This window comes from Microchirus variegatus (assembly GCF_963457635.1).
Source record: "Microchirus variegatus genome assembly, chromosome: 23".
NCBI lineage: Eukaryota > Metazoa > Chordata > Actinopteri > Pleuronectiformes > Soleidae > Microchirus > Microchirus variegatus.
In genome coordinates, this window is record NC_139824.1 from 9,152,560 (window position 1) to 9,296,738 (window position 144,179).

Consider the following 144,179-nt stretch of genomic DNA (forward strand, 5'->3'; position numbering starts at 1 on the left):
GGATCAGTTAAAGAAATAGTAAAAATCTAAAGCCATGGGCTAGCAGGGGGGCAAACCTGCTTTGTTAATCCACGTGGCTGTTCAAAAGACACGTGATTACTTTTGGAATATTATTTGCATAGTAAGAACCAAAGCGGGAGACAAGAACTGGGCGTTGGGATCGCCTGATCCGGCGGGGCGCACTGTGCGCACTGAAAACAAAGCCGGCGAAAAAGAAACCCTCCTTCTTCCAACTCGCGTTTCTCACACGATCGCCTGTTTACAAATCCCAGCAAGCGATCTTAACTCTCATCCAAGCCCGGTCCGAGGTTTAAGGCCTGTCCAGTGTCATTAGAGTAATTAAGTAAGCCTTTAATAGGCTGTTCCGCCAAGTTCAGGGGAGATCTTTTGGAGACAGAGTCCCCCCGTTTGTTCTCGGCGTTTCTCACACGACTTGGTGACACGTCCATCTTTTATGAGAGATGGCAAGCTTTTTGTTTACTTTCTTTATTTTGTTGGACTCCTAGGCAGGTGTGTGATTAGCCCTGGCACACGAGCGTCGCCTGCGTCAAGGCCAGCGTCTCCAGCAGCCTCTGGCACACGAGGGTTACCCACCACTGGAGACTCTTTGGAGAGGCTCAATTTGTATCCTATTATCCTATAAGAAAATGTCTATTCAGTCGAATGAATAGTTTCATTGGCCTAAATTTTAATAATGCTGTGAAAGAAAGGGAGAAATAAAGAAGAATGCAGCTGGTGTGAACGCGCATTATTCCCCGTCACCTGCGAGATGGATAGCCTGGAGACCCCTATTCATTTGCCTAATTTCGGTCAACTTAACAAACTTTGGGAGAAATTATACTGCCATTGTTATGAAGGGTGAAGCTTTCTGATCGAATTAACAGCATGTTTTGATCCGGTAAATGTCATTAGAAAGAAAGAAACAATCGCGTTTAAAGGGGCCTGGGTAATGCGCCAAGTGGAGACGCCAAAGCGCAAACTGCACAAAGGCTGCTGGTAAATGCCACAGGGGACTTTTGTACCCTCACATTGCTCAAGTTTTTCCCCCCCAAACAAAGGGCATTATTTTATACTTGAATACATTTCATACAACAATTGGCTGTTTTCTTCAAACATATTTTCACAGCAAGGTTAACAACAGATTTATTGTGTGCGCTCCGTCTCACAGATTCAAACCGCTCTCATGCGCCAAAACACTTTGCTCCGACTCGGTTTTTTTTAAATGTATTATTATCCCACTGAGAATGTTTTAATCCTGAAACGTTCACTGTGCTCGGGTATATTTGAAGAAGAATAAAAAGCAGCTGAGGTCGATTAAAAAAAGACATCTAAAGCGTTTGGAGAGTGTTGAGAGCACCATGGAGAGAAAAGCGCGAGCGAGCGGGACAGGGGCAGAAAATCCAATTACTTGACTGTGCACTGTTTAACACTTTTAATGTGTCTCTACTTTTGAAATATACAGAGATTGAAGAAATAACTGAATTAAACACTGGAAGCTTTTGCTGACGGGTTTTTTGTTGTTGTAGCGCCGCGTGTTGCGTCACAACTAAACCAAAAATGATGCGTCAGGATATTTGTTGGTTACTTTTATTACGCTACTTTGATGTGAAGTGTATTCTTCCATTGTGTGACATCTATTTAATGTGGTTACCAAATGATGAATATGTCTCTATTTTTATCCATCCATCTTATCCGTGTGTTTATATACATAATATATTATTGTATACACATTTTCCAACTCGTGCATGGTGTTTGTGAGTTTGACAGCTGCTTCAGGATCACAATAGTTTTGTTAAAAAACACATATTTGTATAAAAACTGACATTAAGTGCTTGAAATCGTGAATTAGACAGCTCTGTATGACATTACAATTACAGTGGAATATAATAATATGGCACCATTTTGGTCATTTTATAATATAATAATTGCCTCATCCAGTGGTATGAAATTTGATCTAATGTCAGGATGAGACTGGATATTGGACTGGAGTGATTAAATAACACTATATGATAATAATCCTAAAAATAATCATTTAAAACCAGTGTGGAGAAATATGGACTGCAGTGATGTTTGACAACACAACACAGACCACTTTAAGCTCAGTGTTGTCATTTTGACGCACAAAACTCTCTCTATAATCCAAAATAAACACATTAAACCATCTCTATATTGCATATATATAGTCCCACACTTCATTAAGACACTTCTGAATTCAATCAGTCCAAATCCATGTGATTCACTGTCTTCTTTTTCCAGATCTCCAGCGGTGCCATGTGTAACATCTGTACTCCAGAAACACGCACACAAACCTCCTGCCACGCAGCCTAATTAGTGACAGCAGCTTCACGTGTATCAGCACTCCGCGTGGATCGCGTGTTGTCAAGCGCAGCGCGGTGACCCGTGGTGACCTCTGTGGGTTCCCCCGACACAATCCTTTGGCTTGGTGCGCCACCCTCAGCCTGAACCGGAGCAGTTCACACGGTCCCCGAAGAGCCCGCGTGGAAATAATCTGAGCTCAGTCTCCATGGTTCAGTAGATACAAGCACCACTGAAGAAATAACAAAAAAACAAACAGAGTACATTAAAATATTAGGGTTTTTCAAAAATAAAACTGGTAAAGGACAGGTTTTTAATTCATATCACTAAAAGTTTTTAATAAATTAACTAAATCATTGAATACAATTGTTTAAAATGGCCATTTAAGTCTTAGATGTTACCACTAACTAGTATTTACTGTCCCACACTAACAGGCTCTGGAGATTGTTTTTAATCAGTGAAACACATGATAAAAGATGCAAAACTGCTCCCTCCTGTGGTGCATTATGGAAACTGCAGAATTTATATTATATACATTCTGCAAACATCACTCTTCTGTTAGATTACAGATAACATTTGTAAGATACATATGATAAAACATTTTTGTTTCTGTTATGGTTAATACACCAGTTTGTAGAAGCTCTTTAACAGAAATTACATTTTTAATGCTAAAATAGAATTATTATTGTTATCCATGAATTTTCAATTTTACTGTTTTACAAACACACTACAAAAATAGTAAAGCGCATTATTATTTATCGATTAGAATGTCAAATTAAAGTTATTTACTCGCATTTCTGAACAGAAAAGTTAGTTTTAGTGGTTGAATGTTAAACTTGATTCATTTCTGATTTCTGAGCCCAATGAGCCAACTCAAATTTGGGTATAAAAAGTTCAAATTAAGTTTGTTGTTTGCCAAATAAATAACAATAACAAGTTTTTGAAAGAAAATATTTAAGTTTCCCCCTTTTATGACAAGTGTCTAATAGATTTGTTAACCGCTGTATAAGGAAAATACTGTATTTGTGTCACACATGTTATGATATTTGGCTTATAAATGTCCAACATTATAGTTTTAAATACAGTACCTCCTCAATAGCTAAAACAAAACGATGCACAATTATTATAATTTCAACCAAATTATTTTCTTGGACAATAATATGTACAATTCCTGAGTTTTGTGACACCAAAATGTTGTAATTTTTGATTATTAGCATACAGTATATCAGTGAATAGAAGCGTCCAAGAAAACAATATATTTCTTGTAACACATAAACCAATAGCCATAGTCAATTAATTTAACCATTAAATTGAGAATTTGACCTTTAATTACATCATTATATTTTTCAACTAACTGTATTCACTGTTGTTTGGTTTTGCCATTTATTTATTACAAGTTGGAATTACATAGATTCATTCTTTATTATGGATTGTTCCACGTAGACATTTCTATGCTGGCCCTGAAGTGTAAATCACCACCACAAATAGGAAGAACAGTCCAACAAATAACAAACAAAAGACAAATGCAAAATAAAACACAACTGCTAATCACATAACACAAAGAGGAAAAGTTGGTGCGGCCCGTGCCCTCCCCTCTCGATAAATCTAATTGGAATCATCCACTTCCTGTTTGCCAGTAGGATCCTGGAGCCAGGTGGAGCAGGAGGACCTGGACGAGGACGAGGAGCAGCGGGGACAAACATGTGGTAACTGCTGCTTAAAAATGATCCACGCATTTCTTAGATGTTCTGTTGACGCTCTGTTTACACCTGCTGTTAACATCCGAGCTGAGTGATCTGATCACAGGTGTACAGATTACACCTGTTGCTGCTAATGCTAATGCTAATGTGACGTCACTGCTCCACAGCAAAAACACGCCTTTCATTTCAATTGTCTTCACATACAAATGATGTTGTTTTCTGTTTGTTACAGAAAGACAAAGAATCCAGGAAATGTTAATGTCATTGTTTTCTTTGTTTGGTTCAGAAAATGTTTGAAAAATGTTGATCAGTGTTTCTCAAACCTGGAAATGATGATTCTCAAATGTTTTTTGTTTTTTTTATCCACAAACCAAAAATGATTCAGTTTTAATTATTTATTTGTTACAAGGAACAAATAAACCATACAATGTTGAACATTAACGTAAAAATTTTTTTTTACAAAAGAAAATTGGTTATTAAAGTGTGTGACAGTTAATTTAGTAATGGTTTGATAATGCAGTGATCATTGCATCCCTATTTGTTGTAAATATTTTTTTTAAATAAAGATCATCAGAGACACCATGATAGATTTATCAGGATATTTGCCAAAACATATATTGCTTTATACTGAACGTGCTCATGAAAGTGAGCACTTGGCATCATCTAGTGGACTGAATGTAAATATATTTATTTTTTAATGCTAATCCACAAAAAGTTTGATGTTTATTTGTAACATCAGTTAAAAAAATATACACACAAAAAAGTTAAAACTTGGTGTCTCAAAAGCGATATAATAGTCACACAAACTGTTGCAATGTTTCACTGTATTTGTTCTTTCTTTGCTCCTTTAAAAACAAATAAATCATTCAAACTCAATCATTTTTGGTTTGTGGACAAAACAAGACATTTGACAAAATCATAATTTTCAGGTTTAAAAAAACCCTGATCAACATTTTCTGACATTTTATGGACCAAACCATGAATCCAGATATATCCATTATATTATCTAATAATGGACAGTTTAATCCATGATGAAAACAATGGCTCGTTGCAGCCCCAGAACAAACACAAATGGTGTACATATGTATTTGTTTATGCAGCAGTAAAGTAGGATTCACCTGTGATTTCCTCACCTCAGACGGACGTTAACAGCACTTGTCAACAGAGCCTCTGTTTAATGTGTCTGCATTGATTTCCATTGTTAACATGTGACTTTAGTGAAAACCATATTCACCTGTTTGCTGCTTTTTCATGCTGAAGCCAGTACAACTCAACTGCAGCTGTTTGGAGCTCTTCAGTGTTGGGATGTTAACACAGAAACTACACAAACACTCATTTTAACTTTATTCAAACACTTTAGATGATCCATGTTTAGCTCACTGCACCTTCTAAGTACCAATATTGTTCACCACTTAACTCATGTTTGAGCCACTCCCACATTTATACTAAACACTGACTAACAGCTGCAGTTAAAGGGATAGTTTGGGCTTTTCTCAAGTCTGCTACACATCATCAACACTGACTTTGTCCATCAAGCAGCCTGGAAGCCACACACTTGCTCTGCCTGATAACATGGCTGACAGCAGGGACAGACTTTTGTCTTTGTCCTTGTGTTATGAGTGAGAGTGAGTGTCTGGAACACGGGCTGCTTGATGGACAAAGTCATTGTTGATGATGTGAACAAACAGACTTGAGAAAAGCCCAAATTTTCCCTTTAACTGTAGCTGTTAGTCTGTGTTTAGTATAAATGTGGGAGTGGCTCTAACATGAGTCAAGTAGTGAAGAATATTTACAAGGTGCAGTCACCTAAACATGGATCATGTAAACCGTTTGAATAAAGAAGGTTTATTGTCCAAAATGAGTGTTTATCAAGTTTCTGTGTTAAAATCCCAACAGTGAAGAACTCCAAACAGCTGCAGTTAAGTTGGACTGGCTTCAGCACGAAAAAGCAGCAAAGAAGTGAATGTGTTTTTCACGAAAGTCACCTGTTAACCATGTAAAAATGATGTGCACGCATTACTCACACAGAAGTCTGATTAATGTATGGATGATTTTTAAGCAGCAGTTACTGGACACCTGGACCCCAACTGTCTGGTGCACTTTCCAGGGAGTGAACCCTTGTCATTTTTTTATGGTTTTTTTATGAATTTTGGGGCAATAAAATGTTAAATAAAACAGTATAACCCCCTCCTTCCATATCACTGGGGGTCCGGGGGGGTCCGGGGGGGCACGAGCCCAGCCCCGTTTTCCCACCCCCCGTGCCACCACATGCGCCACCACCAGTGATCAATCTCTTGGGACTGCGAGGTGGAATCGAACCAGCCACCACCGGACTGTCACAACCTTGCGGTTGCGAACGAAACCACTACGCCACACATCCCTGTGAGATTTGGGAGCTCTTGGTGCTTTTCACTGTTCACTTTGGATGTGGAACCTTAAATGTTGAAGTATAAGGGAATTGAACTGTCAACCTTATGACTTGAGCAGTCTGGTGCCCGTTCTTTAACCAACTGAGCTAACTCCACACTTTGTTGAGATTTTCGAACATCTATTTATTCCTTTTTGGTTTAATATTGTAGATAAAATTCAGTGTTCAAAGATTCGAACCCTTGTCCACAGAAGTCTCAGGAGCATGAGTCATTCTCTCAGTCACATGAGCTAACGCCACACTCTATTGAAGCTTTTCGAACACATATTTATTCTTTTTGGTTGAATATTGTAGATAAAAGTCACTCCATCGAAGATTCGAACCCTTGTCCACAGAAGTCTCAGGAGCATGAGTCACTCTCTCAGTCACATGAGCTAACTCCACACACTATTGAAGTTTTTCGAACACAAATTTACTCTTTTTGGTTGAATATTGTAGATAAAAGTCACACCATCTAAGATTCGAACCCTTGCCCACAGAAGTCTCAGGAACATGAGTCACTCTCTCAGTCACATGAGCTATTTGTCCTTTCATGCATTTTCCCAAAAATTGGAAGCCTTTCAATGATAGAACCCATGACTGAAGTATGGAAGTATTTAACAAAGTCAGTCAGGCACTGACGGCCAAACAGTTGGTGTAATGGTTTGGACTCTTGCCTTTGGAGCAGGAGACCCAGGTTCAAGTCCCAGTTGAACCTTTATGCATGCAGTTTTTCACCCCAGGGTGTGGGTGGTTTGTCGGAGGAGGCCCCCCAACACACCCACACACACTGATTAACTGTGGATGTGGGTGTGGGGGTGTGTGTGGGGTGGGGGCCTTCCTCCTCCAACCACGGGGAGAACGTGCAAAACACCATGCGTGAAGGCCCTTGTTCCGACCGGGACTTGAACCCTGATCCAAAGGTAAGATTGGATTGCAACACTGTACACAAGACTGCTTAACCAGGTGAGCTATGTGTCCTTTCTTAATTTCCCAAAATCTGTAAGCCTTTCAATGATAGAACCCATGAAGTCAAAGTATTGAAATATATAACAACGTCAGTCCATTATGTCACCTAAACAGTTGGTGTAATGGTTTGGACTCTTGCCTTTGGCGCAGGAGGCTGGAGTTCAACTCCTGTTTGGAACAAATACAGTTTTTCTCCTCGTGTGATTTACCCACACACACTGATTAACTGTGTGGGTGGTTTGTCCGAGGAAGCCTCCCCCTCACAACCCCACACTGATGAACGGTGGGTCGGGGCCTTCCTCCTACAAACACGAGCTGAACGTGCAAAAGTCCATGCATGAAGACAATTGTTCCAACCGGGATTAGAACCCAGGGTCTACTCCACCAAGGGCAAGCATCCAAACCAATACACCAACTGTTTAGGTGACATAATGGACTGACGTTGTTATATATTTCAATACTTTGACTTCATGGGTTCTATCATTGAAAGGCTTACAGATTTTGGGAAATTAAGAAAGGACACATAGCTCACCTGGTTAAGCAGTCTTGTGTAGTGTTGCAATCCAATCTTACCTTTGGATCAGGGTTCAAGTCCCGGTCGGAACAAGGGCCTTCACACATGGTGTTTTGCACGTTCTCCCCGTGGTTGGAGGAGGAAGGCCCCCACCCCACACACACCCCCACACCCACATCCACAGTTAATCAGTGTGTGTGGGTGTGTTGGGGGGCCTCCTCCGACAAACCACCCACACCCTGGGGCGAAAAACTGCATGCATAAAGGTTCAACTGGGACTTGAACCTGGGTCTCCTGCTCCAAAGGCAAGAGTCCAAACCATTACACCAACTGTTTGGCCGTCAGTGCCTGACTGACTTTGTTAAATACTTCCATACTTCAGTCATGGGTTCTATCATTGAAAGGCTTCCAATTTTTGGGAAAATGCATGAAAGGACAAATAGCTCATGTGACTGAGAGAGTGACTCATGCTCCTGAGACTTCTGTGGACAAGGGTTCGAATCTTCGATGGAGTGACTTTTATCTACAATATTCAACCAAAAAGAGTAAATATGTGTTCGAAAAACTTCAACAAAAGTGTGGAGTTAGCTCAGTTGGTTAAAGAACGGGCATCAGACTGCTCAAGTCATAAGGTTGACAGTTCAATTCCCTTATACTTCAACATTTAAGGTTCCACATCCAAAGTGAACAGTGAAAAGCACCAAGAGCTCCCAAATCTCACAGGGATGTGTGGCGTAGTGGTTTCGTTCGCAACCGCAAGGTTGTGACAGTCCGGTGGTGGCTGGTTCGATTCCACCTCGCAGTCCCAAGAGATTGATCACTGGTGGTGGCGCATGTGGTGGCACGGGGGGTGGGAAAACGGGGCTGGGCTCGTGCCCCCCCGGACCCCCAGTGATATGGAAGGAGGGGGTTATACTGTTTTATTTAACATTTTATTGCCCAAAAATTCATAAAAAAACCATAAAAAAATGACAAGGGTTCACTCCCTGGAAAGTCCACCAGACAGTTGGGGTCCAGGTGTCCAGTAATTGCTGCTTAAAAATCATCCGTACATTAATTAGACTTCTGTGTGAGTAATGCGTGCACATCATTTTTACATGGTTAACAGGTGACTTTCGTGAAAAACACATTCACTTCTTTGCTGCTTTTTCGTGCTGAAGCCAGTCCAACTTAACTGCAGCTGTTTGGAGTTCTTCACTGTTGGGATTTTAACACAGAAACTTGATAAACACTCATTTTGGACAATAAACCTAAATCTTTATTCAAATGGTTTACATGATCCATGTTTAGGTCACTGCACCTTGTAAATATTCTTCACTACTTGACTCATGTTTGAGCCACTCCCACATTTATACTAAACACTGACTAACAGCTACAGTTAAAGGGAAAATTTGGGCTTTTCTCAAGTCTGTTTGTTCACATCATCAACAATGACTTTGTCCATCAAGCAGCCCGTGTTCCAGACACTCACTCTCACTCATAACACAGGGACAAAGACAAAAGGCTGTCCCTGCTGTCAGCCATGTTATCAGGCAGAGCAAGTGTGTGGCTTCCAGGCTGCTTGATGGACAAAGTCAGTGTTGATGATGTGTAGCAGACTTGAGAAAAGCCCAAACTTTCCCTTTAACTGCAGCTGTTAGTCAGTGTTTAGTATAAATGTGGGAGTGGCTCAAACATGAGTTAAGTGGTGAACAATAATGGTATTTAGAAGGTGCAGTGAGATAAACATGGATCATCTAAAGTGTTTGAATAAAGATAAAAATGAGTGTTTGTGGAGTTTCTGTGTCAACATCCCAACAGTGAAGAGCTCCAAACAGCTGCAGTTGAGTTGGACTGGCTTCAGCATGAAAAAGCAGCAAACAGGTGAATATGGTTTTCACTAAAGTCACCTGTTAACAATGAAAATCAATGCAGACACATTAAACAGAGGCTCTGTTGACAAGTGCTGTTAAGTCCGTCTGAGGTGATGAAATCACAGGTGAATCCTACTTTACTGCTGCATAAACAAATACATATGTACACCATTTGTGTTTGTTCTGGGGCTGCAACTAGCAATTGTTTTCATCATGGATTAAACTGTCCATTAATAGATAATATAATGGATGTATCTGGATTCATGGTTTGGTCCATAAAATGTCAGAAAATGGTTATCAGGGTTTTTTAAACCTGAAAATTATGATTTTGTCAAATGTCTTGTTTTGTCCACAAACCAAAAATGATTGAGTTTGAATGATTTCTTTGGCGCAAAGAAAGAACAAATACAGTGTTATATATACACTTTTTTGTGTGTATATTTCTTTAACTGATGTTACAAACATCAAACTTTTTTGTGCATTAGCATTAAAAATTAACTAAATAAATTCACATTTCAGTCCACTAGATGGTGCCAAGTGCTCACTTTCATGAGCGCTGTCAGTATAAAGCAATGGATATTTGCCAAAACATATTATGTTTTGGCAAATATCCTGATAAATCTATCATGGTGTCTCTGATGATCTTTATTTAACAAAATATATCAAACAAGTAGAGATTAAATGATTACTGCAATAATAAACCACTAAATTAACTGTCAAATACTTTAATAATCATATTTTTTCAAATTCATTGTTTTTTTAATGACAAATGTTGAACATTGTATGGTTTCTTTGTTCCTTTTAATAAATAAATAATTAAAACTGAATCATTTTTGATTTGTGGATAAAAAAAAACAAAAAACATTTGAGAATCATCATTTCCAGGTTTGAGAAACACTGATCAACATTTTTCAAACATTTTCTGAACCAAACAAAGAAAACAATAACATAAACATTTCCTGGATTCTTTGTCTTTCTGTAACAAACAGAAAACAACATCATTTGTATGTGAAGGCAATTGAAATGAAAGGCGTGTTTTTGCTGTGGAGCAGTGACGTCACATTAGCATTAGCATTAGCAGCAGGTGTAATCTGTACACCTGTGATCGGATCACTCAGCTCGGATGTTAACAGCAGGTGTAAACAGAGCGTTAACAGAACATCTAAGAAATGCGTGGATCATTTTTAAGCAGCAGTTACCACGTTTGTCCCCGCTGCTCCTCGTCCTCCTCCAGGTCCTCCTGCTCCACCTGGCTCCAAGATCCTACCGGCAAACAGGAAGTGGATGATTCCAATTAGATTTATCGAGAGGGGAGGGCACGGGCCGCACCACTTTTCCTCGTTGTGTTTTGTGATTGGCAGTTGTTTTCTTGGATGCTTTTTGCTTGATTTTCCATTCACTGATATACTGTATGCTCATCACCAAAAATGTTGTAAAATACAAAATGCTGTCACAGTCATTTTTATATAATATTGTCCAAGAAAATAACAACAACATTAATTACTTTTATGATGATTAAAAGAACAACTCCATTTAATATTTACCATGAATAGGATTTTTTGGTCTAATTGCTAGGCTTTGTATTTTGGTTTAAATTTATAACAGTTTTTGGATAGGTGGTTTACAAATAAAGCTAACATATTACTATTATGGTTAATATAATAATCATACAATATTTAAATAAAGTCAGGCCAGAAAACCTGCAGACTCTAACATGATCGGATTATTAGGAACAATAACAACATTTATCAGTAACTTTATGAAGAGGAGGGTGACCGGAAAAGAGTGTTGAGTGTGGTGGAAATGAGGAGGGAAGAGAAGTAAGTGGCTGTTCAACTTTCTGAGGGTGACAGGACTGAATAACTCCAGAAGGTGGCAGTGGTGCAACATCATGATCAGGGGATCTTAAAGTCGAACTACATGGGGATGCCAGTGAGTGGGGAAAAAGTGTTGGGAAAATGAGCTTAAAATCATATCACAATATTCCACCACGATAGCACAATTATGATATTCATGATGGTATTTCACAGAATTTCAAAGTAAAAGTGTTGAACAATACAATCATATTTATGATAATATAATAACACATGAACAACTGTAATAAAAACACTAAACATGCTCATATATATGTCATTTTATGTGATTCATTCAACCGTAGTTATTATTATTCTAAGAATATAACTCAGACCTCCAGCCCCCACTCAATTGTATTCGGACCGCCCCTTTAATATGATGCTATAATGAGTTGTTCATGTGTTATTATTTCATTTCTTATTTCAATTTGCATCATACATATGTTGTATTATTATGAACTGTCTATGGTTGCATTTTTCAACACTTTTACTTTGAAATTCGGTGAAATATCATCATGAATATCATAATTATGTTATCATGATGGAGCATGACCAGACTGGACACTCATTGTCCCCCAGGTAGTTTGTGTCTGATATATATAATTTTACCTTAAATGCATTTAAAAGTTAATATAAAATAATTGCTCTGTTCATGACAATAACTAAAACATCACTTTAATATATATTCTGTCTATAATTTAGCTACAGGTGAAGTAGGTCATGGGCCAGTTCTCATTATAACTTGATATTAACAGGCAAGAGAAATGCAACAAAAACATATAGCTAACTTAGAACAGCAGCATTTTTGTTACAATTAAGCTTAAAAAAATAAATAAAGTTATAATAACTCCTAAATACATTACTGTAAAACGACAGTTCAGACAGTCGGTGATATATAACATCATGTGTGTAACCGGTTCGTATTCATCTGGTGTATAAATAGCTAAATAAATATTAGATACATGTAAAGTGTGATTAATATTCAACCTTATATACTTACAAAATCATCTTCACTTCTCAATAGAACTTGATATTAAGGGGCGGGGCGAAGAAAAGTGGGGGCCGCAGGTTTGAGACCCCTTCCTTAAAAGAAGAAGAAGAAGAACAACAACAATAACAACAACATTATTATACATTATAGACACAACATTAAAGCCACGTCGTGTGCAGTCTACAATATTAAGGCTGCGTGTGTTTGTTTCATTTGATCCAGCGCATCCGCCCATGTCATCACCGCCAATTGACCAATGACGGCAGGTCTCTCAAACGCCGAGTCAACCGACGGGCTCTGTGATTGGCTGAGAGCCTCGCCAGCTCAACATCGTGCGTAGACACAAGAGACTTCTGTTCTGCTGCTTCTTCTTCAACAACCAAAGCTGAGGATCTGTTGCTGCGCACAGCAGGTCAGTGGAAAACGTGTGTCATTTACTACAAAAAAATATGTTTGTTTACACGTGTTTTTGTTAGGGATGACGCATTTATTTTATATTTTATAATACATAGACATTTGTTTGTGTTGATGGCTTGAAATAGACCCAGAGCAGAAACAGCGATTGCATCTTTATTGCCTCAAAAGCCTAACTTTTTGTTTCTATTATTACGCTATTATTATCTCTGTGTGGTCACATCAACAGCGTGTTACAGTGGAACTGTGCGTTCATGACTCGTATCTATGAGAAACACGCGTGTGTGTGTGTGTGTGTAATGAAAGTGTCATCGGAAACAAAAACAGACATGGACACGTAGCTTCATTCTCCACTGATGTGTGTGTGTGTGTGTGTGATCTGATGCTTTTGTTTTTTAAAGTTTGAATGTCTAATCTCCGCATAGAACTGACGCAAACGTTTGCGCACGAGATAAGACGCTGTCGATCGGGGGGGAGGAAAAAAGAGGAAGAGTAGATGTGGCGCTCCCGCCATATCAATAATAACTCACTCTCTCTCTCTCTCGTAAACACTCACCTTATCGGGACCAGTAGTCGCCATGGAGACCAAAACCTGATCCTGAGAAACTGTTTACGTTTACATGCAAATATTTGGATTGTGGTTAGGTTGGGCTTCATGAATGGAAGTCAATGCATGGTCTATGTGTGTGTATATGTCTTAAATAGATTGTGTGTGTGGACTAACCTGTCTTTATGAGGACATTTTGCCTGGTCCAAGCATTGAGGATTAAGACCTGTGGTCAGGGTTAGATGACATTTCACTTGTGATGGTAAATGTTAGGCTAATGAAAAACCAGCATATGTGTGTGTGTGACCTGGGTCAGCAAGTTATAATGTCACACACAGTAAACACTGGTAGTTCTTCATTGACACAGTCAGTGTTCCCAATTGGTTTCAGTGCCAATGTAATAGCTAACTCTTTGTTTGAGTTGTGTCCACTTGCAGGGGCATGGGGGTGGGGGCGCCCTGCTGCACTAATGGTCAACGTGCCCTCTCCAGTGGTAAAAACACGAGGAAGTAAAATATGAATTAAACAATAATGGATTGTTTCTAAAGGAGTACCTTTATGAAGTCAGGAGGGGTCCTAAAGGGTGTCCTTTGAGCAGGGGTCTCAAACTCAAATGCGCATCTATTGTGGTCAAGAGGGGGCCGGCCTAGGGAAAACAACAAAAAGTGGGAAAAAAAACAACTGTTCACAATATTGCATCAAGATACCACACATATACTTAATAATACTATCTGTGATGCAAAATTAATGTATTAATATCAAAAACGTAAACATAAATAATAGTGTGGACAACTGTTTCGCCCACTGCCATTCGTGGCCCTAACAAGTGTATTTATATATGTAATTGACTGTTGTATATGATACATTTCATAATGAGATGATTATGACCAAATGTCTTATTATTACTGTAACATTGCTAGCAAACATATATTATATTCTATCACGTCGCTGGCAGCTGTGCCTCAGTTACACACTGTGTTTTAAATAAGGTGAGGCAGTGGGCCATGTTTTCATTATAACATGATATTAAGTGGGGGGCCACGTGTAAACCCTGCCTTAGAGGAAGTGATATTCAGTGCGGAAATGCACATGATAGAAAGGGATGTCGCTGTATACACAGGTGTTTGACAATATGGGAAATGATATGCACCACTTTAATAAAACGATAAATGTACGAGTATTGTAATACAACATCATTACTGACTGTTTTCTGATCATTTTTGATTATCATGTTTACACGAGTCACTAACAATGCATCCATTCAACAGACATTAAAAATGTAAATGGCAACACTTTAGATTAGGGAACACATATTCACCATTAACTAGGTGCTTACTAACGTGTATATATAAGTCGCATACTAGCCCTTTATTAGTACATATTACACACCTTATTACACACCTTATATAGGAAAAATCTTAATTCATGTCATAGAGTTAGAATAAGGTGTTAATACGTGCTTAATGATTACTAATAAAGCGCTATTATGCTACTTATATAGTTACCTAGTTAATGATGAATATGTGTTCCCTAACCTAAAGTGTTACCATGTATATATATTAATACGCAACACTGGTTGTGAGCTGAACCTAAGGGCTCATGACAGTTGGATGTAAAACGCTCAGTTTTATTCAAATTCTTTCTCCCTCAGGGAAAATCATCTGACCTATTGGTTTTGTTCTCTGTCTCATCCTCTCCAATTTCAAGCAGTTCCACTTTAGTGCTGCCCCTGGAGATTCTTCTGTTCAGGCCGACTGGATGTTGTGTTTTCCTCGTGTGTCATTTGTTTTCAGGGCGGCGTTTTGGTTTGCGGTGCCAGCTCGTTTGCCGTTTGTTTTGGCGTCGTGTGCCGATACAGTCCTTCTCTATGACGTCGTATAATGTCAGGATACTATCACAGTCACAGTGGAGAGGCCTTTCTTCTTCTTCTTCTTTGTGTGTTGGATTAAGGAAGTGCCGCGTCTCCACATGTGTGTTTGTGTTGGAGTAAAGTAGACTCTCTGTTTGAGCGAGGCGCAGCGGTTCACGTCTGTGCTTGGTACCGAAGGCGTTCTTTTCCAAACTTCCTCCAACAAGAATCTGTGGAATGTAGCTGAGGTTTATTCTAGTGCTCTTCTGTCTGTTTTTTAAGGTAAAGAGAATAAACGCGACAAGGAAACGCTGTCTGGGTCACACAGTGCAGTCATATGAGGAGTCGGTTGACAGAAATGGGATGGCGACAATTTGACTCTGTCGACACACACACACACACACACACACACACACACACACTTGTGTCTTTCGCCTTTGAGTACAGGAGCAGCTTTCATTGGCGCAAACAGAGGGACACTTGTGGTCTTGTGACTCGGGAGCAGATGGACGTCCTGTCATCACTCTGCTTTGCTCTGGAGCGGAGTAGCTTTGACTTCACAAACCAAATGTTTCTACTACATAATTCTGTAATGGAGGCAATATGTGTGTGCCAGATTGTTTGCTAGACAAAAAGGAAAGTTGACCTTTTTTTCAGTCATCTGATTAAGTAGTTAATTTACTCTGTTAAGTAGTTTGTTAAGGCAAAACCAGTCACCTACTTAAGATTATATTGCACAACTGAATGTGTAACAGACATGGTATTGATTGCATCGAGTTTGCAGAACTGAGAAATTAAATGAAAGGAAAGTACCTTTAACATTTCTTAACATTGTGTAGTGGTGAAACAAAAACACCATCTGTATATGTTGGCACGCTATTAACCGTGCTCTGAGTCATGGTTTTACAGGAAAAACTGGAAAGAATGAATTTCATTTTCATTTTTTCCACCACAAAGGACACACTTTCTTCCACGTTCAAAACGGCGACGTGAATAGCATTCATCTATTGTGTTATATAACACAACACTCGGTCCATTTACATGACGCTTGATAGGAAAACCTGAAAATGTACACATGTGAAAAGTCTGACTAATGCACCCAGATAATGCTAGAAGGAGTTTAGAGCTGAAACATTACTCAATTATTTGATTATTAATGTTTCATGTCAACTATTCTGAGAATCAATTATTCAGTGTTCAGTTTTCTAAAGAATAAAAAACAGTTTCTGTGATTTTTCACAGACATTTGAGAGCATCGTCATTTCCTGGTTCGACAAACACACATCGACATTTTTCAGCAGACATTCGATAATGAAAACAATCTTTAGTTGCAGTTAAATTACAACGTTCAGTTGGACTCCAACAGGCCTGGATGCTCCGCATGTGCTTTACTCTTTCACACCTTGGGCTTTGACCAGGAAATAAAATAAAAGAAGAAGCCGGTAGAACAGGGAAGACAACAGAGACAATAACATGGCGGAATGCAGTGTGGTGTGTTTTTAGAATGACTTAAATGATTAAACATTGTAGAAGTTAGAACAGTGTGTGTCCTTGCAGTGTCTTTTTGACAGTGACATACAGGAACAGCTCGGGACACAAAGGCTTTATTCCCTCTCTGAATATATACCACGTCAGGCCCCGCATTATTTATTTGTGTTATATTGAGCTAACTATTTGGGAGTATGATAAGATTAGTTGGAACCAAATTGTACAAAATTAATCTCATGTGAATGCAATTGCTTGAGGATAATAATGACAGTAGTTTAAAACAGTGTGCTATCAGGTTTTGTGCCGTTCTCAGTGTAATTTTACTTTGACCTGCAGTACACCTGTCACGTTCGCTGTCACTGCGTTGGCAGCAGCATGCCGGGGGTGTGACCTTTGTTCCACTCCATAATTCCCATCCTCCCTCCGTCAGTCACTGTGTGGCCATGTGACTGAGAGAGTGTGCAGTTTCATCACGGGGGTCAGGACCCGCAGTCCTGAGCACACTTGTCTCGTCTCTGGGTCTTGAAAATCAGGGCAAGGGTTGAACCCTCACAAGCTTCAGCACCCACCGTATCCCAGTGACTAGTTGCTGCATGTCGTTGCTCATGTTTTCACAACTTGCCTCAGGTCTGTTTATCTGACTCATACCAAGACCTGGGTGCCTCCTTACGCAAAACTCACCCCTGTGAACCGGAATGGTGTCAAACTGGAATGTAGTGAACCATCCCTTGTTGAATTATCAGTGAGGCCACAGCTGCTACACTCTTAGAAATACAATTGCTAAGTAGAACGATTTAAGGTTCTTCGGCTTGTCCTCATAGGAGAACCCTATTTGGCTCCAGGTAGAACCTCTTTATAAAGGTTCCAGCTGGAACCCTTTTGGAGGGTTCCACCAAGAACCCTTTTAAAACCCGTTATTCAGGAAAGGGGTTTTAAAGGGTTCTCTGGATCAAAATGGTTCTTACTGGAACCATTAGGAACCCTTTTTTTTGCAAGTGGTTCCAGGTAGAACCTCAGCCCTTGTGGAAGGACCCTTTTCTAACAGGGTCTCTGCAGGTTTCAACTAGTCAAATTTAAGACTTTTTAAAGACCATAATGAATACAATTTAAAGGGACACTGTGTAGTATTTATGGGTTTAAATAACCCAAAATCCACTTTTTTATACATATTATGTGCTCCTGCATTGTCTAGTCGCTGTATAATAGTTTTTGTTTCATTTTCGTAGTATTTCAAAAAGTTATGTAAAATAACATGGTCGCGGGCCGCAACCATGTTATTTTACATAAGGCCTTAAAATGTCTTTTTGAAAGACATTTTAAGGCCTTAAATTCAAATTATTGGATTTAAGACTTTTTAAGACCCCGCGGATTCCGTGTTCTAAGAGTGTAGATCGAGTTTTAGAAATCAATTGAAAAGACAACAACAGGAAGTTGTAGACAATCACTGTGAAGCAGCAGCCTCTGTAACAGATATCAGGGGCTGTAATGAATAGTTGTTTTCATTATTTATTCATCTACTCTATCAGTGTCGTACTGCCACACAGCGTTCAGCTCACAAACTCCTCCATTTACACGAAACTTGCGGTGCGTTAGTGGAAACCTGTCCAGCGCCGTTTCCTCTTACACTGGACAAAACGCCCCAGCGTCTGGCTTTTGTCTCCAGTGGAAAAGGATACAGACACTTGCCATTTATTTCCAGGTCAAATGACTCAGCGGTAGTCACGGGGGTAATTGGAGAGCAAGACAACACGCTTTTGTGCGTCTTTGTTTGAAGTCAGGAACCCACGGTGTCCAAAAGGACTGAAACTGTTTGTCTCGTTGCGTATCACTCAAAATGGTACAAAGCAAAATAACCTCTTGGTTACAGAATATATATATTTCTTGTTTTGATGTCCATGTAGTTAAATGCAGAAATCGGCACATACATATTTAGTCTCACTCAACCTCCACGTATCCTTGAAAAAGCTGAAGGCGGTCAGTTAATAAAGAGAAGCAGTAAATCATTGACACATTTCATCTTCACCTGTCAACCTCTCACTCTCACAACTGCAGCAGCGACGTGTGAAACAGCAGTTTCTCATTTCAAACCCAGACTAAATGGAATTAAAGTTTTTATCATCTATAACTTGTTAGCTAATACTAATCGGTCGCTGCCATGATGTTGGAAGCAACATGTAACTACTGTAGGTGTGACGGTGCGAGACTTATATTTTATATTACATCACACCAGATACATTTATTTCATTCTTTACACGTTTGGACTTGTCGTTGAATGTTGGAGTCGAGGGAAAACACCCTTTTTCACACTCTGCTCTGACCACATGAGAACTGCTTCACAGGCATTATGTGCCTGAGGAGAATGAAGACGATGCATGAACATGAACAAGTAGATGCTAACAGTTGGGCATCCTCAGTCAGTCTCTCCGCGAGTCCAGAGTCAGTGCATTATGTAATAAATCTAAAGCAACTGGCCGTAAAATCCTCCTAATATGTCACAGAGACTGAGGAATAATGTTCATATAACAAACTGAACTCACAAACAACAGTACAGACAAAATATTAACTGCATTAAAAAAAATATTTTGCAGACTGCAAATCATGTTTATGTTTTGAAATCATGTTTTGGCATGTGGCGCCACCTACCGCCGTCTACCAATCATTGCAGTGAGTAGAGTCTCAGCTGCTGAGCAACCACGGGTTGCCAGTTACGTCAGAAAACGAAACCTAAAAGACCTCGGTATTTTGAATTTGAATGTAGTAACCGTTTTTGGCCACATTCTTACACATGGCACCTTTAAAGGGTTTTGGAGGCCTTTCTCTGCTCATACATAGAACTGGGCTGCATATTTGAGTCCTCTGTCCCAGCCAGGTTAGGCACAGTGAAAATATAAAGAGGCACATTCTGGAGTTAAATAACAAATGTGACGTCCTGAGTTGTTTCGGTTTGTGCTCAGGAATGTAAGCTGCTAATTTTAGAGAGGGACGAATAATCTTTTTTTCTCTTACAGGGGGGAAGAAAAAAATAAATGATCATCCTTTTCAGCATAATTGAACTAGAATTCTGCACATTACATAAGCTCTGACCCAGATTAGGAGAAACAGACTAAGCTGCAGTGAATTGTGGTCAATTTCCATTATGGTGTAATCATGAGTGGAGAGCAAACAGTGAAAATCCTGTCTACCTCACAACTTACAGTCCTGGTGATTCATTCTTTGTGTGTCCCAATGGGGAGCTGCATCTTTCCTCATGATTTATAATGATCTTTTAAACAAAAAAACAAAAAAAAAACACACACACATACGTAGATACATACATTCTATAGTATAGTAGTAAATTTTGGACGACATACTTTAATGTGACTTTTTCGTCAAATTTTGGACGACATGCTAATGTATGACTTTTTGTAAAATTTTGGACGACATACTTTAATGTGACTTTTTCGTCAAATTTTGGACGACATGCTAATGTATGACTTTTTGTAAAATTTTGGACGACATACTTTAATGTGACTTTTCTTGACAAATTTTGGACGACATGCTATAGTATTACTTTTTTGTCCAATTTTGTACGACTTACTAAAGCATGACTTTTTGTAAAATTTTGGACGACATACTAATGTATGACTTTTTTGTCAAATTTTGGATCCCATCCCGGGCAATTCAGTGTGATAATAAATAAAAAGGGTGAATCAGTTGGAACAGTAGCAGAAATGATTTCTGTCCAGCAGCATATTGAATAAACTCAACTTTTTCCATTCATGTTAATTCTTGCAGCAGCTGCGAGGAAGCTTCTTTTGCAAATCAAAGACATCCGTCTTCACAAAATGGGATTAGAGTTTGTGTCTGAAGGCTCTGTGTGCTAATGCTCTGGTGGTAAGACTTTGATAATGAGCTCCACACACGATTATCAGCTCAGTGCCACACACACACTCACTCACACTGCTCTGCGTTTTTTAGAGGAAGAAGAACATTTTTGAGAGGAATTGAAATGCGAAAGACCAGCCTTCATAACTTCCTGGCTGTGGTTAGACTGTCGTGTGTTGCCACACTCACTGCACTCTGCTGCCAACTTATCATCATGTTTTGTGACGTGTCAAATGCACCGGCTGCCCTTTTTTTTTTTTTTTCACTGTCTTGTGTGTGCTGGAGTGTGGGGTGACCAGAGAGCTGGCTCTGCCATTGGCTTGTCATCCTCCCAGGCCAAGTATGGAGAGTCGAGGTGGTGCTAGAGGGTTGTTGGAGGACCTTATGCTTCAAACCACTCTCCGCTAAGTATGACACCAGTGGCATGTGTCTGACTGTTGGCTGTCTAACAGAAAGTCACAGTGAAAGTGCAACTGCTGAACATGTTTTCATTGTCATAGGGATTTTTTCAGTTGTAATTCACTTGTTAAATAAAACCATGACAATATACTGTAAAATTAGAATATTTTGTCAAATATTACATGTTGAACATGGTATCTGCTCTATTATCATTCGTCCAGGATAATTGTTGGGTTATAACAGGCTTTTGCGTCAATATAAATAATAGCTATTCTATAGCATTATATCATTATAGCAATAAAATGTTATTGTTATTTATTTGGCAAATAACAAACTGAATTCACCTTTTTATATCTAAATTTCTATTTAGCGTGTCTCTATGTGCAGAGCATTTTCTATCACTCATCTTTCATAACCCATCCACATGCTCGCCACCGTACAGCATGTCAGCAGTGCAACACGAGGTTTCTGTTTCACTACATGACACAATATATTCACAGCTGCTTCAACTCCGTCCACTCTCAGGCTTGTCACTTATTACTTTGTTGTAGCAGATAAAACTCAGCAGAAAATATGTAAATCCACATCTATGTCATGTCGGTGAAAATGAGAGGAAACGAGATGTAAAATTATAACGTTTCATACAATTTAGTGTAACTTCAGTATCAAATGTGGGAATTAGCAATCGTTAGTATGATTTCGGTACCGGCAGATATTGGCTTTAAAATGTATTATTGTATATCAGCAATAACACCAAATCTGCCGTAATGACTACAACAGCAGGCTAAATAAGCTGTTACCTCCTTGACTACTCCGTATCGGCCTAAGCATTCCCGATTTTTCGGCATATTGGCATATCGTCAAAAAGTCCAATATCCTGCTTAGTTAATAGCATAATTAGACATTTTAATGCTCAGCAACACACACCGTGTCCACATAATGTGTCTGAAAAAGTATCTGAAATAATCATGCAACACTGAATCACTCAGATGTGCATCTGCAGCCATTTGTTATGTTTTAATCTCTTCACACATGATTTTTAACTGTTACATTTATTGTCTGAAATACTCAGTGTTTTAAGCAGAAACCTGCTTGTCGAACGTGCTCTCTGAGTGGCTGCCGGTGTCGTCTGCGTCTGTGTTTCTGTTTGAAAGAGGGGGCGTGTTCCTGCTATTCATAGTTGTGAAAACCCTCGCAAGGTTTATCAGAGGTCAGTGTGAGTCCTGCTAATAGAAGCTACTGAGGCACGCGGTCATTCAGACAAAACTACATCTCAACACCTCTGGACACTAATTCTGCGTTTTCTCTCACACACACTCCCCGGAATAGTGAGTATAGAGATTTATTTTTATCTCAGTTCTCAGGGATTAATTATTTACACATAACTGGTATTAATCTCACATTTCACTGCTTTCTAAGACTGTCTTTGAGAGTCTAGCTATTACAATGTGGTCTAGTGGCTAAATTGTGGACATATATATATATATATATATTTGTATGTGAATACACATACGTATATACATATATACATGTATATACATACATATAAATATGTATATATGTATATATATATATATGTATAATAAAATGTACTCAAGTTAAAGTTACAGTTAGGTAAAGTAAAATTTTTGTTACAATGGTTGGGGTTCTTTCTTGTGTCGTGCAAAAAGGAGACACAAATCTCACATTAATTGTTTTAAATTAAAGGCAAAAGTGCTGACAAAATAAAATATGTAAACACATGAAGTGTCAGTGGAAATGGATCAAAGGTCACAAAGGCTTTAACTTTCTCTCTCACTCAGGGACCTTAATTAACGCCAATTCATCTGCCAAAATTTCCGATTCTGAATTTATTATGATTATTTTTAATTTAATTCAGGCCATTTTTGTACTCAGTAATGGATGTTATTGTAAATGTAGCAAAGTACATTACTTACAAAAAAGTTAAAATACAAATAGACTAAGTACACAAAAAGACTACTCGATAACAGTAACGCAAGTAAATGTACACATGTATGACATAAATGTATACATTTCCCATTGAATCAAACAGCCTTCTCTAATCGAAAATGCAGGTAAACTGATAGGATTTACTGCTGTACCATAATCTCATCTAAGATCAATTTTTTGTATATGAAGTTTAAATTATAAGCCAATGAATTCTAAGCAGCTTTACTACACTACACTACACTCTGACCCAGCTGGCACCAGTCAAACGTGTTATGAGTGCGACATTAATAATAGAAGTAGGTGAGAAGTCAATTATTATGCACTATTAACATGGTGGTTGTTGTTTACCTATAGAGAGCTGTTCACCTTTCAGTGTAGAGGTCAGGTGAGGATGAATTGTCTTTACTGATAACAAATGGGAAAATGAAACACTAAATATGAGTGATTAAATCACATTAAATGTAACATAAAAAAAAACTTTAAAACAGTAAACTATATCTAACTAAAATTTTTAGTTAGATATAGTTTACTGTTTTAAAGTTTTTTTTCCCATGCGACAAAACTCAAAAAGCGAGACATTTTGGTTGAATTCTGGTCCTCATGTGACCATCTTCTGTTCTGTATCCTACAGACAGATAGTACGTCTGACACTTAAAACACCGGAGTTCCAACACACTGAGCTCATTGCATAAACATCCTGACCCACAAACCTTCAGTCCTCTTCAGAAATGTGTGTTGTGTGTAGCATTCACTCACTGTGTCCTTGTGTCTCCTTGGAGGCTTGTGATGGGAAAATATGTGTGGAGTCATGTTTCCTTCCTGGGCCGTTGTTTCCAAGTGCACAGCTGTTGAGTAGAATAGCACAGTAGAATTTACATGTCTCTACCTTTAGACGCTGCATGTGGAAGTGAACAGTAACAACAGTAAACACACACATGCTTTGTCTTTGAGCCGCTTGTTGGTGGTCCAGTGTGTAAAACCTTTAATTCAATAATGATTTATTTGGCAGATTTGATGCAGACCTTGTAAATGTCCTCATTGTGGGATGAATAAAGGATTATCTTACTTTAACAGAATGCTACATTGGAGGGGAAAGGTGTTATCAGTGCTATGTTCAGGGTATTTTTTATTTATTTTTTAAACCTTACCTTACCTTAGTTTTTAAACCTTACCTTACCTTAGTCTAAAATTGCTATTTAATTTTTTTTCACAATCTACACTCAGTAATCCAAAATGACAATGTACACATTTTCACCCCCATTTTTCCTTTCACCCCAACCTGTCGAGGCAGATGGCTGCACATCTTTGAGTCTGGCTCTGTCAGGAATTTCCTCCTGCTTTGAGATAATGTATGATGTGATTTACAAATAAAAATGAATTTAATAGAATTGTCCACGTTTTATAAACTATTTTAGATGATTCCTATCCTCTTCTCATTACACAACACATCACATTGACGCAAGTATTTAGACCTTGACATTTTGTCATATTTGAGATGTTTCTATGATTATGTGGAGGCACAGATCTGTACAAGACTATTAAATTATTTCTGACCTAGAGGTTCCCAAGACCACTGTGTCCTTAATTGTGTAATGGAAGAACCCAGATGCTAAGCCACTGAACAATAAGGGATGAAGGGCCTTAATTTCAGATATTACTGATGCACATGCTGGCTGAGCTCCACAGGGATTCACAGCCTCGATTTTGTTTGGGTCATTGTCTATTTGCCTTTGTTGTCCTGCATTCTAAGTGGGACTTTTCCATATAATATCCAACACGGAGATTCCTTTGCCTTATTCACCTTTAGATCAAAACTGATGTCACACAACTGACAGGAATCTGTCAGAATCATTTATGAAGTCTTAGCCCAGAGCGCTCAGGACCTCAGACTGGGCTGACGACAATAACCCTAACTCTTATAGCACACGGCCAAAACAATGCAGGAGTGACTTAGGGACAACTCTGAGTGGCCCCAGTCACAGTCCTGATTTAAACTTTATGGAACATCTGTGGAAAAAGCAGGTGTTCACTGACAGTGTCAACCTGACAGAGTTTATGTGTTCAGTCATTCCCCAGGAGACTTGAGTCTGTGATCCCTGCTGAAGGTTCATCAACATTCAGTGCTTAATACATGTATTAGACCACCACCCAAAGCCACAGCTGCTGTTTTACAAAAAAAAAAAAAGATAAAATAGTAAAGCACAGTATTATATCTTGATTAAGATGCCACATTATAGTTATTTACTTGCATTCCTGAACAGAAAAGTTAGTTTGTTTAATATCTGACTTCCCAGAGAAGAAGCCCAGAGAGTCTGGCTCAAATTTAGGTCCAGTTTGTTATTTGCCAAATAAATGACAACATTTTTGGTTTTAAACAAGTTTAGGAAAGACTTGTAAAATATTTATGTTTTCTCATTTTTCAACCGGTGGTCTCATAAAGTAGTTTATGTATGTATGTGAAGTGTAAACTGTGACGATTCACTTGTAAATCCGTGTGTGTTTGTGTCGTGTAAACATCCTAAACTGTCTTCTGTTTACTAGACCACAACAAACCATGACACATCAAACACTTTACACTTGTTAATATATAGATGTTGAAACTCTGCAGGCTAAATACTGAACAATAAAGTGGTGGATCATCTCTGAAACAAAATATGCAAAATGTTTGTTGGAAAAAGTAGTCTACTGATAATCTTACCAATGCTGCTCTATATATTAACTGTTTTTACACCAGAAAGAAAAAGAAAGAATAAAGATAAGTCGTACATTTCCTGTAAATCTAAATGTGGAAACTGTGGTTCCTCTTCTGTTTGAGTGTCATCTCGTGTTGTCATGAAATGACCAAAACGGGGAGTTGTTTAGTGACAGATAAACTACTACATCCTGCTGCTACACGACCACATCTTTAAACGAAAAAGTCTGTAGTGACAACATTAGAACACAGGGCATTTAACTATGTTAAAATGTATACTGACTATACAAATGTGCAATATAGAGGGTCTGATATCCTATTTTTTCCAGCACAACCATGGCAATCTGATGGCATTTTTTCCATTTTCACCAACTAAACACACCGTAGAAAAAGTACTCACAATTTTTAAACTCAAAAACGGAGATCAAACATTTTTCAATCTTTGGAATTGGAAGACATTTATTCCTACACTGTAAACTTGAAGAAATATATTATAACAGTGTCTAAAAAACCTATAAAAAACAAATAACTTTCCAGGTGGATATTTAGGTCACGGCAAGCCATTCCACAAAAGTCATTCTATGCATCCATTTGTTCATCTTCTACCGATTTATCCTCCACATGAGGACATGAGGGAGCTGTCATAGGGCGATACACCCTGGACAGGTCACCAGTCCATCACAGGGACAACCACCAGTCACTCTCACACTCACATATGGTCAATTTACTGTACAATTTACCTAATCCCCAAATCTGCATGTTTTTGGACTGTGGGAGGAAGCCGGAGAACCTGCAGTAAAGCCTCGCACACACAGGGACAAAATGCAAACTCCATGCAGAAAGGCCCTTGTTCCAACCGGGTTGCAAACCCGGGTCTTCTTGCTGCAAAAGCAAGAGTGCTAACCACTACACCAACGTGTGGCTCCAGTCTATGCATATCACTGAAAAAAAACCTGTCCAGAACAGACAAAGGAGCAATTTACCAAGGGTGCACCTGTCGCATGGACCTGTGCCACGTGACCACTAAGGGTCAACGAAACACATGACCTCATATGGACTCAAATTACAGTTTTCACAGTTCCTTTTGAGGTCACGTACAAGTCTTTTTCAAATTATTCTGACTTATTAAGATAAAACTGCAGATTTTAAAGTATAAACATGCAGTTCACGTAATGTAGAATGATACAGCAAGAGTAAAAGTTTCCCGTCTTTGTTTCCCTGCAGGGTCAGTGCAGAAAAAGTCATGCAGGCTCAGGATGTCCTGAGACAGCTGCGCATTCCCGAGCTGGACGATGTTCGCCACCTCATGCGCGTACTGCCAACCAACGCGCTCATGGGCGTCGGCGCGTTTGCCGCCATCACCACCTACTGGTTCGCCTCCCGTCCAAAGGCTCTCAAAGCCCCGTGCGATCTCGGGATGCAGTCCGTGGAAATGCCAGTAAGTGATTTCCGTTTCTGATGTTGTATCGAATGTCCGAAAGAGAACAAAAGAAAACAAGATGTCTCTTCCTCCTTCCACTTTTGTGCAATGATGTGCATTATGAGGAGTAACTGAAGCGTGAAGGACACTGCAGATCTCACTCATGTGGAATGTTAATGGGATACTCTACAGAAACTTCTGACGCTGGTGCAGTTCTTCAAATCCTCACTCTCATATCATGAGCTGAAGAGTTTATCTAGTAGTTCATGTTGGTAAAGGTTTAACGTATGGCTCATTAATGATTCACCAAAGATTTAATGTGAACTTTAAGGAGCTTAAATGTTTTCAGAGTGCAAGAGTCAAGTGCACAAGAGACCAGCATGTTTTAACACTGATGATGATGGTGATAAATGATTGTGTATGTAGTTATCATTACGAAAATAGAAGACACAGTTCAACAATTCAAGACCCACAGTTTTCTTAGACCAAGGTAGTTATAAGATCTAGTGCTAACCAACTTTTTCTGTTCATTTTGGAATCAAAAAGAACAGAAGATGAAATGTCGAAGTTGATAAAGGTCTTAAAAAAGTGCTAAACTTTTTGGTCAATTATTGAACGTGTGAAAGAAAAACCATGAATTCTGCCTGCAGAATGTAAAAGTAATTTAAAAGACATAAAATATTGTGTTTCAAGAGAGGAAAGAGAAAGTACGGCCTATGTCAGCTGGGATTGCTACACTTAGAAATAAGAGTGCCAAGTAGAACCATATAAGGTTCTTCGGCTTGTCCTCATAGGAGAACCCTTTTTGGTTCAAGGTTCCACCTGGAACCCTTAGTGTTGCCAAGAACCCTTTTAAAACCCTTTATTCAGGAAAGGGGTTTTAAAGGGTTCTCTGGATCAAAATGGTTCTTACTGGAACCATTAGTGTTACAAAGAACCCTTGAAAAACCCTTTCTTCAGGAAAGGGTTTTTCAGAAGAAAATGTTTCCAGGTAGAACCTCAGTCCTTGTAGAAGAACCCTTTTGGAACGCTTATTTCTAAGAGTGTACCACCTATAGCAACTATGAACACTGTGTATCACAAAGACCATTCACCACACCAATCCAGTAGTAAAGTTAATTTAGAAAATAGAATTGGCTTCAAGTGAAACAGTTTTATGAGCTTAAAAACTCTAATTCACATACTGTAGTCTAAATCATGGACATTATTCACACTACACTCTTAGAAATAAGGGTTCCAAAAGTGTTCATCTACAAGGGCTGTGGTTCTACCTGGAACCATTTGTTTTTCAAGGGTTCTTGGTAACACTAATGGTTCCAGTAAGAACCATTTTGATCCAGAGAACCCTTTAAACCCCCTTTCCTGAATAAAGGGTTTTAAAGGTTCCACCTGGAACCAAAAAGGGTTCTCCTATGAGGACAAGCCGAAGAACCTTATATGGTTCTACTTAGCACTTTTATTTCTAAGAGTGTACCAGCGACCCTCATGTGGAGGATAAAGAGGATGAAGAAGATTTCAGTTTTGTGTGATGAATGTAAGTGAGTGTAAATAAATCAACTTACTAAGATACTTTGCTTCCACGTGTGTGATGTTATAGAAATGTAAGTGAAGTTTGGTCCTTTTCTCGTGTTATTGACTTTTATTCTTTGCAGGGTGACGATCATGCTCGAAGATCCGCCCTGAACGATAGTCACGAACACATGACGCACTTCTACGACGACGCGCTCACCATGTACGAGGTGTTCCAGCGAGGGCTCAGAGTGTCGAGTGAGTGCCGTTTCTATCAGTTTAAAAACATGGACAGCATAAATGCAGATAACTGTAAGCTTTGTTTACTCTCACAGACGATGGACCGTGCCTGGGATCCAGAAAACCAAACCAGCCGTACGACTGGCTGTCTTACAAAGAGGTGAGATGCAAACCAGAGATATTGAATACCAATGTTCTCTCTCTCTTTCCGTGCTCGTACAACTAAACTTCACCTGCGGCCATGTTGTTTTGCACAGGTGTCAGACAGAGCGGAGCATCTCGGTTCTGCTCTCCTTCACAAAGGACACTCTCACACAGGAGACAAGTTCATTGGTGTTTTTTCCCAGAACAGGCCTGAGGTAAATGAAATGCCTTTGTTTCACCGTTTCTAATGAGTGCGTCTGTAAAGAAAGTGGCTCCTAAACTTTTCAGCCCCTAAAATAAGCGGACCAAATACTCAGGGATCCAATTAAAGACATAATAATGTTTCCTTATAATGTTTGCTGTTATTTGACCCGCTACAATCAGACGCTTTAAATCAGTCTGTTATTATTAATTATGTGGAGAATGACAATCAACATAAGGTTGCTAGATTTTAAATTGTTCTTGGTTTGTAGAAATCATCTCAGGACCCATTTCTGTGGTTCATGACCTCTCCCTAGTTTGGGAAATTCTAGGGGTTTCCACACTAATGTCTTTTACAGAAATGGTGGTTGATTTCAAATACATTATCTGCAGCACCGATTAAGTTAAGAAAGCTGTTTACATTTGAAAACATACTGCCAACTAAATTTAAAGTGTTGAAATTCAAAAATGTCACCAGAGAAGTCTGGTACAATACAATAATATTACCGATACTGGTCAAAATCACTGAATCAGCTATCAGAGGAATGTAAAATCTGATTCAATCCAAAAATCCTCTATATATCGCACGCTTCACTATGCACAGAAAATCAGCAAAAGCATTTTAGCTGAGTCATGTTTGGGCTGATATTTGTTTAACAGTGTGAGAATGATGTCAGCACAAATGTGCTGTTAACAGCTTCACAAATGGTCTAAAATGACTAATATAGGTATCGGTGGATACTCAAGTTTGTGATATCAGACAAAAAAATGTTGAAATTCTTTTGTGAATTTTCACAAAGATGTTTCAGACTGAAGTCTGGGCACTGGTTTAAAATTGTCCACAGGGGCCAGGTAAAAATGGTCAAAAGAACAGGGATTTATTCCCGCACCAGAGATGCCAAGCAAATAACAAAAATAGCTTTACAAGGGAAAAAGTCTGGTCTGCGCTGAGCAGGTTCTGGACACTAAAGTACAACCAAAAGTGAGGATAAAACAAAACCCAAAGTAACAACCCAAGGATAAAGAGGAATCACAATAACTACAAGAGGAAACAAACATGCGCTCTCTCTGGATGAGCTGCCAATCTGGCACTGACAGACGGAACAGCTGCCCTTAAGTAGTTGCAGATCCAATTAACCAAAATGAGCAGAGCTGTGCAGGTGAACCAGAGCTGCCAAAACGTTCCAGAAAAATGTTCCTGCTGGTGTGAACGCATCCGACTGAGACACGTCTCCTAATGCATTCTTCAAATTGGAAACTGTAAAATATCTGGAGCCTGTTTTGTGGACTATTACAGAAAGTCATGTTTACAGGGTGTCTTAAAAAGTATTAAAAGTTGATAATAAATGTTGGGGAAATGAAGGCTCTTAAAAGGTATTTAAAAAAAGTCTTAATCGCGATTGCACGAGGTATTCAGCTTTGTCCATAGAGTTTGACTGCAAAAATTATGCATGAATGGATTCATTTTCAAAGTAATATCCAAAATCGTCCGAAATTGTGCTCTATAGATTTAACTGCAAACTAAAACTGGGTAACACTTTAGATTAGGGAACACATATTCACCATTAACTAGGTGCTTACTAACATATATAAGTTGCATACTAGTCCTTTATTAGTAATCATTAAGCACGGATTAACACCTTTTGTAGGAAAAATCTTAATTCATGTCGTAATAGAGGTAAAATAAGGTTATGTAGAATAAGGTGTTTAATACGTGCTTAATGATTACTAATAAAGGGCTAGTATACAACTTGTTAATAAGCACCTAGTTAATGGTGAATATATGTTCCCGAATGTGTTACCACAAACTGTTTTTTAAGTTAAATATGCGTTAAGTAAAATATTTTGTCTTAAGGTACTAAAATGAACTTCAGTATTCCTGCATATACCCTAGTTTAAGACATTATTTCTGGATGCTTTAGTAACATATTCTTTTGTGTGTAATGTCTTCTTGGTCAGTGGACCATTTCAGAGCTGGCCTGTTACACGTACTCCTTGGTAGTGGTCCCTCTGTACGACACGCTCGGCACAGAAGCCATCGACTACATCATCGAAAGAGGTACCCAGAAAAAGGGGCAATTACTAAACACCACCTGCAGTCGTTTTGATCGAGGACGCTGATATAATCCTGTTATTATCCTGTCTTTCAGCTGAAATGTCAACAGTGATCTGCGATGTACCGGAAAAGGCTCACATAATCCTGGACTGTGTCATTGGGAACGGGCGAACGGTGAAGACGATCGTGCTCATGGAGGCGTTCGACAGCGGCCTGGTGACGCGCGGACGGGACTGCGGCGTCGAGGTTCTGAGTTTGAAAGATTTTGAGGTGAGATTGAAACGCTGATGTTGACTATTTTAGGTTGGTTTTTTTTTACGTACAATTTGTACCATACTGTTTTATCCTCCACATGAGGGTCACGGGTCCACTGACACAGGCTGAAAGGTGGGGTACACCCTGGTCAGGTTGCCAGTCCATCACAGAGCCAACACACAACTATTCACTCTCACATTCACACTTACGTTAATTAAACACAGTTTAGAGTGTTTAATTAACCTCTGCATGTTTTTGGACTGGGCCCACGGTTGGCGCTCTCGCCTTTGCAGCAAAAAGACCCGGGTTCCTGGTTTCGAGCCCAGGTTGGAACAAGGGCCTTTCTGCAAGGAGTTTGCATGTTCTCCCCGTGTGCGTGGGTTTTCTCTGGGTTCTCCGGCTTCCTCCCACAGTCCAAAAACATGCAATATGGGGATTAGGTAAATTGGTCACTCTAAAACCGTAGGTGTGAGAGTGGTTGTTTGTCTCTGTATGTGGCCCTGCGTCAGCTGAGATAGGCACAGCACCCTCCAGTAGAGGATAAAGCGGTAGATAATTGATGGATGGATGTTTTTGGACTGTGAGAGGAAACTGGAGAACCAGAAGAACATGCAAACTTCATGCAGAACATCTCTTGTCGTCTACCCAGGTCTTATTGCTACAAGGCAATAGTGCAATAGTGCAGTAGCTGAAGCTCTGGTTATTGTCAATGTTCTTCACTCACGGTCTGGTTTGAACTAATTTGAATTGAGGTCCCTGGAGGGCCGCGTGTTCGAAGCGTGATTATTATCAGGACTTCCTGCAGACAGGCAAACAACTCACTGTTTGTGTATTTTACAGGCCTTGGGTGAAGCCAATCTCCAGAAACCACTGGTGAGTATAGAAGCAGCAGCTTTTTTTTTTTTTTGATGCATTTACTCCACTACCAATAGAAAGGGCTCTTTATTCTTAGAAAAATCAGCTTTGCAGTGGGCAGTGTGTGAGGGTTTTGCACCCTGCACACTTCTAATGAACTCGCAATTTAGATGTGTGCTCTGATTACAGCCCCCCACACCCGAGGATCTTGCGTTGATCTGCTTCACATCTGGAACCACAGGTAATTACACAACTTGTTGTAACTTCAACTTCTTCTTTACGTTTCTTTCTTATAATGCAACTTAAAATCATGAGCTTTCACTGCTTTTCAGGAAACCCAAAAGGTGCAATGCTTACTCATGGAAATGTAATCGCCAACACTGCAGCTTTCCTGAGAGTAACACAGGTAAACAAACATGACGGTGGAAACTACAACCTCAAGATTACATTTCTTACAATGTTTACTGGCATTGGATGTTTCTATATCTCTTTCTTTAGAATTATTATGTCCCCACCCCATCACTTTTCTAGCTGTCCATCTGTCCTATTGACACTTGAATTGATTCATCTTTTTTAAACAGTGTTGCTGTTTAATACAAAGGTTTAATTGACTCACCTCCGCTGATTACTGCATGTGTCAAAGGTGTTGTCTCTCTCCTGTGTACACAACAGAGAGATTGGATGTCAATACAGTATTATTTCTGTACATGACTATAAATGAAATGTGATTTTGTTAGTTTTTAGTGCCTCACAATCTACAAAGGGATGGCCTCCTCTAGTCTATAATTGAATGTTTTTATGTTATTATTTAACTCTCTCTCTTAACTTCAGAATAAACGATGCTTCGGCTTTCAGGAGCTCTAATAAAATATGAGTCCTCTCTCTAACTTCTTACATCTTCCTGTCCTCCTATCGTCCAGGCCTCACTGAGGCCCAGCAGTAAAGATGTGCTCATTTCCTTCCTTCCTTTGGCCCATATGTTTGAGCGGGTGGTGGAGGTACAGTACACGTGGCGTTGACCTGCATATGTGCATGTGTTATGTTTTGTGTGTCCCCCCACCACAGGTCCACTGCATGCTGAGCCTCCATGACATTCACGTATCCTATCTACCCCTAGCTCACATGTTTGAGAGGGTTGTGCAGGTATGGCGTGGCCTTGTTTACCTTTGCATTCTTTGCATAATTAGAATCACACCTCAAAATAAAGACTCCGATGTGTGACGAGTCACAGCAGGTCGCTCCACTCCTGAGTCTGGTGTTTAAATGAGGAGTTTAAATATCAGGTCAACCATTTACTTTTAATTTAAAGCTCAATTAATTATAATTACATGAACCTGTCCAACTGCTAAACTTCCAGGTGTTTTAGCAGTATAAAATACCTTTGTCTTCAACCTGTTGCAGCCATCTTGTTTGACTAGAGAAATATTCTTGTCTGCATTAGTCTTGATGTAAAATGAATCACTTCCTGTGTGTAAAGCGGGTTTATGGCCCTATCCTGGGAAATACAGTCATGTGGACCTAATTCACTTAACATTGTGTAAACTCATTTGATAATGGCTTGAACGTAAGAACTTTTTATATTTAAAAGTTGCACACTACAGCTTTAAGATTTTTGTCTAACTGCATGCTTTTGTGATTTTTTTAAACCTAACAATAGATTTTGCTGTATTTCAATACTTTTTGAGTAATGAAATTTGGTCAAATAGTTTGTTTTTAGCTTATTCTTTTATGCAGATGCTTCCATTTTAAAATGATTTTTTTTTACACATCAGGTTTGATGAAAATCAGTTTAGTACTTTCAGTGTGCATCCCTGGTTTAACAAATAAACCAACAAACAAAATTATGGGTAAAAACTGTACTCACTTTAGTGGAGGTAACTGGAAGTGTGGCATCTCTGAGTGCAACAACAGTGCCTCCTAGTGGCCTAAATGTGACATGTTCCTTGAAATAAGCAGGGTGTCATCCTCATCCATGGGGCTCGAATCGGCTTCTTTCAAGGAGACATTCGACTATTGATGGATGATTTGAAAACCCTGCAACCGACGGTGTTTCCCGTGGTACCACGTCTGCTGAACCGCATGTTTGATAAGGTATTTAAATATTGATTTATCCATTAATGTTTACATATTAGTCAGTCTACTGCCACTGTTTGCTCACTTTTCTTGTGCCATTTCTCCTCTGTCGTGTTTTAATTCCAGGTATTTAGTCAGGCAAATACACCGCTGAAGAGATGGGTGCTGGATTTTGCCTTCAGGAGGAAGGAGGCGGAGATGAAGAATGGTGTGGTCAGAAGAGACAGCATGTGGGATACACTCATCTTCAAAAAAGTGCAGGTAAATGCGCCGCAATCTGTAAAGTCGTCTTGCGTTTTTGGTCCCACGAACACTCAGTTGTAATTGATGCTATATGGTGGCCATTTCCCGAGTGTAACTTTGTGTGTCACCCTTCACAGGCAAGTCTAGGCGGTCACGTGAGGCTCATGATTACAGGAGCAGCACCGGTGTCGCCGACCATCTTGACATTCCTGCGAGCCGCTCTGGGCTGCCAGGTGAGTCCATCAGCATCTCACTTACTGTTTTATAGTTTTTGTTTCAATGAACGCTAACCATGTTTTTCTTTGTTTTTGTAGTTTTACGAAGGCTATGGTCAAACTGAGTGCACAGCTGGGTGCAATATGTCAATGCCTGGAGACTGGACAGCAGGTAGAGCTTCTGAACCGTTGCTCTTCTTTATTCTAGTGTATTGAAGCCTCTGTGTAAACTATAACTGCTGTGTCCTCAGGTCACGTCGGGCCTCCTCTGCCCTGCAACGCCGTCAAACTGGTGGATGTGGCAGAAATGAATTACCTGGCAGTCAACGGAGAGGGAGAGGTGAGGAGGTTTGACTTTTTGCACGAATAAATGTAGAATTTGCTGACATTCAAATAAAGTAAATGCACTTTAGAAAAGTCACAATGTTCATGTTTGAGACATATTCTTACACCTTTTCGAAGATCAGATTCAATTACTTTTCAAAAACTTTCATGGTCAATTAATTGATTGGTCCATAGAATGTCAGAAAATGTTAAAAAAAAACATTGATTATTGTTTGTCAAACCTTGAAATGATGATGTTCTCGAATGTCTTGTTTTGCCCACAAAGTTTTAATGATTTCTTTGTCATATATGGAGCAAAGAAACAGAAAATATTCACATTTAAGCAGCTAAAACAGAAATCATGTTTTAATAATGAAAAAAAGCTTCAAACCGATTTTAAAATAGTTGACAATTAATTTAGTCATTGATTAATCATTTCAGCTCTTATACATAAATACAACTTTTTTGTGCAAAAACAATCCAAATAGTGGTCAATAGTCACTCTTTTAAGCATTTATTTATTTTTTTTTAATCTCTTTTTGCTCCCTCTGTAACACCAGGTGTGTGTGAAAGGACCAAACGTATTCCAAGGATACTTGAAAGACCCGGAGAAAACAGCTGAAGCACTCGACAAAGATGGGTGGCTGCACACAGGAGACATCGGGAAATGGCTCCCTGTAAGCAGCACAAGCCGAATACATATATATATATATATATATATATATATATATATATATATATATATATATATATATATAATACTGTCGATGATTGGGTTGGGTCTCAGGTGCGACTTTCATCTATTCTGCTTCTAAACAGAATGGCACTCTGAAGATCGTCGACAGGAAGAAGCACATTTTCAAGCTGGCACAAGGAGAATACATCGCCCCCGAGAAAATAGAAACAGTCTACAGTCGTAGCGATGCAGTGGCCCAGATATTTGTTTATGGTGAAAGCTTACAGGTGAGGATCGGACTCCTCCACTGCTCAAGACTGAAGCATAGTTGTGTTGTTCAAATATGTCTTTGATCATTTGATGATTATATTTTCAGGCCTGCTTGGTGGCGATAGTTGTGACTGATCCAGACTTTTTACCAGTGTGGGCCAAGAACAAAGGGATTGAAGGATCCTACGCTGAACTGTGCAAAATGAAGGTTAGATTTTTATTTTACCATTAGCTGTCTCTAGCACCCTGTTTTTTTCCTAAATCTGTCATTCTTTTTTTTCTCTCAGGAGGTGAAGGCTGCTATTCTGGAGGAGCTCCTCAGGTTGGGCAAAGAAGCAGGTCTCAAGTCTTTTGAACAGGTAACCATGCCCATGTTTTATAGATCAATAATTTGATCCAATAAGTCCCAATTTCCCATCTTCACAATAGTTTATATCATTAGTCATTGTAGTCATAAAGACCTGAGAGTGCTTTGGAATCCCCATCTTTTCCCCATTTCTAATTACCCCATTTAAACAGTAAAACACATTAAGAGTCCATTAAGTGTTCATTTTTTGTTTCTTTCTTGATAAAACATCAATTTATCAACTGCCAACCACTGCGCTAGTTCTTTAAATGTTTTTAGAATTTGCATGAAACTCAACAAACGTGTATTTCTTCGTTGTAGAACTATGTGAACAATTCCCACTTTCTCACTTATTATCTACCGATTCTTACACATCTTATTTCCTCTCGACAGGTGAGAGATATCACGTTACATTCTGAGATGTTTTCAGTCCAGAACGGTCTCCTGACACCGACCCTGAAGGCCAAGAGAACAGAGCTTCGGAACCGCTTCAGAGAACAGATCGATGAACTTTACGCCAAACTTAAGATGTGAGCTGGGTTTGAGGAGTCATATAGGGAGAGACGGTGATTTAGCTCATTCTTGTCAATCATTTAGAGCACACAACCAGAGGTAAAACACTCTGGTGAATGGGGCTTTTACTTGATTTCTTTAATTGCCAGTGACAGTCTTTGCAATGTTGTGGAGACCCTCGAAAACAAACTGGATAATTATGCTCAGTTTGACGTATTATGTATCGTGTCTGCTTCGGTTATTGATTGTACAGCTCAATTTTTTGTTCTGTTCTGGCAAATATGGTCGATATATATATATATATATATTTCAGACCAAGGCATTTTACTGGTATAATTAAATTAAATTGTATTTAATTAAATTGAACTTATATTATATTTGTATAACGGTTACAAATACGGAAGCAAAATGGTAAATATGACACACCCACGCCTTAACTGCCCAAAGCTTTTTAATATATTATTACTAGAAAAGTCTCTGTAAAACACTTCTCTCAGGTTTTCTTGGGTGTCAAAACAACCGCGATAAAATCCTATAGATATTTTCAAGTTTGTTGTGTCTCAAATCAGATACTGCAGGTAGTCCACTTACATGAAGTACATGGTGTTCACAGAAGTATGTACATTTCGACAGGGTCATGATGAACCAGACGTGGCCATTATGCTCTTTTATAAAACAATGATCAGAAGAGTTGGATCTCGATTGTTGACTGCCAAAACATAAAAGAAAATAACACTTTCCTGTGAGTGCCTCTTTTCCCCCCCATGACCCAGAAATTATACCACTATCTGCAATGTCACTATGTCTTTATCCACTCTGTAGCCAAGATGATGACCTTTGTGACTGATGCTTGTCAAGATAATTTATTTTATATATTTTAAATACACCTTCTGGGTAGTTTTGCTGCCTTCAAATGGAGTTTTTAAATGTCATGTTTAAGACATGGGAGTGTTTGTGCACATTTGGCTTGGTTGTCGGGCAGATTAGGTCAAGAGAAGACATGGATGGCACAGGCTGTTGGGATTAGCAACATTTTTCACTTATACATATATATATATATATATATATATATATATATATATATATATATATATATATATACACATATATATATACAAACCACCAAATCTACAATAAAATAATTGACTATCCAACCTAAAATGTATTTATGTGGCTTACCAAAAGACTACCACTACTAGAATACTTGGATCTACAGGCAGCATTTAAGTGCACTGCATGTTGCCATACTTGAATTGAGACACAGCACAACCAACACTAACTATTTATATACCAGACTATTTAATGTTTTGGTTACCTGCTGAGCTGATGAGCTGTAAATAGTGTGTCTGCTGAAAATCTGTGTGGTACAGACGTCCGATACTCTGTATCGTTAATTCCCTGCATTCCCTTGTTTCTCAGTGCTGAAGGACTGATTAACCTGTTCCAGTGCACAGTGTAGTTAAAAGCCAACTGGGAACCATGTTGCTAAAGAGACGTGCGCTTTTTGACGGTTTTGTTTCCTTTGAACAATGCATGGGAAAATATTAAATGTTACATCCGTGTGTACATGCAGTTCCTCCTTTCAAACCATAGTGCCACAAGCCGCAAACATTAAGGTGCGTTCTATCATTGAGTGGAAATATGTTTCAAAGTTGGTATCACGTTACATATTATAAATCGCCCAGTTTTTAAATAAACGTTTCCATGTCCTTGTGAGTATTTCATATCAACTGTAAACGACGCTCCATGAAACCACAAATGTTGTGAGCAACGGAACAGCAGTTCAGCTGTTAAACAAAAGGCTTTATTGTGAATGTTTGTTTTTCTGCTCAACACACACACGCGCACACACATTTGACAGATCAAGCCATATTGTTTTTGCTTTTTTTGTTAAAGATGATATGAGAAGGGCAACAGTGCAGTTTTGTGCTGGAGTAACAAATTAAATCTATATTTGTCAACTGTACCAAATAAATACTTTCTTCTAAATGTGGCCGTTAACGTTTTCTTTCGTCTTTATACATATGTACATATATTTTGGTGTAAATCTGTTCTTTTTGTTTTCATTGTCAGTACAGCGTATTATAGATTAAAATATAAATATTATTGTGTTATTGTTTTAGGCCCCCGTATCTCTTATGAACAGTGTGTAAACATTTGATTAATGTTAACACTAATGATATTCTAAGCAGCTTTAAGAGCATTTAAGTGTTTGTTTACATATTTGTCATTTGTTTTATATTTTCTCTCTTGTGCTTTTTGACATTGTCACTCACTAGTCATTAAAACAGCAGCCTCAACTCTCTGTATGTGAGCTTAAAGGGAGAGTTACACTGATAATAATAATAATAATAAAAGTAAAATATTTGAGGCTGCACAGCCAGTGCAAGTTATGATTACCTTTTACTGGGAGTTAAACTCTGCCATGCAGTTGAGGAGAAGCTGGTCAGAGATCTCCCCGCTGGTTCGTTCAAAGTCCTCCAAGCTTTCTAAATAGTCCTGATCATCCTGCCCGTCTTCCCACACATCAGGAGTCTCCTTCACTGGACACACTGCGCTCTGCTGTGCCTGCTTTGGTGTCTGGCTCAGTTCAATGTTGCCAGCTTCATCCATTATGTAAGCCTGGTCCTCCTCATCCTGTCAGTGAACACACAGCATGGTCTTAAGTTGCTGTACATGTGTCTAAGTCAGAGAATTTGCTGAGTAGTTAAGCCCCAATCTTGAGGCTGCTAGTTAAAATAAAGCAAACGAACCAGTGTCATGATGTAGCTCATACAGATCTCCTGTGGCAGTGGGTAACCTGTAACCGGAGAGACAGGTTGTGTTATGTGCCTATTTTAAAGGAGAAAAAAACCCCTTTCAGCAGCTATTCAGAACATACTCGAGGATCTGAAGCTCCTGCAGTCAGGATCGTGACACTTCTGGTACCAGATTTCCTCTTTGAGATCTACAGCAATCCTGCAGAGGAGGACGAGACCAATGAGACGAGTTCGTCACACTCAAAAAACAACCGACAGTGCATTAAAAAACATGCTCTACCTACATTATGTTGTTGCTTTTATGAAACCTTTGCACATTTTCACACCAGCGGTATTTGGCGATGTCATAGACGAGAAGCTGTTCTGTGACAAAGTAATTCCATCGTCTGATACCTGAGGAGATGAGACAGATAATGTGTTTTTAATGATGTACATAAGCAAACTCCATTTTAATATTCTGTTTTAATGACGTTCCAAGAACTGGTAACGTGTAAATGATGATGAACATTTTTTTAGAGGATCCATTTTTCATTTTCTCTACAAGCAAGGAAACCGGTGGTGATATCACCTATAAGATCCTCCCGTTTTGTAGCCTTGAGATGAGTGATTTGACTACACCACATCAACCAGGCTCCTATTAAAACACTATATCCTCAGGAAAATGTTTACTCTACATAAATAAAGTGAGAGATTTGACTGTTGAACTGACCTTAAGAAACTGGGACAGGTTTTTACAAAAACACTTACTTCCGTGAATCCCATCCTTTTTAACCAGGGTTAACACAAAGTTGTCCACTTCTCGATGAGGGGACATGAGGCAGCCAATAAGTGAGCCTGCATGTGATGAAAAAATAAGATCAGCAATAATTAACTATTTGTTTCAAACATGAAGTCAAATGCCATATGTTGTCACCCCAGTGTTACCTGGATTTGTGCCTGATTCCTGCTGGCTATGAGGTCTAGACGTCTTCACGGCTTCCTTTGCTTCTGGGATGTCCCATGTGAGAATTCTTTGACCTGTGAAACTGTTAACATTCGGAAATAAGCTCTAATACTGTGGTTTAAGAGCCATTGATCATTCACATAGAAAACATAAAACTCCATATAGTACCTAATATTACAGACCAAGGACGCCAAGAAAATGCTTTCCTCAGAAGAGATCCCTTTCTCAGGTTTAGGAATAAACTGGTTGTCATCTGCCACAGTGAACGCAGCGTTCATTCCAACTTTTGATGACTTGTAGAGGCGGAAATTTCTGTTCCTTGTGTAGACACCTATATTTTAGGGATTACAAATGTAATCTATTAGGTACACAGCAAGAAAGTGGGTGGTGAGGCTGAAGCTTGAGGTTTCTCTTACCAAGATCAACAAAGAGACAGTCTTGGCCTGCCTTGTTTTTAACCTGTAGGAAGCTGAGGTCTGTCTCCGTCTGCTTACGCCTCTTCGTCTGTGGACTTTCAATCACCTCGTCTAGTTCCTTTGCAGCACCCTCAGGGGCAGCATGTGTTCTGCTTTCAGAATATGAAAATTAATATGTTTATGTTAAATGATAGAACATGAATTACAATGTGATTTCACAGTTCTGGAAACACAAACCGTATTTGACAGTTGTCTGCCTCAGATTTCATCCCAGCATCTGGGCAACTTTCATTTTTGGCTTTGCTCAGGACTGGCTGAAGAACAGCATGGATAAACCTGCCTTAAAAAATAAATATATATATATATACATATATATATGTACATAAATACACACACACACACACACACATATATATATATTTATATGGAAACTACCATACCAACATGTATGTTGTCTTTGAAAACTGCATTTTGAAGATTGAAGATGAGATGTTGACTGAACTTCTCCTTGGTGCTGGAGTCAAGCGTGAGGACATTTCTTGCAGCACATTCAATCCCATAAACGTCCACTAGCTTGTTACACATATACTGAACAAACACACACACAGGTAAATATACAGTATATTTGATGACAACACATTTGAACATGAAGTAGAGAAATGTATCCTACCTGGATAAGAGAGGTCACCATGGTTTTCCCATCAGCCCCTTTGTTTGAGGGCTTGTGGAACTCCAAGTCAAAGTAAAGCTTACAAACAGCGCCCTCTGGAATGATCTCGTAGCAATGCATCAGGGACTGAGTGTAAGTCCTAAGAAAATATAGAGACACAAAGCTCATCAATGGCTATTATTAAGACAAATGATCACCTTGATTTGCAGTAGAAATAAACTACATTTACCTGTAGTAATACCACAGCTCAGTGTAACTGGTAACCAGGTAGATCCTTTGTCCATGAGCTGCATTTTCTTTCTCAAGTGCAAAAACATGTACAGCCTGGAAAAAAAAGTCAGAAGAAATGTAAGGGGTGGAAAAAAAACTATACATACTGGAATACCAAAACAGAAAAAAGAAATTGTATTTAATGCAAAACAAAAACAAAAGCTATATATCCATATCTATATATACAGCCATATCAACAATTACGTGTTGATATGGAAATTGCTACAGCTAGAATACAGTTGGGGAGGGACTTTTTTCCTATCTTGTTTTGTTGTTCGCTGATTTAACTAACTCTTTGCTTTGATGTATGTTGGTTTGATATTTTAAATATTCTATATAGGTTCATAACATCACTTTACTGTTAAAGTAAGTAAGTAAAGTTATGCAGAGAAATACAAGGACAAATGGAAAAAATAGTCAGACAGAAACTTCTCATCATATAATGGGTGAATTGATGCTTTGAGCATGTTATAAGTAGTTTTAACTACTAGTTGTACATTTCTTTTTGTGTTTTCATCTGTGAGCTGTATGCTTGCTTGCTGCAAAATAAAGTTAAAAATAAATAGTTATGTAGAGTCATTTATTCCATGAAATGCATGAAGTGCATTATAAACTGAAGAGATTCTTAAAGTGAGAAGTGTTTGTGCTGGATGAAACATCTTAGATAAGGAATAACATGTCAGTCCAGTGCCATCAAAGTTTTACATTACCTCTTTGCAGCTTTGAGCGAAGCTGACAGCCAGACATTGACGGGGGAAGAGTTTCCACACTGAAGAGGGCTGACACGGCCAGAGTCGAGGTTTGTAGTGCGTGGCCAGAGGATTGCACTGGAATGACTGAGCGAGCTGCTCAACCTTCTTCAGTCGGTCTTCCCACTTACTCATCCTCAAGGTCTGGGGTGAGCCACAGAAATTCAGAGAACCAGTCAAAGATAGTTCAGCAGCTCTCTGGATGGATGACTGTGGTCCTCCTGTCAATTTAACACCTGAAAAGGTAACATTTTAGATTAGGGAACACATAGTCACCATTAACTAGGTGCTATCTAATGTATATAAGTAGCATACTAGCCCTGTATTAGTAAATAGCAAGCACATATTAACACCTTATGTAGGAAAAATCTAAATTTATATCGTAATAGAGGTAGAATAATGTTGTGTAGAATAAGGTGTTAATACGTGCTTAATGATTAGTAATAATGGGCTAGTATGCTACTTATACATGTTGGTTAGCACCATGTTTCACCTTGACCAAATACAATATTAAAATACAGTTTACATCAGTCGTAACAGTTTTAAGATAAGTATAATACCACCATTTTGAAGCAAAAATACTCAAGTTAGTAAAAGTGCCAAACATAAAAGTACTAGTACACTTCATTACAATGTTTCCAAATTAAAATGAGCAAGTACTTTACTACACAATTATCCCTGCCGTTACCTGAGTAAAGGAAAGCAATGGTTAGTATATTTAGTCAAATACTGCTTAGTGCTTAAGTTGTATTTATTTAACAGTGAAACGTGTTATACTTGCTACGACATCACATTTAATCCACAGGTGGTTGTGTGACTGTATGGGACAACCAGAATAAACAGAACTCTGACACTCGATTCAAACTTTACAATAACACAGTATATACACGTTATATATATCGTTAACTTTGACGTCAACAACAGTCATTTGGACACAACTCACCATAAATTGAAGTTCAGTGACACACCAGTCCAGTAAAAGTCATTAAAGTTATGTTTATGTCAAGTGACGAACCTAGCTTTGCTGGTCACGAACGTCACGTTTTGTTTTTGCCGCACACGGAACCGGAAAACGACGCTCTTTCCGGTAAAAAATAATTTAAAAAAGTAAAATCATATTAAAACGATCACATATCCTAGTTTTTTCTGTCGTTTTTCTGCCAAAAATGTGCAATGTGTTAGTTATGACAAGTTGGAGCCCAACGACCACAAAGAGCACAAAGTGAGTACCACTTCCGGGTATATATTTCAAAATAAAACGAAGTAGCGCTTACAATTAATCATTAAAATACATAATACTAGTATTTGTATACAAAATACAAATACAAATTACTAAAAGACATATTCTACATACTGTAATAAAAACGTGTTGATTTCTAAAGATTAAGTCTCAAAGTATAATGCACATTGTATATAAATTAGTCAATTTATAATTACTACTCTTTTCTCAGTGCAGACTTTCTTCGTGTATTCCACCATTTTTATTTGTAGAGCTGAAATATATATAAAGAAATAATATGGCACATTAGATTGGATTTTATTTAGGCAATTTGAATGTTCCATTTTCCATGACACCGTTTAACATTTAAACTCCATAGAAAGAATAAATGCAATATGAATGAAATACATTTCGACAAATTGAGCTTGATATATGCCAGGGCTTGCACAATCCATTCAGATGAATACTGTAGTTCAGTCATTTCTGCGGAATTTGAGTTCTAGGTTGTTGTTGTGAATATTTTACCAGTGAGGGAGGAAGGATGTGAGCAGAGGTCAGGAGGTTATATTTTTTTCCACTGCAGAATGGGAAGTAGCTGTTGAAGTGATACATGTTCACACATCGAATTTCCTCTACTGTTTTTCTACACTGTACATATGTTATATTATTATTTAAAGGTCCTGTGTTATGTGCATATCAAATTACACATATGAATGCCTCTTTAAATAAGGGATTTGCAGCTGCAAGCATCAGAAAAGTATCTGGAATGTTGTGTTTTTCCACTTTCAAATAAAATAACTTCATGTGTCTTGTAAACAGGATTTTGTTGAATCATTTCATAATCATCAATTACACTGGAGGCATATTAACTAGAGAGGAGGGATATACACATACACACATGATTATTGTGGGAAAAAAATAACTACTGTTACTTTAATTGAAGCTCCCATGTTATGCATTGTACAAGTCAGTATAATGTCGATTTATGCAATATATCTATCATATAAAATATATATAACATACTATACTATATAAATTATACTATAACAACATGTCTTACCATATTGTCACATATTATTTATAACAAGCCCCAAATGATGTGTGTTCACGTGACTAAAAACAAGACATTAACAAAAAGGTTGAACTGTATTGTAAGAAACAACCAATAACAAGTTTGTGAATTCATTATAAAACCACAACAGTCTATACTACAGGCTGTGATAAACCCAGTGATCCAGATGATCCTGGCATTTAATGACTTTTTTCACTTTTTATTCTTGTCATTGTGTATTGTATGTTTTGGGTAACATCTACTGCACGTCTGTCCGTCCAGGGAGTGGATCCTCACCTGTGGTTCTCCCTATGGTTTCTACCCTTATTCCATTTTACAAGGTTTTTTTTTCCCTGGTTGGAGTTTTTCCTTACCCTGGTCGAAGGTCTAAGGACAGAGGATGTTACCAACCCTGTGAAGTCCCGTGAGACAAACTATGCTTTGTAAACTGTGGGCTATATAAATAAAAATTGATTGATTGATTGATTGATAAAACACAATCTGAAAAGAAAATACTTGACTGTCCTGAAACCCATCTGCAATAAATCAGCAAGACTTAACTTGAAAAGCCGTAGAACAAATGACACGACAACAGGGCTGCCGGTGGCACGGCTTTCCTTCCACAGGAAAGGAAAAGGAGCTGAGTGTCGAGATAAGTGTTTTTTTTTAACTTCCCATAAGTGAACACACCCTTCACTGAGGGGAGTCGTGGACTGATTTTTTCCCTCTCACTGCTCTCAGAAATTAATCTGTGTGCTTAAGGTATGTGATTTTTTTTCTTTTTACTATTTCAACGTCTGCTTTTGGTTTTAGATTTCAGAATATACACATTATTTCTTAACTAGCGTGTGGTGGTGGATGCCGTTCTCCTGGTGTGGGGGGGGGGAAAAAAAGATAAAGGAAGACTTGTCTAAACAAAAACTTTTGAGCAAACCATTCCATTCTAAGCTCATCAGACGTTTGATTCAAGTTGGATCCTGAAATACGTTCTGCTTGTAACCAGAATCCCTTGAAAATGTGGGAGAGAGAAAACATGCTTTTTGCTGCACTTGTGTTCGCAGCACTCTGCTACACTGTAAGTATTCCTCTCTCATACTCAAAAACAAATCACTGTTGTGACGTTAACACTCACCTAAACTATGTCTTCATTTCCAAACTGCAAAGCGTGCTGAAAAACTGGACCCAGGTGCTGTGGATTACCTGTGCTATGCATGCCATGAAAAGGCCATGGAGATTGTTATCGATTCAGGACTTTTGAGAGAAGAATTAAACCTCAGCAAGGAATTCCATAAAGCATGGGATACCAATACCAAGTGCTCAAAGGTGATCCCAGGAGGAATTAAAGAACACACCACTGCACTATCGGCATATCATGATGGGGATAAAGAGTTTAAAGAGAAATTTAATAACGAAGTGAAGACAATCAGTGGAAACGTTAGCACCTACGGAAAAGACTTCAATTTCAAGTCTTTTCACTTCTTACTGATGGGTTACATGATGCTGCACAAGCCAAAGAACTGTGACACTGTATATGCTCTCAAGGACAAATATGAAGCACAAAAAGGCTCCAAAGTGACACTTGGAGAGTTCACTAAAGCAGAGACAAACTTCAGTTCACTAAAAAATAATGAGGACATTGACGGAGCGGTTATTTTAAATATCACTTCCTGCTACTTTGCCAAACTGGGGGACAACATATGCACAGGAAATAGTGAATTTGTTCTGTTATCTCCAGCTGAAACGTTCACTGTGGAGAGTGTAAGTGAAAAAACTGTGGGTGATGACTCGTTCAAAGAGATTGTTCTGAAACATTCAGATGAGGGTTTCTCGCGATTTTGCAACGTCTGCTCAAGGTAAGATTAAATCTTTGAATCCATAACATTTATTTAAAATGATTTATTTTGGCCAGATCTAAAAAAAAAATGTCAATCCCTTATGACAAACTGTTTGACTCAAAGTTTAAAGTTTGAACAAACTTAATTGATTGTGAAGAAGACATAGATTTAATATCTCATGTGAAACAACTAACACTTTTAACTGTTTTTGATATTCATATTCATCCCTGTCTTTGTCTTGCAGATCTCATCCTGGTGTCTCCACCCGGTGGCTTGTGTTGGCGATTGCGGCTTTGAGTCTTTTTGTCTTCTTCTGAGCAAAAACAAACAGCATCTCCGACAAGATCGGATAGACGAGCCATCGAACTGCAAAAAAAAAAAATCTATACAATTGAGCAATTAACACATTTATTTCCAATGCACTGCTTGCTTGGCTTCAAAGATATAGTCATTTTCAGTATACTAAAGCCGTGTTTTTAACTAAAAATCCACATGTTACATCAGTTAATCAAGTGATAGTACTTTTTTATAGCGTTGTTTTGGCGTTATTTTATTCTTTTGTTAAAGTGTATACAGAAGAGAGATGAAAAGAGGAAGGCGTGATGACACTGATGGATGGGAACTGAGTAATTCATTAACACCGTTATACCTTAGTATTTGAGATGTTTTTTTACTCCTCTTGTCTTTTCCTCTACTTCTTACATCTTCCAATACTGATCTTCATATTGACTGCAGTGGTCATTTATATCAGCTGCAAATGAAACCATACAATGTTATTGGTTCCTGCTGTACAGAGTGATGCAAATAAAGTATATGTCCAAACAATCTTAAACGTGGATGTAAATGTGGTCATTTTGTAACCTTTTGGTGTATTTTCACACTGTTCTGCAGCGGAATTTGTAGTAAATGTATTGTCCAGTATTACTGAATATATACTGTATTACTGTATGCACACTTATTGTGTACACAACATTCAGAGAAAGTACACTAAAGTACACTTTAACTTGGCACATTCTTTCTCCAACTGACAAAAACACGAGCAAGCACTTGTGAATTTACAACTATAGGTTATAAAAAACATCCAACAAGCTTCAGTGTAACGAGATAAAAGGACATTAGTGTTGGTGGAGCAGCACTGCTGCGGCTATTTTTCATGAAATCCACCGTATATTGGTCTGATAGCTTTAAACACACAGTGAAGCAGATCTGCGTTTCATTAAAGGACATATAATACTATTTAACAGCATGCAACATGACCTTAAACAACTGTCAAAGGTAGCTCATAACATACAGTTTATGAGGCTGACATAACGTCATAACTTATAATATAGTAATATATATAACACAAAATCCATCGACCAGGTTTTACCAAATCAATTATCAACACAATTGTTCAAACCCAGCTAGTACACAACATGATCATGTTTGTCCTATATATTCCCCTATTAGAAATACAGAATGTACGTTTTTAGCAACACGTGTATATGAATGACGCTTCTTGGTATTTTTTGCTAAATAACCACACATGAATTGGTCTATTTTCATAATTAAGAACAGAAATGCACCAAAAAAAGATAGCAAACGTAGGAACAGCAGCGTTTTTGTTCAAGTTAAGCTCTAAAAATAAGTTATCACAGCTCATAAATGCATAAATACACAATCAGACAGTTGATGATGGTGATATATATAACACACCAGGGCAACATGGATATAGCTAACTGACTATATGCATGGTCACTTCATGGTTTCAGAGATGCTCTGCAGTTGGGGTCTGCAGAAGTTACCATGCGTATTTAGTGACAGATTACAGAATTTAGAAGGCAACTGCTAAAACGACTATAATGTTAATGTTTTTGATGTATATTTTAATTGCTAAGTTTACCATTAGAGGTCCAAGGAGCAGGCTTTATATTTTAATGGTGAAGCTCCATGCATAGAGTCAACTGTCTTTGTTATTGAGCTCAGAGTTTAGCTTTGACCGGTTTCCATTGTCTTTGCTGAGGATGCTGGTGTCGACCCGGGACAGGGTGCACATGCTGTTCTGATAACCCGGACGCAGTCTCGTATTCTTGAGCTCGAGCTCGTCGTAGCTTGAGACGTGGACGAGTGGGCACCAGCGGAACACGTGCTTGAAACCGGCACGAAACCTGCATTCAAATTTTAGTTATTTATACATCAATTCTTACATAAATTCTGCGAATGAACAACAAAGAAACACAATAAGTATGTAAAACTGAAGTGTTTTGGTGCATTTGCACTCACCTGCTGTTGAGGCAGCAGTAGATGATGGGGTTGTACATGGTGGAGCTCATTGCCAGCCACATCACTGACAGGTAAACCTGCTGGATGTACTTCCACTTGCTCAGGTGCTTGTTGAGACCCGTCACGATGAAATAGACATGATACGGCAACCAGCACAGGGCAAAAGTCAACACGACGATGATCATCATCTTCACCGCCTGCAGAGGAGAAGAGTACGAGAAAGAGAACGTCAGAAGTTTTGACACTAATGATGGTTGAATGTGGCCTCTCTTGCCTCTGCAGCAAGAAGAAGTTGAGAAGAAGAGTTTGTGAGCCGGTTGGAACAAGGGTCTTTCTGCATGGAGTTTGCATGTTTTCCCTGTGTGTGCGTGGGGTTTCTCTGGGTTCTCCAGTTTCCTCCCGTAATACATTATAGAATCGAAGCTGCTTGCCGTACAAAAACTGACCGAGTGCCATTATTGGCCAGACTTTGGACATGCCTGCCATACTCTATAGACAGCAGGTGTAGAGGAACATGAACATGCATTTTGAAGCTTTTTTTTTCTCTCCTTTTCACTCATAAACAATTTATGTCCACATTAGAGGAGAACGTGAGTCTTTTGGCAAGAAGTCCCAAGAAATATCAAGAAGAAACACAATCTATAGCATCATTTCTAACCAGGGCCTTTCTGCAAGGAGTTTGCATGTTCTCCTTGTGTGTGTGGGGGTTTTCTCCGGGTTCTCCAGCTTCCTCCCACAGTCCAAAAACATGCGATATGGGGATTAGGTAAATTGGTCACTCTAAATTGGCCGTAGGTGTGACAGTGTGACTGAATGGTTGTTTGTCTCTATATGTGGCCCTGTGATGGACTGGTGAACTGTCCAGGGTGTACCCCGCCTATCATCCAATGTCAGCTGAGACAGGCACAACACCCCCTGGGATCCTCCGGTGGAGGATAAAGCGGTAGATGATGGATGGATGGAGATTTACAAAGTGATCAGTGTCACGTTGAGGTTTCGCAAGTGTTAGTTCACAGATGTCACCTGCAACCAGGCTCCTATTGGATGACGCCAGCTGTCAGTCATGATGGTATCCACTAATATGTAGTGCACAGCTTTATCGTCTATTTTACTCTATAACTCTATAAGTGAAAGACTGCATCCACTTTTTATATACGGTGTATAGTTTGTTGCCTGCTTTTCCTTCATTGTGATCATAATGGCGTCTCCAGCTGGAGTCAGTGATGACGCACCAGGTAAAACAGATGAGAGACAGCTGCAGAAACCATCAGCGTGTAAGAGAACAATGCAGAGCAGCAGAAGGCTTTGTAAAAGGTGCAGGCATAATATGTTTTCTTTTCCATTAAGTTCACATGCGAGAATGTGATGAGAGCCATTTCCTCATATTGTCTGTCCAGATGGAGTCGTTTCATCTTCGGCTCTTGAGTCAAGACGAACATTGTCCTGTCGCTTTTGCTCTTTTATCTTTCTCAGCTCATTTATTCGACAAGTTCAGTCTCATTAGGGTTTTGGTTTTTTCCCTATGAAGCCCTTTAAAGACTGTCAATGGCAAGTCTGCACCTGTCACCATCTCAATGCATGTGCTGAGTATACAAAAAGACATCCATCTCTTATTATTATTTTGAATTTGTCAATTGATTCTTCAAATTATTTTCTTCCTCATATTTTCTCTCAATCCATACTGAACATTTGCACAAACCACCATATTTTGACTAATCTGACCTCGTAACCTGCAGTATTCGAGATGCTTATGAATGACTTGCATTCTTTGGCATTAATACCACATCAGCTGTCTTGATAGACGCTTGTCAGCACAGCTGTGGTGATGACCTTAATCCCTGTTTGACCCAAGCGTCACTCTCGCTCCTGCAAAGCACACAGTGTTGTCTCGCTGAAGAAGCCAAACTAATAGTTTCATTTGGAGCCTTTTTTTTTTACTGTTTTACTGTCTACTTGCTGTAGACTGATGCTGTGGTAATACAGTTACCAAAATATCAACAGGAAACCTTTGGAATCACCAGGTTATTTAACCGATCAGAAAATGTGACGAGCCATATTCATATGATATTATGTCACAAGTGTAGACAAATGCCGTACATACTTATCTACAGACACACACACTTTTTGCACAGCTATTGTTTCAAGGACTCTGCAATAACAATTTGACGATTATTTTCATATTCGATCAATCTGATGATTATTTTCCTCAATGAATCAAGTACTTGTTTGGTAAGAAAAAGTTGAAAATGTTGATTGCTGTTTACCAAAAACTGGAAATGATCATGTTCTTGAATGTTTTGTTTTGTCCACAAACCAAAAATGATCAGTTTTAATACTTATTTTGTTATATGGATCAAATAAAACCGGAACATTTTCACATTTAAGAAGCTGAAAAATCTGAAAAATGTGTTTAATTTTTGAAAAAACACCCAGTTAATCCATTATCGTCCATAACCTTAACCATCACAGCTCAATGCCTAACCCTAACCCTTAACCTAATCCTGACATAAACCTAATTCTAACCCCAAATTCAAGGCTGATGGACAGCTGCCCTGAGGTTATCCTGTGACATAGGAAGGTGTCAAATAGGATAACAGAAGTATCTATTACTTTTAGATTCTATACACACCACAAAAGTCTTTACTTGATTCAAACTAAATGTCTATATAAGTGCAAATATATTTAGTTGATGGGGTGTTTACCTTCCGCTTGGCTCTGAGTTGTCCATGATAGTTGTCTGAGGAGTCTCCAGGGATCACTGCTCCCCACAGGGTCACACCCACGATGGTGTAAGTGATGCTCATCACCACCACGGGCAGCACGTAGACCAGAACGGTCACTATTATATGATACCTGCACAGAAACACAAACAACTGATCACCAATATGTTATTATACAATATTGACACTGTCAGTATATGAAAACCAAGATGTGACATTATAGCTCAGCTTTATTTTGACAGTGTTGGCAAAGCCTGTACGGATTTTCGTTAAAAAGGTGGTCTATATTCTCACATGAAGGGGTCGTCAGCCATGCGGGGCCAGGCCACGTAGCAGAGGGTCCTGTCGGGCAGAGCTCGAGTGGTGGAGAAGTAGCAGAGAGGCAAAGCAAGGACCACGGCCAAACTCCAGATACAGACGATGACGGCCACGGTGGCCTTTGCCGACAGATGAGGTTTCAGAGGGTGGATTATGGCGATGTACCTGCAGAGTGAGCAGATGCTGTCTTTATAAACAATGGTTGTGTATAAAACGACTAATATCACAGTTGGTATATTGCAGACTCGGTGTCAGTTTTTGAAATCCCAGCATTAAAAAATAAATAAATACTGTTTCAGAATAAGCTGCATATTCAGTGAAAAGTTGTCACATGCTTTCTGCTGTTGCCATTCTTCACTAAACCATTAAACAACCAAAATAAGGGTGCATTTTGTTCCAGTTTTTTCCTTTCTTTAAATATATATATATATATATATGTATATATACAGTATGAAAGAAAATTAGATGAATTACACACAATTTGATTTAAACAACCCTGCCACAATAATTTAAACAGATAAATTTTTATATATATATATACACACATATACCTATACACAGTATTCAGTATGAAAGAAAATTAGATGCATTACACATAATTTTGAAAGACATCATTTGAAATTAAAACATTAAACGACCAAAATACTATTGTTTATATATATAGTATTCAGTATGAAAGAAAATTAGATGCATTACACATACTTTAATTTAAACAATCCTGCCACAACAATTTAAACAGGTAAATAAACTCACATATTATAAGGGTGTATTTATATATATACGAACACCCAGTATTCAGTATGAAAGAAAATTAGATGCATTCCACATAATTTAATTAACCCTGGCACAATAATTTAAATAAGCTCACATGTTAGTTAACACATTATTGTGAAATTAAATTTGTATTTAAAATGTGATGATTCTAAGCATGGATTGGACCCACATTAAATAATATTAATATAAAGTCATCATGTCTCACCTGTCGATGGCTATCGCAGTCATGGAATAGATGCTGGCGAACACAGCAGTGACGGGGAAGAAGTTGTGGAACCTGCAGTAGACTTCTCCAAAGTACCACTCTCCGTGAGCCGCGTAGATGAAGTTGACGAGCGTGTTGAACGCGGCCATGGACACGTCACAGAAAGCCAGGTTCAGCAGGAAATAGTTGGTCACAGTCCTCATGCGCTTGTGCGCCACAATAATCCAAATCACGACCAGGTTCCCGAGCACGGCCACTGTGAGCACGGTGCTGTAAGCCACCGACCACAGCGCGATGCGCCACGCCGGCTGCACGAACTGGTTGCTCAGGTTTCGGCTGGAATTGGATCCGTGATCCCGTTCAGAGGCCATTCCTCAAGAGTGTGTGTGTCAGTCCGCTGCTGACAGGCGACAGGGCACACATCACTTTGTGTGAAAAATGTGATGCGCGAACATATGCGCAACATGTGACCAGTGACACAGGACGAGTGGTCCTGATGCTGAGAGGCAGTGAACATTCAAAGATGTCAAATCAGTTCACATCTGTCTGTTGTTTTGTTTTTTAGTCCAGCAACTTCCATTATACTATTTAGGCACAACAACGATTGCATTTCTATTCTATTACCAAACATTATCAACAGTGGCGCACTGTAAAAAAAAAAAGTTGAGAAAACTCAATATGTCAAGGGAACTTGCTGCAATCAATTTTTGAGTTTACAGCCCAACAAAACATAGCGAGTTTTAAAAAAAGTTCCATCAACTAATATTATTTTGTTAGACAAATGTATAAGTTCGAGTTAGTGATGGGATCGGCAGTTCATTTGTGTACTGAATCACTAGAATCCGTTCATTAAAATGATTCGTTCAAAAGATTTGTTCATTGTTCAGTGCAGTTCGCTGGTCATTGAGTGAGTGACAGCTCCATTCCCTAACCCCCCATACAACTTCACCTTCCCTCACAAATCCCTCTTTAAACTTCAACTGGTCCAGACTTCAGCTGCATCATCACCAGAATCCCAATCGTTTCACCACATCACCAGTTATGGACCACTTATGTCGTTCTCACAAATATGTCATCGTTGTGGATTAACATAGTCAGACGTTCTCAGGGACCCTGGATCCCTCTCAGCTCTGAATCCAAACCCGATCAACAGTTGTGTGTATATATATAGATGTCCCATGCATTAAACTATTAGCCGTCACTTCAAATGATAAGGTATTTTTTCAGTCCAGAGATTAAACAGTCATATCCTGCATTAGTAATGTCTTAAGCCTTGGATCAGTGTGACTGCAATACAGTTAATCCTTAATAGCTGTGATATGAAAAGCAAAGCTTATAGCTCCAGGAGTTTATGCCGTTTTGACTGCATTATGCAACCACATAACAGACCGAGTCAGGCCATCTAGTGTTGGATCAGTGAAGCAAGAAGTGAGTCACATTCACAACTGTCTGCAGTTACACAAGGTAGCCAAAAAAAACAAACAAAAAAAACAGAATTTCAAAATTCTGTTACATTGTAGCCTGAGGCTAATTCCCACGTGTAGTTCTTTGCCCATGCTGGTGCCTGCCCCACCCTGGTGGAGTTGCTGCTGCTGGTTATTTCTCAATCTCAATATGTGACAAAAACAGCTCGAACATTTGCCAGTAGTGCCAGGACAATCTGTGATTAATCTGTTCAATCAAAATCACCTTTGTGTCCTTCTAATCAATGGCTTGTTTGGTTTCAACCAGTTTTATTTTGTTTTACTGCATTGTTAAACCCTTTGTATTTGACTTACATGGTTTTAACTGTTTATGCACTTTGTGGTATTGTTAAGAAGAGTGCTTTATTAATATTTCTATTACCCAGGTTTTGCAACAAGGGTTTTTCTGCATGGAGAATGTTCTCTTCATGTGTGCATGGATTTTTCTGCTGGTTCAAACATGCAGATTTGGGGATTTGGCAAATTGCACACGCTACACTGTAAAAAAAAAAGGTTGACAAAACTCAAAATTTCAAGGCAACTTGATGCAAACTTGCAAGTTAGAGTTGTGCCAACTCAAAATTCTTTTTTCAAACAGTTTGGCTAACTAATCTTGTTCAGATAATGTAAAACATTTGTTAAAAAATAAAATTTTGAAGTTTGAGTTGGCACAACTCTAACTTACAAGTTTGTCAAACTTTTTTTTTAAACTCGAGCTCTTTTGTTGGGCTGTAAACTCAAAAATCGATTGCATCAAGTTGCCTTGAAATTTTGACTTTTCTTTTTTACAGTGTAAATTGTGAGAGTGAATGGTTGTTTATCTCTATAAATGTCCCTGTGATGGACTGATCACCTGTCCAGGGTGTGACCCCCGCCTTATGCCCTATTTGTCAGCTGGGATTGGCACCAGCGTTTATAATTATAATTGGGTTATAATTATTAATGACACATTTCTTGCATTGGCGAAATGAGTGGCTCTGACCTGTGACACACACACAGGATCCACTGTGAAACATCCATCCGTTTTCTACCGCTTTATCTGTCACTCACTCTCACACCTACGGTCAATTTAAATTGTCCAACTTACCTAATCTCCATATTGCATGTTTTTGGACTGTGGGAGGAAACCGAACCCGGAGGAAACCCACGCACACATGGTGAGAACATGTGAACTCCATGCAGAAAGACCCTTATTCCAATTGCTGCAAAGACAATTATGTACCCATGTTCATCAAATATATAAGAAAATTATACAACAATATAAAACATTGGTTATATAACGTTGAGCATTGTACATAAAAATAACCCACATTTCATTGACATGAAAGCAGAGTTTATAGGTCCTTCTCTTTATGCAAACAAACAAAGTTTCCTCTCAGCAAGACCCCATTACTTCTTATAGGCCGCTCCCTTCATCTAAATGTCACTGTTCTAACAAACCCTGTCGTCCATACTGAAAAAGGTCACACACTGGCAGGTTAGCAGATGATAATAATATCATTAACTGAATATGAAATTGTATTTTCCTCCAATTTACATGGTTATTTCAGGTCATTATTTAATGACTTAGCGTAGCAACAGCGATGAGCTGCGTGTAGCAGGAGGGGGTTAAAAGTTAAATCTTCAGATTTTTTACACTAGAGAGACACTTTATTAGGTACAACAGACACCTTTTAAAAAGTGGCAGGTGTTTCGCCCAATGCGGTCTCCTGCTGTTGCAGCTCATCTGCTTCAAGGTTTGACACAAACACTCGGAAAATGGCCTTCTTTGGTCTTTCTTAGTCTTTGGTTGTTACTTACTTTTGCGAGATAAATATCCAAGATCACCTTTCCTCCTCATTCTGATGCTCCGTTTGTTGTCCTGCTCCAACACACACACCTGACTCCAATGAAGGGGTCGTTATCAGGTTGTTGCAGAGGCCGATAACGAGCTGATCATTTGAATCAGGTGTGTTGGAGCAGGACAGTGGGTCACTGAGGAAAAATAGCTGTAGATAATAAAGTGACCTTAATAAAACTATCTATCTATCTATCTATCTATCTATCTATCTATCTATCTATCTATCTATCTATCTATCTATCTATCTATCTATCTATCTATCTATCTATCTATCTATCTATCTATCTATCTATCTATCTATCTATCTATTGTCACTGTGGAGTTTATGTTTTTGTTCACAGGTGGAAAGAGTACTGAAATATTCCACTCAAGTAAAAGTACCATTATTCTTTATACTTAAGTAAAAGTACTGGTCTAAAAATGTACTCTAGTTATAGTAAAAAGGGTTAGTTAGGGTAAAAGTTATTTAATTAATTTGTATGGTGCAAAATGGACAAGGGGACACAAATCTCATATTTATTGTTTTGAATTAAAGGCAAACCTTTACAAATGAAAATGCCAAAATAAAATATATAAACATGTAATGTATCAGTGAAAATGGGTCAAAGGTCAAAAATGTGTCAACTTTCTCATTCACTATGTCACTAACCCTAACCCTAGTAAAATTAGTCATTTTAAAAATTACTTTAAAAAAGTACAAGTACACAAACAAACCTACTCAATTACAATAGCCCCATTTAATTGTTTGTGTGTCTGAGTGATCAAACTCTCACTGAACAAACAAAACAAAGAAGACAGGTAGTTAGATTTGACCTGACCTTTTCAGTTACTTTTTTGTGTCAACAGCATGACACACATTTACATCCCTATGTAAATGTGTGACACGTGCTGGGACTGTGTGTTCTAGACGTTGACGAGGAGAGTGAATATTTACACAAAACTGGAAAAGCTCAACCCTCCCCTCCCCAAAAGTATCTGCATCTGCATTTTTTCAGTTAACGAAGTGACTGATGGAATGTGTCTGTTTCTCATTCCGGTGGAACCCACAGGAATGAGATGTGTGTTTGTGACCTGCATAACTCAAAAACTTAAAGAATGGACTCTGATGACATTTTCTGAGGATGCAGATTATGGTCTAGTGGTATAACGTTTTGGAGGTAATCCAGATTTAGATCCAGACTCTGGATCTTTTGTGACTAATATTGTTTACCTTGTGAGATAGAGGAGCGTATTGACAAAAAGCAGCCATATGCAACCATATTTGTTGACCTTTTGAACTTTGACTGATTAAGTCCAGGTTAGTCATCTGGTACCCACCAAATATTAACCCCTATAAAAATCTGTTGAAAATTCATCCAGCTCTTGTGGAGTCAGTGTAGAGACGACAAGGATGACTTATACTGTGAAAGTGAGCGGACAAGTGAGAGGAAGCTTATGATCGAGTGGTTAATCCAACGGGATTACAGGTCTAAATGGATCTGACGACTCAATTTGAGAGCGAGAAGGAAGAAGACACTGGAAGGTTTGTGGGAGAGGGAGAGACATGACACAAGTCAGGTAATTCATTTACTTTGACATGTAGTAGATTATTCGCGTCCTACCTTCACGTTCACTTGTATATGGTCCCAATTAAGCTTGGGTTTATGGCTGATGAGTTAACCTACAGAAAGCAGTCAGAGGATCGGGGTTAGTGCAAACTTCCACCAAGGCCACTCAGTTTCCCACAGTGTCACAGGTTACTGACGGGTTAACAACTGCAAACATGAATTGCTATCTGTGACAGCAACAAAATAATAATCTCTTAACCTACACTCTTAGAAATAAGGGTTCCAAAAGTGTTCTTCTATAAGGGCTGGAACCATTTGTTTTTCAAGGGTTCTTGGTAACACTAATGGTTCCAGTAAGAACCATTTTGGTCATGTTTCTACAATAGTAAGGACTTTCTTGAACAGAACAAATTGTTTTAGTGGTCGAATGGTATATGCTTGATTCAAGCCCAGTTAGCCGACTCAAATTTGGTAATAAAAAGGTGAATTCAGTTTGTTATTTGCCAAATAAATAACAATATACATTTAAAAAAAAGAGTTGTTATGACAGGAGGGCTAATAAATATCTTGAGCACTGTGCAAACAATGCATTAAGAGTTCATATTACTCTCACAAAACTTGATTTTAGCTGCCTAAAACGTCTATTTTCCCAATTCTGAGACAAAAACAGATTATTATTATTATTATATTTTTTCTTATTATTGAAGTTATTGTCCAAGGAATTGTCATAACGCTGCAGGGTGAGGTCACCTCTGACTCGAGGAGATTATCTGTCCAGTGATCTTTGTTAGTTTGTCAGTCTGTCTGTGTGTTTATTCTCTTACAATCTCTAACAGCTTAAAGGGAGGGTGGTTATCAACCCGAGGAAGAACACATTCCATTTTTTTTGGCACTATGCGAAATACAGAGAAGGGTGGGGGGGGGGGGGCGGGTGTTACTAGACCCCCCCCCCCCCCCCACCCAGCAGTTTAGTGGCTGTTTTTACTGTTTATGTCTGTTTACGGCTTCAATAGTAACACCAAACCAGCACATCATTCCAGATATAACAACATGAGAAAAAGGGCATTCCACCAATTTCTCTGTTGGTTCTAGGACAGCGTTTTCCATTGGTTGTTTGCGACACAGGTCATGGAGTAGAGTGACTCCAGCTGGTTTGGTAGTAAAAAAAACAAGATCCTGTTACTTGACAAGATGTCTGACTGCTTGAAATTTGACCCGTAGAAAGTGAGAGGAGGGCCAACCGTGAGTGAGGATAAAAGCAAAGCATGGAGCAGGAAGAGCCTGTGAATTAGTGTTGGACTGGGAGAGCGTTTGCATGTCTAAACGTGGCGTGAACCGTGTCTGTGTTTACCCCCACATGACTGTGCTTGTACGAGGTTTTGCGAGTAGCTTTTCCAGTGTTTCCACTGCTCTGTGAGCGGGTCGTTGCGTCACTCTGCTGTCATAACTCCAAGGTTCAAAGGTTACTCGAGATCAGTGAGTGCCAGACAGGAGCCGGTTTCGCAGAAAGGTAAGTCATGCCGTTTTCTGCATTTGTTTTTAGTACATGTTGCTGATAGAACCGGAAATGGCACTCTTTTTTTTGTTTCTGCTGATGTTGTATTGAGTGCTGTCCAACGCACAGCTGGTAGACAGATGTGTACAAGAATGCAGAAAAGATCCATTCATTCATTCTTTATCCTCCACACAAGGGTTGTGATGGGTGCACTTAGAAATAAGGGTTCCAAAAAGGTCCTTCTACAAGGGCTGAGGTTCTACGTTGGCTTCTGAAAAACCCTTTTCCCCGAAGAAAGGGTTTTTCAAGGGTTCTTGGTAACACTAATGGTTCCAGTAAGAACCATTTTGATCCAGAGAACCCTTTAAAACCCCTTTCCTGAATAAAGTGTTTTATAAGGGTTCTTGGTGGAACCCTCCAAAAGGGTTCCAGGTTATTATTACCTTTATAAAAAGGTTCTACCTGGTGTAGAAAGTCTGCAATGCCAACTTTAACGTAGTTAAGTGATTTGAAATGATCGCATTCACCAAAGGCTCCACAACACAACATTTTTATCATTACAAACGATGAAGAATGTGTGTTTTTTTCTTAAAACTCAATTCAAATACAAGAATTAAAGCCAAAAATTGCACCAACAGCAGAAACGATTTTTAAAACTACTTTTAAAGACCAGTGGAAAAAAAGAAATTCTGAGGAGGCAAAGGTCCTAATTCCTAGTTTTGGATTTCAGTCAATACAACATAATGTAAATGACCTATTTAAAAAGAGGAAAAGTTATGTAAACATGGCAGAAAGGAATGTAACTGACAGCTGATATTGACTAACAGCAGCCTGCAGGCTGCAGGCGACACCTCTGAACCTCCTCTTGTAAAAAAAACAACAACATGTTTTTGGCCAAATTGTGAATCTTGAAGCTTCATGGAAATGGAAGTTCAGATTGTTATGGGTGATGTGAGTGATTTATCACTCCGAAGATAATTCCAGTCTCTGGACAGACTTCCCTCTCCGTCCAAAAGTGGCAACAAACTATTTTTAACCACTCATGTCATTGTTTAGCCCTGGAGAACAAACAGCACAAGTCAACATGGTTGTTAATATACTCTACTTCAGGTTATCTGTGCAATCATTCACAGAAAAGACAATGTTTAAAGAAAAACAGGAATCAGCTGATGTCACAGACCCAAGTTCCTATAGTCACACACACATGTGATGTTTATTTAAGGGTTAAAAAACCTATTGGGACACACCCACTGTCATCCAGGATGACTTTTGCATTTCCAAACCAGTTTCTACAGTTTATGATGATACTTTAATTACTTTTTTTCCTCCTCATTGCTGTCAGATGGACTGCGTCTCCTTCCCGCCACTGTCAAAGTTTGCCATTTGTGGTGGTACTCATGGAAATGAGATGACCGGCATACATTTGGTACGACACCTGCAGGAGCGCAAAGTGGAAAAGGCGGGATCGGTCTCCATCACCACCGTCCTGTCAAACCCTCGAGCTACAGACGCGTGCAAAAGATACGTAGACACAGATCTGAACCGGTGTTTCACACAAGCTCTGCTGAGGTGAGCGGGGTAAAGGGTCACTTCTTCAAGTTCCATCCATGAGAAGACGATTCATGCCTTATACTGCATGTTCCTGTCTCTTCCAGAACCCCCGTCACGGACTCGTCGCCCTATGAGTTGCAGCGAGCCCACGAGCTGAATGCTCTCGTTGGGCCAAAAGGAAGCGAGGAGGCCGTGGATCTGATTTGTGATCTCCACAACACCACAGCAAACATGGGCCTGTGCGTCATATTTAATTCCACAGACTTGATCGCCCTGCACATTTACAAATACATAAAGGTACAGTCAGGGACTGCCACTGTGGGGTTTCCAGCCCCATACAACGATTGGGGGTGAGGGCAAACTGTTAATATTAGTCAGTAGTATTACTTTATTCAATATTTTGTGTCATGTATCATGTATATAAACCAAAGAGCTACGTTCAAACGGAGCGGGAAGACATTTTAAATCCAACCCCTTCTCCATCCTTTATTAATTCCCATAATTAATCAGCATCATTTTGAATAAGGCTCAAGTATTTATTATAAACACAATATACTGTATAACATATAATGAATTAATGTCACTGTCATTTATAACTATGATAACAAAGCTTCTTATCAATAAATATACAACAATAATGATATAATATAAACAATTATCATACATAAATAAACGTACATATACTCTTATGTACACATACCAACATATATTAAAGGTGCCATATGTAAGAATGTGGCCAAAAAAACAGTTACTACATTCAAATTCAAAATACCGAGGTCTTTTAGGTTTGGTTTTCTGACGTAACTGGCAACCCGTGGTTGCTCGGCAGCTGAGACTCTACTGACTGCAATGATTGGTAGATGGCGGTAGGTGGCGCCACATGCCAAAACAAGATTTTAATACATAAACATGATTTGCAGTCTGCAAAATATTGTTTTTAATGCAAATATTTTGGCTGTACTGTTGTTGTTGGTGAGTTCAGTTTGTTATATGAACATTATTGCTGAGTCTCTGTGACATATTAGGAGGATTTTATGGCCAGTTGCTTTAGATTTATTACATAATGCACTTTTAAGTAAATAAATTAGAATTCTTTAAAAATAATTAAAGAAGTAATCGGTAACACCCCCTCTTTATCCTTGTACATTCTATACACCTGATTTTTACTGTTGGACGTTTGGATACATTCGTATTAATCTCCGGTTTGTTCTGAAGCACATTGTGGTGTAAACAATCCTCACTCTGCTTGGTTTACAGAGCAAGATAACCTCTATGCCCGTGAGAGCGATTGAGACGAGAGAACCCATCTCTGAGGGTTACTCCTTGGACTCAGTGGGCAAACACGGCATCTGTGAGTGTGTGTCTGGACAAAAGTCGTCTGTTTGAACCCAAACATTTAAGCGTTCGATTTTGGAATTGTTCATCTTGTTCCCTGCAGCGTTCGAGGTGGGCCCTCAACCTAACGGCGTGCTCAGAGCTGATGTCTTTAACGTGATGAAGGAGGCGGTGGATCTCACAATAGAATGGATTCAGCATTTCAATTCGGGTAGGGAATAACTACACACAGGAACCTGACTCCTTGATTATAGAGCACTCTTATCCACAAATCACCATTTATAAAATAAGTTGACCTCATTCTCTGCAGTTGTGAGGCTCCATGAGAACGCTCGCATCACTGAGTATTATTATTATTATTATTATTAACTATGACATTTACCAACAGGAGTTACTTTTGAAGGCGGTGAGGCCGAAGCATATTGTCCTATAAATAAAGTTGACTACCCAAGGGATCCTACCACCAATGACATCACTGCTGCTATACACCCCGAGCTGCAGGTACAGTACATCACTTTTTATTTTTGAATACATTGTTTTCAATGAATATAACATTAAATGAATCAGAAATACACTCTATACATTGTTAATGTGGTAAACGACTATTCTAGCTGCAAACTGCCCATTTCCAGTGTTGAAAACTGCTACTGCAACTCTTTCGATGAATAAAAGTTTATAGAGTTTTAATGGAAAACTTTATATAGGTGACGCTGAACTGGCTCTGGCTTTATACTCTATACTGTAGTTGAATCGTCTTGTTGACACCAGTAGATTGTCTAAAATTGTATCAATTGAAATAAAAAAGGGGATATAAGATGTCAAAATAAAGGTCCAATGTGAAATACCTAGAACACTTTGAATACATAATCCATTAAGTACGTTTATCGAGTGTGTAATTGTAATTTTTTGGGATAAGCAAGAAAACAAACCAACCCGTGTTTGATTACCCCATAAAATAATACTTTGTGATAATATTAAAAGGCAAATTTGCATTTAAAAGCTGCACTGTAAGTAATGACTCAGTGTCTGTTTTCTTCCAGGACAACGACTTTAAGCTTCTCAAACCGGGCGACCCCATCTTCCAGTCGTTTGCAGGAGAGACGGTGAAGCACGAGGGGAGAGAACTTTACCCTCTCTTCGTCAACGAATGTGCCTACTACGAGAAGAGGACGGCTTTCCTTTTAGCGGAAAAGATCACAGTGACCGTTCCGTCTATATGCGTGAAAGAGGACTGCGGAGAGTCGAAATAATAAATGAATATGTGGAAGTGATGCTTTTAAATCGAACCAGAACTCAAAACAGTGCAATTAATTTTATTTTGTTTTGTTAATTTATGACACTCAATGATACCGAGCGCACAAATGTAATTCAAATCCTCAGCAGACCATAAGTTATTCTTAAGGTGTAATTTTTGTCTGCACCGTAGCACTAATGCAAACATGAATAAATGACATGAATGACTTTTGAGGTGGCTCTGAGGTGTCTTGCATTTGTCGGATTTGCATTCAATGAACCTGCAGAAACAGAAATTAGAGTAATAATACAATTACACTTCAAAACAACAGAAGCCAGCAATTCTCAGATTTATTACCATAGAAACGTGTACAGTGTACATCGGAACACACAGACATTTCGAAAAGCCAGAGTGCGTACAACGACGTAGATTCAGAGCCACATACAGAGTGGTTATGTAAAACCTCTTTGACTTTGCCTATTACAAACAAGAATTCATGTAAATCCTGTTCTTGCCAGTCAAACTCTCCCTCTTTCCTCAGGGGAGTCACCTAAGAACTTTGAAGTTTCTTTATCTTCCGTTCCAAAATTATAATTACTTACTAATTCCATGAGGTGTCATCGTTTCTAGGTTTGCGCTTGAAAAAGAGCTTAACTCCAAAAATACTGTACAGCGTAAACAACGCATCCCAAACAGTAGTTTTTAACACTAAAACCCAAATATTAGACATGTAAAATGGCAGTACTGCAGTTTGGGGCTAAACGTTGCAAATAGGTCACAGGTTCTTCTCGACTGACTTCAAATCAAGTCAGTTTCTTTTTTTTTAAACACAAAGTGAATTAATAAATATTAGATCTATAAATACCGGTGACAATAGAAGGCTACGTCTTCAATGAATGACATTTAATCGTCACATACCACAGACAGAAATTGGCAATTACCACAGATGATGGAAATGTCAGCTTCAAAAAGGCATGCACAGCAAAGGCTCCGTACGAACAATAACGCAAAATAAGAAACCCAACAATAAAGCATCAAAACTAGGAAACATAATGAGTAATATTTTTCATGCCCTGGTAATGGAAAACATCTCGACATGTCTTCTGCAAGTTTGTTTTTTGGTGACGGTAAATGTTTGAAGAGGATTTAAGAGCAATGTGGTGAGCAGCTTTAAAAGAAATGGCAACTGACAAAAGAAAGCAAACAAACTCTGCACGGCAAAAAAGGCAAAAACACCAGAAACGGCAAATGACTCCCAACATTTGATGGGTGTTGAAATACATTAAAAACACACTTTGGGTAAGATCGTTTACAGATACTATTAAAACAAAAGCGGAAAGCAAAACTCTGATTTAAAAAAAAAAAAAGAAAAGAAAATCCCTATATCTACATATGAGCACTTGTGATGATTAGCTGTCTGGTTTAGTTGATTCCTGTATTAAGGTCTGTGATACTCTGGAAGTGAAACGGTCAGTTCTTTGGATTAGCGTCAGCTTCTATGAATGACAACATGTGTAATGACGTCCTCAGACCAGAAGGGTGTTTTTAAGCTACAAGACACCGCTGTTGTCGCCCCCCCCTCGCTCTTTTATGCAACCCTGTAAGCGATGATGCGCGTGTAGTTCTTGCGGTGACTCTTGGCTGCCCACAGGAACAGAGCAGCTGCCATCATCTGCAGAGGGAAGGAGATGAGGGCGAGGTACAGGGACCAGCCCAACGAGCCCTCTACCCCACCTGGCGGTTTGGAGTACTGGTGAAGCAAGTCCATCCCCGCCAAGAAACAGCTAACAGTACCCAGCGAGCACAGACCTGAGAGAACGAAGTATGCATGAGTTCTAAAAACGGGTTTGAACACATGGGAAATTCCATTTTTTATATTTTGCAGTACAAATTAGCTGAATAATACCGTTTGTACTATATACTACAAACAGTTATTTATGCAAGCTTCACCATATCTGACATGAATACCATACTGACTTAGCACAACATCATCAAATTAAGCATAAACAGGAGCATTACCACGGTTTCTGGTCAATGTTTAGCATCAAGGATTTAGCATCAAGTATCAGGTGTTTTTTACTTTAAAAGCCATGCTGGATAATCTATGAGATTTGTGTCAAATGTTATTGCATTACTATTAGTGCTGGGCACGTTAACGCGATAACCATGGTTCACGGCGTCAGCGCTAACATGCGGCGTGTTTCCATGACGACTGACCGGAAAAAGACGCGCATGACGTCATGTTTACGTGACTCCGGATTGTTAAAATGAGCCTCTAAAGTAACGCCAAACTTTAAAAACAGAGGTACACATACGCAGCACACAGGTACGCTGGTTATTTGTAGCACTGCTCTTTTCATTTTAAAACCGCTCCAGTTTGACTGTAGGCGTGTTAACCGGCGCTAAAGGAGCTAACGGAGCTAACTGGTAAACGGTGCCTGGACTCCGGTGTCGAGGCACGTAAACATGACGTCATGCGCATATTTTCGTCATGGAAACGTGTCATGCATTAACGTGCGTTAGCCTTAGGCCCAGCACTAATTACTATATATTGTAAAGTCTGCTTGACTGAAGGTTCATCTGGATGACTGATGCTTGCAGGAACCTTTACACTTTGCCAAAGATTGAGTCATGTCGTCTCGTTAATGAAATTGTCTCAAGAGTTAGACCTAAAACCAAAAGTTTCAGCAGTGGTTAACAATACAGAGCATTTCTTTCTCTCACCGGCAAGAAGATGAAGAACCCCCACACCAAAGGTAGGGGTGAAGCTACGACACAAGCAGGCACAGACCCCAACCAGACCACTGAGGAACACCAACGCCAGAGACACCAAGGGGAGGAGAAACTGGGATCGCCATAGATCTGTAAAAAAATAAATAAATAAAATAAAAACTGGATGAATTTATCCACATCCATGTGCAGGTAAAGATAGTGACGGGAAACCAGGAACCTGGTATTATGGCCACTGTTTGATACACAATTATCTACAAAAACAATCTCAACCAGCTTAACTTACATGTTCTCAGTAGATCTTCACTGCTGTGGTTTCCATCGTACTTGAACTTTGGAAAACATTGCTGAGGAAGAGTGAAGCTCACACACTGGGTCTCCAGCTTGGGATCTAAAAACAGAGAGCACAGATCAAACTGAGCCGTCTCAAATCATTCTTCTAAAAGCTGTTGTGGGTTATGCTTCAGATCAAAGTAATACTTTGACAAGTCACGTAACATGTTGGCATCTGTGTCTCTGCACTTCATCTCCACTTAAACAGTGAATGTATTGATTTCATAAGGTACCTTGACATATAACATCTTCATCTTTAGAAGATTAGAATATTTCTTAAAGCCAAAATGTGTGTCAAACTACCATTTTGGACATGACATCCTATTCAACAACATTTGTTTCTCACCGATCTGCACAAATATCATATCAATAGCACAACAATTATTTAAAATGTTGCCAAAAGAAAATGAGAACAATAAAGTAGAAAATTACCATTCCCTCTTAATATCGCAATAAAATATATAACATAATATTGCAGATAACAGGGATTCATCTTGAGTCACATAAGCCTTATCTAGATTCTAAATAAAACACAGTGGTATCATGAGCTTGTTAAAGTCTCCATATTATGCTCTTATCTATTTTGAAGATTAGGTCATACCTGGCTCTTTAAACCAGTGTGACTGGCTGCGGCTGGGCACCTGAATGCACCTCCACCACAGCCCCAGAGTGCCGTTGAGCCGGTACATGATCTCGCTGTAGATCTTCTCATCAAACTCTCCATTGATAAATTCTTGTCGTAGCTCGGAGACGTTGCTGCTGTCGTGGTTGACTTGCGGACTGTTGTACTGGTACCAGTGCTGAGTCCCCACGGCCACAGACAGGTACACTGTGGCCAGCAGGCTCAGCACCGAGCCGATGACCAGAGCTGTCGCATACCGATTATCGACCATGGTCGGAGGGATAGCAGCTCGTTTAGAGCCTGTGGCTACAACAGGAAACTGCTAAAAAAATACAAATACAATGTGTTCGTTTTCATTTTTACTTCAGTAATGTACCAAACACATTCGTCTTCACAACAAACATACACACGCTACCATTTAACTATTAAAAAACATCGACAGTATAACACAATTGTCTACTTAACATTTCTGAAAATAATGTCGTTTCTTGTGTTTTTACTGTTTCACACCGCTACTAAGCTAAGGAACCTAGCTAGTGCCAGCGTTAGCATCTTACTAATTAGCTAACGCTAATTACATTCTCATCGCAACACAAGCAGCGGGAGCACAAAAAACACATACATTTACTGAGAACTCAACAATTAATATTTCTGTTCAAAGTCTTAACTTTACCTCATCGGTGTTCAAAACGTCCAAACATATCGTAAATAGCCGTGTAGGCTATGTTACAGGCTAACCGTTTTCCCTTTTTTTCTTCTTCTTCTGATGGGTTTATTGGCAGCTGGCAACCAGCTAAAAGGTGAAACACCGCCACCTACTGGAATGTAGAACATTATACATTCTGTAAAGCCATGTTTCTTTTTGGTTTAGAGTAGAAGTTCGTTTAAAAAAGGAAGCAAAATGCTGATGCTGTTTAAAAAAGGTTTTTACTTTTTACTTTTTTACAATGAAAGGCATACATATGTCAAACAATTAATCATGCAACCAGGTTGTAACATACATTCTCACTATGATAGAATAATCGTAAAACATTTCCCTGATTTGTTATTTACATAGCAAACATTCATTAATAATCCCTTTACAAAGATAACAAATAAAATAATCAGTGAGGTACTGGCATGTTCTTCAACCCTCATGTGGAGGATAAAGCAGTAGAAGATGGATGGATGGATGGCGGGTGAGATACTGTAGATAAAAAAATAATAATTTAATGCTTCATTTTCAACAACTGACATCTTACCCCATAATAACCTCCTGGGGCCAGTAGTTTAAAATAAATTAATACATTTTGAGGAGAAGTGATTACTCTAATCATCACAAAACATCCTCTTTATCAAATAGGCCCCAGCGCTGTTTGTTGTCAGAGTGGACTGTTCCATTGATGATTGGGGTGTCGATAAACTCCACAATGCACGTCCCTAAGCTGCACGGAGCATTTTCCAGCTCCAAGACTGTTACGTTGTTGGGTGCAGCTGTGTTGAGGAGGTTGGCAGGAACAAAGAGCGTCACCTGAGGGCCTCGAGCTGGCCAGTAACGTCCCAGATTGAAGCCGTTAATCCAGATCTGGCCCTGAAAAACATCATTACATGAACAACTGGCCCACAACTAATGTTTATATTATCATTAAACTGCACCATGACAATAATAATGATTTTGTTATTCAAGCAGCTTGTTTCATACAGATTGTCATATGGCTTTGTCTTATAGGTTTAGTTTATATTTGTAATTAACATCATTAATGACATGATTAGTCTATGTTGTAACCACAGTTACTGGTCGACAGTAGTAACATGCCTTTCTCCATTTGGGCAGTTTGATGTAGGTGTCCTGAGGCAGGTCTGGGATGCCATCAGGGATGATGAAGCTCCCTCTGTAAAAAGTGGGAGGAGAGAGAGCAACTGGCTGAGGAGGGTCTGCTGGTGTGGGCTCTGTATCCACGATGAGGCCCTGACTGATGGCTTCATCTATACTGAGACTATACATGGTCCAGTCCGTGAGCGTGTCCTTCCCCAGAGTCAGGTTATACACCAGACCCTAGGATAACATTGAAATAACAAAAAAAAATTAAAATCACTGAATAATAAAGACAAAATCTATAGATTAGGTTGTAGGTGAATCTTTGGATTCAACTCCAACCTACCTACACTCTTAGAAATAAGGGTTTCGAAAGGTTCTACCTGGAACCATTTGCTTCTGAAAAACCCTTTCCCGAAGAAAGTGTTCTTGGTAACATGAATGGTTCCAGTAAGAACCATTTTGATCCAGAGAACCCTATAAAATCCTTTTCCTGAAAAAAGGGTTTTATAAGAAGGGTTGCATGTGGAACCTTTATAAAAAAAGGTTCTACCTGGAGCCAAAACGGGTTCTTCTATGAGGACAAGCTGAAGAACCTTATATGGTTCTACTTAGCACTTTTATTTCTAAGAGTGTACTTTAAACTTTGAAGTAAATGGGAAAAAAAACAAAACAACCTTGGAGTCGTTGATTTATTTCCCCTGATTGAGTCGTCCCATGTTCTCCAACAGAATGCCCACCTGACTGCCAGCCTTCCCGGTCACATTTATAGTCAAGACTTTGTCCCTTTCCAGAATCCCTACAGCCACCTTGAGAGGTATTTAGCACAGTTATTGAAAACAACCTATATCCTGTGAGTGAACTCATGTGTCACTCACAGGTTATTGATCGATTACGAAATGAATCGTCTACACATTATAATTGATTAATTGGTTTTAACTTTTTTTTCTGATTTTTCAGCTTCTTAAATGTGAATATTTTCAATTTTTTGGCACCATATAGCAAATGGTGCGACCCTTTTGGTGCGTGGACAAAACAAGACAGTTTAGAACATCATTGTTATTTTTAAAGGTGCATTATGTAATAAATCTAAAGCAACCGGCCATAAAATCCAAACTGAACTCACCAACAACAACAGTACAGCCAAAATATCTGCAATAAAAAAAAATATTTTGCAGACTGCAAATCATGTTTATGTTTTGAAATCATGTTTTGGCATGTGGGGCCACCTACCGCCGTCTACCAATCATTGCAATCAGTAGAGTCTCAGCTGCTGAGCAACCACGGGTTGCCAGTTACGTCAGAAAACGAAACCTAAAAGACCTTGGTATTTTGAATTTGAATGTAGTAACTGTTTTTGGCCACATTCTTACATATGGCACCTTTAAAGTTTGGGAAACACTGATCAACATTTTTCAACATTTTATGACATTTTATGAGCCAAACAATTAGTCGGGAAAATAGCTGAAAGGTTAATCGATTAAGAAATGGAGACTCACCCCATTTATGGACACATATGCTCTGTCGTGAACTCCATTCTGAGATGACAGTGGGGTTGGCGTGCTGCAGTCGACAGGTAGAATTGTCCGATAGAGCACAAAACCAAAAGCCTAAAGCACAGAGGGGAAAAACAAATAAACAGCAGAATACATAAAGATCAATGACTAAAAAAATGAAAATAAACATCAGTTATAATTTCTTCACCATATAAAACAAAACCTTCAAACAATACCTGGTTTAAGTCAAGAAAAGTGAGAGGAAACCGGCTTTTAACCGGTGTGGAGAAACACAGCTTATTTAAGACATCTGTTAACATCTGGACCTGCAGGAAATAAAGGTTTTATTTCAAATGATCGAGTTTTTATAAAGCAAATGCTTCAATAAGTTAAATTGCAGACCAATGTTAACAGCTGAACATCTAACCTGTTTCATCTTTACAGCACCATATGCGTACTTCGGAGTTGAGGGTGGTATCGGTCCCTCTGGTATCTTACGGTACTATTATGGGAAGATGTACAAATGTGATTTAAAAAGTGTGTTATAGACTCTCTTTCTTTAAGGTCTCAAAAGGAGGCGACTGCAAAACCTTTCCGATCACTTCTCTGATGGCAAAGTATTTCTCTGTGAGGTCTCCTGCTTCTGTGAGCGGGGCGTCAAAGTCGTAGCTTGTGGGCTGCGGAAGATAAGGTATATTTGCACCTGAAGGTTTTGAGAGGCAAAACATGGACAAGTCAGTTTTTGGCAACACTTTTGTATCACTGCTAACCAAACCATCATGTGCAGGTGCTAGTGCACTCACCAGTCCAGTATCCAAAGGTTGTTCCTCCTATGAACATGTACCTGTGAGGAGAAATCATTCTTTTATTACCTTCACACCACAGAAGAAGACATATCTGTAATGATGGTGGACGTACAGTATTCGCTTTGTAATCTGTAAACTCACATGTTGACATTTGCTCCTTTGGCCAGGATCTGGTCCAGATACTTGGTGACGAGTTTAGTTGCAACAACAGCGTGAGGTGATCCCCAGTGGTCCAGCCAACCAGTATAAAATTCAGAGTTGACCTGAGATGAAAGAAGCACATATGTATCAGAGGCGATTCTAGAGTCTGTAGGGGCCCTAAGCAAAAAGTCCCAGGGGGCCCTTCCAACCAGTGTTCATCACCATTATGTCAAAATGAATGAAAATAACATGGAAAAACCTTGTAATTAAAAAGTATGTGAAAATATACATGTAAAGATTAATAAAATACTGTAAATAGCTTTTAAAAAACTATATAAACTTAGCAAAAAAAAAATACATTACACTGTAAAGAACCCTTTACAACAATATAAGTATATAGAACAATAAAAAACTGTAAATAATTGAAAAAAACATATATAAACTGAGTAAAAAAAGATATGCATTACACTTTAAATAATCCTCTTCATTTTCCAACTTGCAGAATGATAACTTCACACAGGTTAAAGTGAGGTGGGGCCCCTTTAGGGAGGTTTCCTACTGAGATGTCATTGCAAATCGCCCATTGTTTTTTAAGGGGGACGGGGAGGCGGCTGGTCACTGCACATTTCAGTAAAAACAGCCCTCAGGCTCCGAGTGTCGGGGGCCCCCTATAGGCTCGGGGCCCCAAGCAGTTGCCTGCCTTGCCTGTTCACAAGCTGCGCCTCTGCATATATGTATATATATATATATATATATATATATACATACATTAATGGATGTTGAAGAGCCAACAACACCCATGCATGAGTAGAATGGAGGGCAAGGCTACACTTAGAGAGGTTCATCAGGTCTCAGAACATTTTCTATAAGAGTCATCTAAGAAGTACATGAGGCAGATAAACTTCCAAAGACTTCCAACTCTAGCCACTCAACTGCACATGACACATGATCGAGGCACAATCTCCACTGCTGTTCTGCAAAGGCCTGAACCCCCGCAGCTAGATCATGACAAAGAGCGTCCAGCAACGACATCAGAGTGTCATTCAGACCTGATAGGTGTGGTCAAAATGGCATCAAAGAGAGAGGACGGATGATCAGAACTGAGGTGGCTGAACCAACAGGAAGCAACATGGGAAATATTCAAATACCATGGGATCCTGCAGGCAAAATGGAAACCATGCCATACACACACTCTGTCAGTGATCAGATACCCTGCTGGAACAATAAGCTGTCCAAAGGAGGAGGTAAAGGCCACTAACATCAAGACAAGGAAGCTCCTAACAATGTACAGTGGGTTTTGTTCCCCAAATCCAGCACCTGAGGCTGTAAAATGAACCTTGTAAGTGAGAACCTCAGACAACAGAAACCCTTGTTACATGCCAGGACCGTGAATTTGTTCGGCCTTTTTGTTTTATTGTCTTTAACAGAAGTTAGTTAAGGCCTGCTTTTATTTTGGTAATTTGGTATTTAAAGGTGCATTATGTAATAAATCTAAAGCAACTGGCCATAAAATCCTCCTAATATGTCACAGAGACTCAGGAATAATGTTCATATAACAAACTGAACTCACCAACAACAATAGTACAGACAAAACATTTTTTTTGCAGACTGCAAATCATGTTTATGTTTTGAAATCATGTTTTGGCATGTGGCGCCACCTACCGCCGTCTACCAATCATTGCAGTCAGTAGAGTCTCAGCTACCGAGCAACCACGGGTTGCCAGTTACGTTAGAAAACGAAACCTAAAAGACCTCTGTATTTTGAATTTGAATGTAGTAATCGTTTTTGACCACATTCTTACATATGGCACCTTTAAGTTTGTTGTTAGTTATTCTTGCTGCAACTCAGTGGTTCTGTCATTGCTTTTAGTTGTCTGGTCATTTCCTACATCCCATTACAACACAGAGGAAGACATCGAACCATCATGGATGGATAAGCCCCTACACGTACATGTAAGAGATTGAAGATGTGGCTGCTATCAACAAATCCACGGGCATGAAACAGCTGCACAGAAGTGGGGGTCACTGCACCAGACAGAACACTATGGGTAAAGGCTTCACTCAGTGTATAATAGCAAGGCAGATAGTTACCAAAGGCCCATGAGGTTCAGCGCGTCTCTGTGCTTCGAAGCAAGCGTTTACATTTTGACCTACAGCAAATAATTAAAAGACAAATTACTACAGGAGGTAAAGGAGGTAACAGTACACGTTCAAAACATTTCATGGTCCCATCTTATGGATAAATGCAGGCATATCAGTATTTGCCATAATAAAGTGAACAATACAGTGATGGATTTACACGGTCAGAAACAGATCACTAAAAGAACAATGTGTCTGACCAGGACCGAAGTCGACAGTGGCGTAGAACTCTCGTATTGTGCCACATTTAATACGATCGCTGCCGTCGGTGGTGAAGAGCACCACCTCGTTTCCCAGGTGCGACCTGAACAGCTTGTTCAGGTGACGCAGGTAGTTGTAATCGCAAGCAAAGTAACTGCCATATTCATTCTCCACCTGCCAAACAGCGTCACGCCAGGAGAGAGAGAGGGATTATTTTTCTTTGTTGAATTTAAAAAAAAGTCCTGCAGTGCAACACGAACACGACTCACCTGTACAGAGATGATGGGACCACCGTTCTGATACAGATAAGGTTTCATCATGGGCAGTAACTTCCCCATCCACTTATCTACTTCTGCAAGATAATCTAAAAAAAAAAAAAAAAGGTGTTGTTTATAGTGTGACATTGAATGAACTCATCGCTCATCTGTTTGACTTTAATTATCACCTGGATCTGAACTCCGCAGCACAATATGTTTCTTCTTTAGAAGCCGGGCGGGCAGTCCACCCTGTTTAGGATTAGACAGATCATGACAACAAATTCCTTCGTTTTAATATGAATGTAAAGCACATGTGTCAAACTCAAGGCCCGGGGGCCAGATGTGGCCCGCCACATCATTTTATGTGGCCCGTGAGGTCTATGCTGCTTTAAGGCGTGTGTTGACTATAACCTACATTTCCCACAATGCATTGGCAATTGTGTTACCCATGAAGTGACTAGTTTGCAGTGCATCATTGTATATGCATCATGCAATAAATGAAATTGAGATTGAAATATCCACAAATGATCCCAAAATGCCCAGGAAGAGAAAGATTGATGCAGATGGAAGGCAGTTTCAAGAAAGATGGGAAGGCGAATACATGTTTGTGCTTCAAGGAGAAAAACTGGTATGTCTTTTGTGTTATGAGGTGGTGTCGGTCGTCAAAGAGTACAATCTACGTCTACGAGCCAAGTATGCCAAAGTTAGCCTTCAAGAAAAACAACAAATTGTCTTCAAAGTCTTTTTCTTAGGGTGCGTTTACATTTAGTTACATTTATTCTGTCTTATATCTGGCCCTTTGAGGGCAAGCATTATGCTGATGTGGCCCTCAGTGAAAATGAGTTTGACACCCCTGATGTAAAGCATAAAATACTTATTAGAACTACATTTTACAGCTACCGCACATATTCAACAGTATATTTGATTCAGTGGATCAAACATTTTCCGGGAGGGTTAAACTAAAACCATTGGTTTGGAACAGGGTTTCTCCCTCCTGGTCCTGGGGAGCTACTGTCTTGCATGTTTTAGGTGTTTTCCCTGCTCCAACACACCTGATTCAAACAAATGGGTCATTATCAGGTTTTAGCAGAGCTTATTGACGAGCTGACCATTTGAATCAGGTGTGTTTGAGCAGGGAAGCCATCTAAAACATGTAGGAGGGTGGCTCCCCAGGACCAGAAATTATAAACCCTAACCCTAACCCCCATCCTTCTGCACAAGAATTCAAAAAAAGTTCTTAAATACACCAAACATGTACTTCTTTTCTGACAGCCCTTACTCACCATGTCCCACTCTGTAGCTACATAAGGTCCTGGCCGAAGGATGACCAATAAACCAATGTCGTTGGCCAACTGGAGGAAATATTCCAAATCCCTGTCTCCTTTGAAATTATACTTTCCCGGAGTCTCCTCGTGGAAATTCCAGGGAACGTACCTGTAAAATGAACACAGTATCAGCGTCATCAGTGTGAGTTTTAGATGCTTTTAGATTTAATAAACAGATATAATATTGTCATATTACAACAGATTGGCGAACTGACAAGGGTGTACCCCGCCTATCGCCCTATGTCAGCTGAGATAGGCACAGCACCCCCCACGACCCTCCGGTGGAGGACGAAGCGGTAGATAATGGACAGATGGATGGATATTTCACCAGAATAATCTGTTCAACCTGTTCTACACCTGTTCAACCTAGAGGACATATTAGAATGGGTGGGGGGGGGGGGGGGGGACTGGTTTGAAATGATAGAAAGGCAACAGTAACTCAAATAACCACTCGATAAAATGTAAGTACGTCAAACATTCTTGCCACTGGGTGTTCTCTGTTCCTTACAATATGATTGTAGACAACACAAGACTGCTCCTGAATGCTGAAACTAACAGGAACAGATACTACACTTGATCTTAGCCAAAAGGCTTTTGACAAACTCAAAGGGCTCAGCCATACAGCAAAGCCTTCCCAAAATAACATGAGTGTTCCTCTCCACGGATGTCTTTAGTAAAAGGCATTTGGAAGAAAAACCAAAGTCAACATAGCTCCTCTCAAGCCAAGGAGTTTATCCACCAGAGTCACCACAGTCGCCAGGCGGCTGCGTTGGGACAGTCTTTCTTCAGCGTCGGTCAATGAACCGTCCACATTTGGACCCACATTCTTACTGTCGGTTGTGTTCTGCAGTGTTCCGAGGCTGCGGCACATTCCTCGCTCACTAAATTGTCAGTGCATAATTTGCAGTGAATGAGGAATGCTCCCCTACAAGTCTGTGCTGCTGATCTTGTGTAACAACAGGGGTTGGCATTTGTTACTAAAGCAGATACGTATTCGCCGCTTAGCAGGAGTCAGTCCTAATATGATCTTTCAGAGTCTGGTGACATTTGATGCGAAGGTCAGATGTCGATAACTTACTGAAAATTAAGTTAAACATGAAGTGTTTCTCCTTTAATCCACTATTCCTGATGTGCATTTACTTCCAGGAGACATTATGACTCTTTGCTGACTTATGCTGATCTCCATCCAGCTTCAGTGTAGATTTGCTTTTGTACTCAGCAACAGAATGAGACTAAGTACAGACGCATTCATTTAGTTTTAAAGGTGCATTATGTAATAAATCTAAAGCAACTGGCAATAAAATCCTCCTAATATGTCACAGAGACTCAGGAATAATGTTCATATAACAAACTGAACTCGCCAACAACAACAGTACAGACAAAATATTTGCTTTAAAAAAATCTTTTGCAGACTGCAAATCATGTTTATGTTTTGAAATCATGTTTTGGCATGTGGCGCCACCTACCGCCGTCTACCAATCATTGCAGTCAGTAGAGTCTCAGCTGCCGAGCAACCACGGGTTGCCAGTTACGTCACAAAAAAAGGAAACCTAAAAGACCTCGGTTTTTGGTCACATTCTTACATATGGCACCTTTAAATAATCAGCATTAACCAATTATTTAATAATCAGCCGATGCATTATGGTCCTCTTTTGTTGCAAAGTGCACTAAAACTATAATTTATATCCAAAACTCAGACATAAATTAAAGAACGCAGATTGAAAAGACAAACCATAAGTGTTATTTATTATCTTTTTGTAAAGATAGAGGGGGGGAAAGGGCAACCACATAGATCGAAATATATTGACAAAATATCAGCTATCAACTTCAGCTGCACTTCTAAAGCTCAGCAGTGCATGGCCACCTTAGTCAAACTACTTAAGACCACACAAAGAAAAAAAAATACAGGTTTGGAAAAATGAACACGAACAGGAAATACATGCAAACAGGAACCATAGGAATCTGAAGTAACTGAAATAAACAAATGGACCAAATCACAGACTAAATACACTAGGGAAGCAGCGGACAGGTGAAACTAATAAGACACAAGTGAAACACATTGATCAAAAGGGGAGAGAGGACAGGAAGCCAGGAACATGCAAGGAACATTGTAAAATAATAGAGTTAAAGCCCCAAGATAAAGAAAACAGATCAACAAAAAGTCCAAACAGAATAAAAATCCAAATTGTTGTGACACAAATTGAGGTGCATTGAGGTGCTGAGACAGGAAGTGAACCTACGTCTGGACGGCGTTCATTCCTGCCATGTAGATTTTGAGCAGTCGATCTTTCCAGTAGACTCTCGGGACCCTGAAGTAATGGATCCCTCCAGATATGTAACGAAACACTTCCCCGTCTTTCCGAAAGCAGTCTTTCTGGTAATCTATGCTGAATGAGCGAGTTGCGCTGGACTGCAGGCCAACACAAGAACAACAACAATGTCTCCAAACTGCATTTATGGTTATTTTAGTGCCGTCAAGGACCATTTCATACAGTTAACAACTACTGTACATGCAATAAGCACAGCTAAATAAACAAATACACTATAATTAAAAGTTAGAGGAGTTCAAAAATGAGTAGATTAAATAAAAAGTATGTGAGGAGAAATATTATTTCCAAACATATCACTTAATCAGAGGGCATTAAGTCAGTCTGGGGTGATATTGAATGTGTTTAGAAATAGAAAATATTTGTGTCTATTGTGCTTTAGTGGCCACTGCTGATCATTAAAGCTGTAAAATCTCAACAGTACTCACTGATGGTCCAAACAGCATCAGCATCATCATCATCAGCAGCAGGAGCAGAGACATGATGGTGGTGGTGGTGGCTCCTCACTGTGGGCTGATGTTAAATGCAGTGGTTACTCTGTCTCTGAGAACACTGTTGTGTTTGGAATGAAGTGAACTCATGGTGCGGAAGTCAAAACTATTTTGTAATCTGAAACCTGCTCATTGTCCTGTAGGGATGCTTTTTTTTTTGTTTTTTTGTTTACCAGTAGGTGTCAGTGTTTGTCATTTCATACATGGTGATAAAGGAATAGTAAAAGATAAAGACCAAAGAGTATTTAGGGCCTGAGATTAAAATCTGAAAGTATTTTCAGAAGGGTCCAAACAAGTTTTGCTTTGCTTTACATTGAATTTAGAACAAGCAAAGTTCAATACTATACAGTAGGTAACTAAACATTGCACAGTTGCAAAATAGAATTTCACATCAATGGCATTCATTTCTTAAATAAAATTCAATTAAAGATCATAGGCCTTTTTTTTTATTTGCAGCCTTCTGATTTAAATGTAACATTTTTCCACAGACTAATAATACTTTTAGAAATAAAATAACGATAATAAACCGCATATCTAATAATAATATCTTTCTTCTATTGCTTCGTGGGCCAAATATAATTACACTACGGGCCAAATTTGGCCCACGGGCCAGAGTTTGACACCCTTGCTTTAGACCATAGTGACAGCTTCCCATTTCAGAAAGAAAGAGCATCATTGAAGCTTTATGAAAAACTTTTTTATTCATTTTTTTTACAGTTTTGCAATTAAAGGCAAACACTTTTCAAGTATTAAATGATCCAGGTTGTAAACAAAATCAGTGCACAGAATACTTCCCCGATTTATTTCCTTCACAAAAATATAAAAACACTCCCTGAAACACAGATTACTGGCTCTTTAATTTGCAATAATCCTTCTGCAAAGATAAAAACAATTTAAAAAATCATCAGTAAAATAGAGACACCCACAGTTTATGATGCTAAAATAAAACATAGTGCTTCACTTCCAACACTTTATGTCTTATTCCATAATAATCTCCTCACTTTATGGCAAATTAATCCCTCGTGCGCAGCAGTGATTTCCGGTCCTTTCCTTTCCAACGATTCTCTCTCTCAAACATGCCCCAAGGCTGTTTGTAGTCAGAGGAGACTGTTTCGTTGATGATCGGGGTGCCGGTAAACTCTATAGTGCACAAACCCGAGCTGCATGGAGCATTTTCCAGCTCCAGGACTGTCACGTTGTTGGGTGCGGCTGTGCTGAGGAGGTTGGCAGGAACAAAAAGTGTCACCTGAGGACCTCGAGATGGCCAGTAACGTCCCAGATTGAAGCCGTTAATCCAGATCTGGCCCTGAAACACAAATTTTTTTTTTTACATTATCATTAATTTGCACCTTACAGATACATATTCTTTCATACACTTAGATGTGTGCAATGACTTATGGCATGGCTTGTTCACAATACAAAACAGTAATAATATTACAATTACTAAGCAAAGCAACGGTGCGTTACTAGATGGCGATTTGTTTTTCGTCCTTTAGAGCAGTGGTTCTCAAACCAAACAAGTTAATGACGTAACATGTACAGTAGTAATCTCAAACTGTTTTGTAAACATGCCTTTCTCCATTTGGGCAGTTTGATGTAGGTGTCCTGAGGCAGATCTGGGATGCCATCAGGGATGACGAAGCTTCCGCCGTAAAAGGTCGGAGGAGAGAGAGCAACTGGCTGAGGAGGGTCTGCTGGAGTGGGCTCTGTTTCCACGATGAGGCCCTGACTAATGGCTTCATCTATACTGAGACTATACATGGACCAATCCACCATTGTGACCTTCCCCAGAGTCATGTTAGACACCAGACCCTAGGATAATATGCAAATAACACATCAATTATGTTACTTCTGCTAATTCACACATTAATTTGATACTTTGAGGTGAAAAAAAAACAACAAACCTTGAAGTCATTGATGTCTCTTCCGTAGTTGATTCGTCCCATATTCTCCACCAGAACGTCAACCCGACTGCGAGCCTTCCCGGTCACATTTATGGTCAGGACTTTGTTCCTTTCGAGAATCCCTACAGCCACCTGGAAAGGTATTTAGCGCAGTTATGTGAACAGACCTTCACTTCATGTCATTTTTTATAAGAATGAAGGACCACAGCAGTTCAATCACCATGCCAAAACAGCTCTGCTCAAAACGCTCTGTTATTAGTATCTCTTTAAAAAAAAAAAAAAAGTAAAACAAAACTTAAGGGACAGGAAATGACATCAGCCACAGAGGCTACTGGGAGCTAACAGCAGTTAGCATTTGGAAAAGTGATCATTTGCAGGCTCTAGCAGGCACATTGCTGTCATATATAACATGTATCCACTGGACAGATAAATCCTCTGAGGCTGGACATTTGTGTAGAACTCTGTGCTGCACTGTGGAGCCAAGAATAGAACTTTTGCGGACTTGTGGTTTTCGGATGCCATTGCCCTCCCCAGCCCTCTTGTTGTTTGTTTTTAACAACAACAAGAGGGCTTTTTAACTTCTATAAATACTTTTAATATGATATAATAAAGAGCAAAGTTGCAATCAATCAGGAGAGCCTGTATCACACGCGCAAAGACAGACTCACCCCATTTATTGACACATACGCTCGGTCGTGAACTCCATTCAGCGGTGACGACAGTGGGGTTGGTGTGGTGCAGTCAAACGGGAGAATTGTCCGGTAAAGCACAAAACCAAAAGCCTAAAGCAAAGAGGAGGGGGGGGGAATAAATAAACAGCTAATTACATAAAGATCAATCAATCGATATGACTGTTTCATCACCACAAACACTTTAATGAATACCTGGTTCAAGTCGAGGAATGTCAGAGGAAACACGCTCCTGACCGGGCCAGAAAAAGACAGTTTATCTAAGGCATCTGTGATTGTCTGGAGCTGCAGGGACAGAGGTCAATTTTCTAATATTCATTTTTGATCTTTCAAATCAAATGGCAAGTTGCAATAAATGTGGAATTTATTCAAATTCAGACTAGAATCGCATAATACCTTTCTCATCTTCACAGCCCCATATGCGTACTTTGGAGTTGATGGTGGTATCGGTCCCTCTGGTATCTTACGGTACTATTGTGGAAAGATAGAAAAACAGGATTTAAAATGTCTTAATGTGTTTTATGATCAAGAGACAAGAGATTGCAAAAGTGGAAGTGCAAAACACACCATTCCGATCACTTCTCTGATGGCAAAGTATTTCTCTGTGAGGTCTCCCGCTTCCGTGAGCGGGGCGTCGAAGTCGTAGCTTGTCGGCTGAGGAGCATACGGTGTGTTTGCACCTGAAGGTTTTCAGAGGCAAAGCATGGACAGACAGGTGAGTTTTTTGGGAACAACAGTGCATTGAAGTAAACCATCGTGTGCAGGTGCACTCACCGTTCCAGTATCCAAAGGTTGTTCCTCCTATGAACATGTACCTGTGAGGAGAAATCATTTATTTATTATCTTCATACCACAAACAGAACTTAAGATCCTTGTGATGCTGCAGTGTTTGTTTGTTCCACATTCTCTTACAGCGCTGGAATATTATTGACATCCGCCAAGGAGGTATAAGCTGGAGTTTGTTTGTTTGTCTGTCCGTTAGCAACATAACTCAAAAAGTCACAGACAGATTTGGATGAAATTGTCAGGAAAGGTCCCGCGATGGGACCAGAAACGAGTGATTTAATTTTGGGCGTGATTCGTAGACGTTGCGCGCCGGCAGGGCGTATTTTGTAGGGAGAGAGCTGGCTTGTCGTAGGTCTGCACTCTCCAGTTTATTTTCTTATGACCACATTTATCTCTGAAAATTAGTAAAAAAAATATATTTTTTTTAATGAAGTGTCTCTTTAACAAAAAAAAAAAAAGGAAACCTGTTTTACTGAGGATGTTGTCGTATAGTTTATTCATGTGATTCAATCACATGTTGGAAAATAATGAAAGGCATTTTCTACATATTACATCCATATTACACACGTTTTATAGATTCTACTTTCTCCGTTTATTTGAATCAGGTGTGTTGGAGCAAGGAAACACCTAAACAGTGGCTCACCAGGACCAGGTGTGAGAAACCCTCATCTATATGTATTATTTTCTTATTTTTTTTCACACACACTGCTGGCACCTGCTGTTCATTTTTGGCATTGGTGGATAAGCTTACAGTGAAAGCTACAGCCCTATGTTTTGGACACATTGTGCTTTTTAAATAACAGTCTCAATATGTCCTGACTCACATATTGACGTTTGCTCCCGTGGCCAGGATCTGGTTCAGAGTCTGGGTGATTCGGCTGGTTGCAGTAACAGAGTGAGGTGAACCCCAGTGGTCCAGCCAGCCGGTGTAAAATTCTGAATTGACCTGAGATGAAAGAGGAAAGCACCTGTGAGAGAATGTACGCTACCGTTCGATAGTTTGAAATGTCCTTATTTTTGAAGGAAAAGCACTTTATATAATATAACATTAAATGCATCATAAATACACTCTATACATTGTTAATGTGGTAAACGACTATTCTTGTTGCAAACGTCTGGTTTTTAATGGAATATGTACATAGGTGTATAGAGGCCCATTTCCAGTGTTCTAATGGTACAATTTGTTTGCTAATGGCGTTAGAAGGCTATTGGATGGTTAGAAAACCCTAGTGCAATGATGTTAGCACAGCTGAAAACAGTTCAGCTGGTTCTTTAGTACAAATTATTATTTGTACTAAAAATCATTATTTCTAATCTTGTCAATGTCTTGGACTATATTTTCTATTCATTTTGCAACTCTTTTGATGAATAAAAGTGTGACTTTTAATGGAACACACCAACAAAGTGTATAAGTGACCCCTATCTTTTGAACGGCAGTGTAACAAATGCCAAAAAAAACAACAACATACTGTGTATATCAAAGATATACAGATACTGTACTTACCAAAGGTCCATGAGGTTCAGCATATCTCTGCGCTGCAAAGCAAGCGCTTACATTTGAACCTACCAAACAAGGTTAAATACAAATGTGTATTAACATACTATAACACAGAAGTGCATCATTCTTTTACATGAGCTCAAATGATTTACTTGGCAAAAAATACTGTACGTCAAAGATAGACATAACACTCACCAGGCCCAAAGTCTACAGTGGCGTAGACTTCTTGTATCGTGCCGCATTTAAGATAGCCGACCCCGCTGCCATCGGTGGTGAAGAGCACCACCTCGTTTCCCAGGTGCGACCTGAACAGCTTGCTCAGGTGACGCAGGTAGTTGTAATCACAAGCAAAGTAACTGCCATATTCATTCTCCACCTGCCAAACAGGGTCACGCCACGAGAGAGAGAGGGATTATTTTTCTTTGTTGAATTAAAAAAGTCCTGCAATGCAACACAAACACAACTCGCCTGTACAGAGATGATGGGACCACCGTTCTGATACAGATAAGGTTTCATCATGGGCAGTAACTTCCCCATCCACCTGTCTACTGCTGCAAGGTAATCTAAAAAAAAAAAGAACAAGTTGTTTACACTGTGACATTCAATGAACTCATCACTCTTCTGTTTGACTTTAATTATCACCTGGGTCTGAACTCCGCAGCACAATATTTTTCTTCTTGAGAAGCCAGGCAGGCAGTCCACCCTGTTCAACAAGATTAGACAGATCTAAGACTTCTTTTGTTCTTATCATGAGACATACAGTTTCTGTAAGTATTCAAGTAAACTGTGACTTATACCCCTCCTTCTGCATGTCTGACATTTACTACAGTGGAACTGTTGACTTTTGTGCTTTTCTATTTGCCTTGGAATGCCCTTAAAACACCTGCTCACTCACCATGTCCCACTCTGTGCATACATAAGGTCCTGGCCGAAGGATGACCAGTAAACCAATGTCGTGGGCCACCTGAAGGAAATGTTCCAAATCCCGGTCTCCGTCGAAATTATACTTTCCTGGAGTCTCCTCGTGGAAATTCCAAGGAATGTACCTTTAAAATGATCGCCATGTCAGTGTCATCAGTGTCAGACAGTAATATTTTGTCACCAAATGTTTGTTTTATTATTTAAACTTTTATCATATTTCACCAGAATAATCCAACAATATTCATTCTTACACTCTTAAAAATAAAAACCCTTTATTCAGGAAAGGGGTTTTAAAGGGTTCTCTGGATGAAAATAGTTATTACTGGAACCACTAGTGTTACCAAGAACCCTTGAAAAACCCTTTCTTCGGGAAAGCAAATGGTTCCAGGTAGAACCTCAGCCCTTGTAGAAGGACCATTTTGGAACCCTTATTTCTAAGAGTGTAGACACTCCAGGGTTCATATACTGCAGACTTGTCTTGAACGAAGCAATTTTTGGAGCAAGGATTTGCAGTGAAAGAGGGAAATGCTCCTCTACAAGTCTCTGCTGCTGATCTTGTGTGACCACTGTGGTTGGCATTTGGGTTTGGAATGGTTTAGGGTTAGGCTAGACAATAAAGTTAAACACATGTTCCAGGAAAAGAGGTTTACAAGGCATACTTTGACATACAGTGGCTTTGCTGACGTTTTCTGCTCATCTACTTTTTTTTTATTATTATATATATATATTTTAATTGGCTTTTGTGCTGAAGCCATTCAGAACAAAGCGCCGAGATGCCGAGACGGGAGGTAAACCTACGTCTGGACGGCGTTCATTCCTGCCATGTAAATCTTGAGCAGTCGATCTTTCCAGTAGACTCTCGGGATCCTGAAGTAATGGATCCCTCCCGATATGTAACGAAACACTTCCCCGTCTTTCCGAAAGCAGTCGTTCTGGTAATCTATGCTGAATGAGCGAGGTGCGCTGGACTGCAGGCGAACACAAGAACAACATGTCAAACTGCATTTACGAGTATTGAAGAGATGAAATACAGTTGTTACACAACAGCTGAACATATGAGGGCAAATATGATTATTACATTTCTTTTTTTGATTTAGGAAAAAGAATCTGTCAATGGTGTAATCAAATGTTGCTAAGCTGGAATACACACAACTATAACTTGTAAGTCTGGCCACTTTTAGACTGTAACATCCCTTAAATGGGGGGAAAACAGGACAAAAACTTGTCACAGGCAAATAAGTAGTGTCATGTAAGAAGTTAAAAATAAGTAAACTTTGATTATACTGACTAATGAACAAACAAACTAGAAGAAGGGCAAGTTGGGGTTCAATGGAAACCATTGTTTTAACTTAAAAGCTGGTAATTAAGGCTTAACATATACATATTCAGTAACAATTTATCATAAATTGGGCTTATTTTGCTTTATCTTTTTTATTTGCAGTGTAAATGTGTGTTTGTGCTGCTATATGTGATCATTAAAGCTGTAAAATCTCAGCAGTACTCACTGATGGTCCAAACATCATCATCATCAGCAGCAGCAGCAGCAGCAGAGGTAGTGGTGTTGTATTTCCAGCTCTGAGAAGTGACATGGTGGCTCCTCACTGCGGTGCAAGTGCAAATTCAAAGTGATTCAACTTAACAACTGCGGTATTCACTTGTACAAAGTCATTACGCGGAATTCCCCTGAGTGCATTGTTGTGTTTGGGTTGAGTTGAGTCTGCTTCCCTGTTCAGTATCATGAGTTGCGGAAGTAAAAGTCATGTGACTTCTCGTGTCACTATGCCGTGTCTTGTCAGTAGGTGTCGTTGTCGGTATATTTTGTTTGTTTGCTCGGTTATTTTCTTTAAATAGAGAGGACATTGTTTCTCTTATGAGGTTGTTAGCGCTTATAGTTTTAGAAATGTGTTCTAAAATAGTATAAAAGGCACGTTTCTCTATCATTCCACTACTGAGGCAGTTCCTACTCCAGACCTGTAGGGGTCGATAATACGCTCATCGCGGTGTTTACATCCGTCGTTGACTCACATTTCCGGTCGGTGTTTTTTATGCTCGTTTGCGCGGAGGACATTGTTTTTATTATGAGGTTTTTAGCACTTATAGTTTTAGAAATGTGTTCTAAAATAGTATAAAAGGCACATTTCTGCAATTATTCCTGTAATGGCGAAAGTAGCCACTGAAAGACTTCAGCTATGGTAAGGTTCTACTGGGCTTGACTCGTAGTAGGCACTGTTTTAATTCATCAATCACGAAGGCAAGAGAAAGTCATATGAAGGGTTTGCGCACATTTATTTCTACTTGCCGTACATCCAAGTTATATTCCTGTTGACATCTATCCAAGCCTGTCTAAGATCACCAATGCGTAGAGATATTCCTTTGACGTTCCAGGTTGTGAATGATGATCAATAGGTTCAAACAGTAAGACAACGTAATCCAATATCACTCACATATGCGATCTGACGGTCAAAAAACCCTTAACTTATTAAGCTAAAACGGACACATGAAGCATATAACCTGCCAGATATTCTCAGTACATATATCTCAATGCCTCTTTATATCATAGCCAGCAAAGACATCAAAGTGCCCATGGTGCCCTTTAGCCAGAGGGCAAAATAAGCAACGAAGCTACACATATTTAACAAAGGCTTAATATTTGACGTTAACTATTTACAAATCACAATGTAACAAGTAATCCTGTACCAACCACCCAAACCAACCCCAAACGAAACCCCACATTGGCTCCTACAATTCCATTACTGAGGCAGTTCCTACTCCAGACCTGTAGGGGTCGATAATACGTTCCTCGCGGTGTTTACTATCCGTCGTTGACTCGGATGCAAAGCGACGTACACACACATTTATCCGGTCACACGTGGGTACAGAAGTTTACCAGAGTAATGTGTTTCTGTCGTCATTTAAATTAGAAAACATGTCGAGGAGGCAGAAACCAGCACAGGACGAAAAGGCCGTGTCTGAAATCGAAAACATGGAGGAGCAGGTCAACGAGTTGCCACCCGAGACCAGGCGAACACGCAGCGGCCGCGCAGTGCGCCCTCCTGCCTCACTGATGGACTCCGAACGCCCGGTGAGGACGCCCAGCAGGAGGACCAGGAGGTCCGTGCTTCAGGAGCTGCCGGCGGAGGAAGAAGAGGAAAACACGGACGAACCTGAGCGGAAACTCGAGGACGCTTCTGCGGGGAAGCCCAGCGTGCCAGCCGAACCGGAACCGTGCACACCGACAGAACCGACAGCAGTTGAAACCGAGGCTATCGATGGTGGAGGCGATCACCAGTCCGGGTCTGCTCCAGCCGAAACCGCACCTACGAGTCTGGAGAGCGTCCCCCAGCCCAAGAAAGCTCGTCTCGGTCCAAGCGTGAAACAGACTCCAGTGATTCCTCTGGGAAAACCGAAGTCAGGGAAAGTGTGGAAGGACCGCAGCAAACAGAGGTGAAGACACCCAACATTCAGATCAGGGCTTAAATTATTGTGGGTTTTCTGCCTAATAAGTATGTAAATTGCGATTTTTACACCATGCACATTGTTAAATATTTCATTGCTATCTCAGATTCTGACTTAAGGATGCTGCGAATGTATGCATTAGACACTGATACAGATAATAAAATAGTATAGTAGCAAAAACTTGTATGATTAACGTTGGATACTCTGTTACATTATCTTAAATGGTTAATTGTGTCCTGGTTATAATAAGATTATATGATAATAATGAAATAGGAAGTATTGTTTGTATGTTAAGAAATCCAGGCTTACATTCCATCCTCGCTGTATGTTTTATCTAGGATAAATCAGCATTGGGAGGTGCAGGTCTAGACAGGTTTTAAAAAATTCATTTACATTGCATGTCACAGCTTTCTGTATTGAAATATGATGTTGATTAGTGTAAATCTCCATGGCAACAGATGTTAAACAGAGTCTAGGCTTGTTTAAGCCAGGATAAATGGGAGATCCCAGATTCAATTACAGTGAAACCGCCCTGTGTTGAGGCCACATGTTGGATATAAACAAAACATGTATCAGCAAAGCAATACAAAGTAGATGTACTGAGGGAAAAGGGATGTGGAGACAAAGGGTCTCATTTTTTAGTTCAAAGTTACCCTTTTAAATGTGTTATTTATTTATTGTGCTTTAGGTTCTCTGCTTTGGTGAGAGATAAGCCTCTGTGCACTTCTTGGGAAAAGAAAATGATGGCCAAGCAAGAGAAGGAGATGGTGAAAAAGTTTTCTTTGCAGCTTAAAGAGGACAAAGCCAGAGGAAAAGAGGTAAACTAAATTTAAAACCACGACTGTGTAACTGAATAACTACTGCATTTTAAAGGCTTAGACTCTTTGATGTATTCTTCTTTTTTGTTTTGTTTTAATAGGAAAAGAGGAAAAGGAGAGAAGAAAACCTAAAACGGCGAGCGGAGAATGAACGCAAATCAGAGATTGTGCAAGTGGTAAGACAACCGTTGTTGTATATAAAGACATATGCTACATTTTACAGGGTTTAAGGGCCACTCATGTTACATTTTCATGATCAAATTGTCCGTCAGTGTCACTCAGTGTTTCCCAAATTTCCTCATATGTCTTATTTGTCCTCAAATCATGTGAAAGATAATATTGACATTTTAGAAGCTGTCCCAGAACTTGTCTTTGTTTGTAAAATCTCTCAAATGGACCAATTGATCATCAAAATGGTTGGTCGATAACGTGGTATTTGAGTACTATGGTTAGTTCACATTGTACCATATTTGAAGATCCATAAATGGGACCCACTGATGGATGGATGTAGACATTACCTGCCGCTGTAATGTGACCACTTGTTTGTTTTCTCTTTTTTGTCCCGTTTGTGTCACAGATTCGAAACACGGCAAAGATCAAGAGGATGAAGAAGAAACAGCTCAGGAAAATCGAGAAGAGAGACACACTGGCTCTGCTCCAGAAGACACAGAAGCAGAACACAAAAGCTAAAAAGCAAAAAAACGACAGCAATGACAAAGATTTAACCTAAGGACGAAGAAGATATAATAAAATCCATATGTTCATTACTTGGCCTAAAGTTTTTATGTATTGATTTATGGCGTCCAGCTAACAGAAGTTTATTTTAGAGGACTTCCAAATAAAGTTACTACATTTAAGTCGAGTTGTTTAATCTGTGAAAGGATGAAAATACTGAATGTTTGAAGAGATTAAGAGATTATTTGGGGTGTATTATGATTAACCCTAAGAACACAGTATTTTGGCTGCCTTTTCCATTACTATATACAATGATGCACTGCGATTTAGTGGCGGTGCCGTCACTTTGTGGGTAACACAATCGCTATGCATTGTGGGAAACATAGTTTATGGCCAACACACGCCTTAAAGCAGCATAGACCTATTTTAATACTGATTTTTAAGACCAATTAATCACTCAAGGGTCTCATAAAATGATGTTGCCTTGAGTTTGAGGCAATCTGATGAAATTATATCTTGAATATTATTTTCACCAACTATATTAATTCACCTGAGTGTAAAGTGCTCAACATTTTAAATGTCTGATTTTGAATAAAACAAAAAAAGGTCAATTTTCATTATTCACTTATCACTATTCCCTGTTTAAAATTGACCTGTAAAAACACACACCCACAGGATGTCCATAAAAGGAGTTGTGTATTATTACCAGAGTCCGACTGCAGCACAGCTGCGTGAGCACCCGGGGTTAAATGAGGAAGCACAAGAAAGACTTAGTATAGATACATTTTAATACAACATAATGTTGAGGCTACACACTCAATGCTACTAAATAATAATAATAATAACAATAATAATAATAATAGCAAATAAAAACAAACCCAAAGACACATAATGGCAGTTTTGGTACATCCAATGACATTTAACACACTAAGGCACCTTGTGACTCGAGTACACTGATGTTTATATTGAGGTGAACACCATCAATACGTTTAGTATCAAAGATTTATGGTAGCAGATCCAAAGTCTTGCAAATACTGAATCAAACCTATAAACCGCTCTCTTATGTCTGAAAAAGCTGATGCAAGTACAAAAAAAAAACACAAGGGAAAGAAAAAAAAAAAAACGATGACGATTCACAAATAAATTATAGTGGAACACTGAGAAAACAGAATTATCCTTCCAGGCACATTTTTGTTTCTGCCACAACTATGCATTTGGTGCCGTTACGCTCTCCTGTCCAATCCTGACAAGACGGACTGACACACGTTTGGTGGATATATCAGGCAACCCTTATGTGACGTCACTCCTCTCGTGTACTTTGTACCATGGAATACTTCTTGCAGGGGTTCTTGAGGCAGGCGGGAGGCCAAGTTATGGGCCAGCTGTACGAGCACGGCACCGCCGTTTGGACGTTCCTCTCCAGGAAGTTGAACAGAGGGTTCCACCAGGTGTTGGTGAGGTAGTTGTTGGGTGAGCATTTCAGTATCTGTCAAGGAAAAGAGAGAGAGTCTTTAAGAATCATCATGATAATTTAACAGTGATACATACACTTAGAAATAGAAGTGCTAAGTAGAACCATATAAGGTTATTCGGCTTTTTGGCTCCAGAGGTTCCACCAAGAACCCCTTTAAAACCCTTCATTCAGGAAAGGGGTTTTAAAGGGTTCTCTGGATCAAAATGGTTCTTACTGGAACCATTAGTGTTACCAAGAACCCTTGAAAAACACTTTCTTCGGGAAAGGGTTTTTCAGAAGCAAATGGTTCCAAGTAGAACCTCAGCCCTTGTAGAAGGACCCTTTTGGAACCCTTATTTCTAAGAGTGTACAGTATCACAAACTATATCTCACACTTTTTTTATATTTTATAAAGCAATTGTTTTCGTTAAAATTCGTCTTGTTAGGATCATTTAAAGGTAAAAAGATCTTTGACGTAAGAATTATCATTCCCTCTGATATCGCGAATCATATCGCAATCGCAATTCCTGTCAAAATAATAGAAATTATATATTCAAAATCGTTCAGTCCTACTTAAAAGGTATTTTAGGATAAGGGTAAGTGGCAGATCATCTCTCTAAGCGTCCAAATTATATTTTTCATCGAGGTCTGTAAATTATTTCTTTCTCATAACTCCAATTTGTATCTGTTTTGGAGGTTAATAGGATGCAACTTCAACAATTTAAATGTATAGGAATGGTGGAGTTGGTGGATTGTGACAGAAGGATAGCAGCAGAAGTGAAAGGGAAGGTCTACACGACGGAGGTGAGACCTGAGCATTTTGGGTTCCAAAAGGGTACTTCTACAAGGGCTGAGGTTCTACCTGGAACCATTTGTTTCTGAAAAAGGAGCAAGGGTTTCAAGGGTTCTTGGTAACACTAATGGTTCCAGTAAGAACCATTTTGACCCTTTAAAACCCCTTTCCTGAGTAAAGGGTTTTAAAAGGGTTCTTGGTGGAACCTTTATAAAAAAGGTTCTACCTGGAGCCAAAAAGGGTTCTCCTATGAGGACAAGCCGAAGAACCTTATATGGTTCTACTTAGCACTTTTATTTCTAAGAGTGTATGACTTGGAGACAAGAGGTGGAGCTGAAGATGCTGAGATTTTCATTGGGAGTGACCAGGATGGACAGCACAGACCGAGCAGTTTGAAAATAAAGTGAGAGAGGCAAGGTTGAGGTGGTTTGGTGCACATGCACACGAGGGACACTGAATATATTTGGACAGAGGTGGTTGAAAGCGGAGCTGCCGGACAGGAGGCAAAGAGGAAGACCACAGAGAAGGTTCAGGGATGCAGCGAAGGACGACACGAGGACACTTTGTGTAACAGAAGAGGACACAAGGGAGAGGACAACATGGAGACAGATGTGTCACTGTGACCGAGGGGGGAGAAGCTGAAAGAAGAAGTACATCATTCATTACTTTGTGCTAAATGTTGAATGATAACTACTTGATTTGTGTAAGTCAGTTTGTCTCTTGATTTGATACTGTTCCCCATCACTTTGTGTGTGTCTGAACAGCATTGGATTTGACCAGTTTTTAAGCAAACCTAGAAACAGCATATGATTTATAAGAATTATAATCATAAATATGAATATTTCACCCCATATTACCCTGTAGGATTACTATTTGGCCAGTAGAGGGAGGTCTTCAGCATTTTGAAGCCATATTTAGTGTTTCACACAGACCAAAAACATGTCAACTTTAAGTTTATAATTATCTACATATAGATTGTTTTTTAAATGTAAACAGTATTAAATTATCGCCGGTAAACTCGACCCACAATAAAATACACATGTCAAAAGATCCACAGTAAAGCCCTCCACGCATTATCATTTATGTGCGACAAGGTTCAAATGAGAGGGAAGCCTTCAGTATTGAAAGCTGTTATTTTGACTCCACTACACACACACACACACACAGAGCCACCCAATGTTCCGCTCTCTGCTCAGACCTGCAAGTTGGCCATGGTGTGGTACCACCAGAACAGGCGCGAGGTGATAAAGTAGGCCACGACCACATCCACGCTGTAGTGCTCATGAGCCACCAGGATGCACACCACACCCACGGCACTCAGCAGCCAGCACATCAGATGGTACCACCAGAACGACCGCGGCGAGTCTGCACAGAGAGAGAGGGAAGAAAAGACAAGATGAGAATGTTGGCAAAAGTTAGGACAACTTCAAATTGTGGTCTGTTCTTCCATGTCTACACACATTCAGACTGTGATGTAGGGAGAACAGAGGGATTTCCTATAGCAAGGCAATGGCTGAAAAGAGTAGGAAGTGATACACAAGTGACGTAGTAAAATAAAAAAACTTGCATTACTAGGTCTGACTGATACACAAACAAACCCTGTCGCTCTGTTGAGAGCTCCTCACAGAAGATACCTAGTGCAAGAAATTTGGGGAACAACGTGGGAAAAAAAAGTTCCCTATTGCAAATTATTTTTAAGGTCAAATAGTGAAATCTCTGTGTTTCCTTACCACAGTCCAAAAATATGCAGATTGAGATTGAGATTAATTGGACAGGTGATTAGCTCCCTGCAGCCTCATGGTCCTCATGAGGATACAGCGATCGACAACTATCTATCAAGCAAGTTGCATCTGTCTGTCTGTGACTGGCATATCTCTCTGACCGTTAGTCAGATCTCCCTAAGATTTTGGATATGGGTTGAGCATGGCCCGATGGTGCGCATCCTCGATTTTCCAATATTTTGGAGGCATTTTAATTTTCGCGGATTTATCACGCTGCACTTTCGCTGATTTATCACGCTACACCAGGCAGGCAGCGGCTCATCAGCAGCAGCTGCGCTGTCTGGAGCGGGGAGGTGGGAGTGAAGAGGCTGTCCTCACTGTGGGTGAGACATTTTTACACGGTTCACCGCAGAACATGGCGTTATACTGAAACGACGAGGTGTCCATTCACCAATACGCGAGCGCACATTTATTTTTGCATTAACATGCTACTACTTTGTGGCTAACTTGGCGAACCTGTTTCCAAACGTAAGCTAGCGAGGCTACCATTAGCATTAACCTAGGGCTAGCTAGTGCGTAGGGCACTAGCATAGGGCTCACTAGATGTTGTACAACATCTAGCTACGCTAATGCTGATCGAAAATGAAAACATTTGCGTTGTGCCTAATGAGGTTGCACAGTGTTTGTATTATGTTAGCCTTTATGTTCCTTATCATGCATTACCATAACTGAAAAATCTTCCTTAGCTCCCACTATAGGAATACATACGGGCACTGCACTAGTTGAATAAATAGGTGCTGAATCTTCTAATGTCCATCTATGAGGCTGCACCGGAAACCACAGCTTACAAAATGAACGCAAACTTTCATCACCACCTCTCTGTGAAATTCATTAATAAAAGAGGAAACAGAGAACTGATGTGGCCCTAACAGTTCCTGTTTTATCACTGCTGTAAAGACGTGACGCTCCCAGTGTTGTGTCGTCTGCAAACCTGTATAAAGTACTTTTTTTTTGTACTACTTAAAAACACTGCTTTGGTTGGGTGTACCTAATAAACAGACAATGGAGTATGTATTCAGCAATTTGCAGTACAGCTATAGTTATTACAAAAAATGTAGTTGTGGAAAAAATAGTATTATTTGTAGGCCATTTCTTCCTCCGAGTAACTGCATGGTCGTAAAATACTGAGGGCCACGTGGGATGAGAATGGAAACAAACAATATCGTCGATCAATTATTCATGGGAACTTCCAATAAATGTTTCCATGCAAGCGAACAAAGTGATGCTGTGACTACTCACACTCCTTGATGAATAGGTACGTGAGCGTGAGCATCACGGTGTGCCCGCTGTAAAGAAAGTCTCCGCACAACAGATGGGAGTTGGTGATGGAAAGACCTCCGCCGGAAATCAGCTGCAGAATACGCTGCATTTTCGCATGGGAGTCTCCGTGGAGCTGATGAAGAGCAGATAGTGGATCGCAGTGAGTGGGAGAAGACAGAAAGACACTGGATCTGCAGCATTAGTGCATCAGTTCAAATAATGACCAGCGGTTCAGAAATCACAGACATTACGGGATATAATTGACAAACTGAAAGCAGATAATGTTGGATCTAAGGAGTAGAATTCACTCCTCATGGGCAAATATATACTCTCCCTCTCTGCAGCTTACCCCTTCTTCTTGATTGGTTTATGCACCAGATTTATGTGGGAAAAGCTCTTTTTCCATGTTTGCATATCAAGATTTCACTTCATGGATGAGGATGTCCGTTTAGGCTGCTGCATATCTGATTGATGTAAGATGGCAGCAGCAAAAAGCTTATTCTAAGGCAGGGGTCCTCAAAGTTTTGATACCTGAGGGCCAATTTAGGAACCCAACATTGGACTGAGGGCCGCAAAAGGGAAAAAAAACAGAAAGAAATCCCATTTGTAATAATTTTAATGACCAGATTGCAGTTCTACAGTTTAGCATTAAGTAATATAAGCGTTAATATAATGTAATTTAAGCATTAGTGTAATTTAAGCATTAATATTATAACTCTTTATAATTTACTGGGTAATAACCCAGTATTTTGGCCATTGTTCTTACCTTCTAATTACAGGTTAATACCAAGTAACACATTTCTGTTACCATATATTTACTGGGTACATAGCTAGTAATTGGGGGCTGTAGCTAACTGCTTATTACCAGCTTATAACCCAATAATACACTAAAATTCACCATATAGAAACCAGGTAAATACCCAGTATTTTTGTTTACACTTATTGGTCTGTATCCAGTAATGTCCAATATACATTTAACAAGCTTAGTAGCTCCTGGATTAAAACTATCAACTGTAATTCATTGCGGGCCGCCAGAAATGTTTCTGCGGGCCGCCATTGGCCCCTGGGCCAATGCACTCTTAGAAATAAAAGTGCCAAGTAGAACCATATAAGGCTATTCGGCTTGTCCTCATAGGAGAACCCTTTTGGCTTCCAGGTAGAACCTTTCTATAAAGGTTCCACCTGAAACCCTTATGGAGGGTTCCACCAAGAACCCTTTTAAAATCCTTTATTCAGGAAAGGGGTTTTAAAGGGTACTCTGGATCAAAATGGTTCTTACTGGAACCATTAGTGTTACCAAGAACTTGAAAAACCCTTTCTTCGGGAAGAAGATGTACGTCAGTATTAGTATCTTGGGGTACAACAAGCCTCAGTTAGTCGATGCCTCCTCTGGGTTTTACAAGCAACTCACCTTAGGAGCACAGGTCATATGCATGCCAGGTACAGGCAAGGTGGTGATGTACATAGTGACGCAGCGGTACAAGTACAGGGTGCCAATGAGGAAGAAGAAGCGTCTGATTGCGATTGACCTGTGAAGGAGCAATTGAAGAGCCACAACTGAGCAAGTGCAGACATACGGTGGCCCGCCCTCATTACACCACATTTCTTACCAAGTCTACAGTTCTATGAGACTATCTTGTTGTGCGATAAATGAATATGTGAAATCGGAGGACTCCTGCTTCAGCCAAAATGAGTTTCGATAACCTGACAACGTGATGACAATGAGAAATCCTCTGTAATATGTAATACAGTAGTTTTAACGTGTTTTGTCTTGCATTACAAAGTTCATTTCACTGTCATATTTTTGGATCTTGATCTCATAGTGACTTGATCAAGAAGAACTGATGTCAACAGAAGAATTAAATTATATATCTCTTGGCGGTTTTTGATGTTGACTGGCTTTGTTGAGCACAGAATGATTTCTAAACTACCCGCTAATCATACAGGGGAAACCCAGCGTAGGAATAGGGTTTCACCAATGACAGCAGTCTCATTAGACCACAATACAATACATTTGAAAATGCCAAAACCAAGCAGTTCAATATCCATTACAACCTTTTTTCGTGAATTTTCTAATTTGTCAAAGGCTTTAACAAAAATCAATGAACAAAAGAGAACCGCTTGTTACCAAAGGTTCTTACTTGTATCTGAAGAAGAACAACTGGATCATCCAGATGGCCAGCAGCACCATGCCATTGATCTCCGTTACAGTGAACGCCCAGTTAACCCTGTCAATATAGTCAAAGAACTTATCAGGGAGAGGCGGGCTGCTTTCTTTGGGTGGGACCCTCTCGTGGACGACAGTGATGACGACTGTGGTAAGAACCAAGTTGAAGCCAGCGTAAAAGAAGGCCATTATTGTCTTCCACCACTCCATGGGCAAAGGGCTGACCTTAGAATCGGGCACAGAGATCTTCACGTAGTCATTATGCCTCCCTATGCCTTTCCTGAAGCTCCTCTTGGTATCCTCCCCACCTGCAATGTGGACAGGGCATGTTTTACCACCATTGGGCACAGCAGCCGCCTCCATTCCTGGGTTCGGACTGTCCACGACAGGGTCTCTCGCATCCACACACTCCTGTGACGCCATGGGTGACTGCACTGTCCATCCACAGGAACTCCTCCTCTGGGTTGTTGCTGCCGTGAAAGGAAAACAAAGACGATTAAAACTGATGACAAACTCTGAAGTGGAAAACATAAGTATGCTATTTTGAGTTGCTCAAAAACAGACGCATGGAATCGAAGACATAATGCTTGTGTTTAATGAGTCTGCTGAAAACAAGGAAGGAGAAAGACACTACTTCTCTTCTTTATCTCAGAGATTAGCAAAACAAGGGATTGAGCTTTTATTCACACAAGGTTCTTCATTTTCTAATGACAGAACAATCCAGTTTAGACCAAAGAGCATATATATATATATATAAATGGACATAGTCTTCCTGGTTCTATAACAGGAAATATGAATATATTAAACACTCAATTTGAATAGAGGTCAATGAGCTTACTTCCCACTTGATTTATAATGTCAGCAAACACGTTTTTAGTTAAAGGTGCCATATGTAAGAATGTGGCCAAAAACGGTTACTACATTCAAATTCAAAATACTGAGGTCTTTTAGGTTTCGTTTTCTGACGTAACTGAAAAACATAAACATGATTTGCAGTCTGCAAAATATTTTTTTAATGCTAATATTTTGGCTGTACTGTTGTTGGTGAGTTCAGTTTGTTATATGAATATTATTCCTGAGTCTTTGTGACATATTAGGAGGATTTTATGGGGTTAGGTTTAGGGTAAGGGTCAAAAGTTAGTTCTGGTTCAATGACAATTTGTATTCAAACTTCCTCCTCTTCATCATGACGTTCATATTTTGACATCATGAGACCAAGACAACAACTTTATAATTGATCAAGTTATTGAGACATTGAAATGTTTTGTTATGGTACTGCCACCACTGTTGTTCGCTCTTGTTTGAGATAAAGAAATGACCATTGCATCCATCGACTTAAATGCCCTGCTTTCATGGTAGGATATCACCGTAGCATGAACTTGTCATAGGGATATTCTTGTCGAATATCCCTAATCCCTGTTCCAATTTCGAGGAAAATAGACAGTGAAGTGCTCCATGTATGAGTGGACACCAGGGTGATTGACGGTGATGCCCCAGAACTACCATTTGCAAAACATCAAAATGGTGCCATGGAATGTTTATGGGCGTCACTACCACTTGTCACATAGTTTACTAAAGAGCCATGTTCAAGTTTATACCAGCCAGCTGTGGTGGATGTGATTGCAGGAGTTAAATATTTTGGATTGGATTTTCACAAACACTTTTCTGCTCTGCCAGTTTCTTATTTTGGCCTGTTCCAATGCCAGAGTACTTCAGTTTGGTCTCCATGTGGTTCAGTTCCTTCTCGATCGGCCAGACACCATTTGATAAAACAATTTGCAGTATCTGGAATTTAGATTTTTATAGTAACTGCTCTGATGGCATGCCATTTTTCTGCACGTTAAAGGCATCTTATCCAAGTGGATAAACTCTAAAACCAAGAAGAAGATTCAGTAATATGACTGAAGGCTTTAGGAAAGCGACTAAATAGGCCACATAAATAAAATAATGGATTTAAAAACAACAAAAAAAACCAAAAGAAATAATGCAATATTTGTTGATGATCTCTTTTCATCCTAATGACTTGTGAGAGCACTACAGCAATGGCCTTATTTATTCTTTCACATCTAAAAGGCTTCAAGTCCCTTTAACGGCGCCATTAATGGTTTTCGAGGATATTGCTATCATCCCTGAAATGCATCACAATATAAACGTCATCTGGGATTCGTACGAAATGCTTATGTTTACATAGAGAAAAGGCGGCACAGGCACTCAAACAGCAGAGGGGATAGAAATAGAGTGTGGCTGGACTCAGGAGAGCTGCTGAAAGCATCAGTCGCCTCAGAATCAATTTTTGCGAAAAAAAAAATAAAAATATTACAATGGAGAACAGCTTACAGGAGTTTATCCTCTGACCAGATCTGGCCTTGTGTTATTCAGTCATCTGGTGAATGTCTACTGGACACAGTGTATGGTCGACTTTAAGTGTTGATGAGGTATATTAATACTGACTGGCAAATGGGATCAACGAGAGCAGACAAACAATATAAACAAATTACAACACCATGTCCCTTCTGTTATTAGTAAGTATGCACTGCATCTGTGTGGTGAGTTGGGATCTGATAAATATTTAAATAGAAGCCATTCTCTTGTTGGTGTAGGTAGTGTTTACATTTTGTGTGCAAGACATTGTGTGTCCTTTTGGTTTTTAGAATGAACTTCTTTTTTTTTAATTTAGTAATATAGACATTTAAACATCTGAACAAGTCTGTATAAAGAATGGTGAGGACACAGACTGTGGTGATCATGGTGTCTGGAGACACATCTGGCTGCTGCTAAGGAGACTGTTAATGATAGGACATCAGTGGTACTTTACTGTCACTGGGATATTGGGCCTTTTTTTTTTTTTTTTTTTTTGTTACCACAGTCCCTCAGCCCATACTAATGCAACTGAATGATTGGTATCATTGCGTGTATATAAATGATCATGACCTACATTTTTCTGACATGGTACCTTTATCTGTGTAATGGCATTATCATCACAGCCTTCACAGACCATTACAAAGTACTTGTCTTTATACGAACATAAAAAAGCTTTCAGCTGTATCGCACAGTATCATGAGCTGACTGTGTTTGCCTGCTTGTCGTGGACCTGGATTTGTTGCCATGTGAGGTCAGTAGGACTTTTAGGAGCCAACGTGTACACACACACACACACAACGTAAGCAGAACTTGAATTTGGGTGGTTTTGTCACACTATAATTTCCAAGGAAAATAATATAATGTCATGCTGTAGTTGATCATATTTAACAGGAATCAGCTTTTTAGACTCTTAGAAATATGGGTTCCAAAAGTGTTCGTCTACTAGCGCTGATGGATGCATTTGCTAATGGTTCCAGTAAGCACCATCTTGATCCAGAGAACCCTTCAAAGCCCCTTTCCCGAATAAAGGGTTTTAAAGGGGTTCTTGGTAACACTAAGGGTTCCAGGTGGAACCTATATAAAAGGTTCTACACACTAAGAAATCGAGACTGTACCTAAAAAGGTACACATGCATTGTCGCTCCAGTTGTACCCTATCAGGGTACAAGCACTGTACCTTTAAAATTGTTTGTACCTCTAAAGAAACATTTCTGCACCCCTAGTGACAAAAATGTACCTGTACACACTGAGAAATGTACAGTGCTTGTACCCGATAGGGTACAACTGGAGCGACAGCAAAAGGTAGTCTAGTACTTTGATTTCTTGTGTGTACCTGGAGCCAAAAAGGGTTCTCCTATGAGGACAAGCCGTAGAACCTTATATGGTTCTACTTAGCACTTTTCTTCTAAGAGTGTAGGTAGCCAATAGAGTGTAAAGTGGTCTCATGGTGTCATTTTACATGAATGTATTTGATCATTAATGTCAGATGAGGACAGTTTATGCTCACAGGGCATGTAAATATTGACTTTTCTGTCCATAGATACTAAATGCAAACTCTGTTTTGGGTTGGATTGTATGGAACAACAAAACAAATCTGCCATCTTGTACACTCTTAGAAATAAAGGTTCCAAAAGGGTCCTTCTACAATGGCTGAGGTTCTACCTGGAATAATTTTCTTCTGAAAAACCCTTTCCAGAAGAAAGTTAACATTAATGGTTCCAGTAAGAATCATTTTGATCCAGAGAACCCTTTAAATCCCCTTTTCTGAATAAAGGGTTTTAAAAGGTTTCTTGGTGGAACCCTCCAAAAAGGTTCCAGGTGAAACCTTTATAAAAAGGTTCTACCTGGAGCCAAAATGGTTCTCCTATGAGGACAAGTGGAAGAACCTTATATGGTTCTACTTCGCACTTTTATTTCTAAGAGTGTATGAGTGTAACAATCCGTTCAAAGAAGATTGGAGCCATTTGTTTTCCCATGTTCACTATGTTACTGCTCCATGTGTGCTGTACATGGGAGGTCAGCAGAGTGTGGTCATTTCACTAATTTTCCACCGGCTCCCTCCTCCCTAGTGTACAGTGCACAGTGTTTTCCCACCAGCCAGAGCACCCAGCAGCTCTCTAAAGGGATGTGTGGTGATGGAAAACTGGCAGCGAAACCTATTCCACATGGTCACAGACTGTAATGGATAAGTTGGCTGCCTTCACTCACCCAAGCTATTTCAAGAGAAGCCACCCAGTTGCCTTGAAGGCTGTATTTTACTCTCGGGAACCAGGGCTTGTACTCTGTTTTGGGGCCTTCGTAATAACATACTGCTATTGCTGTCCACTCACTCATTTTCTTCTGCACATCATGTGGATTGTCTTCATCAAAGCGAGGGTTTAAATTAAATCATGCCAAAAGTGGCCCAGCCCTGCAGAGACGAGTGTCACTACAAAGACGGGAGGACTAAAAAAAAATGTACTTGCTGTAAATCCACCTTTGAAACTACATGTTTAGTAGAACTCTGTGCTTATGTTTCAGTTGTGTGTTTAGATTACATTCCATAACACATGTTTTAAGTGTTAAATGTATAGTACAAACATTTCACTAAAGGGGATTGCACTTGAAGACTGTACATGCTGTTTGAGGCTCTATGATACACGCTTAGAAATAAAAGTGCTAAATAGAACCGTATAAGGTTCTTTGGCTTGGCCTCATAGGAGAACCGTTTTTTTGGCTCCAGGTAGAACCTTTTTATAAAGGTTCCCCCTGGAAAGGGGGGTTAAAGGGTTCTCTGGATGAAAATGGTTCTTACTGGAACCATTAGGGTTACCAAGAACCCTTACAAAACTTTCTTCAGGAAAGGGTTTTTCAGAAGCAAATAGTTCCAGGTAGAACCTCAGCCCTTGTAGAAGAACCTTTTTGGAACCCTTATTTCTAAGAGTGTATACAAAAATAAAAAAACAAAAACAAAAACAAAAAGCTCTATTTCTGTAATGTGAACAAACACTTATTTAAAAGTATTATTTATTTCGATTTCCAAAATGTTGAGGGAGGGACATATTTGTGGGCAAAATAAAGTGAATGCTGTAAAAAAAAAAGTGACCACTGAAGATTATATTATATTTATGTGGAGGGATTACTTTTTATTTGGAGCCGATTTAATAACCTTGTTTTACATCACAAATTAGAGGATCATTAAGGCACCTAAATGTACAGGGGGTAATAAGTACACTGATCATAGAAGTACTATGATATTGATATCAAAGTAGCAGTAACACTGGTACAGTTTATCTGCAGTGATCATCTCATTTACCACTAGATCCTAACAACAAACAACAGAGTGCAAATGTTCTAAACTTTTGGTTTCACCACAGCTCCGCTTTACTTCCTTCCTAAGCTGGAACCCGTAACTACTGTGTGATACTTATTCACTGACCAAATCTCTTCATCAAAGTAAACATATTGCACATTTGTTTCTGACAGAACAAGGCCTACTTCCTGTTGTAAAGACAACCAACGTTGTACCATACAAGCCAAATTGGTCACACTGTACACGGAGCCACAACTACATGTGGGCTGGGTACTGGCAGTAATGGCAGGTTCAAGACTGGGTGTCTCCCAAATGCCCCCATATATTACAGGGAAGCAGTCTGTCATGTGTGGGTCAAAGCCGGGTTTTGAAGTTTACTTTTGGGGTGTAGCACAGTGGCCCCACATGCAGCGTTAAACACCATGTTCCATATGCGGCTACTGGGTGGGGCAACAGGTCATTAGATGCCTCGGAGTAAAAACCCTTTCAGACAAAGCTGTTGCTTCTTGGAACTGGCAACTGAATTATTAAAATGGGATTAAAATTGTACACATGAAATACACAAATAATGTTTTGACCTTTAACGTTCTTTTTTTTTTTTTTTTGATTTACCTTGTAGGCTTAATGTTCATCGAATTGGCTCAAACACATATTATAAACACATTATAACCCCATGACAGTTTGTGTTTAAAAGTGGACTGCCAGGGTGTACGCCACCTTCTGCCCCCTATGTCAGCTGGGACTGGCTCCAGCCGCCCCACAAACCTCATGTGCAGTAAAAAAAAAAGTGGTAGACAGTGACTAAGTGAGAGTGTTAAAACATGCACTGTCTATTTTTGGGTGTTTAGGGTGGTCATTGCAGTTGTGAGGGGTATAGAAATGGCCAAAAGTTGCTCATAAATAATGTAACAAAAATGCTGTTTATACCTGACATCCAGGCCACGAGCGTCAGCTCATGACCGGAGAGCAACCGGTCAAACTTTTGCCATGATGGATGTCATACGCCACAAACTGTACAATTCATAGTAATGTTTGCTGAACATTTTTCACCAATTTTTCTTTTTTTTTTGATTTTGTAAGTAAGACTTAAAAGGAGATGAAAGCCATCATGACAAAGACACTATATTTAGATCCAACATAGATAACTATACCTTGAATCAAAATCATATGTTACCGTTTATACATGTTTGGATGTACATGTAGTTTATAGCATCCTGCCTTCACATATTACAGAGCCTGACATATCATCCTAACTGTGTTTAGATGAACAAATTGTGCAGATCATATGGCACCATACCACAATTTAGAGCTTGCTACCTGTATTTAGAATAAAAAATGTGACATAGTTTATAGCATGACATGTGTTTTGATTCACATGTTGCAGATTATATCTATTCTACCACAGATTCTAGCACCCTGCCTGTATTACACTCACATGCAGGACAGTCTACGGCATCATACCTGTGTTCAGAGTGACATGTAGCGCAGTTTATAGCATCCTACCTGCCTTGCTCGAGCCTCTGGGTGCCTCCTCTGTGAGTCCCTGATGCTGCGCCCTGTTGTGTCGCTGCTCCGCTCAGGATGAACTGCTGCACGCCACACAGCCGCTGGCTTTAGAGGAGGCGCTCCTCCCCGAACGAAGCCCCAGCTGCCCAGCGTTATCCATCCATCCATCCTCGACAGACACACGACCTCCTGCCTCATCATCACCACAACCCCCTTTAATTCAGCCTCTGTCCTGTAATTAGCGCCACAGATTCCCTCTAACTGAGATGTATTATTGGTGGATGAACTGCATTTTTGAGCCACTATATTAGTTTAATTAAATAGCAATTACCAATGCAATTAATGTGTATTGGCCAATGTAGTCATGATATATTTATAAGATTTGATTAAAAAAAAAAAAAAAGTATTTATTTTTGTAGTAATGTCAAAGTATATATATATATATATATAACAGGATATATGTAGTCGCTACAATTTAAAAAATCCATAGAATATTGTTTTATATATATATATATATATATATATATATTATTATATATATAAGCGCATGCTGCGTTTTCAAAAACACCGATTTACTACTTTTTTCCCCACTTGCAGCGACAAAGCGTTCGCTTTTACAGACACTGGCCGCGGATCAGTAAATCACTGAGTCACTCACTGCGGTGAGCCACGATTACTGAAGAAAAACTGACACCAGGTCAGTTTGTTCTCACAGCACACAGGCAGACTCAACCCAGGCAGGAAACGCGTCACACGTCGTCGCCGGTGACGTGTCCACAGCGAAAGCTCTTCCCGGTCGTCGTGCGAGAGGCCCCGCGGCTCCGGGCTCCTTCATTGACCGGAGAAACCTCCGCCAGTAATCAAATAAAAACAGCGCTAACAGTATATAGATACTACCAGGAAACACAGACGTTGTCGCTGTGTGTATTTACAGGAGGTTGTCGGTAGAATTAGCCGCTAACGCAAACATGGAGACGTATGGCAACTCACACAAGAAGCAGAAGCTGAGCAACACCGTGGAGAACTGGGTGAGTGTTCTATTATTGTTAGAATTCGACACACTTAGTTATCAACTCCTGCAGTCTCCAGCGATATGCTGCGAAAGAGCCGAAGGGATGACTGGCCAGACTAGCTTATTAGACTTCGGTAAAGTTGGAGATATATTCACAGATTCGTACTTTCGGCTTCAGTAGCTTGTAAACGAAACGTTCTATAAACACAAGCGTAGTCTCTTCTCAATCAAAATTGCATACTCAATGAGCTACGGTAACATTTTCATCCAGCAGACCTAAATTCCGGGCTGGAAGAATAACATTAGTCTCTATGAGCAGCGGCAGCGAGACTGGTGTGAGGCGAGTGCCCAGGGACCGTCTACAAATTGCAACACAAGAGCAAAATGCTGCAAACAAAAATCACTGTTATACAGTACAGAGATTCCAAAATCAGTGCACACAACAAGGGTCTCCTCATGGTCCTACTACAACAGCTGTTTTGTCAAAAAGTGCCTTTTTTACATTTTAGTGATTTTTTATTGGTATTAATCAGTAATATCTACCAATATTAATCAATAACTCCACTGTTATACAGTACATAGTCTCCAAAATCACTACACACACCAAGGGTCTCCTCGTGGTCATACTACAACAGCTGTTTTGTCAAAATGTGCCTTTTTTGAATATTGGAGATTTTTTATTGGTATAAATCAGTAATATCTACCAATAATAATCAATAACTCCACTGTTATACAGTACAGACTCCAAAATCACTACACACACCAAGGGTCTCCTCATGGTCCTACTACAACAGTTGGTTTGTAAAAATGTGCCTTTTTTGAATATTGGTGATTTTTTATTGGTATTAATCAGTAATATCTAACAATAATAATCAATGGTCTTTAAGACCACCCTTTGGTCCTGGGACACATTACATTAAAAACCTAGCAACATCACTGAATATCCATGCTTCAAAGAATAAATCAATTAAGAATCTATGAAAATATTTAGGAGGATCTCATCGAACACATCAGACAATGAGGTTGCAGAAAGACAAGCCTTTTTTTCTGCGCACCACTCCTGCACAAAATTACAACATAATTAGACATTTGTACATAATTGGTATAATAGAGAGTTCTGTTTTCCGGCCAAGTGTTTCATGATCTCCTTTTTTTGGTTTCGGCCAACAATTTTCATTTCGATGCATCCCTGGAAAAACGCTACTGAAATATGATTTATCAATCAAACAAACAAACAAAAAATTGCGTTGCTCTTTGAATCACCACTGATCCAGATTGGTTAATTTTTAAACTCCTTGGAAACTCCTAGGTTTGCAACTAAACTGAATTGACACCACAAATGCTTAATTTACAGGGAATGCAGCGTGCAACCAATGTCACGTATCAAGCTCATCATGTGAGCAGGAACAAGCGCGGGCAAGTTGTGGGCACAAGAGGAGGCTTCAGAGGATGTACTGTTTGGTTGACTGGTAAGTCACAAGATATCACCAATACATTTTTATATACCGTCCTTAACAAAAAACTTTAGGTGATTCAATAGTTGTTTCATATTGTCGTGGTTTTTCCCCTTTCTAAAGGTTTGTCCGGCGCAGGGAAGACCACAGTCAGCATGGCTCTGGAGGAGTACCTGGTGTGTCATGGTATTCCTTGCTATAGCCTTGATGGGGACAACATCCGTCAAGGGCTCAACAAGAACCTGGGTTTCAGCCCACAGGACCGGGAAGAGAACATTAGACGCATTGCTGAGGTGGCCCGGCTTTTTGCTGATGCTGGGCTGGTCTGCATCGCCAGCTTCATCTCTCCCTATGGCAGGGTGAGTAACGCTTTAAATTAAACTCCAGTGCAGGTGATGATTTGTGATTAATGTGGCTGGGCCTTACTATTACTGTAGTAATGTGGCTCTCTGTTCAATCTTTACTTAACTATATATAGTCTGACTTGCAGTCAGCTTTATTTAATGCTGTAAGACTCCTGCTCTACACTCCTATAGAATTCACATTTATTTTTTTAGAAAAACAATAGATCTAGGATTGATTTATAGTTGAGGTTGATAATCAATCATGTTGCTGTCCATCACTGTTTTGCTTAAATTGCTGACACCAGTAAAAAAATTGTAGTTTCTGCTCTGAATTTGAAACATACCTTACTCAATTTTAGGGTTGATGGGTTTGGAAAAATAGTCTAATTGCAATTTTTATTAACCAATACACACTCACAAAAACACACATTCAGTTAGTATGTTTATATGCACAGTTTAATCGATAAAGGGCTGTATAGTTGGACTAAGACAGACGCCTCCGTAGGTGGTGCTGTATCTCTCTATAAGCTAATGCGTATTGAATCAGTTTCCTGTTCACCTTAACGTCACAGAGAAACAAACAGCGAACAACACGATGTATCGTGGTGTGGTTCTATATGTTAAGTATCTACTCTCCTTCATTATGTTTGTGTTTCATTAAGTGTATATCTTTATTGTTTCTTACTAGAAGCCAATTCTGAACTGTCAGTATGACCAAATTTACTCTGCACAGCATCTCATTACTGGAGATGCAGTTATGTTGTTATTAAATCCGACAATCCGCTAACTTCCCATATTGCTGTTTGATTTTTTTTTCTCCTCAGGATCGACTCAATGCTAGGAAGATACATGAGGCTGCAGGTCTGCCTTTCTTTGAGGTGTTTGTGGACGCTCCTCTGGACGTATGTGAGCAGAGAGATGTGAAGGGATTGTACAAGAGAGCTAGAGCTGGGGAAATAAGAGGTACAGTATGGTTTTATACATATGGGTAAATATACAGCGAAATGTGATAAATAAATGGTACTTTGACCATATTGCTGTAGTATATTGTACTATGGTCTAACACATATTTTGTTATGAAATTCAAAACAAAGGCCAAAAAGAGCAAACATTGAATAGTGAAAGTTAGCGCAGATCTACAAGTATAAATGGCGTTTTAAAGAAGTGACTGTAGAGAGACCGTAGAACTGATGCATCATTGTTAGAGGAAGTGCTTCTTTTTATACTGTGTCTTTTTCTTGTTGGATTGAGAGTTCAAATATATATCTAGAGTTTTCTCTTTTGCTGCTAAGCAGAATGACCTTTGTTCGAGAGACATCGTAGAGAGCATGGATAAAGTAGACATACATCATGGCTGCATGATGATTGATTGAGGAGAGACAATTTTGCTGTGACAGGGGGACATACAGTCAATCAAATAATGGACATGGAACACACAGACTTTCACAGAGCTGCCAACCTCTACAGATTTTTGCCTAACAGATAAGCAATTTGACATTAAACTCCCTGCTTGTGTTGGCAGGTTTCACTGGAATTGACGCAGAGTACGAGAAACCAGAGGCTCCGGAGCTGGTGCTGAAGACAGACTCCTGCAGTGTGAATGAATCCATACAGCAACTTATTGACCTGCTCCAGGAAAGGGTGAGAAGACCAGTGCTACTTAGACATATTTCATATACAAATGTTATGTTTTGAATCAACTGTTTTAATTGACCATTTCCCCAAAAGAAGAATACACAAGCCAAATTTAAAAAGGTGACCAGAGGCTTGATATTCAGACTTGTTTCACATTAAGGTGCTGTCGTACCTCTGATCGCCACAAAGGGGCAGTGCAACCTTGTAATTATTTGGATGTTGCTGTCAAGCTGTATGCTGTGCTATTATGTAAATCAATATTCCTTTTGTAAAAAAGAAAAGCTCATACCACAGGGTAATTGTACAGCGTGTGTTGCAATGATTTAATAATTAATGTCACATTAATTTGATTCTTCAGGATATAGTTCCCATTGATGCATCGTATGAAGTGAAAGAGCTTTACGTTCAGGAGAACAAACTGGACCTGGCCAAGGCTGATGCAGAGACCCTGCCTGCTGTAGAGATCAGCAAGGTGCTTCTGATGATAAGAACTATATATATTTTGAATAATTTTTAATTTGAATCGTATGGTGAGTAAATTCTTCACGTGTAACTTACTGTATATGTGTCTATGTGATCCACAGCTGGACATGCAGTGGGTGCAGGTGCTGGCTGAAGGCTGGGCCACTCCTCTGAATGGGTTCATGAGAGAGAGAGAGTACTTGCAGTGTCTCCATTTTGACTGCCTGCTTGATGGTAAGATGGCATTTATTATACATTTATTTTGTTTTGCTTAATTTTCTTCAGTCGTGTCTTATCTGTTCTTTCATGGCGATTTGTAAATGCAAACGTTTTTAACCACTCTCTGGTGACACCGTCAATATATACAGCAGAAATTAAGCTATGCTGTTGTATTTCGAACAAACTAAACACCCGGAAGAGTGCAGTGTTGTGGTTGTCTGATGGAGCCGTCTTGACATACTGAGCCATTAAATTAGGATGGAGATCTGTTATAGTGGTTCTGAAACATGTCTCTGAAATAGTCTGTGGTAAACAGGAGCTCTGAGAAAAGTTTACAGATTCACCCATCATAATAATAATGACATATATAGGCCTATATTTAGCTTTTTGCAAAAGGGTTCAGAGTATGAATGCGATATAAAACGTTTTTTTAAAAATATACTTAAAGAAAGTAAATGAGGGGTTCCTCGGAATATGTTTTATTTTATAGGGGGTCAAATGAGAAAGTCCTCTAGAGAACCTCTTTTCTAATATACTACAGTGATGATGAACTGAGGTGGCCCTGGAAATTGGTCCTTATGGAAATAGTTTTCGTTATTTTTATTGTTCCTCACCGCACAGATGCAGGCAGGAAACGTGCTTGACGGCAAGACAAACAAAGATGGAGACGAGTAAACGTATTAAAGAGCGGGGTTCATTCTGAACACAAAGACTCTTTATCACGTACTTTATCACATGCATGTGTTTTGAAAATATGACACGGACCAGAAAGCTATACTTAGCGAATCATGCCACAGCAGACCAGTTTCCACAACACATTTAAACTACAATCATTTATTTTGCCATCTGTGAAAGAATAATGTCAAACATTATAGAATAGAGTATAGAGATGTCACAAGCGCTCTGTTGAGAGCTAACAAAAAACAAGCTTCCAAACTTTAAACATTGCAGGGAGTTTTAACCCACAGCACAGTGTAGGGGAAAACGGGAGAAGAAGGAGCTAACAGTTGAAGTTTAACATCGACCAAGACATGGTTGTAACTGAGTAAAATGAATGGGTTTATTTATACACCGTTCTCTTGATATAAGTTGATTTTTATTGGAATATGAGCTGTTAATATTATGCTTCTTTGGAGTGAAGTAGATTCAATGTGTGATTTCAAGAACCGTGATGCTGTTTATCATTTTGATGCAGTAGAGATTCTGTTCACTCTCAGGGCTCAGGAAAGCCTCCGTTCTTTGGCACATTTTGGAAAACAAATATATTGAGCATGAAGTCTCTAGGTGTATTTACAACAGTTCTAGCATTTATTACTATTTGAAATTCCAAGGGAAAGACCATTTTATTGCCCACATGACCAGTCAAAACATAAACTTTTAGGGGTTGTAGTGCCAAATACTTTGTTACACACAGTGAAAATAAAAACTATATGAAATAAATGAAAACATAGCCTGGTTTTCATTTTCAGAGTTTGACAGAAATACAACCTCTGTCCTCACTTAAGGATAAAACCAGGAGATTTAGGTTGTTTTCACAGAACGGTACATAATCAGATAAACTCAGCCCAGCAGAAATGCAGACTGATGTGAAAAGTATTGATTCCACTTTTCTGTTTGTCCTGGATGAGAGGGACACAGAGGAAGAGGCCTCAGTATTGATTGACACCATATGCCACCATTTGTCCATTTCCACTTCCTTCCAGGGGTTTGACAGTGAAATAATAATATCACAGTGAAAGGATTGATTGCCCACACTATAACACTAAAACTGGTTGGGAAGCGGAAAAAAATGCATGTCTGACTAATCAAATAGTCTGAAAAAATAAACAAATCCTAATTCAAGCTTGTGTCTCCTTTGCTTGGCCATTTGGCAGTCATATGTTTATGTGTGTATGTGTGTGTGTGTGTGAGTGTGTATGTTATTAAAACCAGCTGCAAACTCTCCACTGTGACAGGAGAGGACTTTGAGAGGGTCCAGGGGTTGGGGGAGGTCGGGGCAGCTCCAGTCATCGTGCCCTCCTGTCTCCGCATCAGTTGATATGATGTGATGTGAAAAGCGTGCCTTTCCCAGTGTTCCCAACATTTTCATCAAGCTGCATGGCGAAATGAACGCACCTCCAGAACTCACAAAAATCTTTAGTTTCTTAAATTGCAGCTTTGAAGACCAAACTCAAACCTGTGGTTTTGCTGTACTGTATATTCCACATTAAATTTTAGTCCTAAGCAGCACAACATGGAAACTTTGCTGGAATCGTTTAATTCGATATTTGATTGTATATACTGAGCCCTGTGTGTGTATTAAGCTCAGAATTTCAGATCATTTTAACTTGGTTCCATACATTATCCTTCCTTGACTTGGTTATTTGATATTAAAAGTGCCCCTGTGGAGTTTTTTTTTGTAAATAATTCAAAATTGAAATACAACAAACATGCTTTTGTTTGTTTACATCAGTGTTAGCTTATGGTTGTTTTCTCAGTGTCTTTTGTGCAATGGTACATTTCTTGGCGTGTTACTGCTGCCGAGTGTTGATCAGCAGAACATATTTTCTGTCTTGTCCTAGGTGGCGTCATCAACCTGTCTGTGCCTGTAGTGCTGCCAGTGTCGACTGCTGACAAACATCGTTTAGATGGTGTGACAGCCGCGGCCCTGGTCTACGAGGGCCGGCGAGTCGCCATCCTACGCAACCCCGAGTTTTATGAACACCGCAAAGAAGAACGCTGCGCTCGCCAGTGGGGCACCACTTGCAATGACCACCCCTACATAAAGGTACAGTTGTGACACGCCATGTTAAAGGTTATAGTTTTTGTTCTCTGAAAGCTGAATTTACAACACAGTGTAAATATTTTGGCAACTGTGATGAAAAAATGTAAAAAGCTCAAGAAAAGTCAGACTTCCAGACAGCTTGTCTGTGTCCTGTGTGCTAAACACTTAGCATCTGAAAGAAAACTGCCTCTCTGGATTCTGCGTTGATAGAACACAGATCCATGCTGGCCTTTTCACAGTGCTTATGGAAAGACTGACTATGTTACAGAGTGGAGCCATTTGCGCAGTCTGTCAGGACGCCCAGTGTAATCGCTTGATCTTTTGGTCCACCCTGATTTTGCAGGTGTTATATTTGGATGTTAGGTCTCGTTCACCAAATGCATTTGAGTTTGTGCGTCTCGTCTGAACAGTCAGTGGGATCCGTGCCAGCTTCCGCCTTTTCACTCAACCAACCTTTCTTTAAATATACACAGGAATTGTTTCCATCTGTCTCCAAATGACTGTTGTGGGGTGCAGGTAGACTTAGTGGCAAGATAATGTCCTGAAATGATCCTGCACACCCGGCAGTGAGTGCATTCCTTTATAGCGGGACAAGAGTGGCATTGTCTTGTGTTGCTGACAAAGGTTGTCAGATTGATAACTCCCAACTCCATCCAAAGCTTTAGTTGCCTTGCTAATTTTAATTCTTTTTGTTTTCAGGCTTAGTGCAGTTGGTCGGCCACTTTCATGCTGGCAAAGATGCAAAGCAACTAAATGTAATCTCCGTGGCATCTGATAATTTCACTCCCTGCAGTCAGACTTACTGTAAACCTCAGAGGATCATTTTAAAGCCCTCAACTGCTAAAAATGCTGGACAGACAGCTGTCTCAATGTTTCAGCACACTCAGCAGCCAGTTTTAATTTTATCACATTTCGCTCTCTTTTTTTTCTTTTTTTTTTATTAAAACCATCTTGTTGACAATGAAATCTGATCTTGCAGTGTTTTAAGATGCATTTGAGGCTGCAATTTCCATTAACTGGTATCACAACTCTTCTGTGTCAATATATGATGCCTCAGCTCTGGCTTTAGACACAAGCTGAGAGCACTCTGTATTCCCACAACTCTCGTTCTATGTCCACTCTGACCTGTCAGTGCCGAATATGTGTGTTCAGCTTGCTGTGATTAAGGTGTCGCTCATTGAAAGAGTGTGTGTATAGATACGTGTAATCCTCCATGCCGAAGCAAGTCTGTCAACATATCTGAGTTAGTAGCTCCAACTTTTTTCTTTATCTTGTCTCTTTCCAGACAGAAATGACCTGCTTCCATATTACATGTAGTTAATCCTTTTTTTCCTGTTTACCTGTCTTATCTATCAGAAACTGTGGTGTAGTGGCTGTTTAGGTCTGCTTCCTTTGATTTTGTCTTTGCAGGCATCGTATTTTCCATGCGCTTATTTGGAAAAAATTTAAATCAACTTGTCAATGCTGTCGATCGCTTCAGAAGATAAGACTGTCGAGCACCTTTCAGGCCAACGGCAGACAGATTGGATTAATTGAAGTGTGGAAAACAAATTGCAACACAATCCCGAGCACTTCTCTCAATGGAGCCAAGTTGTTGTTGATCACATCATTACTGACAACTTTATGATTTTTTTTTGTACTTTGCCGGGTCAAACTGAAACCAGTATGGATATCAAAGCCTCTTTTATAATGATAAATTACATGTCGGTGAAATACATGACATGAGTGGATTTTTTTTCTTTTTCATCAACTTCCAAATCAGCTTTTTCCAATGCGTACACACTTCAGGTTTCATTTATAACCTTTGTTATGAGTTCTCACTGTGCTGGAACAGTGCTTATTTTATTGCAGAGCCTGTAAAGAATTGTCACTTCATATCACAGTAACATCCCACAGGCCAGTGTGTTCAGTAACTCTAGCTACAGTCTTATAAATGCCACTGGAGGCAAGTAAAAGATGTTGCCTGAAGCAACAGCAGCCTTTGCTTGGCCCCTTAGCACTTTGGTGACATTTTGGATTAATCTCATCACCATAAAAATCTCTCCAGTGCAGTCATGAGCTCATCACCTGGTTTTATTGTGGAACACAATCTGACCTTGTTTCTGCGCTGTTATTGAAATTAAGATACTAGATGCAGAAGACGGAGATTTGTTGACGACACATGGGGAGTTTGATTTATGTTTCACTGTCCTTGTTGGCAACTGGGTAATAATTCAGGAGTTTTATTAGATTTCACGCTGGCCTGGTCCCAGCACAGTGAAGTTTTTATGGACCGCAGTGTCTTATGTCTGGATTATGTTTGAGTAGTGTTCCCTGTCATGATCACTATGACTTCTGTTTCAGATGGTGATGGAGAGCGGGGACTGGCTGGTAGGCGGAGACCTGCAGGTCCTGGACAGGATCTATTGGAATGATGGACTCGACCATTACCGACTGACACCCACTGAGCTCAAACAGAAGTTTAAAGAAATGAATGCAGGTATGGGGCCAAGTTGTGTTTGTCCCTGTGTTTGTTCACTGTGAGAACTGTATGAAGAGTAGAAATGTGGGTCGTCCTCTCACTTTCGGTACTTTTATGAAAAAGTAAGGCAGGAGTAGAGAGGTCAATAAGAACACAGGCTGTGTGTGGTTTCAGTGGCTGGTTACTTAGCTGCTCGATTATCCCGAGGCTCTTTGTTTGTCTTGTCCAGATGTGTTTTGCGCCATAATAACAAACCCTTCTCATCCTTTCCCTTTTATTCAGATGCCGTATTTGCATTTCAGCTCCGCAACCCAGTACACAACGGCCATGCTCTTTTGATGCAGGACACCCACAAGCGTCTCATCGAACGAGGCTATCGCCGGCCCGTGCTGCTGCTCCACCCACTGGGAGGCTGGACTAAGGACGACGACGTGCCGCTGCCTTGGCGGATGAAGCAGCATGCTGCTGTGCTGGAGGAAGGGGTCCTGAATCCAGACACCACCATTGTTGCCATCTTTCCTTCACCCATGATGTATGCAGGGCCAACCGAGGTAATGATTATTAACAAAGTTGTGTCAAATCAATGTGTACAAACTATCCCTTGTTATAATGGGATAAAGTGCTGCTTAATGTCCATGTAAGAAGTCAGAAGCCAAAGAATTGAAATCAATCATTTGCAGTATCCCTTTTTTGTTTTATGCTGGGTTTTCTTTGGTTTCCTCCCGCAATCCAAAAACATGCAATATCGGGATTAAGTAAATTGGTCACTGTAAATTTACTGAAGGTGTAAATGTGAGCGTGAATGGTTGTTTGTCTTTATATGTGGCCCTGCGATGGACTGGCAAACTGTCTAGGGTGTGACCCCACCTATCACCCTAAATCAGATAAGATCGGCACAGCACCCCGCACGACCCTCCTGTGCCGGATAAAGCGGTAGACAATGGTGTTTGCTATTATTTGATACTGAGGAGAGATTCCCCTGGTAAACCCCTAGGGTTTTCCTGAATCTCTCCTGGACAATGTGTGTCTTTTGTTGTGCAAAAATAAATAAACCAAAACCAAATGTTAAAAAATATGCACAAAAACAACATGGGTACAAAGAAATAGATGTTTTTTCAGAATTAGCCTTGAACAGTGATGGCGTCACAATGTAATGATAACAGACATGTGGAAGAGACATGTCACATACTTGGTGTCTGCACATGTATGACTGTGATAAATGACAGGAAAGGGGATTTTAGGATTTCCTTGGGGAGCTCTGTTTTGTGTTTCCATGCCATACCCAAGTCTCCATGTGACTGAGTGTAGCTCTGTAGTCGGTATCTTTTAATCACTCCCTTATGATAATAGGAAAGCTATGGAGATAATGATCAAGAGGAGGCTGGAGGATGTCAGGCAGAGGAATTTATTACCTCTTGCACAGGGTGGTTATGTTTTTTTTTCTCTCTGGCATTTGTCTGTCTGCTAGTGACCAGCATTGCTCTCAAAGTTACATTTTCTGGTAATATAGATTATGACCCAAGGAAGAAATAATTAGATTGTGAGCACATTGACGCTGGGAAAATGGGCAACCTTGACCTCTCTGTGAGTTGGAGTGCTTTCTCCAGTCAATCATCATAGCATTTAATTGGTCATGTTCTTTTAAATTAGAGCTATAATGGGTCAAATTCTAGATAAAAGACGTGTCATTGTTCTGACATTGCCCTTTAAAAACATTTGACTTGAACAGTAAAATAAGGTTTCTATTTCTAGTCAAAGTTGAACATTCTTTCGCCTACAGCTTCCATTCTAAGCTGAAATCACTTAACCAAAAAATCCCCTAGATCCTAAATAATACAAACGATGTGAGTAAGAACGTTATTCTAATGTTAGTAGCATTAGTAATTATGAAGAAGAGATGTAGAGGTTTAGTAATTATTGAGAATGAAAAACAGAAAGCGAACTGCAGCATTTTATTCCTAAGGGGAGTAATTGTTGGAAGCTGGCTGGCTGCACTTGTGCAGGTCCAGGTCTGTTAAAATGAGAAATGTATTATTGGCTTTAGTTTTCAGACAATAGTTGACTAATATTTTTAGTTTTTAGTTTCCACAGTCAGGTAACAAATATTATTTTCTCCTTGTTTGCAGGTTCAGTGGCACTGCAGAGCTCGAATGGTAGCAGGTGCCAACTTCTACATAGTGGGCCGCGACCCTGCAGGCATGCCCCATCCTGACACTGGAAAAGACATATATGAACCCACTCATGGAGCCAAGGTCCTCACCATGGCTCCAGGCCTCATCACCCTGGAGATTGTACCCTTCAAGGTCGCTGCTTACAACAAGGTCAAAAAAGCGATGGATTTTTATGACCCCCAAAAGTAAGTATTTGTTCATATTATGTTTATCTTTTGTTAAACTCTGTGTTCCATCTCATTTTCCACATTTTTCCTTTGAATATCCACTTCATGGAAAAAAAAGCTCAAGTCCAAAGCTGCTCCCTCTCACTCAATGAAATATCTTGTAGATTTTGTCCAGAGCAACAGGTGTTTTTTCTTTTTTACGTAGTTAAAAAAGTTGTGCTAATTAGTAGGAGCTTTGATGTAGCTCAACAGATACAGAAACCTGCTATTAATTAAAATCAAAGTTTGTGTACCACAATGAACACTATGACTAACAAAAGGCAATCTCACTGCCTCTGCTCCGGATGTGATGCAGCTTCCACCATCAGGTTAAGCAACTGTAGCTGTGTTTGGCCAAGAAAGTTGAAAGGAAATATGGCCAGACTAATTATGAGATTTGCTTGGTTTTCCATGATGCATATTCATGACGCAACATCCGGAATAACTTGTTGATCAGACACGTCAAGTGCTTCTGTGGAAAAGATGTAGAAGTGGTTTTGGCATCACTTCTTCTCAATTTCCTCTTTGGTTTTTGAGACACTTTGATCAGTTTGTGAGAGAAAATCTCTAAATCTTTGTTATTACACTGTTTATGCCGAAGGTCATGTTTTTCCACATCAATAAAATGTTTTCTGGACTTAATTTTAAATACCTGTAACCATTTCAAATCAAATTTTTATGGCTGAAATAGAGAAGAAACCAGTAAATGTTTGCTGTCGGCAGTCCCAAATTCACCGTTGTGTGACGTGTGACGTCTTAATGTTCTGCAGAAATACTTAAAGCTGTAGCTTTGCAGGATTACCAGAAAAATGTTGATTGCTTAGTCTCATCCCCAAGTTAAATAAATGCTAATGTCGTGGGATCACAGCTTCCTCTAATGAGGCCCCTCCCATCAGATGAACACGAACGCTTCAATGAAACGGATGACCCAAGGCAATCTCTGCAATTCTCTTCCATTATTGAAATATTATATTGTGTTTATTATCTGACTCTTATTCCTTTTTTAGTTGAATCATGACACGGACAGGCAGTTGATATCAATGATGGATTACCTGGCTTACCCAGCTTTATAGCTTCAGTGCAGAACCTCGATTGTCCCCTGTGGGCTTCTGAGTAATTACCAAAAGGCTGCAGTCTTTATGACGCAGTTGGCTATCCTCCGCCTCTACCCACTTTTAGCATATACTCTAATGTTGTTTCTATGATTGTTTGGTGAGTCATGTCTTATAAATCTGTATTTTAACGTAGCATGACTTGTCCAGACTGCGTCCAGGAAACTTGGAGCTGCATGGTGAAGGAAACAGCAGCAGCTGTGATTGGCACGTACAGGCACACAGTCAGGCAGCTGTTCAGGGACCACTTGATAGCTTGATTGAGATAAAATTGTGAAGTCCCACCGAATGCGTAGGCAGAATCCACCTTGCCTGCTCAGGCAAGACTAAAGTTGAGTCGTATGCAAGGAGAATCGCTGGATTTCCAAAGCCTGTTGTTGTCACTCAGTTTGATTTATGGCATGCATTTCTCTTGTGCATACTGATAGCACTTTGCCAAATTTCAAAAGGAATGTTTTTGCTAATCACCAGTAATACCCCTCAGTCTGTGTGAGTGTAATGGCTGAGGTCACAGCAAGCTGTTTCTCATTTACACCGTATACGAACCTTCTCAGAACAATTTGCTTTGAGCTTTCCTAAATCATGCCACATGAATTGTGAAGCCTTGTTCACAGAATCTAAATGTTACGAAAGCCACAAGATGGGCCGCGAGCCGTGTGATAACAGTTAAAAATCGCACTCTCTTAAACGCAGGACTTTGAGACCTTGTGAATCTGACCTCAGTGGCGTGTACAATTCTGCTGACAACATGTCCAAGCTTTGTGGTTTACATTCAGTATTTATTTCTTTTTGTGCGTGTGTATTTCAGGTATTTCATGGCATGTATTCCATATTGTGGTATAATTTGAAGCTCACACAAGGAATCGCTATATGTCGGTGTGTTAAATTTCATGTTCCTGAAAGGGTAAAACACTGGTAGGGCAACTACATTATCGCAGATGGCAATCACTGCACTCCTAAAACTGGGTTCTGTAATGTTGTCGTTGGTGTCATTAAGCCTCATAATGGAAATCACATGATTTGAGACAGACCTAGACTTCTGCACCTCAACCTCCTCCATGCGTTGTTTACAGCTGTTGGGATGTCTGGCCCAGATGGGAGAAATTGACCAATCATAGGGCAGTTCAGTGAGAGAGAGAGTGGAGGTTCCAATTGGCTGTTCTACAAAGCAGCTGTTTGTACACTTCCCTTCAGTGGAAAAGTCGCTATTTCAATGTTATAAACAACTGCCTTTCCTGTTAACCAGTTTTTCTCAATCCTGGTCCTCAGGTGATTCAAATGAATGGGTCATTATCAGGCTTTTGCAGAGCCTGATGACGAGCTGACCATTTGGAGCAGGTGTGTCAGAGCAGGGCGACATCTGAAACACACAAGGCCGTGGTCACCTGAGGACCAGTATTGAGAAACACTAAATCATGGAGGAAGTACTGCACAACTATTTTTAATTAACTGATTCTAACGATTCTGGACCGTCACAGCATTCCAGCCACAGAATGAATTCAAAGAAAAGCAGCTGCCAGAGGTGGTTGTTATAAGAAATGTAGAGCTCAAGAAGATTTTATATCCCCTCACTCACTCCCATATACGTGTCTCTATTTCACTGTAAGGAATATGAAATGCTGTTAAAGATTCGGTCTGGTTTGCAGAAACGCTAACTGACCCGCCGGCACGCCTCGATGCACTTGATTCCAAAGCAGGAGGCAGTTATCGTTGGCTCATGTTTGCTAATCATCCTAATTGAAACATACCATGTCCTTTCAACTCAATACTGTCTGTTTTTTTTGTTTTTTTTTCACAGCCATCAAGACTATGATTTCATCTCAGGTACACGCATGCGCAAGATGGCTCGCGAGGGAGAGAATCCTCCCGATGGCTTCATGGCAGCCAAGGCCTGGAGTGTCCTGAAAGAATATTATATGTCACTGGAGAAGGCGTAAAAGTTTGAGTGGGTAAAAACAAACATGGGAACACAGTGGTTTCTACTGTTGTATAAAATGAGGAATGTGGGGACCAGTCAAAAAAAAAAAGAAACATGCTCCAGCTTCTGTCACTGAATTGGTTACAGTTGTTTTTAGTCTTATCACATTTGTGTTTTAACGGTATATGCTTTATTTAGCTGCTTTTAAATTTAATATTTGTGTTTCTCTCTAACTCTATGACTGTATATGATGACTGGTTGTAAAAAAATGGATGTGTAAAAAGGTCAAGACTTGAAAGGGTCCGCGTGTAGTCGTACTGTTGACCAGTACTGAATTAATTTGGAATGAATGTTGAGTATTTGAGATGTAAGAAGAAAATTCTTCCAAATGTAAGAAGAAAAAAAAAATGGTATTGCACCTGCTGGAGTTTATGACCCCACATCACGACTAAACCACAAACAAATCACACTGTATGTTTTGCAAGTGGCAGTGGCAATTGCTCAGAACGTGGTGTGCACAAGTATTTGATGTAAAATGCAGAGTGCCTTGGTTTTTCGGGAAAGTGAATTCACATGATGTCTTGTTTGAATTAGGACACGCAGACAAACACACACCTGCTTCTCGTCTCACTTGTTGCTGCACTGAAATTGTCCAAGAGCTCAAAAAACGACGTGCACAACAGATCGCGTTAAAGATGTTTTTATGGCCGTATGTCACCTTTTTAAACTTTAGTGAACACATTAAACCTTTTCCCTCATTTTTAATCTATTTATCTTGTCTTAGCATTATACGTTGTGCATGCAGGTCTAGTACTTTTAGCTTTTCCCCTCAACGGTTTTCATATTACGTTGTTGTTTTTTTTCCCACCGTATTTTCTTTTCTCATTGTTACTAATATTTTCCATGTGTATAGTTTTTAAAGGGTTAGCCTGTAAAATCAGATTGTTCATGGTTACATCACGGGATCAGATTTGTAATCTTCCTTATCCAATAAACCATTTTTAGCAAAAAAAGAACAAATTGTTTACTTAAGCTTTCTCTAATCTTTTAGTCTGTGTGCATGTGTTTTCTTTTTTTTTGCCTTCTTTGTTTCAAAGAGCTTTAAATAGATAACACACTCAAAAGGTTTCCACTTAACTTTGAATACCAGCATTTAATTTCATGCATTAGAGAAACCAAACTTACATTGATGAGATGTCATCGACTTTTAGCTGCCTGTGATCTCACTGTAACACGGTCCATATTCTGACATCTCAATAGCCCTAAATCTCTTCATGCCTTTGTGACTCAGTCGCTTCTTTGTCATCGACACGAGCCGTGCGCTCTTGAAAATTAAACTCCCCCAGCTTGCTTTGGCCTCATCTGTTGGAACTTCGGTGACCTCCCAGTTGGTCAATCAGCTGTATATTGAATAAGACAGACCCTCCGCTGACCCCAATCAGCCTCTGTCACACTTGCGCACTGAACACAGAGCTGCAGCTGGCTCGCAGATGCAGTGAAAGTGGAACGTGGAGGGTTAAAAAACAGCGTCTGTCAGAAACACCCTGGGTACTTTATCTAATCCTCCTCCAAGACACAATGAAGAGACCTGCCGGCACCAATTTTTTCCACCTTTTGCCAGATTGTGTTCGATCTCAAATGGTAATCAAGCTGGGACCTCAAAGGAAGTGCTGTGTGTTTTTTTTTTTCTTTTCCCCCACACAACAAAGATCAAATGATTTTTGTTGTGCCTGATGTTATCTTGTAACATGCATACAATATTTGAGATGTGGCCTGTTCATTCGAGCATGCTTTGAAACTTGCCTTTTATCCGGTGTTGTGGCACCGAAAAAAAGGAAGTTGCCTCAAGAATTGGCTGCGTCCTGACGACAGTTTATGCGTGTAGAGATAGATGAAATGCATGATTTATACAGTAAAAAATACATATTATTGTGTTAGAAAAAGAGGGTTTTCCTTACCCTTGTCCTTGTATGCAGGTTTTAACATTATAACTTTATGACCCTTACGTTTATTGTAGTAGTATAAAATATATAGTTTTTTATATGATGCTCTTGTAGGTATATTTAATGGCCTGATACAGAACTGTCCAACATCTTTTTATACAATAAATCAGATTTTTCTTGACTTGTGACACACAGGAAAAACCACATCTTGCTAAATACAGGAAATATCCAATAATTGATATTCTTTCAATGACATTTATCTGCAATTGCTGTTAAACTTATAGCATCTTTCATTGACTACTGTCTCTAAAAACAAAAACAAAGATGCAGAAAAATGTCTCACAAATTCAAAGTTGTCACTGCACGAGCCATTGTACACAAATGCAACTCCTTCCCTACACCCTCGTGCTCTTGCATGCACTGCGCTGCATGCAGTGACATCATCGCCGCTCTGTCCCATAACACCGAAAGGTTCTGCTCCTGCATGGACTCCAGCTGCATTTATCTCCAATTTCCTTCCATCTGGATCGAGTTCCTTTCAAAGCCAGTCATGATAAAAACAGGCTTTACTCCTCAAAATGCAATACCGTGATACAGGCCACGGTTAACATTCAAGGAAAGCTGTGTTCCCCAGTGATGGCTCAATGTGTGTGTGTGTGTGTGTGTGTGTGTGTGTGTGTGTGTGTGTGTGTGTGTGTGTGTGTGTGTGTGTGTGTGTGTGTGCACTGTCTGAGTCAGTGTCAGGCTTTTGTGTGATCATCTGTACCCTCTTGATGGCAGTTTTTAAGACCTGTTTTGCACATTGTTTCATGAGATCAAGCAAAAGTTTCTCTTTGGGTATTTCTTACATGTGGTTAACATACTAACATGCTATTATCGTGATCTTAAGTGTGGTAGAATGCAACGCTCTCTATAAGATGTGAATCTATAGATTATCTCGCTCTCAGAGCATGTTTGTTCGAAAAAATTATAATGCATTGGTTGGAACAAGGGCCTTTCTGGATGGAGTTTGCATGTTTGCACACACCTGATTCAAATGGTCAGCTCGTCTGCTGAAGCCTGATAATGACCCATTTATTTGAATCAGGTGTGTTGGAGCAGGGAAAACACCTAAAACATGCAGGACAGTGGCTCCCCGGGACCAGGAGTGAGAAACCGTGCTCTAAATTGACCGTAAGTGTTAGAGAGATTGAATGGTTGTTTGTGTGGCCTTATGATGGACTGGCAAACCCTATGCCCCGCCCTCGCGACTCTCCTGTGGAGGATAAAGCCGTAGAAAATGGATGGATGGATGCACTGGTTGGTTGATTTTATACACCTGCCCCCACACTAGAGGATACCAGAGATCCCTAGTATCTGGCCCTTCTGAAGTCACATAAGGTCATGCAAGTTTCTGTGAGATCCAAAATCCCTGGAATCTCTTCCCTAAAATGGTTTAATTAGACGTCACGCGTGTGGTCCTGCATGTTGCGGGGATCGTCTACTCTGTGCTTTCTCAGGATTAAAACATTGGAAATCGCCTTTAAAGTTTGTTGCGTCTGATTTGAAATTCCTCCAGCGTGGGGCAGGCTTTAGGAAAAACCCGACACTAAAGCAAACACCCGAGTAGTACTTTAGTGGAGGATTCATCACATCTCAAGCCCGGTCTGTGTGCTCCCTGGAGGCCTGCTCTTGTAGGGTGGGGCCGGTCCCGTCGCTCTGGTGATGCTCTGGGGGTGTCTCTGGGTGTGATCCCAGGGCTGGGCTGGCCCGGCCCCTTCTTGGGTGGTGATCTGGACTGTGGTATGTGGCCGGGCCAGTCAGGAAGCTTGGCTGGGTTGGGGTCAGCAGCCTGGATGGGAACGTCTGTGGCTCATTGTGGTGCATCTTCTTGGGAGTTGATCTGTTCCCTCACCGGTGGCCAACATTGGGATCTCATGCTCTTGTGTATGTGCTGAGGTCGCTGTACACTCTTAGAAATAAGGGTTCCAAAAGGGTCCTTCTACAAGGGCTGAGGGGTTCTACCTGGAACCATTTGCTTTTGAAAAACCCTTTCTTCAGGAAAGGGTTTTTTAAGGGTTCTTGTTGACACTAATGGTTTCAGGAAGAACCATTTCGATCCAGAGAACCCTTTAAAAACCCTTTCCGGAATAAAGGGTTTTAAAGGGGTTCTTGGTGGAACCCTCCAAAAGGGTTCTCCTATGAGGACAAGCCCTTATATGGTTCTACTTAGCACTTTTATTTCTAAGAGTGTAGGTTCAGGTGCAGGTGGGACCTTGGCCTCTACCCCAGACCAGCTCAGCTCCCTTGGTTGGGGGCCCCTTCCATTGACCTCTGTTTATTCCTCATTTGGGGGGTGTATGGTCATCCCTTTGGTGTGTGGCGTGTATTGTTGTTATTGCTGTGACTGTTATTGCTGATTATGTTCGGCATAAAGTGCTGTACTTTTCATGTTTCTGCACAGTACATGATAGTAAAAACATTAAGTCCTACCTCTTCCTCACACATGCCATTAACATAGGATTCAGAAGACATGGGATGCTTTATAATTCTTGAACTTGTGGCTCTGCGTGAAAAAAAAAAAGATTGAGCGGGAGGGAGATTTTTCATCTAAACAGAGATTTGTGGCTACATCAAAGGGAAGCTTCACAACCCTGGATGACTATGGATGGATGGGGAGGAATTCCAGGCTCCCATACAACAGATGCACTGTCAGGTACAAAGGCTTTGGTTGCTTGCAAGCCCATCTCATCCTCCTCAGCCTGCATGACCCTCATCAGCGAGGGTCCCACCTATGTACAGGAGGAAATAGTACATATTTTACTTGTCATTAACTGAGAAGATAAGCGGCCATGTACAATGTCAACTGATTACAGTGAGCTCTAGGGGACATTAGATGATTTATTTATTTTTAATTCATTCATTTAATTTAGGGTTTCTCATGCCTGGTACTGGGGAGCCACTATCCTGCATGGTTTAGGCAGGATAGTGGCTCACCAGGACCAGGAGTGAAACCCTGATCTAATAAGAGAATTAAGGTGATATGGAAATTTATCTAAATATACACTCATAGGAGACTTTATCAGGTACACAAGGCTCCAAATAAAGTGTCAACCAGTGTTTCCTTCTATTGCTGTAGCAACATCTGTTTCAGGGGTCAACATGTTGTGCATCCTCTGCATACCTTCATTTTGTGAAGTGGTTATTTGAGTTCCTGTTGTCTTTGGGTCTGGATATTCTCTTCTGAAGATATTCTCACTCAGAGAACTGATTGGATAGTTTCTCTTCATTTGGACCATTCTCTCTGCAACCTAGTTAGGTTATGTGTGAACATTTTCTGAAAACCCTCAGAATAACCAGCCATGTCCTGTTCAGAGTCACTTAAATCAGCATTCTGATGCTTGGTTTGCACTTAATTAGGATGCTTGACCAGGTCATGTAATAATAATGTCTGATTAGCACGCAGTGGAACATGTGTACCTAATAAAATGGGCAGTTGGTGTACAAATCATGAACCATAAGGTTCTTCAGCTTGTCCTCATAGGAGAACCCTTTTTGGCTCCAGGTGGAACCTTTTTGTAAAGGTTCCACCTGGAGCCTTTTGGAGGGTTCCACCAAGAACCCTTTTAAAACTCTTTATTCAGGAAAGGGGTTTTAAAGGGTTCTGTGGATCAAAATGCTTCTTACTGGAACCATAAGTGTTACCAAGAACCCTTGAAAAACCCTTTCTTCGGGAAAGGGTTTTTCAGAAGCAAATGGTGCCAGGTAGAACCTCAGCCCTTGTTGAAGAACCCTTTTGGAACCCTATTTCTTACGATGAATTAGATACATATTTTAAACATTGACAATCATATTCATAATATTACACATTTGACAATTATATGTAAGTTTAGCTAATGTAATATATATTTCTTAAGCCTAAACAGGGACAGGAATTGCAAATTAGCCTGGTCTAAAAATCTATTATGCTTATGCAAAACATCTGTTTCCAACCGGTGGTTTTTTTTTTGCATTGCCCCAGACAAATAAACCAAGAAAATTGAAATTAATAAATAAAACTCCTTTATCCGTAAGTCATATCCTGGGATTTAGGACTGTTGGACTGCGGCACAGCATTTGGGACGGTAAAGTCTTCACATGTTGCCAGAGACCGAGAGAGAGTAGCCCTGACCAGTGCCAGAGGTTTAAAGCTGCAGAGTTCAGCCACATGTTTAACACAAGCAGTGCAGAGAGACAGGATGTCTGCTATGTGACAAATGCAGAAAGCCTTTGGAATTTAAATTTGGTATTCAATAATACTCAGATTATATTGTGTATATAGTGTGTGTAAATAATAATTACCAGTTCACATTCAATTCTATACATGCAATGTTGTAACTTTAGGATCTTTTTCCTGTGAGCTCATATGAATTGTTTTTGTTTTCTATGTTTGCAGCACATTTTTTTTTCCGAGGGCTTGTTTTCTATATTTGGTCGCGTGGCATGTGTGTTGTCAAACTGGTGAAGATGTTTTGTCTGTTTGCATGTGTCTCGTACAAAACATCCTTCTCACATAGCTTATGGGTAAATAATGGGTAAATAAAGAAAGTTTAATTACAGCGCTGGGATAATTATTTTGTCTGATTCATGTGGGCGACAGACAGACCTAAAATAAGCACCTTATTTTGGAACGGGAGGAATAAAATTCGGGGGAACAGTTGTTTGTGCTGAAATAAGCGCGATGAGAGTGGAGCGAGAAAAAAAAATAAGAAAAAAAAAGGGGGAAGGAGCAGCTGACCACATGAAGCACAATGCACAATGTTAGCCACACATACACAGCAGTTCACTGTTGCTAGGGTTGACTAGTGCTTGGCAGCGTGTTGACATAGAGAACAGTGCATGATTATTCTGACTTCAATTTCAACAGCTAAATGTTTCTCTTCATTTACAGAAGCCAGGATCTCTTTTGGCGTTCGTCCATTCATTGTCTACTGCTTTATCGTCCATGTAGGGGTCACTATTACAGCAGGGTTTCTCACTCCTGGTCCTGGGGAGCCACTGTCCTGCATGTTTTAGATGGTTTCCCTGCTCAAACACACCTGATTCAAATAGTCAACTCGTCAGTAATGACCCATTTATTTGAATCAAGTGTGTTGGAGCAGGGAAAACGCCTAAGGAGACCAGGAGGTGAGAAAACCTGTATTACAGAGTTTGGATTAAATGTGTTGTTTTTCAGATCTTTTACTCATAAAACTTGTTAAAATTGACAGGAACACAGTGAAGAGCAGTGTACACTCTTAGAAATAAAAGTGCTAAGTAGAACCATATAAGGTTCTTCGGCTTGTCCTCATAGGAGAACCCTTTTTGAAGGTTTTACACCTTTACTCAGGAAAGGGGTTTTAAAGGGTTCTCTGGATCAAAATGGTTCTTACTGGAACCATTAGTGTTACCAAGAACCCTTGAAAGGGTTTTTCAGAAGCAAATGGTTCCACGTAGAACCTCAGCCCTGGTAGAAGAACCCTTATTTCTAAGAGTGTAGGGCTTTTATTTTCTTTGAAGGAAGTCATTTTGACTTGACTTACTTTTTGTCAGTTTTATTGATTTTTCTTCAATCCTAACTTCCTCTGTTGTCCCTCTGTTGTTTTCCATGTCCCTCAGATCCACTGTCTGATGATCAAATAACACATTTATCTCTGGAAATTAACTAAATTAACAATATATATATATATATGTTGGGTGAAGTAGCAATGTATTTGAACTGTGAGAGGAAACTACACACAGAAATGCCTTTAGTCAGACTTTTACCTGTGAGGCAACAGTGCCAGACACTGAGAGATTGAACGATTACTCTGTTTACTGCAAAAACAAAGTCTGTAGCCTAACTGGAGACTTTGAAAAATAAATGAATAACTGAGACTTTGACCAATCACAGGACAGAGAGAGTGGACTGTTCTCTAACATTTATAAAATCCACTTACATCAGATTCTAAAGACAATAAAACACATTTTAATATATAGTTTCACAGATGGCGAGTTTGCCTCAGGTCAAGTTGCATTATGAAAATGAACGAGTGCCTCCGTCTGTTTTTTCCTTCACCGAGGAGACGGAGAGTATCAATCCCAAAATGGGAATATTTGAATAACCTGCTTTGTAATTCAACAGTCAACTGTGTTCCCATTGATCCAGCCTACTGCAGCTTTAACAAATCAAATATACATGCTATTTAAATGAATCTGCTTATGGCTGCGTTGAATGATCGGCCCCGAGAACAGAGTGACACGAGGAGGTCGGATGACATGGAAAATTACAGCTGCGGTGCATTTAATATAAAGTTTTATGTCCAAATGTATACCACATAATGAGCCATTTGTTTTGGTTACATTTTTATTAACCTATGAGTGAGTGCTAAATAAACAACGTCTGGTGGGGCATGACGTGAAGGACCAACACTGTGGTGAGTCAGATGACAGCTCGCCTACCACACACACCCGTCACATCGCAAATTGCTGACCTGGAAACAAGTGAAAGGTTTCATTCAACTGGTTTGTTTCTGCCGAGTCTGCTGCTGGTCACAGACTGATCTTTTCCACCTGTTGTTGTTTTTTTTACTCAGTTGCATGAACTTTACACTTCTCTGCTGCTTATTCTGCCCTTTATTTTGTTGCATGAAACTGAACCATCTTCCACTGCCAATCCCAGCTGACATAGCGCAAAACGTGGGGTACACCCTGGACAGGTCGCCAGTCCATCACAGGGCCACAACCATCCAACCCTAACCCTAACCATCCACGGTAGGGCACGTCCTCATGTATTGACCACGCCAGAGGGCAATTTATTGTGCAGCGTCTTTGTCCATTGTGCATGCTACTGCATTTTGTCATGTGAGCCTTATGAAGAGGTTGCCAATCACACCCAAAAACAACAACACAGTGAGGTCATTATCGCCATCTGTAGGTATACGGTAAATTTAGAGTGTCCAATTTGCCTAATCTCCAAATCTGCATGGTTTTGAACTGTGGGAAGAAACTGTCGAACCCCAGAAAACCCCACGCACATGTTTTGGAGAAAGCGGACCTAGACCGGAAGTTCCAATTAACGCTGTTTTTTTTCGGTGTGTATCTGCCTCATTACCTGGTTTATGAAGTACTGAAGTTTAGAAACAAACAGTTCAGCCACTGCTGAGAACGCTGTGTTGTATTGTAATCTCGGGCTCCGAATAAACCCGGTCCGGTTACGTAAACAGCATTTCTCCTGAACAGTGGATCATCCTGGTCCGGGCACTAGTCCGGGCACATCCGGTTGTGTACATTGAACCGCAGAAGAAGAAGAACGTCCGTTGTGGAGGTGTTTCACTTGCGACAGTGTCTTCTGACTCCGGGTCAAAGGGACTGCGGCGAGGAGTCGTGACGAAGCCATTTTTAAACATTGTTAAAACAACGTTTTGATAATGAGTAGTAGTGCATCCACCGTTCCAGAGGGGGGAGCTGCGCTTCTGAGAGCTGGTGTGCTAATCACGTCACTTCCAGGTATTGGCCAATCACAAGACAGTCCGTCTTCTGGGGTGAGATTTCAGTCCGAAACAGCGCGGCTGACCAGAGCTTCAGCGAGGAGAGATTTCTATTGGCTAGTTTCCAGCAATTAGGAGGTTTTTGACCATAAAAACAAGTTAATGTATGTAAGTAGACCTCCATAACTCACATAATATGTACGATAGGACCACTCTATGGGAGCTTTAATCATCATATTGTTATACAGTCATGTGTTAGGAGGAGAGCTCTAAACACATGGTCATAGGATTTGGTCATATCGTACGCCCGTTGCAGATACTGTACACATATTGTCCACTGCCATTACATACAAAACATGTTTTTATGTGTTTGACTTCAGTTTAAACAAGCTGTTAAATATCATACTAGTCCGATTTCGAGGGCCTTGAGGAGTTGCTGGATTCCATATTATTTTTATGCCCAAAATATGACTTTTAGCTCACACTTGTTCATTTATATTTTGGTAGGCAGCACAAAGACTTTCCCATTCAGTTTGTGTTATTATGCAATTACAGAGTTGTGTGAGAAAAAGAGTACCACAGTTTCCACTCCATAATAACTCCATACCCTTCCCCTCTTAGGCAGCTGGTTTGCACAGCCTGGCAAACACGAGATGTTGACCCCCTGTTGTACGCGGTGATTCATAAACAACGTGTTGCAGTTCACGCTGAGTTCATCAGCTCGACTCAGACATGAAGACATAATGAGTACCTGTGATTGACTTCCAAGGCGCTTTTGCTCACAAACAAGTGTGGTGATGCGGTTTCAGCCTCTCCCTGGCACACCTCACTCAGGCCATCTCAAGTTCCCCAGTATCATCAGACGCTCTGCTATCTGACGCCATGATTCTATTTGTCTTGGACATTGTTCTAGCTTTGATCGTAAATTGCAATAATTACTCTGGGACTTATCCTTCCGTCTGGAAACAATGCATGGAACAGGAGAAGCCAGTGTGTACACAAGCACTGACACAAAGGCTGACCGTATATGTGTGCGCGCCCTGGTGAGAGGATAAATAGCCTGATTAAATGCAGCCTTTATGGTTTATGTTTTTCATCCACAATTCACTTTGCAGCTCGTCTACCAGTATGCAGCCACTGAGCAGCCGACCACTTGAGTCCGGATCTGCTAATGAAACTGTAACAGATCTCTGTCTGCTTCCTCCTTCACCCTCTTTTCTTTCCCTTTAATCCTTGTGTTTCTAAGCACAGATAAACAAATGAGCAGAACCTGAGACTCGACTACAGGGAATTGTTCATTATGGACTTCTGGAAAACGGCAGCAATCAGGACTAACAAACGGGGCATGTGTGACTTATTTTGGTCCCTGAATATAGTACAGGGGCCACACATTTAACATCCGCTCTTTGCCACACGGCTTTTCATCTACTTCATGCAGAGATGTTGTCTTCCGTAGCATCGCTCTCAACAGGAAACAAACATGTTTGACTTGACCAAGTGCTGTGTGCATCCTGTGAATAAAGAAAAAAAAGAAAAAAAACAACAACGTTATAATTAGAATTCCTGTCATATTACACTGTAGCTTCCTGGAATATCTTGGATCTCTCTGTGAGAATTAAACATGGGGCCAGAGTGGAACTTCAGTGGTTATCCAAAAATATGATGACAGAAATTCCAAAAGATGCTGATCAGGAAATGTGCTTAACTTTAATTTTGTTTGTAGTATCACTTCATTGGGAGCGAATGTGTGGAAAGGTCTGTTTGCACCATGTTTGGAGGCCTTTAGTGAGTTTTTGTGTGTGTTAAGGTCTATTTAGTATTCATAGAATAAGCAGACACAGAGTAATCTTACTCCTCGATAATTTGACATTTGCTTTATCTACAGATGTTTCCAAAGTCAACATTGCTGTTTTTTTTTGGCTTTTTTGACAAGTTTCAGCAGGAAAAAGTGCAGGTGTTACCGATCACACTAACGATGGCTCTGTTCGGCTCATGCGAGCGGCCGCAGTGTGACGGAGAACCAGCATGCGCTCGGAAACTGAGAAAGCGAAATGGAACTCAGCCATCATCATCATCGTCAGTTGACGGTTTACACCTGTGCTCTTATTCCTGTGACCTGTCAAAAAAGCCCTATTTGCCAAAGAAGCCCAGCTTTTCACACCGACTTCCATTACATTTCCATGCCTTGCCACTAATTCTCCTGTCATTTGACCGCACCTTTTCCCCCCGTGCTTTACAATCAGCTCATCACCCTCACCTGGTTTTCCTCACCTGCAGTCCATTTCCTCATTAGTTCCTCTGTGTATATATACCTGTCCGTTTTCATTCGACCCCTGCCAGATTGTCTTGTGTAGTTTTGTTTGCCAAGCGTTTGGAGCATTATTCCTGTTAGCGTACTTGTTCTGACCCTGTTTTGCATGTCTCGGACTTCAGATACTTGCCGGTCGGATTTGTTTGTCTGTTTTTGACCGATCTGTTTTTCTGGGCTAAGTAAACTGCCTGTTCCTCTACAAACTTGCCTGTCTCGTCCTCATGCTTTTGGGTTCTTCCTCTTGTCAGAGCCAGCGAGCCTGACATCCTAACCCTGACACTAACCTTAACCTAATCCTAACTTCACCCTAACATATCTTCACCTTAAAATATAATAATTTACATTATGGGCAGTGTGTAAACAGATTTAGGTCCCCTTAACATTAGCAAAAAGAAAAAAACACACACATTGGTACACTCAGAAATAAAAGTGCTAAGTAGAACCATATACGGTTCTTTGGCTTTTAATAGATCTTATTCATGGCTCCAGGTATAACCTTTTAATAAAGGTTCCACATGGAACCCTTTTGGATTCCACCAAGAACCCTTTTAAAACCCTGTTATATATACTACCACTAAGGGCGCCTTTTCTTAAAGCGTTTATCAGAACCATATAATGTTCTTCAGCTTTTCCTCATAGGAGAACCCGTTTTGGCTTTTGGAAGGTTCCACCAAGAAACCTTTTTAAACCCTTTATTCGGGAAAGGGGTTTTAAAGGGTTCTTACTGGAACCATTAGTGTTACCAAGAACCCTTGAAAAACCCTTTATTCGGGAAAGGTTTTTTTTTTTTTAGAAGCAAATAGTTCCAGGTAGAACCTCAGCCCTTGTAGAAGGACACTTTTGGAACCCTTATTTCTAAGAGTGTAGAGTGAGTCGTCTTTCAACTTAAAGGTTGTGGATTTGATTCCCGGCTATGCTAGCCTACACGGCGATGCATCCATGGGCAAGGCACTAAACCCCACGTTGCTTGTGACGGCAGCGTTTGAATGGGTCTGAAAGATGAGGGATAGCAAATGTGCCGCTCATAGATGCACTGTATGAAAGTGAGTGTGTGTGTGAATGGGTGAATGGCAAAAACTGTAGTGTGTTTCCCAACCCTGGTCTTCAGGGAACGCTGCCCTGCTACAACACACCTGATTCACATGGTCAGCTCGTAATCAGGCTTCTGCAGAGCTTGATAACAAGCTGAATAAGGTGTGTCGGTGCCAGGAAACACCTAAAAACATCAGTGGGTCACTGAGGACCAGGGTTGGGAAACACAAAGCAACTACAGACCATTTATACAAACACCCACATTGCATTCTTTGTGTGGAAACTCATAGACATAATACATTCCCTAGCCCCTTACCCACAACTAAATGCCTAACCCTAACCTAAATATAATTCTAACCCTAAAACCATTGCTTAATCCTCAAAAAGGATGTTAAAGTTGCCAAAATATCCTAACAAGGTCAAAATGTCCTCACACGAATAGGATACTAATTCATTTAAATTTGCTCCAACACTGGGAAAACAGGCCAAACGGTGCGAGATTAACTCAGCATACAATTGGTTTGTACTGCACTTCATATGCGACCTGTCATAGAAGAGAGTATTGAGAACTGTGTTTTACATATGGAAGCCTGTGTTCATCTGAAATTGTTTTGTCATCTCAACAAATAGGACATGACAATTAAATGCCATTAAAGGGAGACATACGTGACTCATGAGCAGAGGGGGAATGTCTGTTTCGTGCTAAGAACTCCAGACTTTGCACATTCTCTTACTACAAAGCCACAATCTGACAGACACATTGATTCAATCTCAGAAATATGACTGGGATTCAATTATTACTTTTGGGATTCAGGCCAAAAGTAAAGAATGCCATATATGCAGGAAAACCCAAATTCCAGCTGCATTAGTTTGAGATGTTTAATGTGTATTTGTCAGTCAAGCGTGATGTTTGCACGATTGGAGAATCCAATTAAATTTATGGGATGTCTACACCCTGACCAAAAACCATGGTTGACAATCAACTGAGTATTCTTTTGCCAAAATTTCTAAAAGAGATCATTTTGATTGGAAGGCAGGTTGAGTGTGATTTTTAGCCTCAGTTTCACGGTGAATTGTGCAATTCTTTTTTTTTTTGCTGTGTTGACTTCCACAACACATTACTGGAAAACACAAGGGAAATCTGTACCAACGGTATCAAATGTGTATCCTGAGGGAGGTCATTACTCTGTGATGTGGTATGTTCAGATGCCAACTTGTAATGATCCCTTTTGAGATGGTCTGTTCACTGTCTTTTGCAAGAGAACGTTGTTCAGTTTTTTAACGCTCTTGACGTTTCCAGAGCTGGATTTCACATAGTTCACACAGATCAGGACAGGTTCTGCCTTTGCCTGTTACCACATGGAAAATCACGTCCTCAGTGTTCACAAAAACGGTGTGTCGGAGCTCTGGCGTCACACAATCTCGTCATGCAACAGTTGGAATCAAAACAATGTTGGAAGGAAACAATGATCATGGGAATTGTTGTCTTGTCTCATTTAGTTTACGCAAAAATAAAAGAAAACACACCCGCTAACTCGTGTCTATAATAATTATAATGTATTACATTCAGACTAATGCTAAGAGACTTGGGCTGAGTCCCAATTCCACCTCTTCCCCCGACCCCTTGTTTTTTTTTTTTGCATGTTCATGTGAGCCCTTGTTTCTCATTTGGGTTAAGGGCTAGGGCCAAGCCGTAGGGCTACGTAGCCCTTGAAATGAAGCTTCCAAAGCACCGCACTTGAAAAGGAGGGTTTTGAGGAATTTCCCAGCATCCCCCGCTACACCTGTGAGCGAAGTTAAAGCCAACGGTGTCAAGGTTTCTTCTGAATCACGGGTCAAGTTTGTTTTGAATTACTAGCTAGTCGTAGCTGATGCTAATATCCCGGTGTTCCTAAGAGGTTAGCTAGCTGCTATCGCTATTTGTTAAGATGAGATATCCGAACCCTTGACATGACACGTTTTTGAATTTGTTACTATTACTACTCCTTGGTTGATTATACCGGCACACTGCTTTGATATCGGTAGAAATAGCATAACCTATGGCTGTGCTACGTGACTCGCTGTTAAGTTGACGTTAGCTATTTTCCTTTCCCCTTTTCGCCTCCCATGTAGTTGATTAGCAGCTGACAGTCGTAAGAACAGAAAAATGGCACAGGCAACAGACATTACTTGTGAGGATGGATTTTTTTTCGATTGTTGGTGCGATAGGCTTGCCGCCGCGATTGTTGATGTAGCAGTCTGCGAGCGTCAAGTGAGGATGACGTGACGGTAATGGAGGGGTGTCTCATTTCTAAGGGTATTGAGGGCCAAGGGGAACTCCGACAAAGGGGTAGAGGGAAGGGATAAGGGGTGGAATTGGGATTCAGCCTTGGAAAAGAGACACGGTGTCCCCCACATCAATCCAAGCCAATACTCTTTATAATAATCCCATAATAGCCTTTTACCATAATGTAATTCAGGTAATCTGGTGAGGGAACCGGATATCTGCACCAAGCTTAGGAGAAATCTGGCTTGTGATGAGAGAAATTGACCAATCGCAGATCAGTTAGAATACAAAATAAACTTAATTAAGGTGTAAGAGAGGAGACCCGAGTTAAAAGGAAAAAGCCTGTTTTTGAAAAGTAAAATGCTCTGTACCTACAGACAGGGTATTGTTCAGGAGTCTGATGGCCCGTGGGTAGAAGCTATATGTCAGTCTTGTTGTCCTTGATTTAACACGTCTTTAGCGTCTCCCTGACGGCGGAAGTGTGAAGAGTCTATGATAATCTTAATCTCAATCATGTTGTGGACCTCCTGGTAATCCTGGTGGTGTAAATATCCCCAAGTGATGGCTTCCCATCACTTGTTCCAGAGATAAACTGTGCAGTTTTTAATAACATGCTGGAGAGGCTTCCTGTCCTGGGCAGTGAAGCTTCCAATGCCACACTGATAACACTCTCGCCTGTACATCTGTCGACACGGATTGTGCCTGACATGCCAAATGTCCTTAGGCCTCTTAAGAAGAACAGTCTTAAGGACCTGGTGAGACCAGTTGAGATCCTCGCTGAGGAATTTCACTTTCTCCACCTCTGTTTTGGGGTTTGCCGCTCTTTCCGTCTTCGAGGATCAACATTCATCTCCTTGATCTTTTCAGAACTTAAAGAGAGATTATTTTCCTGGCCACCAGCCCTGCCACCGCTCTTCTGTCTCTTCTCCCTCAGTCCAATGACTGTGGTGGAGTTTGTGAACTTAATTATGCCGGTATTGGTCCTGGAGGCCATGTAGTCATCGGTGAAGAGGGTGAAACTCTTGGGTGTCCCTGTGTTGACAGTTCTGATGCTCTGAAAGTTCAGGACCAAGTTGCAGATGACGGATGTTAATATGACACTGAGGAGCTTTTCAGAAACTCTTTGTTTCTGTTGAATGATGATTCTGCCAGATTCTGTGAGACAACAACATCAAGGTAATGAAAGAATGGCTGTATATTGACTGAAGTAAAGTTTATCGCATCAAATTTTGTTATTGTTTTACATTACTACAGTGCCCGTAGGAAGTATGTATTCCTATAGTGGGAGCTGAAGAAGATTTTTCAGTTATGGTAACTGGCATGGCTGACAGTCACAACAGCTAGCTACGCTAATGCTAATCGAAAATGAAAACATTTGCGTTGTGCCTAATGAGGTTGCACAGTGTTTGTATTATGTTAGCCCTATGCTAATTCTAATCGTAGCCTTGCTAGCTTACCTTTGGAAACGGGTTCGCCAAGTTAGCCGCAAAGTAGTAGCATGCTAATGCAAAATAAATATGTGCTCGCGTATTGGTGAATGGACACCTCATCGTTTCAGTATAACACCATGATATCGCCATGTTCTGCGGTGAACCGTGTGAAAATGTCTCACCCACCATGAGGACAGCCTCTTCACTCCTGCTCCAGACAGCGCAGCTGCTGCTGATGAGCCGCTGCCTGCCTGGTGTAGCGTGATAAATCAGCAAAAGTGCAGCGTGATAAATCAGTGAAAATTAAAATTCTTCCAAAAAAATTTAAAATCAAGAATGCACACCATCGGGCCATGCTCAACCCATATCCAAAGTCTTAGGGCAATCTGACTAACGGTCAGCGAGATATTCCTGTCACAGACAGACAGACACAACTTGCTTTATAGATAGATACTTAAATACCTGTGCTTTTGCTGATTTTCTAGACAGGCATCGTCTGCTGAACAGTATATTTGCAGCACATGAGCAAAAGGTTTTAAATGACCCACTGAAATAAAGGTGAATGCGCAGACTCCAACAAACCATTTTAAAAGTTTTTTTCAAAAACAATCACAAAAAGTGGAAGGAAGTCCACTATAGCTGGGATAATCAGGTCCTCCGGTATCCTGGAACCTCCTATGCAGGACCAATCATCTCCCAGGATCCACATAGACACTCACACCTGTCATTCAATCAAACATGCACACCTGCGACCCATCACACATACACACAAGGAAAAGAAACCACGGTGCCCTGATGTCGATTCAAGAATCTTTATAGTCATATTACGTATATAATAACAATGTGGCATAATTCTTACACCGGTTCCTTCTCAGCTTAGCATAATCCTTACAAGTGGCGTTTTGTTTCTGAAAAGTGCATCATTTAACCGGGGCTAAACAAAACATCACTGTGTGTTGACACACGAAACTGCCACTACATCAAAGTCGTTGTATTTTTCCACTTTCACTGTGGTGTTGGAGAATCAAACAAATGCTGTAAATCCACATCAAGTTAATAGCCGGTATTGTCATCTTGTGTACTCTTTGCTGAAAATGTCAAGTGTCTCTCCCCTCTTTCTTTTTTGTGTGGTTGGCGTTTTTCACCCAAGGCTCAGTTCTCACATCTGCTCATCTCAGTTTTAAAATATGATCCTGCATTAGCCCCCGGGGATAAGGACCTCCAGTGGATGAACACCCTGAGTGCTGGTGTGCATGTACTGCGAATACACACCATCAGTAATATCATACAGAGCACAAACAGATACAAAAAAGCCCTTTTTTTGGAATCTGTGAAGCTTTCCCAGGAGCCAGTTTTGTTTACTACAGTAATGACCCAGTCAAAACGCTTCTTGTTCTGCCACCATTGTTTTCACTGCACTTTCATTTGGCCATTTTCTGGCACAATTCAGACTAAAGCAGTGTTCAGTCTTGCCTCCGACTCCACTTCAGAAAGTCAGGTGAAGCCTCGTGATATTGTATCTGGGTAATAAGAGAGTTTATCTGTAACAGAGATTGTTCATGACGTGATCTTAAAAATCGCTGTATGACAACACAGAGAGAGACAAAGACCTTATAGTATGGGAAAAAATCATGCAGATCACCCAGGTACTTTTTTTATAACGTGGTAATTATTGTCTAAGTGCCTTGGACATCAATGCCAGAATGCATTTAAATAAGAAAAGCATGAGAAAAATGTGGTATGTCTTATTTTAAAAGTGCACAGCCACCTTTCTGATTTAAACGCATATTTTTTAAATTGATCTCAGTCTATATAGTTACTGGCTTTTTTGACACGTGGGATCTCTGTTACGCGATATGAAACCCCCCTGTGCCGTCAGAAGCTTATGACCTCTCTGTAACACTGTAAGTGCACTGTCACGTCGTTTCCTCTTTTCTGTAACGCGATCATAAAGGGATGTGTATACAGTATCCGACCTGTAATCTGCTTTGTGTGTGCAAATTCAACCGTGTCTCAAAAGGAAAAATTACATCCCCAGTGTCCACACGACTCGACTGCATTCTCAGTTTACATTTCACAGGGAACGTTCTCTCTATTAGGTTTGTTTTTTTGACGAACCAGAATGTAGCTACACTGGTTCAACAAAAAAGGCCACGATGTTTTAATTCAGTTATGTATAAATGCAAACCCCCTTTTGGTCTCCTATTTATTCACTTTTAAACACTTAATGAACTCAAGTCTGGAACAATGAAATCTGTCTCACAGACAGTTACAGTCACCTACTATGGCATGTTTCCACTGCCTATACTCTGCACGTCTCGGTACGGTTACATCTTGGTTAGTTAGTTGGTTTCGGTTAATTTCTACTAGTTCACAAGTAGTTGAAGCGAAATTCTCATTTTGCAGGTGGAGGGGATGGTGGGAGTAAGTGGTAGTTTGAGACCATGTACACTTTTAGAAATAAGGGTTCCAAAAGGGTCCTTTTACATGGGCTGAGGTTCTACCTGGAACCATTTGCTTCTGAAAGCAAGGGTTTTCAAGGGTTCTTGGTAACACTAATGGTTCCAGTAAGAACCATTTTGATCCAGAGAACCCTTTAAAACCCCTTTTCTGAATAAAGGGTTTTAAAAGGGTTCTTGGTGGAACCCTCCAAAAGGGTTCCAGGTGGAACATTTATAAAAAAGGAGCCAAAAAGGGTTCTCCTATGAAGACAAGCTGAAGAACCTTATATGGTTTTTATTGTGTTTTTATGGATTTCACTGTCATGAGGACATTCAGTGCTATAACATGACTTTCAATCTTGCGGTAGGGCATTTTGTCTGGAAAGCATAATTATGTGCTGAAAAATCCTCACATCACTATGTGTGTCTGTACACTCTTAGAAACAAAAGTGCTAAGTAGAACCATGTAAGGTTCTTCGTCTTGTCCTCATAGGAGAACCCTTTTTGGTTCCAGGTGGAACCTTTAACCCTTAATGTTACCAAGAACCCTTTTAAAACAGTTAATTCAGGAAAGGGTTTTAAAGGGTTCTCTGGATCAAAATGGTTCTTACTGGAACCATTAGTGTTACCAAGAACCCTTGAAAAACACTTTCTTCGGGAAAGTGTTTTTCAGAAGCAAATGGTTCCAGGTAAAACTTCAGGCCTCGTAGAAAAACAATTTTGGAACCCTTGGAAAAGAGTATCGCGAGCTGTAAATTAAGTGTTATGTATTAATTCCACTGAAAAAATACAAGCTGTAGTTGGTTTTCCCGTTTTGACTAATGTCAAAAACTTGGCGGAGCAACATCATAGCCTCTGTAAAGATAGGCCTTTCCCTTATACAGAACCAAGCAATTAACTTTATTTGAAAGCAATTACACATGCATACAAACAGACTTAACGGGTAGTAAAGTAAATGTTTAAGGCTGGACTTTTGCTTCAGTTCAATAAGAAATGACATCATTTACTTTTTTAATTGGCTCAAAGTAGCTTCAGTTTTATATTTAAACCAGAGATTGATGATCACAGTCCAAGCAGCTTTTTTCATGCATGGTTTAATGTAATTGACAATTTCACCAGGCTTTGAGCTTTTATGTTATTGAAAAAAAAAAAAAAAAGCTAAGAAATGTGGTCATGTCCATGCAAGTGAGAAGACATTCTGTTCTCTGCTGTGGGCTGAGGAATGGATCTTCTCTTTGTGCTGTGGTTCTCCCCAACTCACCGCACACTTTTTTTTTTTTTTTCACCAACCAACGTCCAGGGCATCTGTACAGGGAGATCGAGGAGGAAAACATGCCCAATGTGCATCACATGTGCCCCCAACAACTCCCCGGGGAGGTGGTGGTGGTGGTGGTGGTGGTGAACATGATGCCTCCCAGAAATTCCTCCAGGTTCACTGTAACATACAAACACTGCGGAGGACGACGACTATGTCATAAATGAAAATCTGGATTAAACTTTCTCTGACTGGGTCGTGTTGCTCCGTCTACCATCTCAACCCCTGCGCTTTAATTTGGTTCATCTCTTTCGAGCCTTTCTTATGTTTTTGGAGACAGTCGGGGGGTAAATCAATGCTCTTTTCAAGTAGCAGACCTCCACGAAGTCTAACATCTGCTATGTAAATATGCTCGCCCCACACGACTTTCGCATCACATCACTCATCATGTTGCGGTGTCATCTCTTGCAGCCACAGAAGCTGTCTTATATAATTTTAACCAACAGCGCATCACTGCAGCATCACCAGCCAAGAAGGATTTCACATTTTTTTTGTCAAGGTCAGCTATCAGGTCTTGTACGCTTTATTGCTTTTCTACGTGAGATCGAGCTAAACACCTGGCATCTATTAAAGCACAGAACGGGCTCACACACACACACACACACACACACACACACACTCGGCGAAACCGAGATAAACACACTGAGTTTGTATCGTCATAGTTGTCTTAGCTGTGCCGCTTGCACATGGATCTTATATGTAAAGCTGGAGTAAACAGCTCTTTTCATCTTTTCTTTCTAGGGTTTATTTTTTATTTGGCCTTTTTTTGTGTGTGTGCCAGCATCGAGTGATTTGAAACCGAGTTGCTTTGCTGGAAGCACCAACACTTTAGTTTATCTGCACACAGCATGTTTCTGTATGAGGCTGTCGGTTGTGGATTAAACATCTCCTGTAGCTGAAGAAACAGTAAGCCACGATCATCTTTATCAATATATGTAAAAACTGCGGCCACTAGTGTTCCAAATGGGCACTGCAGTCCACATGAGAGCTGTCTCTCGACCTCCCCTGGCTCATGTGGGTTGCCATGTAGTTTGAGGATGCTGCGTTACCTGAAAGAGCTTAAACGTACTTATTTTAACAAACGAACCTGGTGCTTTGTGCTGGTTTAAAGATGGTTCAACCTGGAAATCTATGAAGTATCTATCATGGGCTAACTTCAAGCACAAAGTAAAGTGGTAAGCGGTTCATACATGCACATCATCCACTGTACAAAGACAGAGACAGTGTTTTTTGTACACAGCAGCAGAGAATTAGCACATGATGACAGGAGCGATGAATGGCAATAGCAAACTATGCAAACATACGTTACATATCCACAAACAACATGTACGAGCAACAAATACATTGGGTTCGATAACCTTGTCTTTCCAATTTTCATCTTTCATGCATCTCCATTTCAGACCCTGGTTGGCACTTGGGTCATTTTTGAGAGGAAACCAGGCCTTTCATGTTTCATAATCTAAAGCGGTATCTGTTTAACTCATCTGGAGACCCAGGTGATGAACTGTTACTTGAATAGGAAATGAATAGGAAATGTGCGGTGGGTGATGCAAATGGTCAACAGAGCCATCATTTGTAGGGTCAATTTTGAACTTCCTGGCTGCAGCATTGTTATCAGTGAAGCTAGTATTGCAATTTATTCATGAACATTAGCAAATTGGAATCAATAAGTAAACATTAAGGATTCATTTATTTTGCATTGACCAAGCATTAACGAATGATAAGTTAATCAAATTAGCATTACCTGATGATTAATCAATCATCATGTAGCACTGGGATGACCTGAGGGTCACGAACAAACAAAGACAAACATATTTCTGCAGTGACATGTCACATTAGTCAGCAGGCTGATGACTGCAAGTTTACTACTAGTGTCAAACCAAAACTATGCACAAAATGAATCACCACTTCCCTCAACAAAATAAAAAAAAACTAACTAAGAATGTATCTTCTCTGTATCGGATATGAAGCAGGCTCACCTGTGCTTCATGAACGTCTTAATGACTCCTATGAATGTCTTGTTCTCCCCTGCTACAAATACCAGAGATTAGTTAATGACGGATTGATGATTAGGTAATAATTTTAGCATATTTGCATACTTATATTCGGGACTCTGGAGGCCCTACCAGTCGCCAAAATGTGAAAAAAGATAACTCAGTCATGTTTTTGTGCTCCCCCTCAGTCTAAGTACAGGAGATAAAACACGCGATGTTGACTTCCGCGCTCCTTGGGACGTCACAAGACGCCAAAATCCTGGAAAATTTCTATTCTTGGCTCCACAGTGCAGCACAGAGTTCTACACAAACTTCCAGCCTCAGAGAATTTATCTACCCAGTGGATACATGTTATATATGACGGCAATGTGCCTGCTAGGGCCTGCAAATTATCACTTTTTCAAGATACTACTAAACAGAGCATTCTGAACCGGGCTGTTTTGGCAGGGTGATTGAACTGCTGTGCTGCTTCATCCTTATGGTATTTTGACCAAAGCATGTCACAGACATGTTCATTAGGACACCATGGAACTAGATTAACTTGGAGAAACGGGATATAAAACGGGAACCTTTAACTGTGTTACTACAGTAGGACACTCTACTGCTGTAGATTGAAAACACACCAAAACAAGCGAACTGCGTTATCTTACCCCATTTTTTGTCTTTGCAGGACAAAGACAAAACAAATTATCCTCGGCCGAAGTTAACACCTAGAGACATCTGGTCCCATCACATCAAACCCATAAAAACACCAAGGACCAGGAGAGATGACAGTAATAAAAAACACCCTGACATTTTCTTTCCCAGTTGCTCTGTGATGTATGTATGGTTGACATGCCGCTTTAGTTAAGACGGCATCCAGAGATTGACCGGGGGGGTAAAGCTTTGTGCCTCAGGAATACCACTGATGCTCGGAGGGTGAAAGGTTGTGAAAAATCCAGAGGCCCACTGATGGAGCAAAAATTCCTCCAGGATTATTTTATTAAGGGAAGTGGTCGTCCAGAGTCTTTCAGGGTGCCCATAATTCAGCGCTATGCCACTGGACATAATGTGTGGCACCACAGGTTTGGAGACTGCAAAGCGTGAGTGTCTTCACTTTTCATGACAATATCCAATTGTCTCCACTGTTTGGAGTAGAACATAACACAGTTCCTTTTGTGTAGTAAAGTGTGCAATTTGTGCTTAAATTGTTTGTGTCCCTGTGGCAGAGAGAATGACATTGTGAAAGCACGACTCATATGAGACCAATGTTTACACAGATGGCATTGTTTTTCTATCATCATCACACTGTGTTATAAAGATCATCTAATGGTGCAAGTGCATGTTCCTCCCGGTATAATCTGTGCAGAAAGGCAAGGAGGCCTTGCATGTGATGCTATAATGATGCTATGATGTTATAATAACATAGTGTGTGGGTTCACTCCAGGTTAAGCAGTTTCCTCATACAGTCCAAAAACATGCAGATTTTGGGGATTAGGCAAATTGGACACTGTAATTGAACGTAGGTGTGAGATTGTTAATGTGGTAAACGACTATTCTAGCTGCAAACATCTGTTTTTTTAATGGAATATGTACATAGGTGTATAGAGGCCAGTTTCTGCCAATAAACCCCACAAAACATTACACTGGACCTTTAAGACAAACAGTCTATTTCTGCCTGGAGAGCCATGAACATGAGCAGTTCCGATAAGAATTATCTTTTAACTATGTTTCGTGTCATGTGTGTCAACCATCGTCGCTGATTTATGGGGAAAACAAGATTTTATTTACATAGCGATGTAGCATGTCAGCTACAAAGCAGGATGTTGCGGCCAGGGTAAATCTGTGGTAAACTATTTTCTTCTTGAAATTACTGGATTTGTCGGTGTTGACTGAGTGCTGGCACAGTTTGTCCATCTGTGACCTCGATGATTGATCTCTTTACGATGCACGGACGGTCCAAGAGTTTCGCCTCTAGGATCGACAATACCGTAACACTTTTCCAAACCAAAAAGTATTCCAGCGCCGGCCAACACATGTGAGTGACAGCTGAGTAAAATGAGAAGTCACAGACATTAGTGGTATTGTGGCGACTGGTGGTATTGATTTGAAGTGTCTGGTATTTTTCTCTCTGACACCTCTTTTTAAATTAAATTTGGTTTCTTTATATCAACCACACTCCAGGAAATGTCAGTGACACATCCCTCGCAAGAGCTGCTCCATAAAGCACAGTGCTGGTTTTAACCAATATAATTGTATTCCCCAACATGAGCAGCATGCATGTCATCTATCTATCTATCTATCTATCTATCTATCTATCTATCTATCTATCTATCTATCTATCTATCTATCTATCTATCTATCTATCTATCTATCTATCTATCTATCTATCTATCTATCTATCGCTAGCTTGGCTAACT

General features: G+C 39.9%; 10 protein-coding genes and 1 long non-coding RNA gene across 16 annotated transcripts; 5 read left to right on the plus strand and 6 right to left on the minus strand.

Moving 5' to 3' along the window:
* The first annotated feature begins 12,951 nt into the window (after positions 1-12,951).
* On the plus strand, positions 12,952-39,139 carry acsl1a (acyl-CoA synthetase long chain family member 1a). Of its 3 annotated transcripts, none has more exons than XM_083909544.1 (21): positions 12,952-13,015; positions 27,031-27,244; positions 28,879-28,993; positions 29,071-29,135; positions 29,233-29,334; positions 31,280-31,379; positions 31,471-31,646; positions 32,472-32,504; positions 32,676-32,727; positions 32,819-32,892; positions 33,407-33,484; positions 34,440-34,577; positions 34,686-34,820; positions 34,940-35,035; positions 35,117-35,189; positions 35,269-35,357; positions 35,902-36,018; positions 36,161-36,304; positions 36,394-36,495; positions 36,575-36,646; positions 37,027-39,139. In XM_083909544.1, exons 2-21 carry the CDS (start codon positions 27,050-27,052, stop codon positions 37,165-37,167), a joined length of 2,097 nt encoding a protein of 698 aa, XP_083765670.1. In that variant the 5' UTR covers positions 12,952-13,015; positions 27,031-27,049; the 3' UTR covers positions 37,168-39,139. The 3 variants fall into 3 exon arrangements, with proteins under 3 accessions (XP_083765670.1, XP_083765669.1, XP_083765671.1); XM_083909543.1 differs by lacking the exon at positions 12,952-13,015 and adding an exon at positions 22,381-22,492; XM_083909545.1 differs by lacking the exon at positions 12,952-13,015 and adding an exon at positions 22,381-22,492 and having other exon boundaries at positions 34,443-34,577.
* A 410-nt stretch (positions 39,140-39,549) lies between these two features.
* On the minus strand, positions 39,550-43,088 carry primpol (primase and polymerase (DNA-directed); the record flags this gene model as incomplete). Its single annotated transcript, XM_083909759.1, has 13 exons — positions 39,550-39,783; positions 39,900-39,946; positions 40,028-40,104; positions 40,190-40,298; positions 40,653-40,739; positions 40,830-40,930; positions 41,017-41,179; positions 41,265-41,413; positions 41,484-41,604; positions 41,705-41,852; positions 41,935-42,073; positions 42,164-42,258; positions 42,915-43,088. 13 exons carry the CDS (start codon positions 43,086-43,088, stop codon positions 39,550-39,552), a joined length of 1,644 nt encoding a protein of 547 aa, XP_083765885.1.
* A 2,823-nt stretch (positions 43,089-45,911) lies between these two features.
* Positions 45,912-46,501, plus strand: LOC310944029. The gene is made up of 3 exons (XR_014593121.1): positions 45,912-45,985; positions 46,227-46,298; positions 46,388-46,501. It is a non-coding gene; the product is annotated as an uncharacterized lncRNA (long non-coding RNA).
* Positions 46,502-48,997: 2,496 nt separating this feature from the next.
* On the minus strand, positions 48,998-53,708 carry LOC310943624 (neuromedin-K receptor-like; the record flags this gene model as incomplete). Its single annotated transcript, XM_083909251.1, has 5 exons — positions 48,998-49,205; positions 49,321-49,517; positions 52,023-52,173; positions 52,335-52,523; positions 53,338-53,708. 5 exons carry the CDS (start codon positions 53,706-53,708, stop codon positions 48,998-49,000), a joined length of 1,116 nt encoding a protein of 371 aa, XP_083765377.1.
* Positions 53,709-59,488: 5,780 nt separating this feature from the next.
* On the plus strand, positions 59,489-64,011 carry LOC310944032 (N-acyl-aromatic-L-amino acid amidohydrolase (carboxylate-forming) B-like). The gene is made up of 7 exons (XM_083909734.1): positions 59,489-59,697; positions 61,025-61,251; positions 61,338-61,530; positions 62,491-62,584; positions 62,672-62,779; positions 62,957-63,069; positions 63,609-64,011. The coding sequence occupies exons 2-7, from the start codon at positions 61,025-61,027 to the stop codon at positions 63,816-63,818; spliced, it is 945 nt and encodes a 314-aa protein (XP_083765860.1). The 5' UTR covers positions 59,489-59,697; the 3' UTR covers positions 63,819-64,011.
* Positions 64,012-64,141: 130 nt separating this feature from the next.
* LOC310944033 (claudin domain-containing protein 1-like) lies at positions 64,142-68,259 on the minus strand. Of its 2 annotated transcripts, none has more exons than XM_083909735.1 (5): positions 68,161-68,259; positions 67,467-67,809; positions 66,819-66,923; positions 66,527-66,664; positions 64,142-65,611 (listed from the first exon to the last, which is right to left on the minus strand). In XM_083909735.1, exons 2-5 carry the CDS (start codon positions 67,756-67,758, stop codon positions 65,391-65,393), a joined length of 756 nt encoding a protein of 251 aa, XP_083765861.1. In that variant the 5' UTR covers positions 67,759-67,809; positions 68,161-68,259; the 3' UTR covers positions 64,142-65,390. The 2 variants fall into 2 exon arrangements, with proteins under 2 accessions (XP_083765861.1, XP_083765862.1); XM_083909736.1 differs by having other exon boundaries at positions 67,467-67,806; positions 68,161-68,240.
* A 543-nt stretch (positions 68,260-68,802) lies between these two features.
* On the minus strand, positions 68,803-78,670 carry LOC310943724 (beta-galactosidase-like; the record flags this gene model as incomplete). Its single annotated transcript, XM_083909359.1, is given in 18 exon segments — positions 68,803-69,057; positions 69,283-69,522; positions 69,960-69,974; positions 69,978-70,091; positions 70,782-70,892; positions 71,015-71,104; positions 71,206-71,280; positions 71,369-71,481; positions 71,582-71,622; positions 71,726-71,847; positions 73,817-73,875; positions 74,065-74,239; positions 74,335-74,429; positions 74,511-74,571; positions 75,606-75,756; positions 77,888-78,054; positions 78,056-78,095; positions 78,639-78,670. Coding segments are annotated over 18 exon segments (1,956 nt in total).
* An 807-nt stretch (positions 78,671-79,477) lies between these two features.
* LOC310943725 (beta-galactosidase-like) lies at positions 79,478-85,852 on the minus strand (the record flags this gene model as incomplete). The annotated part of the gene is made up of 16 exons (XM_083909360.1): positions 79,478-79,771; positions 80,038-80,277; positions 80,370-80,501; positions 81,038-81,151; positions 81,254-81,343; positions 81,455-81,529; positions 81,626-81,738; positions 81,833-81,873; positions 82,669-82,790; positions 83,349-83,407; positions 83,538-83,718; positions 83,811-83,905; positions 83,985-84,045; positions 84,238-84,388; positions 85,062-85,231; positions 85,769-85,852. 16 exons carry the CDS (start codon positions 85,850-85,852, stop codon positions 79,478-79,480), a joined length of 2,022 nt encoding a protein of 673 aa, XP_083765486.1.
* A 222-nt stretch (positions 85,853-86,074) lies between these two features.
* Positions 86,075-89,360, plus strand: ccdc86 (coiled-coil domain containing 86). Of its 3 annotated transcripts, XM_083909573.1 has the most exons (6): positions 86,075-86,138; positions 86,347-86,455; positions 87,185-87,707; positions 88,408-88,537; positions 88,639-88,713; positions 89,115-89,360. In XM_083909573.1, the coding sequence occupies exons 3-6, from the start codon at positions 87,190-87,192 to the stop codon at positions 89,265-89,267; spliced, it is 876 nt and encodes a 291-aa protein (XP_083765699.1). In that variant the 5' UTR covers positions 86,075-86,138; positions 86,347-86,455; positions 87,185-87,189; the 3' UTR covers positions 89,268-89,360. The 3 variants fall into 3 exon arrangements, with proteins under 3 accessions (XP_083765699.1, XP_083765698.1, XP_083765700.1); XM_083909572.1 differs by lacking the exon at positions 86,075-86,138 and having other exon boundaries at positions 86,324-86,455; XM_083909574.1 differs by lacking the exons at positions 86,075-86,138; positions 86,347-86,455 and having other exon boundaries at positions 87,119-87,707.
* A 1,152-nt stretch (positions 89,361-90,512) lies between these two features.
* On the minus strand, positions 90,513-97,089 carry sgms2a (sphingomyelin synthase 2a; the record flags this gene model as incomplete). The annotated part of the gene is made up of 5 exons (XM_083909586.1): positions 90,513-90,698; positions 92,657-92,823; positions 94,479-94,632; positions 95,911-96,028; positions 96,641-97,089. 5 exons carry the CDS (start codon positions 97,087-97,089, stop codon positions 90,513-90,515), a joined length of 1,074 nt encoding a protein of 357 aa, XP_083765712.1.
* A 7,703-nt stretch (positions 97,090-104,792) lies between these two features.
* papss1 (3'-phosphoadenosine 5'-phosphosulfate synthase 1) lies at positions 104,793-119,628 on the plus strand (the record flags this gene model as incomplete). The annotated part of the gene is made up of 12 exons (XM_083909512.1): positions 104,793-104,852; positions 106,191-106,305; positions 106,414-106,649; positions 107,459-107,597; positions 108,157-108,275; positions 108,628-108,741; positions 108,854-108,965; positions 111,512-111,717; positions 114,058-114,193; positions 114,458-114,726; positions 116,302-116,531; positions 119,463-119,628. 12 exons carry the CDS (start codon positions 104,793-104,795, stop codon positions 119,599-119,601), a joined length of 1,875 nt encoding a protein of 624 aa, XP_083765638.1. The 3' UTR covers positions 119,602-119,628.
* Positions 119,629-144,179: the final 24,551 nt, after the last annotated feature.

What these genes read in the sequence shown, in the direction of transcription:
- acsl1a (XM_083909544.1), top strand. Translation starts at nt 27,050, where the DNA reads ATGCAGGCTCAGGATGTCCTGAGACAGCTGCGCATTCCCGAGCTGGAC. An exon ending in GAGCCGCTCTGGGCTGCCAG is followed by an intron (nt 35,036 to 35,116) that starts GTGAGTCCATCA and finishes TTGTTTTTGTAG; the next exon opens with TTTTACGAAGGCTATGGTCA. An exon ending in GTCTCAAGTCTTTTGAACAG is followed by an intron (nt 36,647 to 37,026) that starts GTAACCATGCCC and finishes TCCTCTCGACAG; the next exon opens with GTGAGAGATATCACGTTACA.
- LOC310944032 (XM_083909734.1), top strand. Translation starts at nt 61,025, where the DNA reads ATGGACTGCGTCTCCTTCCCGCCACTGTCAAAGTTTGCCATTTGTGGT. An exon ending in TTCACACAAGCTCTGCTGAG is followed by an intron (nt 61,252 to 61,337) that starts GTGAGCGGGGTA and finishes TGTCTCTTCCAG; the next exon opens with AACCCCCGTCACGGACTCGT. An exon ending in CTATACACCCCGAGCTGCAG is followed by an intron (nt 63,070 to 63,608) that starts GTACAGTACATC and finishes GTTTTCTTCCAG; the next exon opens with GACAACGACTTTAAGCTTCT.
- LOC310944033 (XM_083909735.1), bottom strand. Translation starts at nt 67,758, where the DNA reads ATGGTCGATAATCGGTATGCGACAGCTCTGGTCATCGGCTCGGTGCTG. An exon ending in ACACTGGTTTAAAGAGCCAG is followed by an intron (nt 66,924 to 67,466) that starts GTATGACCTAAT and finishes CTCTGTTTTTAG; the next exon opens with ATCCCAAGCTGGAGACCCAG. An exon ending in TGAAGATCTACTGAGAACAT is followed by an intron (nt 66,665 to 66,818) that starts GTAAGTTAAGCT and finishes ATTTTTTTACAG; the next exon opens with ATCTATGGCGATCCCAGTTT.
- ccdc86 (XM_083909573.1), top strand. Translation starts at nt 87,190, where the DNA reads ATGTCGAGGAGGCAGAAACCAGCACAGGACGAAAAGGCCGTGTCTGAA. An exon ending in AAGGACCGCAGCAAACAGAG is followed by an intron (nt 87,708 to 88,407) that starts GTGAAGACACCC and finishes ATTGTGCTTTAG; the next exon opens with GTTCTCTGCTTTGGTGAGAG. An exon ending in ACAAAGCCAGAGGAAAAGAG is followed by an intron (nt 88,538 to 88,638) that starts GTAAACTAAATT and finishes TTGTTTTAATAG; the next exon opens with GAAAAGAGGAAAAGGAGAGA.